We start from the raw sequence: 133,965 nt of genomic DNA, 5'->3' as shown, positions 1-133,965 counted from the left end.
TCTCATGATGCTGAGATCATGACCTGAGCCAAAATCAAGAGTCTGATGCTTAATGGACCAAGCCAGCCAGATGCCCCTAAAAACAGGGTGTTGGATGAAAAAAGCCAGGCAAAAAAAGTCACAGATTGTAAGGTTCCTTTTCTGTGAGATATCCAGAGTCGGCAAATCCACAGAAACAGGAAGCAGATCAGTGGTAGCCAGAAGCTAGGGACAGGGGGAGGGAAGAGTGACTGCCCAGTGTGAACAAAGTTTCCTTGCAAGGGGTTGGAAGTATTCTAGAAGGAGATCCTGGTGATGGTGGCATGTCCTAAATGCTGCTGAACTGTATCCTTTACAATTCTTAACATGATGAGTTTTTGGTTATAATGTATCTTATGTTTAGGGATTATTTTCCTTCTACACAGGAAAAGAATGAGCAGGGGGGCAGAGAGGTGCAGGTATCCTCTCCCAGAGGATTCTAGGCAGGGATGGAGCTCCCCCAGCTGCCTCCAGACCCCATTCCAAACTGTCTTCATCTCCCACAGGCCTGGCTGGACACCCAGGACCGACACTTGGGTCACTATGTAAATGGGAAGTGGTTGAAGCCAGAACACAGGAACTCAGTGCCTTGCCAGGATCCCATCACAGGTATGAGGTGTCCCCCAGCTGCTATGGGAGGGAGAGGCATCTACACCCCCAGCTGGACCGACAACAATGCCCCATTCCCTTTGCTCAGGGCTCTGAGGGCAGGGTATAGCCAGTGGGGGAAAGCCAAGATTTCTGGCTCTTTCTGGTCATGGTCATCCTAATTACTGCTCCAAGCCCGTGTGGATGCTTCTTGAAGTCACTCTCTACTAAGATCCCTTCCTTGATTACTGGAGACAGTCAGAGCAATGACCAACAGAGTCATCACAGAACTGGGGACTAGCTTTCCTGCCTTGGGGTGCGCCTGGGCTCTGGAAATCTCAGCCCCCTCCAGCTCTACACGGGCTCCCCCACTCTTCCCATCTGGGATCCCTCCATTCATCTCCCCAGGAGAGAGCTTGGCCAGTTGCCTCCAGGCACAGGCTGAAGATGTGGTGGCAGCCGTGGAGGCAGCAGGGACTGCGTTTGATACCTGGAGCGGACTCCCTGGAGCCTCTCGGGCCCAGCACCTAGTCAGGTGACGCAGCTGAGGCGTGGGTCTCGGGACGTGGGGAAGGACTCCATCCCCCAGCATCTACCTGAGACTGTGGGAACAGAGACTCTCTTTCCCGAGAGCTCTAGCTCGCTGAATTACTTGCATGCTAAGGTTCCTGTGGGCTCCGCGACGCCCTCAAGCCTCTAGCCGCTAAAACATCCCATACACCAGGGCTAATATGAGAAAGCTCTGTTCTCCAGAATAGCCCCAGGGCTCACTGAGCCTCCCATTTTCCCCACCCCAATGCCCATTTTCCATTTTCTCTTATTTGGGGCAACTAGAGACAAAGTTTCCACTTTCTAAGACTACATTGCTCAGACTACATTTCCCATAAATCTCGGGGGGGGGGGTGCTCTCCACCCCTGGCAAATGATAGGGATGCCCCCAGGAGATCGTAGGGATTATAGTCCAAGAACACAGGGGGTGTTCCAGGACTGTGTGACTGAGGGGCAGAGGGAAATGACTGTCCCCGGCTTTCTCTGCAGGCTGGCCAAGATGATCCAGAAACACCAGAGGCTGCTATGGACCCTGGAGTCCCTGGTTTCTGGGCGAGCCATTCGAGAGGTTCGAGACGGGGATGTCCCACTGGCCCAGCAGCTGCTCCAGTACCATGCCATCCAGGCATCCACCCAGGAGGAGGTGCTGGCAGGCTGGGAACCCATGGGTGAGAAGCAGGAGTCCTGGCCCCCAGCCCCTTTCTCCCCCATGACCTAGCAGTACCTGCCCCAGTCCCTTATTTTTTCTTACAGGAGTGATTGGTCTCATCTTGCCACCTACATTCTCCTTCCTTGAGATGATGTGGAGGATTTGCCCAGCCCTGGCTGTGGGTAATTGATGGGCTGGATCTGAAGGAGGAGGGGCTGGGGGCCTGGACCCCTGGGTCTGAGGGAGTAGGGGACTGAGGGCCTGGACTGCTGGGTCTGAGGGAGGAGGGCTGGTGGCCCAGACTCCTGAGTCTGAGCTGGGGGCCCAGACTCCAGGGTCTGAGGGAAGAGGAGCTGGAGCCCCAGACTCTAGGGTCTGAGGAAGGAGGCACTGGGGGCCCAGACTCCAGGGTTTTTGAGCTACCCACCTTTTCCAGGTTGTACTGTAGTGGTCCTCGTGCCACCAGCCTCCCCGACACCCCTCCTCCTGGCCCAGCTGGCAGGGGAGCTAGACTCATTCCCAGGAATCCTCAATGTGGTCAGTGGCCCTGCCTCCCTGGGCCCCGTCCTAGCCTCCCAGCCTAGAGTCCAGAAGGTGACCTTCTGTGGAACCGTCGAGGTATCTTCGGGGCTGGGAGGGGGACAGGACGTGGCTGGGAGGCCGGAAGGCCCCTCCCTCAGCTGAATTCGGTGGGGATCCTGCAGGAAGGACGTGCCCTTCGACGGAGCCTGGCAGGCAGGGGTGCTGAGCTGGGCCTGGCCCTGGGGGCCGAGTCGCTGCTGGTGCTGACGGAGGCGGCAGATGTGGACTCGGCTGTGGAGGGTGTTGTGGATGCGGCCTGGTCCGACCGCAACGCAGTAAGGCCCATGTGCTCAGGTTCCCCTGAGACCTGGGGGTCATGCCTGTCCATCTCCAGACCTCAGGGGCTCTTGTCTCTCCATCAGTTGTAATTTTCAGTGTTTTGGGTCGCACGTTCTCTCTGTCAGCACAAGAGGAACACAGGGCTCCTCTTCGCCTCAGATTCCTGGATCTCCCCGTCCCGGCCCTCCTGTTTCTGCAGGGGCTCATGTCTCTTGTTCTTAGAGGTTCTCTGCACTTTTCTGAGTGTGCATGTCCCTAGTTTTCCAACCTTTGTCTTCACTCTGAGTCACCCTCTTCTGTAACTTGCCCCCCTCCCTGACTGTGGCACCTTGGTGAGTGTCTAGGCTCCCCAGTCACTCCTCCCTGACACTCCTCTGTGGGGGGAGCAAGGCTCGACCCTCTGTGGGGGACTGTCCCCTAAAGGTGGGCCCTGCTTTGCCCTCCCTGACATCCCTTTCCCTCGCAGGGGGGACTCAGGCTCCTCATCCAGGAGTCTGTGTGGGACGAGACGATGAGGCGGCTCCAGGAGCGGATGGCCCGGCTTCGGGGTGGTCGAGGACTGGATGGGGCCGTGGACATGGGGGCTCGAGGGGTGGCCGCACATGACCTGGCCCAGCGCTATGTGCATGAGGCCCAAAGTCAGGGCGCACAGGTGAGCAAGGGGCTCCAGGATGCCAGGGGAGGAGGGACCTGGAGACCTGACCCCTGGGTCTGAGGAGAGGAGGGGCTGGGACGAGGACTCCCAGGTCTAAGGGAAGAGTGGCAAGGGGCAAGGACTCCTGGGTCTGAGGGAGGAGGAGCTAGAGGTCTGGACTCCCAGATCTGAGGGAGTAGGCGCCAGAAGTGAACTTGTTGATCTGCTTCTCTTCAGGTGTTCCAGGCTGGAGATGTGCCTTCAGACAGCCCGTTCTTCCCCCCGACTTTGGTCTCTGACCTACCCCCAGCTTCCCCGTGTACACAGGCAGAGGTGAGCCCTCCAAGGCCCCAGAGATCCTATTCCATCCATCCACCTGCGGCCAGACCTGAGCAGCAAGACTCCGCCTGCCGAGGCCCCCGTGGGGTGACCCCTGGGTCTGGGTCCGAGGGCTGCTTACGGTTGGAAGCTGCTCCCCTAATGGATGTTGGGGAGAGAAGCTGGCCGGGCCCCCTGAGCTCCATCCTCAACCCTTCCAGGTGCCCTGGCCTGTGGTCGTGGCCTCCCCATTCCGCACAGCTAAGGAGGCCCTGGCTGTGGCCAACGGGACGCCCCGAGGAGCCAGTGCCAGTGTGTGGAGCGAGAGACTAGGGCAGGCCCTGGAGCTGGGCTGGGGGTCAGTCGGCACCTGTGGGGGCCACAGGGGGCAGCCTGTTGGGGGGCGCCCAGCTTCTGCTCTTTTTTCTCAGTCTTGAGGTCTCTATCCTCTCTCTCTGGAGTTCTGCCCGCCCCTCCTCCCTGACTCCAGGCCCCCTGCCACCTTCCACTCTTGCTCCCATCCCCCTCTCTCCCCACAGGCTCCAGATGGGCACCGTCTGGATCAATGCCCACGGCCTGCGAAACACTCAGGTGCCCGCAGGCGGCTGCAAGGAGAGTGGGTCTTCCTGGCACGGGGGCCCCGACGTGAGTGCGCCCCTCCTCCGCCCCATCGTCACCCCCTTCAGCCACTGCACGCCCTCTCCTGCGTCCTTCTGACACTGCCTCTCCCCCAGGGTCTGTATGAGTATCTGCGGCCCTCAGGAACCCCCATCCGGCTGTCTTACTTTTCTGAGAATCTGAACTATGACACCTTTGGCCTCTCTGTCCCCTCCACCCTGCCAGCAGGGACTGAAACAGGACCCAGGTGAGCTGTCTCAGGGGCTGCAACTCCCAGAATCCCCCCGGGGTGGGGAAGGGGAGACAGGAGGTTGGGGCTGGCTCCTCGTGGGCTGGAGCGGGGGGTTCATTAGAGCTGTCTTGAGGGGTCCCCGTGTGTGGCTCCACTCCGACTCCCTCTTCTAAGGAGAGTCCCCATTCTGCTGAATGAAGGACTGTGCTCTCCCAGAGGCACAGCGGGGTGGAGCATGGGGTCTGAGGAGACGTGACCCCAGGACCCACACCCACGCCTCACCCTCCTCCAGCCCGGCAGCCCCCTATGGGCTCTTCATTGGCGGCCGTTTCCAAGCTCCGGGGTCCCGGAGCTCCAGACCCATCCAGGATTTGCAAGGCAATCTCCATAGCTACGTGGCTGAGGGCGGAGCCAAGGATGTCCGAGGGGCTGTGGAGGCTGCTCACCAGGCTGCCCCTGGGTAAGGAAGTCACGTGGGAGAACCCAGAGGTAATGGGGCGTTAGAAAGAGTGGTTTGAGACCCCCAAGGGCTGGGGGCGTATGGGGTCTGGAACTGGTGGGCTGTGAGGTCCAAGCTCCCAAGGCTGACAGGATACGGGTCATGGCCCTTACTCCCCTCCACAGGCAGATGAGGCTATGGGGCCTGGACCCCCATCATCAGGGCTGTGGACAGAGGAGGGATATCTGGAAGGATCCAGGACCAGAAAGCTGACCCTAATTTGCACTGTGTCCCCTTCCCCCCAGCTGGGTAGGCCAGTCGCCAGGGACCCGGGCGACCCTGCTGTGGGCCCTCGCAGCTGCCCTGGAGCGCCGGGAGTCTGCCCTCACCTCGAGGCTGGAGAGGCATGGCGTGACGCTCAAGGATGCCCAGGCGGAGGTGAAGCTGAGCGCCAGGCAGCTCCGGGCCTGGGGCGCCCGTGCCCAGGCCCAGGGCCATGTGTTGCAGGTGAGAGGGTCGTGTGAGCCGGCAGACAGCGAGGGCAGCTTGGGGTGGGAGTCAGAGCAAGGATCTGGGAGTGAGCTGGACTTGCGGGAAGACAGCGAGAGAGCACGAGCGGAAGGGCAGAGGGAGGGAGACCCTCAAGCAGGCTCTGCACTGAGCGAGAAGCCCAACAGGAGGCTCGATCTCACGACCCTGAGGTCATGATCTGAGCTGAAACCAAGAGTTGAAAGCCCAACAGAGCCACCCAGGTGCCCCTAACTCCTAGGTTTTAATCTGAGAACAGTGAAAACATGTATCCATACGGGATTTATGCCCCAATTTTATAATAACATTATTCCTAATAGCTGAGGACTGGAAACGGTCTCGTGCCCAGCCCATCCATACCGCACGTGACTCTTGATCTCAGGGGGAGTGAGTTTGAGCCACTCTTTGGGCATGGGGTTTATTTTTATTTATTTATTTTTATTTTTATTTCTTTTAAAGATTTTATTTATTTATTTGACAGACAGAGATCACAAATAGGCAGAGAGGCAGGCAGAGAGAGAGGAAGGGAAGCAGGCTCCCCGCCGAGCAGAGAGCCGGATGCGAGATTCTATCCCAGGACCCTGGTTTCGTGATCTGGGCTGAAGGCAGAGGCCTCAACCCACTGAGCCACCCAGGCACCTGGAGTTTATTTTTAAAACAAATAAATAAATATAATAAATAAAACAAAAAGTGGGAGTAATCCAAACGTCCCTTGGGAGGTTAACAAACAAAGCGTGCCTCACCCGTAACAGCGGGACCCTGCTCAGCGTCCTGTGGGTGAATCTCGAAGGGACCCTGAGGAGTGAAAGAAGCCAAATTAGAAACAGTGCAGCCTATATAATTCTGTATCTAGAAAATTCTAGAAAAGACAAACTGTAGTGAGCAGAAGCAGAGGGGTGGTTGAGGAGGGAGAGGGTTCAGGTGGAGTCAGGTGAAAAGGATCACTAAGAGGCACAGGGAGGTTTGGGGGAGTGAAGTCCATTATCTTGATTGTAGTGATGGTTTCAAGCGATTTGAGGGCATCTGGCAGGCTCAGTTGGTAGAGTATAAAACTTGATCTCAGGGTCATGAGCTCAAGCCCCATGTTGGGCATAAAGTTACTCAAAAAAAAAAAAAAAAAGAAAAAAGAACAAATTATGACCTTTAAAATGCATGCAGTTTAGTGAATGTCAATTATATTCAATAAAGTTTTAAAAAAATTATACACATGCACATAGAAACAAACCCACAGGCCAGGTTCTGAGCTCTCTGCACACAATTTATTTCATTTCAACAACAAACCTGGGGCGCCTGGATGGCTCAGTGGGTTGAGCTGCTGCCTTCGGCTCGGGTCATGATCTCAGGGTCCTGGGATCGAGTCCCGCATCAGGCTCTCTGCTCAGCGGGGAGCCTGCTTCCTCCTCTCTGTCTCTCTGCCTCTCTGCCTACTTGTGATCTCTCTCTGTCAAATAAATAAATAAAATATTTTTTTTTAAATTTATTTATTTGACAGAGAGAGCGATCACAAGTAGGCAGAGAGGCAGTCAGAGAGAGAGGAGGAAATAGGCTCCCTGCTGAGCAGAGAGCCCAATGTGGGCCTCGATCCCAGGACCCTGGGATCATGACCTGAGCTGAAGGCAGAGGCTTTAACCCACTGAGCCACCCAGGTGCCCAAATAAATAAAATCTTTAAAAAAAAAAAACAAAAAAAAAACCTCTGAGGGAAGCACCATTTGGCTCATTTGAAAGATGGGGCACTGAGGCCAGGAGAGGTTAAGTAACTCCCCCAAGATCACACAGCTGATGAGTGGCAGAGCCCACAGCCTGGCTCCAGTCGGCTCTGCACTTTTACCCAATGAATCATCATAGGCGTTGTTACAGAAAAGGAAAGGTGGGGAGAGGAGGAATGGGGCAGACGATGAGGCTCCTGTGCCCAGCCCTTGACCTCCTGCATGTCCCCGCAGCTGGCAGAGCTGAAAGGCCCGGTGCTCCGGCTGCGGGAGCCACTGGGCGTGCTGGCCATTGTTTGCCCTGACGAGTGGCCCCTGCTTGCCTTCGTGTCCCTGCTGGCTGCTGCCCTGGCCCATGGCAACACTGTGGTCCTGGTGCCCAGCGGGGCCTGTCCCATCCCCGCCCTGGAGGTCTGTCAGGTACAGTTTCCCGATTTCCTGCTGCAGTTCCCAGCAGCCCCTGGGGCAGCAGGTGAATGGGAAGTGCCCCGGGCTTGCACTCACCCCACCCCCTTGGTAACCATGGTAACCCCCACCCCACCCCCATCCAAGCCTACATCCAAGCCTGCATTGCTCATCCACCCCGGGACCGTTCTGTCCAGGCCTCAAGCGTTCACCACTCATGACCTGCGTCCCGTTCCTTCCAGGAGCCCCAAGGGCTCTCCCCGATGCTCACTCCTCACCCAGTCTATTGCCTCCCGGTCTCTGACTCCCTTCCCGCCCAATCCTCTCTACTGTCCCCTAGGATATGGCCGCCTTATTGCCAGCAGGCCTGGTAAATGTGGTGACTGGCGACCGGGACCACCTGACCCGCTGCCTGGCCTTGCACCAGGATGTCCAGGCCCTGTGGTACTTCGGATCTGCCAAGGTACCCTTTGCTTTGCTGTCTTTTTGCCATCTCGAACCTCACCGACAGCCTCTCCCTTTTCTGGAATCAGGGCATTGCCACCTTAGAGTTCCAGTTACTAGGGAGCACAGACTCCTCGGCAACCGGGTTAGGAGGTCCTGCCTGCCCTTTTAGAGTCCAGGTTGCTAAGTAAGAGGATCTCTTTAGCATAGCAACAAGGGCCCAAAAACTTCATCTCATTGGACGACCCGTTGCTAAGGACCACACCCTAGTAGCAGAACCACTGTCCACCCTCCTGATGATAACAGGGGAACTCCTTGTCACCAAGAACCCAGGCCCCATTCCTTTCAATGTGGGCTGTTAATGGGGAGGAAATCCCCTAGCCGCAAAGGTCAGCCTTGTTTCCCTCAGCATCTGGAAGGTCTGTGGACTACAGACCGAGCATTGTTGAAACAGAGCCTAGGTCAAGCCGTCAGGCCCCTCAGTAATAAGACACAGCTGCTTGGCATCCCAGCTGGCAGAAGTCCTGATCCCCCTCTTCTCGTGCCAGGGCTCCCAGTTTGTGGAGTGGGCCTCAGCTGGAAACCTGAAGCCGGTGTGGGTGAACCGGGGCTGCCCTCGCGCCTGGGATCAGGAGGCCCAGGGGGCAGGCCAAGAGCTGGGGCTGCGGGCAGCACGGACCAAGGCCCTGTGGCTGCCCATGGGAGACTGATGCCCGAGTGCCTCCCGCTCCACCTTGGACAGAGGAGAGATGGACTCTGACAGACACCAGAAGCCTGGAACTTTCTTTTATTAGGACTTCCATGTCCTCCAATAAACTCTAACCAACCTTGGCTGTGCTTCTGAGGGGAGGAAGTGGGGGAGTAGCAACTTCTGGTCTGTTCGAGGCCATCTGAGTTCAGAGACTCAGCAGCCGGGTGGGCTGGCTCTGGTACAACACAGTGTTTGTCAAACAGATAAAGGGAACTCTGAGAAGCCCTGGACAGGACCCCAGGGCCTCTTGTTTTCCCCCGGGTCTTCTCCATCCTAAGGCTCTCACTCTTTGACTTGCTCTGCCAACGCGTCGTTTCAGGATCCATGGGGTGCTGGTACAGAGTAAAAGCACAGTGGCTCTCAGGAGTAGGATAAAGGCCTGGTAAGTAACACTCGCAGGTTCCCGTTGGAACTGGAACATGCTCCCACCATGTCAGATTTCCCGTGCAGATGACTGAACAACAAACAGGCTGACAAAATTCCTGAATTTTTAACCATCCATTCCCATGAACCCACCTGAGTGGCTCCGGCACAATGCCCATTTCAGAATTCTTTGGGATGCCAGGACCCCATTAATGCTAGCTTAGGATAAGAGGGAATTTTCAGGAAGGCTGCAGAGACCTCCCACAGAAAATAGGGCAAGACATGCATCTGAGGGGCCCCAGATCCTGGAGAAACCAAAAGTACGCAGGAACCAGGACCGGTCCTTTCTTGGAGGCACATGATTTCTGGGGTCTTTTTTTCCTTCTTCCTTTTCTTTTTCCTTCTTTCTCTTTGATCTCTGGGGCTTTTCTTTCTTTCTTTTTCTTTTTTTTTTTTTTTTTTTTTTACAGATTTATTTATTTATTTATTTAACAGAGAGAAATCACAAGTAGGCAGAGAGGCAGGCAGAGAGAGAGAGAGAGGAGGAAGCAGGCTCCCTGCTGAGCAGAGAGCCCGATGCGGGCCTCGATCCCAGGACCCTGAGATCATGACCTGAGCCGAAGGCAGCGGCTTAACCACTGAGCCACCCAGGCGCCCTCTTTTTCTTTTTAATAGTACTTTTTTTTAAAAAAAGGTTTTATTCATTTATTTGAGAGAGAGCATGAGAGGGGGAGGCTCAGAGGGAGAAACAGATTCCCTGCTGAGCAGGGAGCCGGATGTGGGACTCGATCCTGGAACTCCAGGATCATGACCTGAACCAAAGGCAGTTGGTTAACCATGTGCCACCCAGGTACCCTGTCTGGGGTTTTTCTTTTCTTTAACTTTCTTTTCTTTTCTTTTCTTTTCTTTTCTTTTTTTTAAAGATTTTATTTATTTATTTATTTGACACAGAGAGAGATCACAAGCAGGCAGAGGGGCAGGCAGAGAGAGAGGACGAAGCAGGCTCCCTGCTGAGCAGAGAGTCTGATGCGCGGCTTGGTCCCAAGACCCTGAGATCATGACCTGAGCTGAAGGCAGAGGTTAACCCACTGAGTCACGCCTGTGCCCTAGCTTCATTTTCTTTTATAATCTCTATACCCAACATGGGGCTTGAACCCATGACCCTGACATTCAGAGTCCAATGCTCCACTGACTGAGCCAGCCAGGCGTCCCATCTCTGGAGTTTTCTGTCCCTACCTGTCTTCTGTCACCTCTTACAGCGATGTGACTTTAGGAAAGCTTCTTCACTGCTCTGCGCCTGTTTCCTCATCTGCAAAATGGGACTAATAGTTCCAACCAGACTGATTGACCTGGTGGGTACACGGGACATGCTTTGTGAATGCTTGCTGCTTGTTAGAGGTTAATTCTGTCATGAGGCAAATGGGAATAGGCAGCCAGCCTCCTGTCAGGTTCTGACTAAGGCTGGGCAGAATAATTACCTCTCCCAGGATCTGGACGTCTGGAAAAGAAAGGAATGAGAGAGCTGGAGGGAAGTCCCTGGAAGGCTCTTGTTCCCATCTGTGGTTTGACAGTTCCCCCCAGGATCCCATGGGCTGCCTCAGTGTCCTTCCTAGTAATCCTGTTGCTTTAACCAGCGGAAGGTGACCGCCAGCCAGGTCCACAACCCCCCAGCCCAGAGCCCAGGCAAGTGTCCGTGCTGTTTCCAGGGGGAGAAAATCTGATTGGCCAGTTTGGGTCAGGCCTCGGCTTCTGAGCCAATCATCTCTGTCCTGGGGGGTGGGCAGGAGGACCCAGTCTGTGCAGACTCTAATCAGGCAACAAATACCCAGTGAGCTGTGAGTGAGGCGCTGTTCTAGGTGCTGGCGAGACCACCGGGCGCAGGAGCCCATGTGCTAGCAGGGGACAGGTGTATTAGGCTCCTGTCACTGCTGTAACAAAGTTCGTGGCTTAAGTAAAACAACACAAATGTATTATCTTAGGGTCCTAAACGTCAGACGTCTGAAGTGGGTATCATTGAGAGAAAATCAAGGTGTCAGCAGGACTGCATTGCTAGCTAGAGCCCAAGGGGAGGGAGAATCACTTTCCCTGGTGCATGACCGCCTAACACTTTTTTTTTTTTTTTAAGGATTTATTTATTTATTTATTTATTTGAGAGCACGAGCGGGGTGGAGGGTAACAGGGACAGAGGGAGAAGCAGGGGCTCCCCACTGAGCAAGGACCCCACTGTGGGCCTTGATCCCAGCACTCTAGGATCATGACCTGAGGCAAAGGCAGATGCTTAACTGAGCTGCCCAGGCACCCCCTGCATCACTTCTCATTGCCAACAGTGGCCACTCGAGTCTTTCTCTCATGGCATCACTTTGACTGTGATCTTCTCGCCTCCCTCCTTCCCTTCCAAATCCGTCTGTGGTGACACTCGACCTACTCAACCTGTGATAATCTCCCCATCTCAAGATAATTAACAAAGTCATATCTGCAGAGGCCCTTTGGCCATGCAAGGGAACAATCAGAGGTTCCAGTGGACCTCTCCGGGGCCAGGTATCCTGCCCACCCCAAGAGGAGATAGACTGAAAGCACATGAATAATCGAGAAGCATCTGTTCAGTGCGACAAGGGAGCTAAGCCAGGCTGAACGTGAAGTGAAGAGGGCAGGGAGCAGAGATGGCAGGTGTAACAGGACAGGCGAGGCTTTGCTGCAGTAACAACCCCCAGACCTCTGTGGTCGTCAACCACAAGTTCACTGGTTGCTCACACTAGCTGTCCATTGTGGGTGGCAGGGGCCCTCTGTTCATCAGAGCCATGCAGGCTCTGCTAACGTGATTCACGTGAATTGGGCTGACGGAGGCCGGATTCAACGTGGTTTCTGCCATTAAAGATCCACTCCCTGCCCCGTTAATCTCATGCAGAAGTGACGCTTGGGGTGCCTGGGTGGCTCAGTGGGTTAAGCCGCTGCCTTCGGCTCAGGTCATGATCTCAGGGTCCTGGGATCGAGTCCCGCATCTGGCTCTCTGCTCAACAGGGAGCCTGCTTCCTCCTCCTCTCTCTCTCTCTCTCTGCCTGCCTCTCTGCCTGCTTATGATCTCTCTCTGTCAAATAAATAAATAAAATCTTTAAAAAAAAAAAAAAAAAGAAGTGACGCTTCTCACTGTCCTCACTCTCACTCTCATTGAGCAAAATGAGTCACGTGACCGTGCCTGAGGTTCTCCCCCGCCCCCAGCAGGGTGCAAGGAAGGACAAGGAAGGACAGCCAAGCAAGAGATTCCCAGACGCACAGATGTGGAGGGGACTTCATATTTTCTTTTACCACCTCAGCCCTCGATTTAGAGTTGAAGAAATTGAGGCTTAGCGAGGATAAGGGGCTGGCCAAGCTCCCACAGTGACCCAGCCAGGGTTGGAAGCGACTCTTGCCAGGCCTGACGTGATGAGACCTATCTCCTGGGTCTTCTTGTGTGCCTGGCCCTGGCAGGGCAAAGCTGGAAACCCAAAGAAAAGTCAGACCCAGCAATCCAGCAAGCTCCCAGCCTGTGCTGGGAACCCATAATCTGTACATCTGTGGAGGGGACTCAGGACACTGGGGGACCCAGAGGAGCCCTCGCGCCAGGCTGGATTTGGAGCTAAGGACTGAGGATCTTATCATACGGGACGGGGGTGAAGGGAAGAGATGAAGGGAAAGTGGGCCCTGTGGCAGAAGGGCTGGAAATTTGTCCTAAGGGTAATAGGGAGCCACAGAAGGTGTGTAAGCAGAGGAGAGGTAGGCTCAGCTCTGGTTGGAAGACAGAAGGTAAAGTGACATGTACTATAATAACAGAGGAAACTCAGGGCACGTGGAGTGCTCGGAGATGGCACCCAAACTGCCCAAGCTGCGTTTGTGTGTGTGTGTGTGTGTGTGTGTGTGTGTGTGTGTATGAGGGAGGGAAAGATGTGTGTTGGCTACCTTCCAGAGAAAGTTGCCATGAGTGTTGAAGCTTTTTTCCAGCTTTATTAAGGTATGATTGACAAGGAAAGATTATATATGTTTTAGATATACAACATGGTTTTTAAGTGTATGGAACATGGTAACTTAATATACCCATACATTGTAAAATGGTTATGGTGATCAAGTTAATGGACACACCCATCGCTTCACAAAGTTACCTTTTTGTGCCTGATGAAAACACTGTCTTAATCACACTGGAAACAAAATTCAGATATACCCAAAAGCAAAGCAAAAACCAACCTCTAGAAAATTTCAGATAGACAATACAGTATTGATTTTTTGGTTTTGTTTAGAGTTTATTATTTTTTGAGAGAGAGAGGGAGCAGGGGCAGAGGGAGAGAGAGAATCCCAAGCAGGCTCCACGCCCAGTGCAGAGCCTGATGCAGGGCTCGATCCCACAACCCTGAGATCGTAACCTGAGCCGAAATTAAGAGCTGGATGCTTAAGCAACCGAGCCAGCCAGGCGCCCCAATAGAGTATTGTTATTTATTGTCACCATGCTGTACATTGGATCCTCAGAACTTCGTGAATTTTGACCAACATCTCCCCATCTCCCCTGCACACACACACCCCAGCCCCAGGCTGGGACTACTTGCACTCTGAATTGCCTTTTTTTAGATTCCACATATAAGTGATACCCTACAAGATTCATCTTTCTCTAGCTTATTTCACTTAGCATCACAACCTCCAGATGTATCCACGTCGTTGCAAACAGCAGGATTTCCTTCTTGTTATGGCCGAAAGAGATTCCATTGTGTGTGTATACCACATTTTCTTTTTCCATTCACCCATCCATCAGTGGACCCTTAGGTCTTATCTTGCTATTGTGAATGAGGCTGCAGTGAACAAAGAGATACCTCTTGAGAGACTGATTTCATTTCCTTGGGACAAATACCCAGATGTGGGATTTTTGCATCATGGGGTAGTTCTATTATTTTCACAGTATTTTTTTGAGAAAGCGTCATACCAGTTTCCATAGTGGCTGCATCCACTTACATTGCCACCAGACCTTAATCGACTGAGCCACCCAGGCCTCCTAACACTTCCATCTTTTTGATGGTGATCATCCTAACTGGTGTGTGGTGATCTCATTGTGGGTGTGATTTGGTTCTCCCTGATGATGAGTGCGTGCACTGTATCCAGAAGGACCATGAGGATCTGATGTGGCTAGAGAGCAGTCCAGGCAGAGGAGAGCATGTGCAAAGGCCCAGAGGTGGGAAACAGCCTGGTGAGAACTTAGTGATTTGAATGGTCAACCAAAAGATATGTCCACATTCTTACCCCTGGAACCTATGGATGTGACTTTATTTGGAAAAACAGTTCTTGCAGATATAATAAAGTTGGGGATCTTGAGCAAAGATCATCCTGGGTTATCCAAGTGGGCCCTACATCTCATGACGAGTGTCCTTACAAGGGACACCCAGAGGAGAGACACTTCTAGAGAAGAAGGCCAGGTGAAGACAGAGTTGGGGATGGAGTTATGCAGATACAAGCCAAGGATCCCTGGAGCCCCCCAGAAGCTACCCTTAGCCCACACATCCAAGATGGTGGTGAGGCTATGTCACAAGGGGCAATCCCGGAGGCCAGGGCAGGACAGCAACAGCAGGGAGGTCTGTGGGCTCGGGGTGGGGATGCCCTGTTGGCCCCGCACGCACCCTTCACCTGCCATCCCCCCACCCCGCCTGGACCCCCTTCTGTCTCTCTCTTTCCAGGTTCCAATCCACTCCGTCCAGTGCCCGGCCCTCCTCCTCCTGGCGCCTCTGTCCATCTCCGACCAGTCTTCCCTATACAAGGCAAGAATGAAGGCCCCAGGCTGGCCGCCTCTTTGCCCTGCAGGCATTGCTTCCGGCTGGGGGCAGCTCCTCCTTTGTCATGTGTCCCAGCCAAGCTTCCACCCAGCTCAGGACTCTGGGGGCGCGAGTCGGCCGCCACCTGTCACCACCAGGTGGCGCCCCTCGCCTCAGCCAGATCCACCCCAGCTCCCTGTCGCCCCCCAAAACTTCCTTTCGCTTTCGATCTCTGGCTGTCACCCGGTCTGGCCCCTTCCACGCCCAGCCGGGGCAAGCCTGGTGCGTGAGGAGAAATGGAGTCTGGGTCCCCGAGGGGCGGGGCTGGGGTCCCTCTCCTGGATGAGGGAGGAGGGATGGGGGTCAGGTCGCTGGGTCCCTGGCCTGGGAAGGGTTCCGAGGACCGGACGTCGGGGTTCTTAGAAGGGGAGATGAGTTTTCACCATAACTGGGGCTCACGCAGGAAGCCCGAGGGAGTAGGAGGCGGAAACTTAGCCACATCAAGGAGCCAAGGGAGGGGTGGGGAGGTTAAGGGGCGGGTGAGGAAGGGGCTGGGGTGTGAGGGTCTGAGACTCCCTCTTCTGTCCCCTCCAAGATCCGGCCATAGGCATGAGGGGCCTCCGGCCGAGATGATAGTGCTGGCGCCAGCCGGGAGCCCAACAGTGCGTATACCTGGGGGACAAGGCGGGGGAAAGGCAGAGCAGTACCAAGGTGGGCGGAGTTGAGAGAGCAGATGCACAGAGGGGGACATGGACAGGGGTAAGGGAGAGAAGGAAGGGGTGGGGCACATGCACAGGGCAGGGGAACATGCACGGGGTGAGGACATGGTCAAGGGTGGGGGATATGGGCAGGGGTGTGACATGGGTGGGGCAGGGTACGTGCACAGGGGTGGGGAACACGGGCAGGGGAGAGGGACATGGACAGAGGAGGGGGGACATGGGCAGGGGTGGGAACATGGACGGGGTGAGACACGGACAGGGCAGGGTATGTGCACAGCACAGGAGTGGGGGACATGGGCAGGGGTGGGGGACATGGACAGAGGAGAGGGGCATGGACAGAGGGGGACATGGGCAGGGGTGGGGGAAAGAAATGGAGGGAGGTGGACACAAACGGGAAGGCAGGACACAGGCGGAGAGAGAAACGGGAGAGAGGAGCAGAGAGGGAAAGCCTGGGGCTGAGGCAAGGAGAGATGGGAGCCTCGGGCACAGCTGGCAGATGGGGAGAGGAGCCAGAAGGGCCAGCCTAGAGGCAGAGAGGAGACTCGGGAAGGCTGCTCTCAGAGGGACACGGAAGCCAGAAGGAGGAGGGCCGAGCCCTGGACGGGAAGGAATGAGACCTGGAAAAGGAGAAAGACGGCAGAGAGACAGATGGGGGCTGGGGGGGCGCAGGCGAGGGGTGCGTGTGGAGCCAACAGAGGGCGCCCCCGCCCCGTGTCGCGCCCCCAGACCTCCCTGTTGCTGCTGCTGCTGCTCAGCCCTGGCCTCCGCGGGACCCCTGACTGCTCCTTCAGCCACAGCCCCATCTCCTCCACCTTCTCAGCCACCATCCGCAAGCTGGTGAGGGGCATGTCCCGGCCTCCCCGGGCGCCTGCCTGAGGCCCCGGCTCCGTCACTGGGACCGACCTCCCCGTCTAGGTGTCCTTCTTTAGGGTTCCCTGTCCCCTTTCTCTGGTTCATTGTCCCCCTCTCTGGGTCCCTGTCTTCCCCCTCTCTCTGTGGGTCCCTGTCCCCCACTCTCTGTGTCCTTGTCCTTGTGTCCTGTGTCTGTGTCCCTCTGGCTTGCTGTCCTGCTTTCTCTGGGTCATTGTCCCATACTCTCTTCATTGGTTCCCTCTCTGTGGGTCTCTGTGCCCCTCAGCTCACTATCCCGCACTTTCTCTGGCTCGCTGTCCCCCTCTCTCTGGGTCCCTGTCCTCCGCCCTCTGGCCCACTGTCCCCCTCTCTGTGGGTCCCTGTACCTGGTTCTCTTCATTTGTCCCCTCTGTGTGTGGGTCTCTGTCCCCTTCGGCTCACTGTCCCCCTCTTTCTCTGCCTCTGCGTCCTCATAGTTCTATTTTCTCCCGTCCTCAGCCCGGCCTGACCCTGTTTTCTCCCGCAGTCTGATTACCTGCTTCAGGACTATCCAGTCACCGTAGCCTCCAACCTGCAGGACGTGAGTCACCGATGGGCGGGGCTAGGGCTGAGGTGGGAAGGAGAGACTTGAGAAGCACCGCCCCTCGGGGGAAGAGTAGGCCGACCGGCTGCCGTCCCCTCCTCCTCCTCCTCCTCCTCCTCCTCCTCCTCCTCCTCCTCCTCCTCCTCCTCCTCCTCTCCCTCCCCCACCACCCATCCCGGGGATGCAGGACTCCCAGCGCCAGCCCCTCACCTTTCCTGCCCCACCAGTCCAAGCCCCCAGCCACCTCTGCCGGGCGGACCCGAGCTGGGGCTGTCTCTCCCAGGACGAGCTCTGCGGGGCCTTCTGGCGCCTGGTCCTGGCCCAGCACTGGATAGGACGGCTCAAGGCTGTGGCCGGGACCCAAATGCAAATTCTACTGGAGAACGTCAACACGGAGATACACTTTGTCACTTTATGTGCTTTCCAGGTAAGCCCTAAACTTGGGGGACAAACTAGGGGAGCGAGTTGCCTTCCTGGGGATTGGAAGCCAAGCTATGCTAGATCTTGCTGAAGATTTCCTTTGACTAGCAACCCAGGGGAGGTGGGGCTTGAACCCCCGGCCCCCTGGGAACCCCCTTGCTGGAAAGAGCACTTTTCCAGAGACTAAATGAGGGCGGGAGTCCTGGGCCCAGTGCACCGATTCCGAGTTTATTTCTCAGGTTCTATTGCTGGGCGCTGCAGAGGGGTTCTCTCCCCCTAGCAACCCCGGGGGGCAGTGGTCCGAACTCCCTCTGTGACCCAGGCCTCCAAGGGAGGGCCCCTGGTAGGCATTGCCAGGCAGGGAAGGCCCTTGGCCTGAGCAGACTGTGGGGGCGAAGCCCTGGTGACGTCTCCCTCCCCTGCCCCCAGCCCCTCCCCAGCTGTCTTCGCTTCGTCCAGACCAACATCTCCCACCTCCTGCAGGACACCTCCCAGCAGCTGGCAGCCTTGAAACCCTGGATCACCCGCAGGAATTTCTCTGGGTGTCTGGAGCTGCAGTGTCAGCCGGGTAAAAGCCCCCCAGCATCCCACGGCCCCCCTCCCCTCCCCCATCCCACAGCCCCTCACACACCCTGTCCTGGCCAGCCCAGACCCCACTCTGCTCCCACTGGCTGTGTGACTTTGGGCGTGTTCCCCCAAGTTCGGTCCTTTAGCTGGGTCTCAGTTTCCTCACCTCTGACAAGGGAACCATAACCCCTGCCTATTTCTCCAAGGCAGCCCTGTCCTGTAGAAACATTGCAACCGCTTGTGTAAGTGCAGATTCTCTAGCAGCCAAGGTTTTTTGGTTTTTATAAAGATTATTTATTTATTTATTTGACACAGAGAGAATCACAAGTAGGGAGAGAGGCAGGCAGGGGTGGGAGTGGGGGGGAAGCAGGCTCCCCACGGAGCAGAAAGCCCGATGCTGAGCTCTATCCCAAGACCCTCAGACCATGACCTGAGCTGAAGGCAGAGGCTTAACCAACGAGCCATGGGTCCCTCTAACGACCAAGGTTTTTAAAGGTTTTGGGGGTTTTTTTGTTGTTGGTTTTTTTTTTTTTAAGTGAATTCACTCCCCCACCCCCGCCAATTGAATGTTCACGGTCGTTACTTTTGTAGAAAATGAATGGTGGTCTTGTTTTTAAAACGTTTTCTTTTGGAATCATTCCAGATTCAAAGGAGGGTACAAAGAAATTGTACAGGGCGTGGGGTGGGGGGCTGGTCCTGGACGCCCTTTACCCATGCTTCCCATTCCTGATAGCACGATAACCACACCAGAAATACGGCAGGGTACAGTCCCGCCCTATAGTCCAGAGTTGATGCCCAGTTTACGAGTCACGCATGCGCACTTGTGTACCCGCGCGTGTTGGTACCTTATAGGGCTGGCGGGACTAAGTAGCGCGAACTGGGTGATCGAAACAACAGACGTACATTATGTCAGATTCTGGAGGTCAGAGGTCTGAAATCAAAGCGTCGGTAGGATTGGCTCCTTCCCAAGGCTCAGAGGGAAGGTTCTGCTCCAGGCTTCTCTCCTTGGGCTTTGCTGATGGCCATTTTCACGTTCACTTGGCTTTCTCCCTCTGTGCACGCCTCCGTGTCCAGATTTCCCCTTTTTATAAGGACACCTATCATATGGGCTGAGGGGCCCGCCCTGATGACCTCATTATAACTTGATTATCGGTGTAAAGACTGTCTCCAAATGAGGTCGCGTTAGGATTCCAATGTATAAATTTTGAGGGACACAATTCACTCCCTAAAAGCATAGATGTCTTTGCAATTTTATCATACGTGTGTCTTCTTGTGATCCCCACTGCAATCCCACGACTTAACTTGACCCCCTTTGAATAATTCCCACCCTTAGCCTTGGACAGCAGCAAATCAGTCCTTTAGAACGATGCTATTGGCTTCATAATTTTAAAATTATTATTCTTTTTTAAAAAGATTTATTTATTTATTTATTTGACAGAGAGACACACAGCAAGAGGGGGAACACAAGCAGGGGGGAGTGGGAGAGAGAGAAGCAGGCTTCCCGTGGAGCCCAATGCAGGACTTGATCCCAGGACCATGGGATCATGACCTGGGCCAAAGGCAGATACTTAACCGATTGAGCCACCCAGATGCCCTTTTAAAATTATTCTTAATAATTCATCATTGAGGGGTGCCTGGGTGGCTCAGTGGATTAAAGCCTCTTCCTTCGGCTCAAGTCATGATCTCTGGGTTCTGGGATCGAGCCCCGCATCGGGCTCTCTGCTCAGCAGGGAGTCTGCTTCCTCCTCTCTGCCTGCCTGTCTGCCTACTTGTGATCTCTATCTGTCAAATAAATACATAAAATCTTTAAAAAATAATAAATAAATAAATAAATAATCATTGAGGGGCACCTGGGTGGCTCAGTGGGTTAAAGCCTCTGCCTTCAGCTCAGGTCATGATCCCAGGGTCCTGGAATCAAGCCCTGAATCTGGCTTTCTGCTCAGTAGGGAGCCTGCTCCCCGCCCCCCTCTGGCTGCCTCCCTGCCTACTTGTGATCTCTCTCCCTGTTAAATAAATAAATAAAACCTTTAAAAAAAATTCATCATTGAAATCACAAATCATATTTAACCAAATGTCTCCAAAGCAGTACTATTTGAACACATACCTGATACTGTGTTTTCGATTCTATTTTGTTTTGTTTTGTTTTAAAGATTTAAAGTATTTTTTTTTTAATTAGTAAGATATTTTACATCCTCTATCCCCTACTAAGTCTCTCTCACAGGTGTGTATTTAACAAGGATGGCACGTGGGAATTCAGAGTCAACAGAGACCACGGCTCTAAGGGATCAATGAGAAATGATGTCATCAGAGTGTGTGAGAGACTATGCGCTGTGGATACTTGACTTGGCCCAGCATATTGAGGTTTACTTTGGGGCTCCCGGGTAGTTCAGTTGGTTAAGCTTCTGCCTTTGGCTCAGGCCATGATCCCGGGGTCCTGGGATCGAGTCCTGCATTGGGTTCCCTGCTCAGCGGGGAGCCTGCTTTTCCCTCTCCTGGACCCCCATTCATGTGTTCGCGCGCGCGCTCTCTCTCTCTCTCTCTCCAATAAGTACCTAAAATCTTAGGAAAAAAAAAAAAGTTTACTTTTGTGGCCAAGTCCATAACAAGTTCTATAACTGACCCTGTCTTAGGAGGAAAAGAAAAAATGAGATTAATTTTCTTGGCAGGATCAGGGTTGAGTCTGTGTGAACGTATTCTCCCCACCTTACCCTGGTATTATTCGGAAGCTTTCTGTCCTTGTGTTTGGTACTGCATCTGTCGAGTTCTCATCTTTATTTTTATTTTTCGTAATCTCTACACCCAAGGTGGGGCTCAAACTCGCAACCGTGAGGTGAAGAGTCGCATGCTCTGCCGACTGAGCTTCCAGGCACCCCTGAGAAAGATATTTAAAAACCTTCCCCTCTAATTTTCTTACTTTCTCCCCATAATTCCGATCATCTTGCCCTCTATATTAAGCTTCATTGCTCATTTGTACTTACATTTATGACTGTTTGTTCATTCGACCACATTTTCTTAGGCACCTCCTGGGTACCCAGTGACACAGCTCAGAATGAGACCCAGGTGCTTGCACTTGTAGGGTTGACATGCTAATTGAGGCAACAGGCAACAAACATGCAACCAAGTAATTAACAGGAAAAGATCTGAGTGTACTGAGCCCCATGCAGGCAAATGACAGCAGGGTGATCGAATCATGGCGTGAGGTGGTTGGCTAGAACGTAGCTGAGGGTTGGGAAAATGAGAACAGCCAGTGCAAAGGCCCTGAGGCAGAAACCTGCCTTCATGTTTAGGGAACAGTGAAGAGGCACATGTGCCTGGAGTCTGGCAAGTGAGGGGAAGAGAGAGTAGCAGGGTGGGGGTATAGAGGGCACAAAGACCCCAGAGCCCACAGGGAGCTCACAGCCCACTGGAGGAAAAAGGAATAAACTAATCAATACATAAGCACTAGAAATACATATGTCAAATTGTAAAAGAAAATGCAAACTGACTGGTGCCACACTGTTCTAAGAACTTCCTGTGTGGCTACTCGTTTAATTTTTGTGACCACCTTACCCAGTGGGTATAATGAACATCCCCATTTTACAGGTGAGGAGACTGAGGCACAGAGAGGCAGGTGGCCCACCTCAGGTCACACAGCCAGCACCAAGCCTGCTTTTATTTCCTTCCCTTGTCTGGCCCAGACCTTCTCCTCAGTCACCCAGCCTCTTTTTCTTGCCTCAGACTCTTCCACGCTGCTGCCCCCAAGGAGTCCCGGGGCCTTGGAGGCCACAGCCCTGCCAGCCCCTCAGGCCCCCCTGCTGCTGCTCTTGCTGCTGCTGCCCGTGGCTCTCCTGCTGATGGCTGCTGCCTGGTGCCTGCACTGGCAGAGAAGGAGGCAGAGGACAGCCTACCCTGGGGAGCAGGTGAGTCTGCAGGTGGACAGAGGGCATGGGGAAGTCTGGGGGCTGGCAGCTACAGGTGACCTGTGCCTCCAGTCTCCAGGATATCCTGCCCCTGTGGCTCGTGGAGTGTGGACTCGTGTTGGTGAACCCTTCAGCAGGCTGAGAACCCTGGACTTCGTTGGGGGTGAGGGTTGCTGGGGCCAGGAGGGAGGACAGACTGGAGGCTGGCTGAGGGTCCAGGGTGAGAGGACAAGGCCCGAGTCAGGGCTAGGACTAGCATCATGTGGATGGAGAGGAGGGTCAGGCAGAGTCAGGGGTCAGGGATCAAGAAGGACAGAGCTGGAGGATCCACAGCTGGTTCAGTCAGTGGGGTATATGACTCTTATTTTTTTTTTAAGATTTTATTTTATTTATTTATTTGACAGAGAGATATCACAAGTAGGCAGAGAGGCAGGCAAGGGGGCAGGGAGCAGGCTCCCTGCTGAGCAGAGAGCCCAACACAGGGCTTGATCCCAGGCTTGATGGAACCCCGCATCTGGCTCTCCGCTCTGCAGGGAACCTGCTTCCCCACCCCCTCACCTGCCTCTCTGCGTACTTGTGATCTCTGTCAAATAAATAAAATCTTAAAAAAAAAAATAAAAATGAAAAATAAAATAAAATCTTAGGGCACCTGGGTGGCTCAGTGGGTTAAAGCCTCTGCCTTCAGCTGAGGTCATGGTCTTAAGATCCTGGGATTGAGCCCTGCATCAGGCTCTCTGCTCCGTGGGGAGCCTGGTTCCTCCCCACCGCTCCCCGCCTCTCTGCCTACTTGTGATCTCTGTCTATCAAATAAAGAAATAAAGCCTTTAAAAATAAATAAATAAAATAAAATCTTAAAAAAAAAAAAAGGACAGGGCTGGAGACTGATAGGCTTGGGCAGGTGGCACAGATGACCCTGGGTCTGGCCCAGTGGGAAATGGGGGGGAGCAGAGAGATTAGGGAAAGAGGGTGAGCTCAGTGGGGATGGGGAAGGTTGTGAGGGTCCCCAGGGGAGCTATTTGGCTACAGGAGTCTGCAGGCCCGAAGAGAGTGGCCTCCTGAAGCAGGCAGAGAGAACCACCTCTGCAAAGCCCTCCAGGTGTGATAAAGCTCTGCGTGTTCCAGTAACTTCAGCCCGGGGTGGGTGTGAGTGTGGGTGTGAAAAGTCTAGGCCTCAAACATCAAGCAGGGGAGCTGGGACTTCCTGCCCAGGGCAGCAGGGAGGTAGGGGAGGTGAGTGATAGAAGACAGGTGTGGAGGCAGGAGGCAGGTGGGCCAGGAAGGAGGAAGTTGGAGAGGCCCTAATGGGCTCTTGATGGGCCCAGAAGGTTCTAACAAACATTTTGCAATAATTGTTGGCACATACAATGCCTCAGTGATACAGCCCTTACGCTGGGGCTTTCTACAAATTAATTTAAATGAGAAGCTGGTGCCATGATTATCCTGTTTCACAGAGGCTGAAACCAAGGCACAGAGAGGTAAACAATTTGCCAAAAGTCACTGAGCACATGAGTGACAGAACCAGGATTTGACTCTGGGCATTCTGGAAATCTAAGCTTTTCATTCTTCTGCCTCAGTTTCCTTATCTATACAAAAGACTCTAATAATAGTCTTTCTATCATAGAGCCATCTGGAAGTTTAAGTGCATGCAAAGCCCTTAAAGAGAACACAACGGAAATAATCACAAGCCATATATGTTGTTGAAAACTTTAGAATAATTGGGGCACCTGGCTCTCTGTCAGTAAAGCATGTGACTCTGGATCTCAGGGTTGTGAGTTCAAGCCCCACGTTAGGCATAGAGATTACTTTAAAAAAAATTTTTTTTTCCCCAGGGGCACCTGGGTGGCTCCATCAGTTGGCGTCTTGACTCTTGGTCTCAGCTTGGGTCTTGACTTCAGGGTCATGGGTTTGGCCTGCCTTGGGCTCTACAGTGGATGTGGAGCCTACTTAAACAAACAAACAAAGAAAACAAATAACTTCCCTCTACTTAGAGTTCTTGAAATTTACATTTGCAAAAGTAGACTGCCCGGCTCAAGTTTTGAAACAAAAGTTTTCAAAAAAAAGGAGAAAGAAACAAGTTTTCCAAGTACCCAAGATCAGTTTCTTTTTTCCTTTGGGGGATTGGGGGGATAGATAGAGAGAGAGATCATCTTAAGCAGGCTCCACACCTGTGGGACTCAGTCCCCCAACACTGAGATCATGACCTGAGCCAAAAAATCAAGAGTCGGATGCATAACTGACTGAGACACCCAGCGACCCCCAGGATCAGTTTCTAAGTTGAAGTGATTTTTCATTTCAGCACTTGTTTCTGTACAGTAATTTTTATTACAATTTTTTTGGGAAAGGGTAGCCAGTTGGGAAGTTTTCCTCATATCCTTGCTCCTGTCCACTCTGCTTCCCTGCTCTTCTAATAAGCACACTACCAGTTTAAGTTTAAATTAGGTAAAATGTAAAATTCAGCTCCTTAGTTACCGTGGGCACATTTGGAGTGCTCAGTATTCCCACATGGCTGCTGGGTGGCTGTGTGGGAGAGTGCGGATCTCACAGGTTCCATTTTTGCAGAACTCTGCAAAGTTCTCTTGGACAGTGATGCCACGACACATAGTGGGCACTCACTGGAAATGGAATTGTTTGTAGTACTGAGTCTGTGCAGAGCGCTGAGCTTGGTGCTCTCCTCTGTCCACGGATCCCCAGAGGGCCCAATGAGACGGACACATCTATCATCCCATTTTACAGAGGAGGACACTGAGGCCCAGCGCGACGAGTCACCTGCCAGAGGACACAGAGCTGGAACTCCGAGGAAGTCAGCTAGCGACTGGTCCCTTCCTCGACAGCGCTGCCCCGCTCACTCTCTCCCCAGGATGGAGGCAACGCCAGTCCACAGCCCCAGCCCCAACTATCCCCATCTGTACAAAGTCCTTGTCCCCAGGAAACTGTATATAAATCATCCTTTTCTACCAGCTCTGGCCAGGTACTGTCTGTAGATGGGACAGGGGGTGTGAGTCCTGGTTTTTCTGTTAATGCAAAGTTTCATCCGGTACCGAGAGACCCCCGACAGGGGCCTGAGCCAGTGCTTTGCAGCGCTGACCCTGACCGCGTCAGAAGCTGGCCTGTCGGGGCTCCTGATCTATGCGGGAGAAGACTCGCAACCCAGGGAGCTGCGGTTGAGCAGGACACACGTTCTAATGTCAGCAGTCCAGGCACTCCGGGAGCCCGCGGTGGGTGACCTGACCCAGCCCGAGATCCCAGGACGCGCTTTGGAGGAAAGGACTCTTGAGCCAAAAAGTCCTGGGACTGTGAGAGGTCAGATCTGAGAAGGTAGGGCTGGAGGGGGGCCATCCGAGGCAAGGGGTACAGTCGAAGAGAAGATCCAGCAGTCATCTGGAAGTCACTCCCTCGCACACTCTTAGATCTCATAGGAAAACCTACTTCCACCTGTTTTACAGGTGGGGATACTGAGCCCCACACAGGGCCGGGGTTCGCCCAGGTCAGGAGGAGGCAGAGCAAGCACCAGAATCCAGACGTTTAAGCCCAGACTGAGCGCTGAAGGGAGAGCCCACTTGCCCCCTGCGGGCCACCACGAGCCCTGCAGCCTGCTGTCGCTTTAGCGAGTGACGGCGCATCCCTCCACCGCAGACACCCCGGCAACCCCCGAGAGATTAGCAGCCCCTCAAAAATATGGCGGCCAAGGCGGGCCAACCCCGCCTCAGTAGAGCCGCTTCCTACCCCCACGTGATCTCTCGCCCGGCACACCAATGGACACCTAAGAGCCGACGAGAAGGATTGAACCCGGATTGGACAATTAGAAGACGAACCGCCTTCTAGCGGGGCCCCTCTGCGCACGCGCGAGACACTTGGGCCAATGAGAAGACGGAAAGCTGCCCGTACAGCCCCTACGGCGTCACTTCCTCCGCCCCTGTTTCAAGGGATAAGAAACCCTGCGCCGAACCTTCCTCCTTTCCCAGGCGGCTGCCGAAGATGGCGGAGGGGCAGGTGCGGGCTCCGCGCGGGCCGGGGAGGCGTGGGGCGGGGTGGGTTCCAGGCCGGAGCAAGGTTGGGCCCTCTTTTCCCTCGTAGGTGCGTTCTGAAACCTAAACTCGATAATTGAGCGAAAAGTGAGGCTTTGGACCTAAAAGAAGTCTGTAGCAGTGGAATAGAAAAATACCGCGACGTTTTCTTTGACCCGGGGCTGACTAAAACGCGGCATCATTTCTTCCTCGGGCGACTGTGGGGGGGGTCCCAAGACGAGGAGAGTTACTTTAAAATTAGACCTCGTTTGCCTTTTTCTCAGCCAAGCCTTGGCTGAATCGGGCCCGTGTGTCCACAGCAGCGAGGAAGCGCGCGGGAAGCGCCTGGGCGGCCTAGAGGTGATAAAGTAGACCGAGGATCGGCCAAAATGGAGGCCGCTCCCGCCCTGCCCCAGGCCCGCGGAGTGTTGGTCCGTGCCCTGCAGCTCTGGTCGCTGTGGTGGGAGATCTTACCCGGTGGTTTCCGAGTTCCTGCCTACAGGACGACCAGGAACGCGTTGCTAGTCTTCCCTTGTTCGTTGGGGCTGACGGATGCTTTAAAGGCGAGAGAGCTGATAAAAGGCTGCACTGCCCGTAATTACTTGGGGGCCCTCGAGGTGGGTAATTACCCCAAGCTGCTTCTGCGAGCAGCAGAAGCTTGGCTCCGAGTTCCTGGACTCCTCGTCTGATTTCTTCCATGCGGGGGAAGGGATGGCTGGGGAAAAGGATGTCCGTGGGAATTGGGTGTAATGAGGCCCAGCGGTAGAGGAAGGAAGAGGCACGACAGTGGAGTCGGGAAGGTGGTAGAGTTCTCGGAACACGTGTTCTGTGCCCTCACTGAGTACCTGGTACAGTTGGCTTTGTTTGGTGTCATTGGGTTGACTTAGCAGAATGTTCCTGAGGCAGATACTGTTATCGTCATCTTCCAGGTGAGGAGGCTGGAGATTTTTAGCCAAAGTCACATTGTCAGGAATTCTGGCTTTAGATTCTGTACCCTTCTGCCTTCCAACAATCACAAGTGTTTAACAAGCGCTGGGTAAGAGTGGGGACATGACTGGTGAAGAAGCTGAGGATTTGGTTTTGAGCAGTTCGTCAGGGATCCAGAGCTGAATACAGCATAAGGTAGAGGAGATGCTCCGAGCTATTCTGCAGGGCCTCGCCTATGCTGAACCTGTTCCTTTATTGATCTTTCTGTGCTGGAAACTAATACTCTTGAGAGAATTAGCCTGTTGGGATTCCACAAATTGGATCAGGGATTACACATTCTAGCTGGATCGAAGGACAGAGTGTTGCCAACCTTTGTTCAAATTCCAGCGCATCCTCTCACCCTTGAATATAATTGGGGCTTAAGAATTCCGGCCCTTCAGGCAGCTGAGATGTGCGGAAAGGCCCTTGTTTTATTCCGTTCACTGAAATTGTGAGTCAGCCATTTACTTTCTTGGCCACATCTGTACAGTGGACCTTGAGTCCTAGTTTCCAGGGCTGTTCATGGGTGAGAGGTACATTGAGGGATATGGTGAAAGAAACCAGTAAAAAGCCATGCTTGGTTTGGGTTGGGGGGGAGTAAAACCTGAGGTTGCATCTAAGCAGTTTACTTTATTTCCACCAGGTCCTGGTGCTCGATGGCCGAGGCCATCTCCTGGGCCGCCTGGCGGCCATCGTGGCTAAACAGGTGCTTCTAGGTAAGTCTGCTCTGTCCTCAGCTCCCCTGGTCATGAGTCCCAACCAGCGGTCAGTGATGAGCAACAATCACCATCTTTCGTTTGAGTCTCACGACTGTGAGATCAATCCCATGCACCGCTCTGAGACCCGGCAGCTACCCCCTCTCCTGGGATCTAGGGCTCTGAGATGGAAAATTATTTTCCATCACGCTGTTAATTTAAGCAGAAATCGAGCTCTGCTGGGGTCTTGGGTTTCTTGTGCATGTGGTCAGCTCCACACGGGCAGAGCCCTGTTTCTGGTTCACAGCAGTAGTTGGGCAGATGGATGGTGGCCAGTTTGTAGGTAGAGCCCTTGGGTGGCTTCCGAGTCTTTGTCCTTATTTGCCTCACTTTCCTTTTCCTCTAGGCCGGAAGGTTGTAGTTGTGCGCTGTGAGGGCATCAACATTTCTGGCAATTTCTACAGAAACAAGTGTAAGTTAGGTCCTGGGAGAAGGGTTGGAGAGGGTGGACCTGGGAGATTCTTGGCCTTCATTGGCTCCAAAAGTGAGCCCACTAGTGGTGGGAAGTGCTCATTTGCGTTCCCTAACAGGCCCTTGGGAGTATGGATGTGTGTGTTGAAGAAGTTAGCATGTGGCTGGGGGCTGAGGCCTCGCACGCTCTCTCTCCCCAGTGAAGTACCTGGCCTTCCTCCGCAAGCGCATGAACACCAACCCATCCCGCGGCCCCTACCACTTCCGAGCACCCAGCCGCATCTTCTGGCGGACCGTGCGAGGTGAGCTGGGCCTGAGGACTGCAAGGGGCGGTGGGATGGGTGGCCAGTGATGAGGACTTCTCCCACCTGTGTTCGAGTTCCCAGACCATGAGATGACTCCACATGCACTACCATCTGAGGCCACCCCTCTACCTGTTTGGGGGGGTGAGGTGGGGTCCTTGTGAGCCCCGCAGAGCGAGCCTGCTGTGCCTCCCACCAACAGGCATGCTGCCGCACAAGACCAAGCGAGGCCAGGCTGCCCTGGACCGCCTCAAGGTGTTCGATGGGATCCCGCCACCCTACGACAAGGTGAGCTCGACGGCCGGCTGCGCAGCATTCGTGTGTCTGGCGTCCGTGATGTTGCAGTTGTACCTACATTGTTTGACCCTCATGAGAACAGCCCTGGCTGAGACGCTGCTCCAGCCAGCCTTCTGCCTTGCCTGTCCCTTACTCCAGGGCTCTTAAGCCCCTCTCCTTCTCCAACAGAAAAAGCGGATGGTGGTTCCTGCTGCCCTCAAGGTGGTACGCCTGAAGCCTACAAGGAAGGTGAGTTCCAGGTTTCACCACGTTGTCTTGCTAGGGGGCAGCCTTGAGGCCCGAGACTGGCAGATGATGGCTCTTTCTCACGATGGTCTGCGGATGCCACTGTGGGCGGTGCCGATAATGCCTATGGCTCAGCTGATGCCAGCAGGGGCACTGTTTCCACGGGTGGGTGTGTCTCTGCTGGGGAAAGTTGGGTCCTATAGGACAGCTTTTCTGCTCCCTCTCCCATAGCCGCCCTGGCCCCCCTTGCTCAGGACTTCTTTCTTCTCCCTCCCCTATAGTTTGCTTACCTGGGGCGCTTGGCTCATGAGGTTGGCTGGAAGTACCAGGCAGTAACAGCCACCCTGGAGGAGAAGAGAAAGGAGAAGGCCAAGATGCATTATCGCAAGAAGAAGCAGCTCATGGTAAGGATGGGCCAGAACCTGAGGGCACCACACTCCTGGGCGGGGCCTTGCGGGTGAACTCTCTGGACACAGTGTCTTTGGTCCAAGGGGCCTCCGCTTGAGCCCCAGCTTGGGGCAGAGAGCACAAGTGGGTTCCCGGGCAGCAGCAATTGACCACCATCTGTCCTTTTTACCCCACAGAGGCTACGGAAACAGGCCGAAAAGAATGTGGAGAAGAAAATTGACAAATACACAGAGGTTCTCAAGACCCATGGACTCCTGGTCTGAGCCCAATAAAATTGACTGTTTGTTCCTCATGCTTGGCCTGGCCTGCCCTTCCTCCATCGCCGCCCTAGGATATGGGGAACTCCCCAGGGCTGCTGTCCTCAAGCTACAGGCAGCCTGGGGCTTAGAATGCTGGGAACACAGAAAGGGTTTTAGTCATTTCTGTTAAGAAAAGCTTTCTTAAAAGGTGGAGGGAAAAAAACCTCTTTAAGAGCTTTGAGGCATAATTGCCTGTGACCTACTCCTTCCTGACAGTTCAATGAAATTGATAGTCGGAACAACTATTTCAGTGTTTGCTTAGAGAGATTGGAAAATGATTGGAGGGGAGCCCTGCATTGTGAATGTGGGTGTTTGAACATGCCGCAGGCTTGGGTGCTAATACTCTGCAGCTGTTAGGGTGTGAGGGCGCTGGGGCCAAGCCTAGGGTTGTACAGCGGTGGTTCCAGACACGTAGCCTGGGAAGTACAGCCAAGGGCTCACAGGCACTGCCCTTGTGCTTTCCCTGTATTTTGTGATCCAAAACTAATAAATTATTTTTAAAGAAATTTGGCGTCTTTGCTGTGTGTGTCTGCTATGGAGGCAGGCTTTTGGCAACAAGCAAAGGGAGCCCTGCTCGGGTCACTTTCTGCAGTGGTTGGATTATGACCTGTCTGTGGAGTTTTTATCTACCACATAAGGAATTTCCTTCAGGATCCTGTATAGGTTTGTTTCTCAAAACCGTCATGGCCTGAGGTTGCCCAGTGGACCTTAACTCTCACTAATTCAGCTGCAAAGTATGGAATTGTCATCTTAAAACCAGTCCCATCCTTGAAGGGTAGGTGGGCTGTTCTGGTCTTGTGCCACATCCAGTGGTCTGGGCATTGTGTGAAGAAACAGGGAGGTGAGTAGCATTAGGCAGTGGGGATGGGAATGTGAAATCTAATGCTTCAGAAGAGGAAAGCTAGACTTTTTAGAGACATGGTGGAGGGGGAGACAGAATCAAGCAGGCTCCATGCCCAGCACAGAACCCAAGGCAGGGCTCAGTCCACCCTGGGATGACCTAAGCCGAAACGGAGTCCAAAGCTTCCCTGCCTGAGGTGACCCTGAAACTAGACTTCGATCTGGAAGAGTAAAGGAAGCATTGAGTAGGTACCAAGCTCTCTGCCATCACCTGTTTCATACTGCCCTTGTAGATTAGTAGGCAATAATAAATCTCTTAGACTTTGACAGCAACAGAGAGAACAGAAGCAGGGGGGAGCTGGAGGGGAAGAAACAGTCTCCCCGCCAAGCAGGGAACCAGAGGTGGGACTCCATCCCAGGGCAGACACTTCTTCCCCACCCCCACCCTAGGCACTTCCCACTTGGAAGTTTATAATTTAGAATTTCAATATTCAAATGCCTAACAACACAGAGAAACTAGATGAATGTAATACTCATTTTACTATAACAGGGATTTTTTTTTTTAAGATTTTATTTATTTGACAGATCACAAGTAGGCAGAGAGGCAGGCAGAGAGAGAGGAGGAAGCATGCTCCCTGCTGAGCAGAGCCCAATGCGGGGCTCGGCGATCCCAGGACTCTGAGATCATGACCTGGGCCGAAGGCAGAGGCTTACCCCACTGAGCCACCCAGGCTCCCCAGGGCATTTTACTTTTAATTTAGGGGGCAGATGACAACTCACATATCTGTCACGATTAGTCTTCCCAAAATGCCCAAGATGCCACAGCGATTTGTTTCCTCAGAATCATTTAACAAATGGGTGCTGTGTTTACCCGTCCTGGGGCTCCCCCTCACCACAGGAGCTGCCTCCAGAAGTGGCCAAAATCAAGTATTAAGTTTAGCAAAACTGCTTGTTAAAGCAGCACTAATATAGTCCCCTGAAAACATGATCCCTTGAAAAGATAAATTTGGCTGTATAAACGTAAAAACTTTCCACTTCAAAAACAAGCCACGGACTGGGAGGAAATATTTGCCAACCCCACCCCTTTTGAAGAACTTGTTTCCTGGATATATTAAAAAACAAAACAGGGGTGCCTGGGTGGCTCAGTGGGTTAAAACCTCTGCCTTCAGCTCAGGTCATGATCCAAGTGTCCTGGGATCAAGCCCCTCATCGGGCTCTCTGCTCAGCAGGGAGCCTGCTTCCTCATTTCTCTCTACCTGCCTCTCTGCCTGCTTGTGATCTCTGTCAAATAAATAAATAAAATCTTAAAAAACAAAAACAAAAAATGGGCACCTAGGTGGCTCAGTGGGTTAAGCCTCTGCCTTCAGGTCATGGTCTCAGGGTCCTGGGATCAAGCCCCACATGGGGCTCTCTGCTCAGCAGGGAGCCTGCTTCCACCTCTCTCTGCCTGCCTCTCTGCGTACTTGTGATCTCTCTGTCGAATAAATAAAATCTTAAACACACACACACATACACAGAAAAACGGGCACCTGGGTGGTTCAGTAGCTAAACATCTGCCTTTGGCTCAGGTCATGATACTGGAATCCGAGGATGGAGCACCTCATCAGGCTCCATGCTCAGTGGGGAGTCTGCTTCTCCCTCTGCTCCTGCCCCCATTTGTGTTCTCCCTCTCTTTCAAATTCAAAACAAAACAAAACAAAAACCTCCAAACTCCATAATAAGGAAAACCAACTACAAATTGGGGAAGAATTTGAAGAAATATTTCATCAAAGATACACAAATGGCCCATAAGCACGTTAGAAGGTGCTCAACATTGTTCATCATCAGCCAGTCATCCCCCCTTCGGGGGCAGACACTGAGGCTCAGAACCTCCCGGTCAGTCGCAGGAACATTTTCGAAGCTCTGTCTCGCGCCCCGCCCACAGCACGTGGGCGGGCCTAGCCCATCTCCAACTCCTAGGAGCTCTAGCACACCTTCCCATCCTGGTCCATAGCAGGGCCCAAGGGAGGGTCTTAACCTTGCTAAGCATTGGGCGCACATGGCAACGTGAGCTTCCCCAGGTCAACCAGCATTTGCATTTCGGTCGTGAAACCCTGGTTCAGTGCGTCTGAAATCCCGCAGAGGCCAGAAACACTCCGTCAAGTGGTCATCCCTGGAACTGGCTGGAGTTCATTATTGGGCGTCAAGGCCATCTGACCCTGTGGGGCAGAAAGTCGATGTGGTAGGTTGTAACCAGCCTCAAAATGATAACAAACCTGAATAGAAACAGAAAGGAGAAAAATCAGTATATTGCAGGAAGGAAAGGAGAAAGTTAAGTTAGAAAGCAAGAGGAAGGAGGCAACTGGCTTGTTCAGCTGGGAAAGCATACAGCTCCTGATCTCAGGGTCATGAGTTCAAGCCCCATGTTGGGTGTAGAGATTACTTAAATAAGTAAACTTAATAAAAAGAAGAGAGAGAAACAGGTGTTTGGTCACGATGCAACCATATTTCCTACTGTGGGTTGTGGTCATTAAAAGCTGTGGGCCCAAATATCTCCAAACTGCCCCCATATCCCCCTTCACTGTGAAGCAATATATATTTTTTTGCCTTCCCTTATCATCAAAATCTCACCAGCTATTCTGAGCCATTTGCAAAATACCAAGCATTTTAAAAACCAGAGAGGAAGTCACACCTAATCTCACCACCTGGAGATGCAAACCACGGGGGCAAAGTCATGCATTTCCTTCCAGGCTTTTTTCTAAGTCACTTTTGTTAGCTTAGCACACGCTGCAAATAACAGCTATAGGCCCTGCCTTTTTTTTTTTTTTAAACTAAATATCATAAATCCTTATCAAGTCGTTCAAAAACTCCAGAAATTACTTATGTCTTCAAAAAATAAAGCTACTGGGTGCCTGAGTGGCTCAGTGGGTTAAGGCCCACTACCTTCTGTTCAGGTCATGAGCCCAGCGTCCTGCTCAGCAGGGAGCCTGCTTTCTTCTCTTTCTTTGTCTGCCTCTCTGCCTACTTGTGATCTCTACCTGTCAAATAAATAAATAAAATATTAATTTAAAAAAATAAATAAATAAAGCTACTACAAGGTCGGGGGTGGGGGAGACATAGAAGGTTTTTGGGGTTTTTTTGGTTTTTTTTTGTTTTTTTTTTAAGATTTTATTTATTTATTTGACAGAGAGAGATCACAAGTAGGCAGAGAGGCAGGCAGAGAGAGAGAGGGAAGCAGGCTCCCTGCTGAGCAGAGAGCCCCATGCGGGACTCGATCCCAGGACCCTGAGATCATGACCTGAGCCGAAGGCAGCGGCTTAACCCACTGAGCCACCCAGGCGCCCCATAGAAGGTTTTAAAACAGAAAAATGAAAGGTCGGGACACCCGGATGGCTCAGTGGGTTAAAGTGTCTGCCTTTGGCTCAGGTCATGATCCCAGGGTCCTGGGATGGAGCCCCACATTGGGCTCTCTGCTCCGCAGGGAGCCTGCTTCCTCTCTCTCTGCCTGCCTCTTTGCCTACCTGTGATCTCTGTCTGTCAAAAAAAAAAAAAAAAAACTAACTAAAAAAAAAGAAAAATGAAAAGTCCTTCCCTCTGAATGGTACCCCCAAAGGGACTGAAGCAATTACAGTTAAAAATGTTTCATTCAGGGTTAAGCTTCTGCCTTCGGCTTAGGTCATGATCTCAGGGTCCTGGAATCGAGCCTCCAGTCAGGCTCTCTCTGCTTAGCAGGAAGCCTGCTTCTCCCCCTCTTTCTGCCTGCCTCTCTGCCTACTTGTGATCTCTTTGTCAAATAAATACAAATAAATAAATAAAATCTTTTTTAAAAATGTTTCATTCGGGGGAGGCTGGCAGACTCAGTCACCAGAGCAAGAGAGACTCTTGATCTTGGGGTTGTGGGTTCGAGCCCCACAGTAGGTGTAGAGAATGCTGACACGATAATACAATGTTTCAGAATTCACAAGCTTAAAAAAAAAAGAATTCACAAAGCTATTAAGTGTGAAAGAAATTTAAGCAATTCAACTTTCAAATTAGTTTGTAAGTTAGTAGCATTTACATCTTCAAAGTTAGTACAACTTAAAAGACACCATATATAGGGGTGCCTGGGTGGCTCAGTGGGTTAAAGCTTCTGCCTTCGGCTCAGGTCCTGGTCCTAGGGTCCTGGGATCAAGCCCTGCATCGGGCTCTCTGCTCAGCAGGGAGCCTGCTTCCTCCTCTCTCTCTCTGCCTGCCTCTCTGCCTGCTTGTGATCTCTCTCTGTCAAATAAATAAATAAAATCTTTAAAAAATAAATAAATAAAAATAAAAGACACCATATACATATGAACAGTCTACTCTATAGTTACATTGTCCAAGAGAACTTTCTGTGTTGATAAAAATGTTCTGAGTCAGGGTGCCGGGTGACTCAATCAGTTAAATGTCTGCCTTCAGCTCAGGTCATGATCCTGGGGTTCTGGGACGGAGCCCTGTGTTGGGCTCCCTGCTCAGCAGTGAGCCTGCTTCTCCCTCTCCCTGTGCTCCTCCCCCTGCTCAGGTTTCTCTCTCTCTCTCTCTCTCTTTCTCTCTCAAATAAATAAAATCTTTAAAAAAAATACTCTGAATGTTTTCTAATATGGAAGCCACATCTGGCTTCTGGGCATTTGATCTTTGAATAAGGTGACTGAAGAACTGAGTTTTAAATTGTATTCAATTTAATTGAATTTTAATTTAATTTAATTTAATTCAATTTTAAATTGTATTCAATTTAAATTTAATTTAAAATCAATTTAAATTTAATGTATCTCTTAAAGAATGAAAAGCCAGTGGTTGGAGGTACCAGGGCTCAAAGCCAGGGTTTCATAGTGCAAAGCATGGGCTCGCTCACTGAGCTACACCCTGTCACTCAATTTAAATAACCACATATAGGGTCCCATGGGTGGCTCAGTGGGTGAAGCCTCTGCCTTAAGCTCAGGTCATGATCTCAGGGTCCTGGTATCGAGCCCCACATTGGGCTCTCTCCTCCGCAGGGAGCTTGCTTCCCACTCTCTCACTCTGCCTACTTGTGTTCTCTCTCTCTGTCAAATAAAATATTTTTAAAAATCACATATAACTACTGGCTAAGTTACTGAACAACGCAGTGTTTGAAATCTATAAAGTCCACATTTATATCACATAAGGAGATTTAAAAGAAAAGGCAGTCATCCCACAGACTATCAATAAATATTAAAAATAGATGGGTCATAGTATGCCTTCTGTTCTGCAATTTACTTTGTCCATGTACAAATTCAACCCAAGGTAAAACAGCCTGAAGACCCATTGGAAGCTAACAGGATGACAGTGGTTGTGTCTGGAGAGGGAAACTAGGCATCGGTGTCTGGGGAGAAGAGTGGGAGAAAGATTCATTCATTTTTGTACTTTTTGAATTTTGCACCGTGGGCATGAAATACCTATTCAGAACCAACTGCACATTTAAAACAATGAAATACGGCTTGGCAATCTTTTCATTTCCCCATCGATCGAGCTCCCTCCCCTTTATTAACTGCCTGCAGAGTATCCCGTGGTGGAGACATGCCTTGATTTATAGAGCTGCCTATAAGGGTGGGCGTTTCGGCATATCCCAATCCAAACGTCATTCATTTGATGATTTAGTCAACAAGTATGAATCGAGCACTGAACCACATGACAGCTGCCAGAAAGCCCTGGAGAGCAAAGCAGGTAAAAATTCCTGCCTTCCTTCTAGTGGAGAAAGGGAAACGGGATAAATGTAAAATCCAGCCTGAGAGCAGAGCTATGAACACCGCACACTCTTTTAAAAGATTTTATGTATTTATTTGGGGAGAGCATGGGGGGGGGGTGTCGGTGAACCAAGTGGAAGAGTGAAAGGCAGACGATCAACTGACTGAGCCACCAATCGCCCCAGAAATCTCACCCTGTTCATAGTGGGTCACCAGTGTGGAATCTGGGGGGAGGGGCGGGTTAGTTTCCTCTGGAACCTGCCTGAGAGGTGAGGTGCTGAACAAAGAGTTCAGTTGAAGGGGCGCCTGGGTGGTTCAGTCAGTTGAGCTGCTACCTTCAGCTCAGGTCATGATCCTGGGGTCCTGGGATGGAGTCCCGCATGGGCTCCCTGCTCAGTGGGGAGCCTGCATTTCCCTCTCCCTCTGCCTGCCACTCTGTCTATCTGTGCTTTGTCTCTATCCATCTGTCAAATAAATAAATAAATCTTAAAAAAACAAGATTTTATTTATTTATTTGACAGGCAGAGATCACAAGCAGGCAGAGAGGCAGGCAGAGAGAGGAAGAGAAGCAGGCCTCCTGTTGAGCAGAGAGCTCGATGCGGGGCTCGATGCGGGGCTCGATCCCAGGACCCTGGGACCATGACCCGAGCTGAAGGTAGCAGCCCAACTGACTGAGCCACCCAGGCGCCCCTAAATAAATAAAATCTTAAAAAATAAAAAAATAATAAAATAAATAAAAAGAATTCAGTTGAAGAAACAGCAAGTTGAAAAGTCCCAAGGCCCAGATGGATCTACAAGTTTTAGAAGCAGCAAGGAGGAGAGGAGGAGCATTCTGCAGTTAAGAAAAAAAATGGAAGCCCCTCATCACTAAATGTGGCCTGTGCACCCGTGCCTCATGCTACAGGATAAGTACACAAATTGAGACGAGCCTTCAGACCCTGGGAGATCAATTTTTTGTCAGCCGAATCGAAAAGAATAAAAAATATTAAAACCTGTGCTTCGTTAAGACTTTGCTTTCTAACAAGTGACAAAATAACAAATTTGTATCCAGTTATAGACCTGCACCGCCCAATGCTATAGATGTTAGTTAGCTCCATGTAGCTGTGTAAATTTAAGTTAAATAATATGAAACTAAGTTAAAAATTCAGGTCCTTGGGGCGCCTGGGTGGCTTAGTGGGTTAAAGCCTCTGCTTTCGGCTCAGGTCATGATCCCAGGGTCCTGGGACCGAGCCCCACATCAGGATCTCTGCTCCGCGAAGAGTCTGCTTCCTCCTCTCTCTCCATGCCTACCTCTCTTGCCTACTTATAATCTCTATCTGTCAAATAAATAAATAAATGAAATCTTTAAAAAAAAAAAATTCAGGTCCTCAGTCTCATACACATTTGAAATGAAAGCAGCCACCGTGTTGGATAGTCCGGATAATAGAACATTTTCATCACTGCGAAATGTTCAAATGGACAGTGCTGTTACAGACAGAAAATCAGCACGGGGGTGTTTGTTTTGTTTTTCACTAAACCAACACGGTCTGTGGATGAAACAGGGTATAAAAGCACAACTTCATTACTTGGGGGAAAAAAATTCATGGTCCACCCCCGCCCCTCACAAAAATGGCAGCGTCGTCGGCTCATGCTCTTAAGACCGCCGACCGCCCCGCAAAAAGATGGCCGCCACCGCATCCCGTTTGAATTCTGCAGGCGCACAGCCACGAGGTCTCCATACTCCACGTGATCTTAGCCCCGTCGAAACATGCCCGCCTCCCTATAACTCTCGCGATAACGTTAGGGGGCTAGAAGCTGGCCTCGCCTTGCCAACGTGAACTAGCAGGACCAGAGCATTCCTGGCGTGAATTTGGCGAGACCGCTTCCGCCGCTTTCCGACCCCCAGCCTTTCATCCTGTGGGGCGTCCGTGCTGGCTTTGGGACGCCCGTCAATCACAGTCGCGCCCGAAGCCCCGCCCCAAGCCGTGTTACCGCCCCCTTTCATCACTTCCTCCTTTGCCCCTGTGCAGTCGATAAGGAAACCCGGACGCCTTTCCGGCTTTCCTTTTTTGAGGCGGCCGGGAAGATGGCGGACATTCAGGTGCGGGCTCGGGGCTGGCATGGATGCTGCGGGGCCCACCCTCGGCCTCAGGGGCGCGTCCCGGAGAGAAAGACCCCGCGCCCCAGTTTGAGGATTGATACCAGGCGACCTCGATTTTCCAGGCTTTACCTCGGGGGCTCGTGTCTTTGAATTAATCTAGATAAGCGCCTCCTAAGTCCCGGGGGCTCCCCGCGTGGGGTTTAGTGGCGGCTCAGGCCTTTTTGGAGTTATCTTCTTAAAACTCAGGGTTTACTGGGTGGTTTTTCCGGAGGCCTTGGGCCGTCGGGTTAATCCTGTGAGAACTGAGCCCTAAGGGCTAATCCAGGAAGCCCGTGGTTTTGGTATTTATTTCTGAAATCGCATGTATTATATATACGGAGAGAATCCTGGGTGGGTGTCCTTGTGGCTTGGAGAGTAGTTGCTGAAAGATGTTCACGTTGTTAGAGAAATGATTTTGTGCGCCTGGGTTTTAAGGAATGAGTGCTGCAGGTGACGGGAGGTGTTTTAGAGCATAAATGCTGAAGTAAACGCTGGTTCAGAGTTGAATCTCAACTCAAGAGACTCGGGGTGAGTGTTTTCAGTGGTAGTGATCGAGGCTTGGGAGTCTGTCGTTTGGGGAGTAAATGCTAGGAAGGATGGGTTCTGGGGTTTCTGGGAGGGCTTCCAGGCCGAGTTGCAGTCTCCAGGCTCACCAGCTGCCTCCTCGTCCATCTAGACTGAGCGTGCCTACCAAAAGCAGCCAACCATCTTTCAAAATAAGAAGAGGGTCCTGCTTGGAGAAACTGGCAAGGAGAAGCTTCCCCGATACTACAAAAATATCGGTCTGGGCTTCAAGACGCCTAAGGAGGTATGGGGGCTATCCTCAGAAGGAAGGAGACCCCTGGGTTCCTGCACGTGTGTGTGCAAACCAGTTACCTTGGCCACAGCTGGGTGGCTGGTCCCTGGGCTGGTGGGAAATGTAGTTCCCGACCCGGGGCCACACCCCCTGGTTATTTCAGGAAGTCCTTGATTAAGGCTCGTTTCTTTCCCTTATTCAGGCCATTGAGGGCACCTACATTGACAAAAAGTGCCCCTTTACTGGTAATGTCTCCATCCGAGGGAGGATTCTGTCTGGTGAGTGAGGGCACCTAGGTGCTTGGGTTCAGATTTCTGGATCTGAGGGATGATGGGCCCGGGGTTGCTCAGATTCCTGGGTGAGGAGGGGATGGGCGGACTCCTGGTTCCACGGGGGCACTGGCAGATGTCTTTTCAAGATGGTCTTCAGACACCCACCATGGGCATGTTGAGAAGTCCATTTGGCACAGCCGATGTCAGCAATAGGGCTTGGGATCCTACCTAGGTAGCTCCCAGTTCCCAGCACACTCTGGGCTGCCCAAAGCCCCTGTTCCTCGTGGGGCTGACCTACAGTTTGTCCCCTCCCCCCAGGTGTGGTGACCAAGATGAAGATGCAGAGGACCATTGTCATCCGCCGAGACTACCTCCACTACATCCGGAAGTACAACCGCTTTGAGAAGCGCCACAAGAACATGTCCGTCCACCTTTCGCCCTGCTTCAGGTGAACACAGTGGGCCCTCAGGTTCCCAGGCAGAGAGGCGGGCGTGGTGTGCCCCCGAGGCTGAGTGACAGGACCTGGCCGCTGTGTGGGTACTAAATTGTTGGCGATGGTGTGAGAACACTGGTGCAGCCAAGCACATGTCCTCAGGAGCCTCCAGTCTGGGTATAGTGGAGGGGATCGATGGAGGTCTTCTGCCCCGAGACACCTCTGAAAGGTTTGGAGTGCCCTCTGTCCAGTTTGGGTTTGGTACCTTGGACACAGTTTGTGTTCAATAAATAATGACCGGGGACAGGTGGAACTGGAAACTGGAACTTGGGTAGGGTGGGGGGTGGGGAGCAAAGCAGAGAGGCCCGGCCTCCAGTGGCCTGCATGGGACAGGCCAGCCTCTGACACAGCCCCTGCCCACCTCCACAGAGATGTCCAGATCGGCGACATCGTCACAGTGGGCGAGTGCCGGCCCTTGAGCAAGACAGTGCGTTTCAACGTGCTCAAAGTCACAAAGGCCGCTGGCACCAAGAAGCAGTTCCAGAAATTCTGAGACTAGACACCTGTCACACCCTTGAAGAAAATAAAGTTATTTTCCCAGTCGGGAACCTGGCCTAGGGTATCTGCTCCTTTGCCAGAGGGGTTGTTCATGGGAGTGGAATGGGGTTGATGGCAAAAAATGGGGTTCTCTCATTCTCTGGACCCCAGTATAAAGGAGGGACCGGGAGCCACATCCTTCCTGTCCTCACATCTCTGGGTGAAGATAGGAACCTGTATTAAGACACTGCTCCCCTTTTTGCGTCTCCTTTTGGTCCATGCTACCTCTTGTTGTCAGAATAAGTAAGCCCTTCTACCTGGCGGTGGGGTGTGCCCCCCACCCCCCAGTCTCTTGGGAGGAAGTGAGTGAGGGTGGAGGGCCCTCTGGACCTGGCTAAGGTTGGGGAAGTGGGGGAGGGGGAGGCAGGGGGCTGGTGGATGGGCTTGCGGAGTCCTGTGCTACCTGGTTCTGAGCTGCAGGGGTCTTGACTTCAGCCTGGGCTTCTCTGTCTCCCCCCTGACAGTAGAGGAGTGGAGCATGGAGGCCAGGCAGCTCCCCCTTCCAGCCCCAGGCCTCGCTGCCCCTTCCTGAGTGAGCACCATGCCCCTTTGCAGATGAGCAAACTCATCTGTCGCAACAGGTTCTCCCCTGGGTGAGCAGCTCAGCTCCAGGTCTCACTCAGGTTCTAGAAACTTCCTTTGCCTGAAAGTCCAAGGAAACTGGCTTTGAAGGTCCCTCCCCTAGCGAAGCAAGCTGGAGCCAGCCTGGGACCCACCTTAGCAGCACCCGCTTGCAGGCTGCTAGACGTCGGTTAGGAAAGGCCCTGGAAGGGAGACTGACCAGGTCGGGGTGGCCTTGGGGGAGGAGAGAAATGGGGACAGGGTCAGGGAAATAGCCTTCTGACATGGCCAGATGGTGATGCGGAGTGTCAGGAAAATGTGGGAAAGGGAGAGAGTTTGATCCTAACAGTGAAAGGCAGTCTTGTAGGGAAAAAGGATCAGTTAGAGACCCAGAAAGGGACTCAGCTGGGTTCTGAGCAAGGTCGGAGACCACAGGTAGTGACAAACTCAGATTTCAGAACAAGACCAGACAGATCTTGAGCAGGAAATCAAGTTCAAGATGATAGACCTGGGGGGCAACAAGGTGGCAGGATTGAGGAGGGGGGAGTGGCTTTTAGAAGCTGTAGAAAGACCCTCACCGTCGTTGAAGCTGGCAGCCAGGAGAGAAGGAGGCACCTGATGGCTTCAGCCCTCGGGGCCTGGTGCTGCTGGGATCCCCAGGTCCCTGCCCCCCATACCTGTACCAGGGACTGAGGCACAGCACTGGTACAAGGGTTGGGAGACAGGGCCGAGAGGAGAGAGGAGCTGCTACCTCCAGGGACACTGCCTCTGGACGGGCTCTGCGGCTCCTTTTTTACCCAGACCCAGTGAGGGCGGGGGTTCCTGCCAGAGGAAGTGGGGCCGCATCAAAGGGGGCAGGAAGGGGCAGGGACAGGTCAGAAGGGGGCACCGCCCCGGAGTTTCAGCCTGTAAGCCTGCCCCACCCCACCCATGCTGGAGGGCAGAGACCCCGAGGGAGGGGCTTGGGACCCAGAAGGGCTCTGAGGTGGCCCTAGGAGCCCCCCCACCACAGGTGTTTCCGTTTGGGGTGGGGCTGCGCTGTTGACAGCGGCCCAGCTACCTTGTTCCCTCCCAGTGGTCTTGGGGTGTCTCCTTGGCACCCCACTGTGTTAGGGTACATAGTCGCAGGTGGGGTGCCTGCCTGGTGTGTGCTGGGTCTGGTGGGTCATGTGGCAAAGACCAAGGAGAGACGCCCTGGGGCCACGCCACTTGTGCCTGGAGGGAGGTGACCACCGTGTCTACCCTTGAGAGTCAGGAGACAGCCAGAGACCACTCCTAGGTCCAGACTGTCACAGCCTCAGCGCTTGCCCTCCGCCCTCCGCACTGCTTAGCAGGCAGCGCCCAGCAGACTTGCTCCCTCCCTCTGAGTTTTCGCACTGGCTGTGCCCACTGCCTGGCAGCTCTCCGTTCAGGTGTCCACCTGGCTCCCTCCTTCTTTGCCTCGGCTGTAGTGCTCCCCAGCTTCTTGCCATCCAGCCAAACCCCCAAGCTGCCCAACCGCCCTTCCCAGCTTGATTGCCCTGCAGAGACAGATGAAGCCCCATTTCTTGTGTATTTGTATGTTTATTGCACAAACCCCTGTGATGGAGCGTGTTTGTTTACCCGCTAACCGCTGGAAGGTGAGCTCCGCATCCCCAGCACGTGGACAAGTTGGAAGCACCCGTACGTGTTCAGGGGGAGTAAACAGTTAAATCCTGCATCCCACAAGGCAGGCCTGTCCTTGGAGCTCAGCGGAAGCGGGGACCATGAAGAGATACCTCCAAGTGACAGCATGGTGACCACAGGCTCTGTGCTGATTTCCAGCTCTGCTGCTCATTAGCAGGTGACGACAGCCCCCTCCCCTGGCAATCATTGTTGCAGCCTCTGTGGTATTCTACTGTAGCAGGACTTGTGGGAGAAGGCACCTGAAATCATTTGGTCTGGTCTGGTCCCAAGGTCTGTGAGTGGAGTCTGGGGAACTTGAAGTAGCTTTTGTATGTGTCTGAGCCATCCTGCTGCCCCATTTGGGGGCATTTTACCCAACATCCCAGAGTCTATCATGGCAAATCCCTGGGAGTCTAACATTCTGGTAGATCCCAGCTCTGTTATACATTATCACAGAGGGCTCCAGCAGAGATTCTGCTAGAATGTTCTAGCAGGACATCAAAGCTATTCTAGAAGAGGTTTAGGGGCTTATCAAACCAGCCCAAGGTCCTTTGTGGTTGCCATCATTCATTCTACCAATATTTACTGTGCTGGCCCCTGCAGATGCAAGAGGGAGCCAAGACATCTGGGACATGGTGTCTCAGATCCCTGGGACCCTAACAGCAGCTGGGAGTCGGGGGTAGGGAGGGGTGCACATTAAAGGAAACATGTTACTGTTATGCCCTACATTTGCCCCATGCCCAGTCCTTGACTCCCTGAAGCCTCTCTCCTGAGGTTGGCAGAATCGTTATCCCCACTTGATAGATAAAAAACAGGGCTCGGAAAAACCAACGTGGAAGAAGGATTTGGTTTTGAACTCAGGCGAGATTACCTCTCGGGATCAGTAGGGGGCACTACTGGTGCAGGTGCAGAGGGCGCAATCCTAGTGCACAGTCCCCAGGGCCAAGGCGGCTTCAGACCTCATTCAGAAGGGACCCACCCTGGGTTCAATGGTTCAGTGCTCTGCTAGAACCGTCTTGAAGTTGGAACGAGGGGCCCCACATTTTCGTTTGCCCCAAGCCCTGCAAATTACGTAACTGGTCCTGCCATGGGCTTCATCTTCTTTATAGTGGGCCCCTGGAGAACAGCAGGAGCCCAGGGGCTCTGGAGGGCACAGTTAGGATCGCTAGAGACGGACTCTGGGAAGATGAGAAGGGATACCCAGGAGTTGCTATAAACAAACAGGACCCCAGAACACCTAGAAGGGACTCCCAGTGTGTCCTAAGTGACCCTGAAGGCTTTCTCTGTTGTAGCAGGAAGGAGGGATGTTATGGGGAATGTTCTGGCTGACTGAGAGCCCTCACTGCCCAACCCTGGCAGAGGAGGTCAGGGACAAAGAAGGGCATCCTTCCTGACTGTAGTAGGCTGACATTCCCCCAAATATGAATGCCGTAATCCCCTGAAACCTGGGAATCTGTTACTTCATATGATAAGCCGGACTTTGCAGATGCAATTAAATTCAGGGTTTTGAGATGGGGAGGTGATCTGGGATTATCCAGGGGACCAATGTAATCCCTAGAATACCTGTAAGAGGAAGATGGGGGCCGAGTGGCTGGCTGGTTAGTTCAGCTGGGTAGAATATGACACAACACCACCGTTGTGGGCTTGCTCCCCACACAGGCTGAGAAACATAGTCGTTCTTAACGCTTAATAAAAATTAACTTAAAAAAATAAGAGGGAGGTGGGAAGATCAGAGTCAGAGAGAGATTTGAGGCTGGATGGCCGCACGCACACAGAGGTCAGAAGGGAGAGAAGCAGCTGTGTTGCTGGCTTTGAAGCTGGAGGAAGGGGCCATGACACTGCACGCAGCTTCCAGAAGCCAGAAAAGTCAGAAGAACGGATTCTCCACTCGAGCCTTAAGAAAGAACCAGAGCTGTGGGCCATTTTAGATGTCTGACTTCCAGAAGTGTAAGATCAAAAATCTGTGTGGTTTCGAGCTGCTGAGTTCATGGTTGAATTACAGCAGCAGTGGGAAATGAATGATCCAGGGCCGAGGGCGGCGGCCACCGAAGCAGGACCCTGGGACACGTGGGGAAAACCCTGCGGGAATTTTCCCAGAGTCCGGAGGACACAGACTAGCTGGACCTTGGAGTGTTTAAGCAGGACTTCATGGTAGAGCTAGGAGACACTCTTATTTTTTCTTTTTAAAGATTTTTATCTATTCATTAGAGAGAGAGACAGAAAGAGCACAGGCAGGGGGAGAGGGAGAGGGAGAAGCAGACTCCCCGCTGAGCTGGGAGCCCAGTGTGGGTCTTGATCTCAAGACCCTGAGATCATGACCTGAGCTAAAGGCAGATGCTTAACCAAATGAGCCACCCAGCAACCCCTGGCCCCCGCCACCATCAAAGACTTTTCGGTTGGACCCAGTGAATATTAGAGCAGTGTTCTGACAGGTGTGGCAGTGACAGTTGATGGGACATTGTACCAGGACTGAAGACACCCAGAGGAGACAGATACCCGGAGAGGGGTAAAGAAGGAGCTGAAGGAAAGGCAGGCAAAACGTGAGTGTTATGGAAGCCCCAGGGACAATGTCCTAGCGTCCCGGGAGCACTGTGGCAGGAACCCAGGGCATGTCCCTTATGGCATTATTTAGGGATATAGACTATAGAGAAGATCCCTTGTGTGGGGTGGGTGGAGGTTTCTTAACCAGTAGAGTAGGACTCAGGAACCTAAAGAGGACACACATAGCAAGACCTCAGAGCCCCTTTTCAGTGGGGTCCCCAGGCCCTTGAGGGTGGTTCCCTCTTGGGTGAGGGAGCAACAATCTAGCTGATGAGGAGGTATGGGAAAGGCCTGATGGCAAGTCCCTGAGAAATGTGGGAGGGTTGCTGCTGGTAGGAACGTTGTAGCAGGGGACAAGGGCCTGGGGCTGAGGCCCCTCTGGGGTCACACCAGGGAGAACGTTCAGGACTGGCTTAGCAGGATCCCAGGGGTGGGGTGGCCAATTCCAAGAATGAGATTAGCAGAAGCTGTTGCAGACATTATGTCTGGGCGTCAGGATTCTATCAGGGGACCCAAAGGGCATGGGGGTGGGGACCTGAGATATCAGAGTCCCGGGGCCAAGGAGAGGCCTCTGGCCAGGGTCCTACAGGACATGTGGGTGATGGTTTCCAGGCTCCAAGGGAAAGTAAAGCAGGGTCCTGGGGCGCACTGACACAAGACATTGGCCCTTTTATACCAGGGTTCAAGGAACATCACAAGAAGGACCTGAGCCTTTATTTTATTATTCACTTTGCTTGTTTTTGGTCTTGAGGTCTCTAAAATGAGAGCCCCAGGGCTGCTGGAACAGTCCCCTAGAGACATAGCCAGATCCCTAGGGACGCAGGGGGACAGCTGGGGCTGGCAGTTTCCTTGGAGGCTTTGAGGAGAAAACAGAGGGTGCTGTAACAGGATTTGTGGGGGCATGAACACAGGATCCTTCAGCACCATTAGAGGCCCCGAGGGTGGATCTTAGTGGACCTTCTAACAGGACCAAGGAGAGGAACGAAAAGAAATCCAGAGCTAAGCTGAATACAGATGGACCATGTGTCACGGTTAACTTCGTGTGTCAACTTGGCAGGGTCCGGGCCCCAGCTGTTGGGTCAAACATTACTCTGGAGGTTTCTATGAGGATGTTTTGGGATGAGACTTCCACTAAAGTCCGGGCATTTGGAGGAAAGCAGACTGCCCTTCCAGAACGTGGGTGGGCTGCAGCCCATCGACTGGAGGCCTGAAGAGGACAAAACGGAGCTCCCCCAGGCAGGCAGACTGCCTTCAGACTTTCCGGAGCAAGATCCACTCTCCCTGCTTCTCCAGCCTCCTGCTGTGGGACCCGCAACTCCTTCCCGAGTCCCCAGGCTGCCAGTCACCCCCTATCATATTTTAGACTTGCTAAGCCAGCATTGTCACAAGAGCTAATCCCTTAAAATAAGTCTCTTTCTATGTATGCACAACATTCCAGTGTAATGAAGGCAGAGCGGCCGCGGTGTGGGCAGGGGGCGGGGGACTGGAGGGGCCTCGACAGACAACAATGTATCTTGGGACTATTTTATTGACGCTGAATCCAGAAGATACTAAAGAAGTGTAAAGGCATTTTAAGGGGACACTTAGGGGACGGGTTCCAAGGAGGAAATTTAGAAGGGGTCTGGGGAACATTCACGGAAGCAAGAGCTGGTGAAGGGGTGGGAGGTGGGGGTGGTTGGACAAGGAGGTAAGAAGAGGACCCCCTGAAACTCCCAAGTCTGGACAGTGTCAGTCTCTCAACTGTGTCATGCATTTGCTGGGTGGCTCCCACCACAAAATAACAAACAGGGAGCAACCGAGAAAGACCAAAAGGAAAAGAAACAAAGAAAAAAAGTTTTCAAGAGTGAGGCAGAGACAATACTCAGAGGCTGGGCGCCTGGCCTGGGGTGTGCCCTGCAGCTGGGGGGCGGGGTTGGATATTCCCGAAGTCAGGGAGCAGTCTCCGGACAGGATGTGAGAGAGGAACTGGGGTCTCCAGTCACGGGAGCCAGCTCGGGCTGCAGGCTGGAAGGGAACTTCGCTTGCTGTGAGCAGAGCTGGGGCCCAGGCCGAGGAAGGACGGGCTGCGGTGGGGACTCATGGATCTGAGGAAGGAGTGGTTTGGGGGTCTGAGGGAGGAGGGTGCCAGGGGCTGGAGTGGGCGGTGGGAGGGGGGCCTGGACACCTCGGTCTGAGAGAGGAGAGGACTGGGGACTTGGACTTCCGGGTCTGGGGAAGCAGTGGCTGGGGGGCCTGGACTCCTGGGTCTGGGGAAGGAGGCGGCTGGGGGTCTGGACTCCCGGATCCGGATCCGAGGGAAGAGAGGCTGGGGGGCCTGGACTCCCAGGTCTGAGGGAGGAGGGGCTGGAGGCCCTGGACTCCTTGGCCTGAAGGAGGAGGGGGCTGGGGGTTTGGACTCCTGGGTCTGGGGAAGGAGGGGCCCTGGGACAGGGGCTCTCGGGTCTGAGGGAAGAGTGGCGCGGGAGTGGAGGCACCCTGGACCCCTGGGTCTGAAGGAGGAGGGGGCTGGGGACTCCTGGGTCTGGGGAAGGAGAGGCTGGAGGCCCGGACCCCTGGGTCTCAGAAAGGAGGGATCTGGGGGTGAGGACTCCTGGCTCTGAGGGAGGAGGCGGCTGGAGGCGCTGGACCCCTGGGTCTGAGTGAGGAGGGGCTGGGGGCCCGGACCCCTGGGTCTCAGAAAAGAAGGAGCTGGGGGGCCTGAACTCCCAGGTCTGTGGGAGGAGGGGCCGAGGGCCCGCGCTCTCGGGCTGAGGAGGAGGAGCTGGGGCTCGGATTCCAGGGTCTGAGGGAGGAGGAAGAGGCGGAGCCGAGCGCTGAGACAGAACTCTCAGCCTATCCAAGCTCTGTAATTAATTAACCCAAAAAGATCAAATGAAGGGGTGAAAGTTCGCCGGGGTGGAGGGCAGGGTGGCCAGCCGCGGTCGCGGAGCCCCGGGGCCCCCAGGCGCGGGTGCGCGTGCCGGCCGAGCCCCTCGGGAGCTGGGGGAGGAGGGGGCGGGGCGGGGGTCGGAGCAGTCACGCGCCCCCTCCCGCCCCAGGTCTCCCGCTCAGGATGTGGGTCCCCCGGCCTCGGTCCTGGGGGCTCGGTTTCCTGCTGTTCCTGCTGCCGACGGTGCGCGCAGGTGAGGGGAGGCGGCTGCGGGGTAGGAGGGAGGCGCCGGCGGCCGGGAAGGGACTAGGGAAGCGAAGCGAAATCTGAGGTTTCACTCGGACTGGCCCGACCTTCACCGAGAGTCACTTTATCGCTGTTCTTCCTCCGTGGCTGCGTCTGCGGGCCACCTGGTCGCTTCTCTCTGAGTCTGTCGACCCCCCTCTCTGGGTCTGTTCCTGTCCTTTTTGCGTCTTCCGCTTCCACTCTGTCCCCTCCGCCCCAAGTCTGGCCTCCTCGTGGATCTGTCCTTCTCCTCTGGGAGTCTGTCCCCCACCAAGCTTGTCCCCTCTCTCTGAATGTGGCCCCAGCCCCTCTCTCTGGGTCTGTCCCTCCCCAGTCTGCCCCTTTCCTCTCTGCGTCTGTCCCATGTCCCTGTCGCCCCCAGGCTGTCTCCCACTGTCTGGTCTGTCCTTCCTCTTTGGGGTTGAGTCTTTTCTCTTTTAGGGTATTGGTCCTGCTCCCAGTCTAGGTCCTCCCCGCATCTGCTCTCTTGGCCTCTGTCTCCCTCCTGCAGAGAGCCATCTCTCGCTCCTGTACCACCTCACCGCCGTGTCCTCTCCTGCCCCTGGGGCCCCTGCCTTCTGGGTGTCCGGCTGGCTGGGTCCCCAGCAGTACCTGAGCTACAATAACCTGCGTGCCGAGGCCGAGCCATGTGGGGCTTGGGTCTGGGAAAACCAGGTCTCCTGGTATTGGGAGAAAGAGACGACCGACCTGCGGAGCAAGCAGGAGCTATTTCTTGAAGGTCTCAAAGCCTTGGGGAAAGGAGGTAAGAACCGGACCCCCGGGGTCAGAGTGTGGAGGGGCCAGGCCCCCTGCTCTTGGGTCCTGCTTACCTGTATGTGGGCACCCCAGGACCCTACACCCTGCAGGGCCTGCTGGGCTGTGAGTTGGGCCCCGACAACGCCTCGGTGCCCGTGGCCAAGTTTGCTCTGAACGGCGAGGATTTCATGACTTTCGACCCTAAGCTGGGCACCTGGGATGGGGACTGGCCTGAGACTGAGACCATTCAGAAGACATGGATGCAGCACGCGGGGGCGGTCAGCAAGGAGAGGACCTTCCTGCTCAACTCCTGCCCCCAGCGGCTGCTGGGCCATCTGGAGAGGGGCCGTGGGAACCTGGAGTGGAAGGGTGAGCAACCTCCAGAGGGATCCCTGGTCCCCATGGAGCTCTCCGCCCCCACACCCCCATCCTTGGCCTCCTCCTCTTCCCCCAGCCTCTTTCCTGGCCTCCTGGCCTCCACTCTCCCCACTGCAGCCCTCTCTGACATGTCTCAGAGGGTCTTTCCACACCCAGAGCTGTCCCTGCTGCTCTCCCACACACAGCCCTCCCCTGGAGCTCAGAGATTTCTGGACAGAGCCGAATCCCTCAGCCTGGCCTGGAGTCCCCAAGGGGCAGTGGCCTCTGTCCCTCCCCTCAGCCTGCACCTGCTTGGCTCAGGCAGACACAATCACCCAGAGTTTTTTGAGCCTACATCAGCCCTCCCCTTTCTCCACCTCTGCCCTTGTCTATCTGCTCCTCTGGTGTCACAGCCGGGGAGGTTTCCCTGTGGCCCGAGAGGCTTTATGCTTGCCTCTTTTGGATCCTCATGATGCCTTGCCTGACCCTCGAGCACACACACACACCCCCAAACCCCCCCGCTTAAACACAGAAACGTCCCAGCTGTACTTCCGAGCATGGCCGGGGGATTCTCGGGGGCTCTTTTGTCCTCATTGTCCCCATCTTGCAATCCCAACTTCCATCCAGAGACCATGCTCTGCCTAGCAGCCAGAGGAATGCTCTCAAACATAAATGAGTTCTTAGCCCACCACTACCTAAAACTATTAGCTTTTCTCTATTCTCACGCTACAATGCTGCCTCTACTCTGTGGCCCACCCATCCCCGCCAGTGGCTGGGCCTGGCTGTTTTCCATGACTATAATTCCACAACACCCCAGCCATGCTGGCTTTCTCTTTTCCCTTTCTCCAACTGTCAGGTTCTTGCCCTCCTCAGGCCCTTTGCACCCGCTGTCCTGTCTGCTTACAGTTCTCTTCCTTGGAGTCCTGACATGACTGGGTCCTCTCTGATCACCCTGGTTAAAGTGTGTCCCCATACCACCCCCATTACTGTCTCCCATGCCACTGTTTTTTGTTTTTTTTGTTTTTTTTTGTTTTTTTAAAGATTTATTTATTTATTTATTTGACAGAGAGCGATCACAAGTAGACAGAGAGGCAGGCAGAGAGAGAGAGGAAGGGAAGCAGGCTCCCCGCCGAGCAGAGAGCCCGATGTGGGACTCGATCCCAGGACCCCGAGATCATGACCCGAGCCGAAGGCAGCGGCTCAACCCACTGAGCCACCCAGGCGCCCCTGTTTTTTGTTTTTTTAAAAAAGATTTATTTATTTATTTATCTATCTATCTATCTATTTATTTATTTATTTATTTGACAGACAGAGATCACAAGTAGGCAGAGAAGCAGGCAGAGAGAGGGGGGGGGAAGCAGATTCCCTGCTGAGCAGAGAGCCCGATGTGGGGCTCGATACCAGGACCCTGGGATCATGACCTGAGCTGAAGGCAGAGGCTTTAACTCACTGAGCCATCCAGGCACCCTGTCCCATGCCACTGTTTTGTCCATTTATTCACTACAGTGTCTGTTTTTTCTTTTTCATTGAGGTATAACTCACCTACCTAAAGTTCATTGATTATGTTTAATGGATGCCTGTGTACCAAGATCTAGAACATTTTTGGCACCTTATAAGACTTCCTTGTGTCCCCTCCCATTCCATACCTCCCAAGGGCAACAGCTGACCCAATTTTTATCACCATGGTGTTGACTGATTTTGAACTTCAGATGACCTTAAGCATGAGCCCATTTGCGTATAGGCCCCAGATTAGCTATAGCAGGTAGAGCTAAACACTTTGCTCAAAGGGGTTAAGCCCATTTCAGAGTCCCACCAGCTGTGTTTGAGAACTCCAGTTGCTCCACAGGCTTGCCAAACTTTGATATCGTCTGTCTTGAGTTTGAAGCATTCCTGTTGGTATATGATGGTGTCTTACTGTGAAGCATTTTACATTTCTCTGATGATAAATGAGCATCATATACATGATTTGGCAAAATCGGACAAAATCAGAACAGTGAGGGGCGCCTGGGTGGCTCAGTTGGTGAAGCCTCTGGCTCTCGGTTTCAGCTTGGGTTGTGATCTCGGGGTCGTGGGATCGAGCCCTGCACTGGGCTCTGTGCTCAGCAGGGAGTCTGCTTGGGATTCTCTCTCTCCCTCCCTCTCTCCCTTCCCTCTTCAAATAAATAAATCTTTTAAAAAATTCAAGTCAGCAAGTTGATGACTAGTGACGGGGAACTTCTTCATGTTATTGACAGTGGAGTGTCCACTCTTTTGGAGTGGCTGTGTGAGAGTTTTTGCCCATTGTTTAATTGGAATTTTTTTTTAATTGGAATTTTTATCTCTTTTTCTTATTAGAGTTCCTGATATATTCTGGATATGAATCTTTTGGCTAGGTCAGATGGTTCTATTGGAAATAACTTCTCCTGCTGTGCAGCTTGTCTTTTCACCCTCTTGATGAAACATTTTTTTTTTTAAGATTTTATTTATTTATTTGACAGAGAGAAATCACAAGTAGATGGAGAGGCAGGCAGAGAGAGAGAGAGAGAGGGAAGCAGGCTCCTTGCCGAGCAGAGAGCCCGATGCGGGACTCAATCCCAGGACCCTGAGATCATGACCTGAGCCGAAGGCAGCGGCTTAACCCACTGAGCCACCCAGGCGCCCCTGATGAAACATTTTTTAAAAAAGATTTTATTTATTGATTTGACAGACAGAGATCACAAGTAGGCAGAAAGGCAGGCAGAGAGAGAGAGAGAGTTGGGAGGGAGCAGACTCTCCGCGGAGCAGAGAGCCCAGTGTGGGGCTTGATCCCAGGATCCTAGGATCATGACCTGAGCTGAAGGCAGAGGCTTTAACCCACTGAGCCACCCAGGTGCCCTTGATGAAACAATTTTAATGAAGAGCAACCCATCCATCTTTTCTCTATAGCTTTTGTGTGTGTTCTCTTCAGGAAATCTTTCCTCTCCCAAAGCTATGAAGGTTCTAGGTCTTTTAGAAGCTTGGTTGATAAGTAACTTTTACATGTAACTGTGATCCATCTTGAGGTAATTGCATGTGAGGGTGTGAGGTAAGGGTTCTAGGTTCATTTGTCCGTCGAGGATCTCCAGTTGACCCAGCATCATTTGTTGCAAGACCACCTTCCTGTCTCCTCCATGGAATTACAGGGATGCCTTTTTCCTAAATTAGGTGTAGATATGCTACTTGTTTTTGTTTGTTTATTTGTTTGTTTGTTTTAAGAATTCACCAATGAGGGGCGCCTGGGTGGGTCAGTGGGTTAAAGCCTCTGCCTTTGGCTCCGGTGATGATCCTAGGGTCCTGGGATCAAGCCCTGCATCAGGCTCTCTGCTTGGCAGGGAGCCTGCTTCCTCCTCTCTCTCTGCCTGCCTGTCTGCCTACTTGTGATCACTGTCTTTCAAATAAATAAATAAAATCTTAAAAAAAAAAAAAAGAATTCACCAATGATGTCACCTGGGCCTGGACTTTTATTGTTGGAAAGTTTTTAAGTTATGGGTTAAAATTATTCAATCATTATAGGACTACTCAAGTTTTTTTATTTCTTCTATGTCAGTTTTGGAAGGTTGCATTTCCTAGGAATTTGTCCAGTTCATTTCAATTTCAAATGCACTGGTATGACGGTAATGTCTACTTACTATCCTTTAACGACCGTAGGATCTGTCTTATTTTCTCTCATCACAACACTTTCACGGTCTGTTTCCTTTTCATTTATTTGGACACAAATATTTATCTCTCCTCCCTCATTAGAACATGAGCTCCACGAAGACAGGGACTTTTGCTTAAAAAGATTTTATTTAGGGGCGCCTGGGTGGCTCAGTGGTTTGGGCTGCTGCCTTTGGCTCGGGTCATGATCTCAGGGTCCTGGGATCGAGCCCCGCATCGGGCTCCCTGCTCCGCAGGAAGCCTGCTTCCCTCTCTCTCTCTCTCTGCCTGCCTCTCTGCCTACTTGTGATCTCCGTCTTTCAAATAAATAAATAAAATTAAAAAAAAAAAAAGATTTTATTTATTTTTTTGAGACAGACACAGAAGGAGAAAGAGAGAGAGCACTAATGGGGGAGAGAGGGAGAAGCAGATTGCCTGCCAAACAGGGAGCTGGACACAGGACTCAGTCCCAGGACCCTGGGATCATGACCTGAGCTGAAGGCAGATGCTAAACTGACTGAGCCACTCAGGCACCCCAAGACAGGAACCTTTGTCTGTCTTTACTGCTGTGTCCTGGGTGCCTAGAAGAGTGTCTGGCACTGAACATGGTTGATGTTCAGTGTGTGTCTGTTGTAGGAAGGAATGGATGAGCGGTGGATATCCTCACTGTGGATAGGTGGGGGTCCCATCCCCTCAGGAATGTCCCTTCACCTTTGCCACTCTGTCCTCCAGGCTCAGCACAGTGTGGGGGACAGGGCGGGGCCTGCTGGCTATGGTGGAAGGAATGGAGGCTTCTGTACGTCCTCCCCCGGCCCTCACCAGGTCTGGCGCTAGGGGTTCATGGGCTCAGGGCTTAGGTCTATCTGCCTGTTTGTCCGCAGAGCCACCCTCCATGCGCCTGAAGGCCCGACCTGGGAGCCCTGGCTTTTCTGTGCTCACCTGCAGTGCCTTCTCCTTCTATCCCCCGGAGCTACAACTGCGGTTCCTCCGGAACGGGCTGGCTGTGGGCTCCGGAGAAGGTGACTTTGGCCCCAATGGTGACGGCTCCTTCCATGCCTGGTCTTCATTAACGGTCAAAAGTGGTGACGAGCACCACTACCGCTGCGTGGTGCAGCACGCTGGGCTGCCGCAGCCCCTCACCGTGGAGCTGGGTAAGGTCCCAGGGAGGCCTGATACTCTCTGTCTCTGGCTGCCTTGCAACCGCCTTCTGCCCCACTGTTGCCAGTCTGCCTTCCCTGCTGCTGCTGCTAGTCTGACCACTCATTGTCTGCTGCTGCCAGTTGTCCCTCAGCCATAGCCGGTCCTCTGTGAATCTGATGGGCTACTGCTCTGTGACCGCCCTTCCTCTCTCCTAGTCAGAATACCATGCACCCTGCTGCTCTGGGTCCCTTGGCCAGTGGGGCTGGGACCCATCTTGACTCTTCTATGCAAAGCAGGGGCGTTCTGCACAGATCTAGAACATCGGCTGACCAGCGTTCCCTCTGTCCACACCCTCTCCCCAAAAACCTGATGCTGTGATCTGTGTGGTTGGGAGGGACTGAGAATCCCCAGGCTCTGGCCCTGGCTCAGATGGGCCAGAGGGTTCCCTCTGCATCTCACATCATTCTCTGGCTGCAGAATCACCAGCCAGATCCTCCGTGCCCGTGATCGGAATCGTTGTTGGCTTCTTACTGCTCATGGCAGTGGCCGCAGGAGGAGCTCTGCTGTGGAGGAGGATGAGAAAGGGGCTTCCAGGTGTGGAGCAGGAAGAGGGAAAGAACTCAGAGAGGGACAGATCTGGAGTGGGGGCGGGGGGGCCCACGGATCTAGACAGAAAGGAACAGGGACACGGGAGGTAGTGGGATGGGAGGGAGGAAACAGAGGCTCTGAGGGGGGACAGAAACCTGTGGAGTAGGACAGAGACTGGGAAAGACAGACAGACACACGTGGGGGAGGGGCAGTCAGGAACCCCAGGGGATTTCAGAGATTCTCATGACCTCCCCCACCCACTTCCTCTTCCCTCAGCCCCTTGGATGTCTCTCCGTGGGGACGATGATGTTGGGGCCCTCCTGCCCGCCCCCGGCGTGCCCAAGGATGCCGATTCGTAGCACGTAAATGCATTCTCAGCCGCTGATATCACCCTCCATCCTGGCTACCACCAGCTAATGTAGTCAGGCCCCCATCATGCTGTGAGACCTCCTGGAATCCTGGTATTTCTGAGCCTCCAGAAAGAGTTCTGGGCCCAATGATCTTCTGGATTTCGCCTCTTGTGTGATCTGCCTCAGTTTCCCCTCCTGATGATCATGGCTCTTTTCCACCTCCACATATAAACACGAGTTTGGGCCCGAATTATTGTGTTCTTATCATTTCAACTTTTGGGGTGGGGGTGAGGTTTCTTGGGGCACCTGGGTGGCTCAGTGGGTTAAGCCGCTGCCTTCGGCTCAGGTCATGGGGTGGGGGTGAGGTTAGGAGAACACGTGTGTGTGTCGTAGGGGGGTAGGGATAAAGAACATAAGCCCTGGGCTTCATATCTCTCCGGAGGCAGTTGCCAGTTGTGGAATATGCCAATTTTATATACCAAGTCACATCTTTTCACTCATAAGTTTCACCAATATTTACCAAATGCCGACACTGTGCCACACATTTTGAGGAATTCTTGGCTGGAGTCGGACCTGTCACCTTGGGTGGAGCGGAAGAGAAGCATTGTTCCCTCTTTGAGGGAAGGGGATGCCTCCTCCGGCCCCTTGGTTCCCTTCTTTCTTAAACCGTGCTCACAAAGGAAAAGATAAAAATACACCTCCGGGGCGCCTGGCTTCAGTCGGAAGAGGATGCGACTCTTGATCTTGGGGGGGGGGGGTGAGCTCCAGCTTCGCCTCTGAGTGTAGAGAGTACTTAAATAAATAAATAAATAAACAAAACAACCCCAACCTCCAAAAAACCCCAAACCACCTCCCAAGAGGCTTGGGGAAATAGTACCGCTGGACGTGGTCGGTGGTCTGGCTGGGCGCTGCGACGCCTGCCGGGAGTTGTAGTTCTGGGCATCCGCGTCTCTCCCGGGCCGCCCACCCGCCTGCGGTGGGAAGCCTGGCGGAACCTCTGGGGCCGCGCTCTTCTCTGTGGACGTGGCGTCGGGGCCCGCGGCCTTCGCGGAGCTCATCGGCCCCGCCCCTTGGGGTCCTTCTGAGCGCTCATTGGTAGGAGGGCGGGGTCTCTGCGCTGCTGGAGGTGGGGCCTTGCTAGAGAGCCGCTAATTTGGGCATCTTTTCAGAGAAAGCAGAGCCCACTGTGTAGAGCGAAGTGAAGCTGGCTAAACTGGTAAAGGGAGGTGAGGGCGGGTGGCTTGCCCAGGGAGGCCGGTCCGGGTTCTTTCGAGCCGGGAAAGTGGGTCCGGGCTGCAAATAAGGCCTGGGGGCCTGCATGATTGCTCTCTGGACACGACCCCGCCCCGCAGTGTGCGTGGGAAGTGCGCCACGTCTCGCGCTTGGAAACCCCCCACCAGCAGCTCCGGGACCCGTCTGGGACTCCCTCAGAAGATTCAGTCACTACCTCTGCTTTTACCTCTGAGAACCTTGCCCCCCTTTTTCCCACCCCCGGCCCTTCTTGAGTCCTAAATTTTGTGGCCATTTACCATCTCTCTGTCTTGTCTTCGGTCTCTCCGCCCCAACCCCCATTCTCCTGTCCTGTCTCTATTGTTTTTCCTGTGACCCCTGACTTTTAGCCTCCACTGCTCCCTAGGGACTGATGATGTGGCAACCATCACTTCTGCTGTTGCTGCTCCTGCTGAGGCGCGGTGCCCAGGGCAAGCCATCCCCTGATGCAGGCCCTCATGGCCAGGGGAGGGTACACCAGGCGGCCCCCCTAAGCGAGGCTCCTCATGATGACGCCCACGGGAATTTCCAGTACGACCACGAGGCTTTCCTGGGACGAGAAGTGGCCAAGGAATTCGACCAGCTCAGCCCAGAGGAAAGCCAAGCGCGTCTGGGGTAGGAGAGAGACGGAGGGGAGGATTCAGGGTTGTAATTTTTAACAGGGAAGTGAAGGGAGGCTTCAGTGAGAAGGTAATATTTGAGCCGTGTGGATATACGGGGGAATAGCACTCCAAGCAAAGGGAACTGTAAGTGCAAAGGCCCTGAGGCAGGAACAGGCCTGATATTTGCAGAACAGTGATGCCCACGTGGCTGGAACCCAGTGATCGAAGAGGAGAATGTGGAAGGTGATGGCAGAGAAGGGAAAAAGAGGTCAGGGCCTTCAGGCCACAGTGAAGATTTCAGCGTTTCTCTGAGGGAGATGAGAGCCATGGGAGGACTCTAAGCAGAGGGAGGGTGTGAGCTGACTTAGGTTTCAACAGAATCCTTCTGGTTGCATTTTGGGGAACAGACTAGGTGAGGAAGCATCTGCAGCGGTGCAGTTGGAAGACAGGAGGGGATGATGACTAGATCAGGATGGAGAGAGTGGTGCTGACTGCTGGCTGGGAGATTGTGCGTGGATGGGACTGGGTGAAGGAGGGAGGAAGAAAGGCAGCGTAACAGGCTTCACTATTGGCGTAGCATTGCTGCAATGCATGTGCTGTTCTAAGTGCTTTACAAGGGTTAATTTCTTTAATCCCCACAACCAGACTTAAGGGTAGGTTCTATCATTTATCTGCCTTTTACAGAGGGGTAGACTGAGGCACAGAGAGGTTTCCAGTGGCTTGCCCACGGTCACACAGCCAGCAAGATGAGGCGATAGGATTTGAACCTAAAATATCTTGCCGTGGAGCCCACGGTCTTAACAACAGCTTGAACCTCAGGACAGCATGGGAATCCCGGGACTCCAGCTCCAGACTGATCAGAGCAGACACAGCCTGTCGCGCGGGGGTTGCAGGGGCTGGCGATCTGGGCACAGCCGTGTGGGAGTCGACCCTGGGAACTGGGTTGCGGGGTTTAAGGACGGTGACCAAGAGGAGCGCTCCTTGTGGGCTCTGTGAGCGGTTGGGTAAGGACCCAAACCGGTGGCGGGAGTGGCCAGGGGACGGGGGAGGAGGCCTGGGAGCAGATCCGAGCGGCCCGAGAGAAGGTGCGCGAGGAACGGCCTTCAGGGGCTTCATAGACCGCATGGTGCCCATGATCCGGCCGAAGCAGGAGGAAGGAACTGATGGTGGTGTTGTGGGTGATGGTCCTCGGGCGAAGCCTGAGACTGTCTGGAGGAAGTGGGGGAAGGGGCGGGACACAGCACGGGGTCGGGCCGGAGGTAGAGGGGCCTGAAATAGGCCGGTGCAGCCAGGCGGGCAGGGCAGCGGTGGGGGGGGTGGGGGGTGGAAGGGATGACCTGAAGACCCAACGCGCCTGAAGGGGCGAGGGGTCGGGTATGCGCGTGGCCGTGGCCATCAAGAGTTCAGAGAGAGGGGCGCCTGGGTGGCTCAGTGGGTTAAAGCCTCTGCCTTCGACTCAGGTCATGATCCCAGGGTCCCGGGATCGAGCCCCACATCGGGCTCTCTGCTCTGCGGAGAGCCTGCTTCCTCCTCGCTCTCTGCCTGCCTACCTGCCTATCTGCCTACTTGTGATCTCTCTCTCTGTCAAATAAATAAATAAAATCTTAAAAAAAAAAAAAAAAAAGAGTTCAGAGAGAGTCTTGGCCTAGGGGACCGGCGGGCGAGGGGTGCGATGTGGCACCTCCTCCTTGCCCCCACCCCAACTCGGACAAATGAGAGAGGGGAGCAAGGCGCAGAGTCGGGGTGACGGGTGTGGCTCTGGATTGCTTTAGGTCCTTCCCCCAACCAGGGCGTGTGGAGGACCAGGACCGCAGCGCCTGGATTGAGGGGGGGGAAGCTCTGTCCTGGGTGTGGCCCGGGATTGACCGGTGTCTCCCCTCGGTGCGCGGGCAGCTCTGGGACCGTTTTATCAACCCTATATTGGGGGGGGGAGGGGTGTTGGTGGTCCGATGGGGGCGTGGCTCCGTGTGAGGGGCGGAGCCTGGCGAAGGCGTGTCTCCTGGTGGGCGGAGTCTGCGACTGACGTGTGCCCCGCCCCGACTCGCAGGCGCATCGTGGACCGCATGGATCGTGCAGGGGACGGGGACGGCTGGGTGTCGCTGGCCGAGCTCCGTGCTTGGATCGCTCACACGCAGCAGCGGCACATACGGGACTCGGTGACCGCGGCCTGGAACACGTACGACACGGACCGCGACGGGCGCGTGGGTTGGGAGGAGCTGCGCAACGCCACCTACGGCCACTACGCGCCGGGTATGCGGCGAGATCCCGACTCTTGCTCTCCCGAAAACACACACACTGTGACTTTGACCTTTTTGACAGCCTCATTCTGAGAACCTTTAGCCTACGAAACAGAATCCCTTACCTTTGCTTCTAACCCTTGATCAAGTTCTACCCACTTCCAGTACTCCATCACCGGAAACTCCCAATCCCTGATCTCTGGCTTCTCACTCGTGATGGCATCCACGACCTCTGTTACCGTGACTGGGGGATCCTTGCCAGGGACATCTACCTCCCATGCCCTGTCATCCTGACCGCTGATCTCTTGACAGAACCCCAAATCCTGGGGCTCCTGGGTGGCTCAGTAGGTTAAGTATCTGCCTTCAGCTCAGGTTATGATCCTGGGGTCCTGGGATCGAGTCCTGCATCACGCTCATTGCTCAGCAGGGAGGCTGTTTCTCCTTTTTCATCTGCTGCTCCTCCTGCTTATGCTTTATTGCTCTCTATCAAATGAATACTATCTAAAAAAACAAAACAAAACAAAACAAAAACCTCAAATCCATTTACCCCATGCCCCGGACTGCGTTCCCTCTTGTCTGTCCCTATGCCCCAGCCTGGCTACCCCCACTGCTCTTGTTTTCTTCCTTGTGGACCCTCCCTCCCCACTCCTCTTCCAGTCTGTCCCTCATATATCACAGAGGGGTCTTCCCACCCATGGAGTTGATCCTAATTCTCCCCTGCTCGCTGCTCTTCATGGCTCCCCCCGGGGTCTCCAGAAGAGACACCCAGCTCCTCAGCCCAGCCTGGCCCACCCCTCTGGCTGTGTTTTTCTGCATTTTCTGGCCAGCAAAGTGGACCTTCTGTAGTTTCCCTGAACTCAGGAGCTCTTCAGACCTCCACATTATGCTCATACCCTTTCCTTTCTTGAAAACCCCCTTCTCCTATTCTCAGTCCTATAACCCGAGTCTGTATACCTTAAAGCACCAGAGGGTGACCTTGGGGCCCAAAGGGCCAGTGTCAGCTCAGAGCTCCTTTCCTGGCTGCATGACTTCGGGCTGGTTATTTCTTCTCTGTGGGAATCCATTTTCTCCTTCATAAAGTGAGAATAGATGAAAAGACTCTTGACTTACTTTTTGTGAGAATTAAATGCAATTTTGTAGGGAAAGAGCTTTGCATATAATAAGCTTTCATGACAACGTTGCTAATATAAGTAAACAATGAATATATATTAATTATTACAAGTTCTGTGGGGGCCTTCCTGCCCTGATTCTACTGAGCTGAATCCTTTGTCTTTTCCCTCAACCTGACTGGCATTCTTTCCAGTAAAACACAGCTGAAAGAGATTGTCCCCTTCCCCAGGTGAGGAATTTCATGACGTGGAGGACGCGGAGACCTACAAGAAAATGCTGGCTCGGGACGAGCGGCGTTTCCGGGTGGCGGACCAGGATGGGGACTCGATGGCCACGAGGGAGGAGCTGACAGCCTTCTTGCATCCCGAGGAGTTCCCTCACATGCGGGACATCGTGATTGCTGTGAGTTGGGGCCCAAGGAGATGGCTCTCCACTTCCCACCCACCTTCTGGGACCCGGGCTTCTGAGGTCAGGCCCAGCCCACCAGTGTTTTCCTGGTTTTCAAGCACCTTCCCCAGGGAACCTAGCCTGCAAACAGATCCGTGGAGGGCAACCTCTCCCCTGCCCATCGCCTGACCTCCTCATGTCTGATCTCTCCTGGGTCTGCCTTCCTCTTCCTTTCCTCACGTTTGGAGTCCAGGCCCCCGGCCTGAAAACACATTCCCCAGAAGTGCCTCGGGGAGCCCCAATCCTGGCTGAACCCCTGAAAAACCCCAACCCCGCACATGGAGTGTCTGCTCTGGGGCCATTTCTGCTGACCCCTTTTATCTTCTTATTCCTTTATAATTTTTGTGCCAACCCCAATTCCTTCTCTGTTTTATAGTGGCAGGTTATGTTTTTGTTTTTTTTTTTTAGAGAGAAAGGGGGGAGGTGCAGAGAGAGAGGGAGAGAGAATCTTAAGCAGGCTCCATGCCCAATGTGGATCCTGACTTGGGGCTCGATCTCATGACCTGGAGATCATAACCTGAGCCAAAATCAAGAGCTGGACACATAGCTAACTGAGCCACCCAACTTCCCCAGTAGTGGAAGGATTTTTTTCTCCTTCATTTTTTCCCCCAACAGACTTTAAATTTTTAATTTTAATTTAAAAGGTTTTATTTTATTTTATATTTATTTAAGGATTTAATTTACTTATTTGAGAGAGAGAGAGTGAGAGAGTACACACAGAGGGAGAGAGAAAAGCAGGCACCCTGCTGAGCCGGGGGGGCCTGACTCGGGACTTGATCCCAGGACCTTGGGACCATGACCTGAGCTGAAGGCAGACTCTTTTTTTTTTTTTTTTTAAGGGGGTCCCATGCTCCACCAACTGAGCTGGACAGGTGTACTTATTTATTTATTTATTTTAAGATTTTATTTATTTATTTATTTGACAGACAGAGATCACAAGTAGGCAAAGAAGCAGGCAGAGAGAGAGGAGGAGGGGCGCCTGAGTGGCTCAGGGAGTTAAGCCTCTGTCTTCAGTTCAGGTCATGATCTCAGGGTCTTGGAATCAAGCCCCACATCAGACTCTCTGCTCAGCAGAGAGACTGCTGCCTCCTCTCTCTCTGCCTGCCTCTCTGCCTACTTGTGATCTGTCTGTCAAATAAATAATAAATAAAATCTTTAAAAAAAAATAATGGGACGCCTGGGTGGCTCAGTGGGTTAAGCCGCTGCCTTTGGCTCAAGTCATGATCTCAGGGTCCTGGGATCGAGTCCCACATCGGGCTCTCTGCTCAGCAGGGAGCCTGCTTCCTCATTTCTCTCTACCTGCCTCTCTGTCTCCTTGTGATCTCTATCAAATAAATAAATACAATCTTAAAAAAAAAAAAGAGAGAGAGAGAGAGGAGGAAGCAGGCTCCCTGCTGAGCAGAGAGCCCCATGTGGTGCTTGATCCCAGGACTCTGGGATCATGACCTGAGTCGAAGGCAGAGGCTTTAAACCACTGAGCCACCCAGGCGCCCCAGATTTTATTTTTAAATAATCTCCAGATCTGATCTGGAGCTCAAATCCATAACCCCAAGATCAAGAGTCACATTTTCCACCAACTGAGCAGGCCACATGCCCCAGGCCTTAATTTTTAGAGCAGGTTTAGGTCCAGGAGACCATATTAGCAAGGGGTCCACAGATTTCCCACACTGCCCCTGCCCCCACATGCACACCCTCCCCCCATCAACATCGTGCACCAGAGTGGGACTCTCGATACAGTGGACAGACCAAAACCCACACGTCACCACCCAAAGTCCATAGTTCACATGAAGGTTCACTCTTTGTGGAAGGATTTACACCCATTTCTACCATGCCTAAATTTTCACTGACTGTTATTATTATTGTTATTTTAAATTTTATTTATTTACTTGACAGAGAGCGAGAGAGCACTTAAGCAGGGGGAATGGGGAGCAGAGGGAGAGGGAGAAGCAGGCTTCCCACTGAGCAGGGAGCCTGAGGCATGTCTCAATCCATGACCTGAGCTGAAGACAGACATTTAACCAACTGAGCCACCCAGGCGTCCCCAAAAATTATTATTTTAAAAATTATTTTTAAAATGTAATTTTGGGGCATGCCTGGGTGGCTCAATTGGTTAAGCATCTGCATTTGGCTCTGATCATGACCCCGGGGGTCCTGGGATCAAGCCCCCGTCAGGCTCCCTGCTCAGCAGAGAGTCTGCTTCTCCCTCTGCTCTCTCTCTCTCTCTCTCAAATAAATAAATAAAATCTTTAAAAAAATAAAAAATGAGGGTGCCTGGGTGGCCTAGTGGGTTAAAACCTCTGCCTTTGGCTCAGGTCATGATCTCAGGGTCTTGGGATCAAGCCCCACATCAGGCTCTCTGCTCAGCAGGGAGCCTGCTTCCCCCTCTCTCTCTGCCTGCCTCTCTGCCTACTTGTGATCTGTCTGTCAAATAAATAATAAATAAAATCTTAAAAAAAAAAATGGGGCGCCTGGGTGGCTCAGTGGGTTAAGCCGCTGCCTTTGGCTCAAGTCATGATCTCAGGGTCCTGGGATCGAGTCCCACATCGGGCTCTCTGCTCAGCAGGGAGCCTGCTTCCTCCTCTCTCTCTGCCTGCCTCTCTGCCTACTGATCTCTCTCTGTCAAATAAATAAATAAAATCTTTAAAAAAATAATGTAATTGAATGTCTAAAATAGCTAACATACTGGATGTGAGGGCAATCTGGCTATGACATCTGTCACCCCACTGATCGCCAGGGTTGATTCGGCTGATCTGGCTGGCTAGGCGGGTGTCCCCTTCTTCCCTCACCGCTCCATGTGCATCTCTCCCGAAGCTGCGTGCTCGGTCGAAGAGGATGACCTTCCCCGATAGAGGAGAGGACCGTTCTTCGGTCAAGGGTATACGAGTAGCTGCGCTCCCCTGCTAGAACCTCCAAACAAGCTCTCAAGGTTCATAAAATAGCTAACATACTAATGTATTTAAATGCCCAAAGGACCCCAGAAAACTGGATAACCCTCTACCTTTCCCATCTCCTCGGCCTTATCCCCGAACCCCTCTCTTATGGCTCCATTTCCACAGCTGGTGTGAGGGTCTGTGGCAAGCCTGTTAGGATCAAGGGCTCTGGGGCTAGGAGGCCTGGGTTCAAGTCCCAGCCCTGCAGCTTCCTGGCTGTGTGACCTTGGTCAAGTTACTTAACTTCTCTGGGCCTGTTCTTCATCTGTAAAATTGTGGTACTGATAACTATTCCTACATCAGGGCTGGTTGTAGGGACTAGATGAGTTAATACACATAAACCTACAAAACTGGTGATAAATGCTCCTTACTTCACATTGCATACATGTGTCAGTATAGCTATGGGAGAAAACTTCCAGCAGTAGAATCCCTGCTCCCACTGGGATGTGTGTTTGCAGTTGCTTCCGATATTTCTCAGGCATTTTACTGACCCAATGTGTGCACCATTGAGGTGGGCCTTCTGGCCCATTCCAGAGGTGACTACAATCCAGAGAGGAAAGAGGTCATTAACCCAGCCTTCTCGAACCCACTAGACTTCCCACCCTCCAAGACCCAAAGTCCTTTTTTTTATAGCAGATAATGTTGAAATACCTTTTATGCCCTGAGTCAAGGTTTTTTTCTTTTAAGATTTTATTTTTTAAGTAATCTTTACCTCCAACGTGGAACTTGAACTTACAACCCCAAGACCAACAGCCACGTGCTCTACTGACTGAGTCAGCCAGGGGCCCCCTGAGTTGAGATTATTTAACAGACCCTGACAGCATGTGCTGTGTACCAGGAGCACCGTGGTAACACCTTGACCTAAGTATTAGCCTGAGTGAATCCTCATGGCAACCATATGGGGGTGGGCTAACATCTTCATTTTATTTATTATTTTTTTAAGATCTCATTTATTAGAGAGAGAGAGAGAGAGAGCCCACTACACGCGCACACATGAGTTGGGGAGGAGCAGAGGGAGAGGAAGAAGCAGAATCCTGGCTGAGCAGGGAGCCCGATGTGGGGGCTCCCAGGACCCCAGGGTCATGACCTGAGCCAAAGGCAGACGTCTAACCAACTGAGCCGCCCAGGCACCCTCCCATCTTCATTTTATAGATGAGGACACCTAGGCACAGAGAGATGGGGAGACTTGCCTGAGATCACCCAGACCAGAAGTGCCCCAGCTCGGATTTGAACCCCGGCAATTGAATCCATGATCCACACCAATGGTCAACAAACTATCTAACCCATAGCAGAATCCAGCCCACAACTTGTTTTTGCAAATAAAGTTTTATTGGAACATGGCCATGATCCTAGGCTTCCATGTGTCACAACCAGAGAGCTGATGTGTCATTTCAACAGAGACCATACAGCACACAAACTCAGAACTATTTCCTCTCCGGCCCTTTTTGGGAAAAGTTTGCTGAGCCCTTGTCTAAACTCTGCTGTCCTCTTTTACATTCGTTTATATCGAGGGTCACTTAGAGGGCCCTCTGGCTGGCTCAGTCAGACCATGTGACTCCTGATCTCAGAGGCAGGAGTTCAAGAGGCACACTGGGCATGGAGCCTACTTAAAAAAAGTAATAATAAACAACAAAAGTCACTTATAAGAAATAACAAGAATTTCAATATATAAGTGCTACAGAGTTACCAGCTTTACCAAATAACAAAGGGCATTCAATTATACTTGAATTTGTAACAAATAATGTAAACAATTTTTTAGTATAAGTATGTCCCACACAACATTTGGGATATACTTATGTTTTTAAAAAATACCTGAAATTCAAATTAACTGTACCCAGTAGTATAAGTATGTTCTGGATATTGTGTGGAGCGTCCTTATTCTAAAGAATTATTGGGGTGCCTGGGTGGCTCAGTGGGTTGAGCCTCTGCCTTCAGCTCGGGTCATGATCCCGGGGTCCTGGGATCAAGCCCCACATCAGGCTCTTCACTCGGGGGGAGCCTGCTTCCCCCCCTCTCTGCCTGCCTCTCTGCCTACTTGTGATCTCAGTCTGTCAAATAAATAAATAAAAGCTTTAAAAAAAGATAAAGAATTTTTAGTTGTTCCTCTGAAAGTTGGACATGAGTGAGCATCCTGCATTTTTTTCTGACAACCCTAAAATGTTGGAGCTTTCTTTGTGAGGAAGGCATAGTGGCATGTTAGACCCTACCCATCCTACAGTGAGTTTGAATATAAAAGTGGGGGAACAGGGGCGCCTGGGTGGCTCAGTCAGTTAAGCATTTGACTCTTGATTGTGGCTCAGGTCAAGGTCTCAGGGTCATGAGATTGGCCCCTCCCTCAGGCCCAGCTCAGTGGGTAGTCTGCTTCCCCTCTCCCTCTGTCCTTTACTCCCTCTCCCAAATAATAAACAAACACATCTTAAAAAGTGGGGAACAGAAGCTGTTTGCTCAAGAAGTGGAGAGAAAACTCAGAGCAGAGAGGTACTGAGCCTGGGTCACAGTGGGCCACCAAGTGTGTCTCGCTCTGACGTAAAATGGAGCTGGGGTCTGGGCTCTGCTAAACAGGAAGGGGCTCCTGCCCTTGGAGAGCGTTTGCTGTTGGGTGTGAGAAAAGCGTGAGGGAGGCAGGACAGGTCTTCTTGGGTGGAAGCAAGGATATCTGGGTTCTCTGACCCTCACCCACTAAGGGCAGGTAGAACCCATGTCATTATATGCCCTAGAAAGCCACCCAACCTCTACCCCTACCCGGGACAGGTAGACCCCACTGAGATTGCTCTGACGCCTGCCCATACAGCCAAGCCCGAGCCAGATTCCCTGAGAGAACTTCACATCCCAGCCCCAGGGGCCCAGCCCTGCTCAGGAGCCAGCCCCAATGCCTTTCTTTCCTCCAGGAAACCCTGGAGGATCTGGACAAGAACAAGGATGGCTACGTCCAAGTGGATGAGTATATCGGTGAGTGGAAGCCGATCCCTCCCTGAGGACGCGTGTCCTCCCCCAGGCAGCCCAGAGTATACCACCCATAGGAGAGCAGCAGCCCTCTGAAGTGGGAGCAGGGACGCTGCTTTAGTTCTGGTAGCCACCAAACATTAATTGAGCACCTCCTGTGTGCTGGGCCCTAAAAGTATTTATCGATCACCCACTGTGTGGGGGGCCCTGCTAATTTAACATTGGTTGAGTATGTATATTTTTCAGGCCCAGCAAATCTTTACCAAGCACCTACTCTGTGCCAGGCCCAGGAAACATTTATCCAGGACCTTCTGTGGGCCAGACCAAAAAAATACTATTAAGCGCCCACTGTGTGCCAGGTCCAGGAAACATGTATTGAGCAAATACTGCATGTTTGTGGTTGAGGACACAGTAGAGAAAGTCACAGACCGGCTTCCTTTCTGGGAGAGTCTGGATTATCTGCAGCATTAGGCCTCAGAGGCTACATTGGCTGGGGATGAGGAGATTGTCTTGAGTCTGGCATTTGCACAGCAAAGAATGTGTCTCCTGTTAGGACTGGGAGGCCCCTCACAACACCCCCGGATTTCCCCTGGGCCCTGCCTCTACCCCTGCCCTCTGGGGGCAAAGAATTTGGTTGAGGGGAAAGCTGTTAAACATGGATATTTGTACGAGCTGGAAAACACTTTTCTATGGCCTGTTTTTATGGAACAAACCCTCAGGCAGAACATTTTTTTTTTTTAAAGATTTTATTTATTTATTTGACAGAGAGAGATCACAAGTAGGCAGAGAGGCAGGCAGAGAGAGAGGAAGGGAAGCAGGCTCCCTGCTGAGCAGAGAGCCCGATGCGGGACTCGATCCCAGGACCCTGAGAACATGACCTGAGCCGAAGGCAGTGGTTCAACACACTGAGCCACCCAGGCGCCCCAGGCAGAACATTTTTATTTAAGCATAATTTATCTTCCTTACATCTGTGAGAAAGATAGAAGTCTTTTTTTTTTTTTTTTTTGTCAGAAAAAATTCAGGGATCATCACTGAGTCACACACCTTGTTGCCACAGGCGAGGCTCTGTCCTAAGTGGCGAGCAGCTTGAAAATTGGTTTCATCCCCGTGGCAACCGACAAGAGGGGTGTTATCACCCCTTTTCACAGATGAGGAAGCTGAGGCCCGAGGGGTAGATACTTGGCTGAGGTGGAGCAGGATGGCAGTCCCAGCAGGCAGAGACGGAGGTCCCACCCTTGCCCCCTGGGCCTCTCCTTTCTCTGTGGGGTTCTGGGGAGACAGACATAGGCCGCACCCCAGAACTCCCCAGAGTAATGTAATTTCGCAACTGTTGGATGATAGAGGGAAGGATATGAGCCAGGAGGATGGAGGGGGCGTCCTGGGCTCTGACCCCAGCTGGGAGAGCAGGTGGGTGGCGTGTCCGGGAAGGTGGGAGAGGTGGGGGTGCACCGTGCTCAAGGGTGTAGGTTCTAGAACAAGTGTGCTGTGTCTCCCACCTGCCACCTCCCAGCCATGGGTCCGGAAATGAGTTCCTCAACCTGTACTTACCTGTAGAGGCCGCCGTAGAGGGGGCACCCGGGCGGCTCAGTAGGTTAAGCATGTGCCTTTGACTCAGGTCATGATCCCACTGTCCTGGGAGAGCCCCGCATCAGGCTCCCTGCTTGGTGGGGAGTCTGCTGTTCCCCCTGTTTGTGCTCTTTCTCTCTCTCTGACAAATAAATAAATAAAAATTTTTAAAATGGTGGGAGTAGAATACCCAGCTCCTATAATGACTTCTGGTCAACCCAGATGCCCCTGGGGGATGAATGCTAAGTGGAAGGCAGGAGAGCTGTACAATGGGATGTTATTCAGCCATAAAAGGGGAGGAAGTACTCATCGGCTACAGTGTGGGTAAGTCTAGTCAACTAGGTCTCACACCCCAAACCTATGACACCCCAAACTAATGTAACACTGTGGTCAGCTACACTTGAATACAAAATAAAAACACTGTGCCAAGTGAAAGAAGCCAGACACAGAGGGCCACACTCTTATTGTATGGAGACAGGAATTAGATTATTCATGGACTGGGGCTGGGGTGAGGGTGGCGGTGTAGGGGGGGGTCCCTTCTCAGTGGGAAAGGGGTCTCCTTTGGGAGGATGAAAATGTTCTGGATGGATGTGCTCTCTCTTTCTCTCCTTTTCTCTGTCAAATAAGTCTTTTTAAATAAAGATTTTATTTATTTGAGAGAGAGCACAAGCAGGGGGAAGAGCAGAGGGAGAGGGACAGGGAGAGAGATAAGCAGGCTCCTGTAGAACAGGGAGCCAGATGTGGGCCTTGATCCCAGGACTCTGGGATCATGACCTGAGCAGAAGGCAGCCGCCTTTTTTTTTTTTTTTTTTTAAAGATTTTATTTATTTATTTGACAGGGAGAGAGAGCAAGGTAGGCAGAGGGGCAGGCAGAGGGAGAGGGAGAAGCAGGTTCTCCGCAGAGCAGGGAGCCCAATGCAGGACTCCATCACAGGACCCTGAGATCATGACCCCACATGACCCCAGCCCAAGGCAGCCGCTTAACTGACTGAGCCACCCAGGTGTCCCAAGGGAGCTTCTTAAAGTGGAGTGAGCGGTTGGAAAGGTGGCTTTTTAGTATCTCCTCACCAGGCCCAGGCCCCTGTCCCAGGCAAACAGATTGACAGCCGGTCAAGGAAATGATCAACCCGTCCAGTCCCTTTCGCCCTACCCCTGCTGGTCTGGCAGAGGAGGAGCCTGAGGCCGGAGAGCAGGGGCACTGGGCTGCGGGGGGTACCTGCGGTCGGGAGGCGGCAGGGCAGGGACCGAGCCCGGGGGTGCCCGCTGGCCCCGAACCCAGCCTGACATTGCCCCTGTCGCCCCGCGCAGCGGATCTGTACTCGGCCGAGCCCGGGGAGGAGGAGCCCGCCTGGGTGCAGACGGAGCGGGAGCAGTTCCGGGACTTCCGCGATCTGAACAAGGACGGGAGGCTGGATGGCAGTGAGGTGGGCCACTGGGTGTTGCCCCCCGCCCAGGACCAGCCGCTGGTGGAGGCCAACCACCTGCTGCATGAGAGTGACACGGACAAGGTGCGCATAGGGAGCTGCTGTGCGGGCATGGCCGGACTGGCCTGGAGCTGCCCTGAGGTCCTGCTGGACCAGGGACGAATGAGGAAAGGGGTGGTGGGGGGGAAGGGGTGGTGGACAGAGACCCCCCCACCCCCCGCGGATGGGGGGCAGACTAAGGCTCAGAGATGAGTCTTCCAGGCAGGGCCCCTGCTCACCCCTGCTGCCCTCTGACCCTCCCTCCAGGATGGGCGTTTGAGCAAGGCCGAGATCCTCAGTAACTGGAACATGTTTGTGGGCAGCCAGGCCACCAACTACGGAGAGGACCTGACACGCCACCACGATGAGCTGTGAGCCCACCCCCCCCATGTGTGTGCTACAGCCTTGTAGCCCCAGGGGATGACTTGAGGAGGGGCCCCCTGTGACCAGGCCCCCCCTCCCTGTCTGGACCTGCGGGGTGTGGACGCCCGCACCCGTGTCCCTCTGCCATTGAGCTCTCAGGGACCCACCAGGTCAACGTCTCCAAGACACTGCAGCCCCTCCCAGCCCTTCCCACCCTGCCCCCAGGGGTCTCGTAGACCCCAAGGGTGAGTGAACAATCCGTTTCTCTCTGGTAAAATCACCCAGCCCAGACCAGGGAGGGGCTCCCAAACCAAGCTCAGCCTCCAGGAGCCTCCACCCACCACCTCAGTGCCCCATCCCAGCCTCATACCACACAGCAGAGAAATCCACCCCAACCCCCCCACCCCTGCCCTTGACTCACCTGAGGGCACTGGCCCCAGAATGCCTCCTCTCTGCCATGGAGGCAATAAACTCCAGTGCTGGGGTCTTGTCTGTGTGTGTCTTAGGGGGGACAGGGGCCTCTGGGAGGAATCGGGGGCTGTGGCTGGGCATTGTGGGGACTGTGGTGCTGAAGGAGAGATTGGGCATTTGGAAAGGGGACTCGGGGTGTTAGCAGGCTTTGAGGGCACTCCTGGAGACGGAAAGTAAAACTAGCAGGCTGGACCCAGCCATGAGCAAGCCAGACACAAGGTTCTAGATGGCGCAGGAAGGCAATGCTCTGTTGAGTGCCCTGGAGGGGCTGTGCTGGTGAGCAGAGGTGGAAGCCCCTGGGAGATCTGGAGGGAGAGCCAGCGGGGCAGAGGGAACAGAAGGGGCCCTGAAGCCAGAGTGTGTCGTGTGTGTGTGTGTGTGTGTGTGTGTGTGTGTGTGTGTGAGAGCCAGCAGGCCAGTGTGGCTGGAATGGAGTCAGCAAGTGGGACTGGTGGGGAGGTGACTGGGAGTGGGTCATACAAGGTCTTGGGGATAGGTCTTCAGGTCCCTTTGTGGTGGGACAAGATCGCTAGAGGCAGACACCCAGAGAGACATGGACAGAGTTTACTCTCAGGGAGCTGGGACTTCCTGGAGGGTCCTGGGGAGAGGAGTAGATGTGAGCCATGAGGCGTCTTGGATTATAACAGAGTCTCCTTGCTGCTGAGTTGAGGTGGGGGCAGAAGGACGGATATTATTCCTCCTGCAGTCCCATGAGACCCACTTGTCAAATTGTCCTCTAGAGGGGCGTCCGATGGCTCAGTTGGTTTTATGTCTGACTCTTGATTTTACTCAGGTCATGATCTCAGGGTTGTGAGATCGAGACCAGCGTCAGGCTCCACGCTCAGTGGAGAATCAGCTTGAGATTCTCTCCCTCCCCCCGCCCCTCCCCCACTTGCATGTGCTTGTGTGTTCTCTCTTGCTCTCTCTTTTTCTCAAATAAATAAGGGGCATCTGGATAGCTCAGTGGGTTAAGAGTATGACTCTTGATTTTGGCTCAGGTCATGATTTGGGGGTCATGAGCTGGAACCCCAGGTCCGGCTGTGTGCTGGGCATGGAGCCTGCTTGAGATTCTTTCCCTCTCTCTCTTCCTCTCCCCTGCCCCACCTCTCTCCCTCTCTCTAGAGGGGGGGAAGTATCAATGTTGGCTTACCAGTTATAGCAAAGTACCACACTAAAGCACTATGCTAATAAGAGGAGAAACTGGGGTGGGGTGTAGGGGCTACACCTGGGAACTCTCTGTTCTTTTCTCTCATTTTCTGTAAACCCCAAGCTGCTCTTAAAAATAAAGCCTATTTGGGTCCCTGAGTGGCTCAGTCGGTTAAGCATCTGCCTTCTGCTCAGGTCATGGTCCCGAGGTCTTGGGATCGAGTCCTACATCGGGCTCCCTGCTCTGTGGGAAGCCTGCTTCTCCCTCTTCCTGCTACTCCCCCTGCTTGTGCTCTCTCCCTGTCAAATAAATAAATAAAATCTTTTTTTTTTTTTTTTTTTAAAGCCTATTTGGGATGCCTGAGTGGCTCAGTCAGATAAGGATCTGCCTTTGGCTCAGGTCATGATCCCAGTCCTGGGATTGAGTCCCATATTGGCTCTCTGCTCAGTGAGGAGTCTGCTTCTCCCCCTGCCTGCCACTCCCTCTGCTTGTGCTCTCTCTCTGACAAATAAATTAAAATAAAAAAAAAAGACTATTGGTTTAAAAAATCATAAGTAACTAAAATAGAAAATATAAGTCAAATAATAAATCTCCCTTATTTGATGTTTTTTGTTTTTCTTCTTGGGGAAAGAGATGGAAACAAGCCAGAATGAGACTGTAAACATATAGACCAATGTGGGGAGAATTGGCATCTTAACAGTATTATGTTTTCCAATCCATGAACATAGTATATTTTTCTGGAGATACAAATGTTGGCATTCTCTCAGCAGTGTTTTGTAGTTGTCAGAGTAAAGGTGTTAAATCTTTTATTAAATTTATTCCTAAGTACTTTCTGGGTTTTAGGGTATGGCAAATGAAGTTATTTTTAAATTTCATGTTCCGATTTCTTGCCTCTACAGTATACAATACCATTATTTTTGTATAAAAACTTTGTACCCTGTGAACTTGCCAAAATCATTCATTCATAACTTGCCATTATTCATTCTAGAATTTCTATTCTATTTTTAAAAATATTTTATTTATTTATTTGACAGAGAGAGAGAGAGAGAGAGCACAAGCAGGGGGAGCAGCAAAGGGAGAGGGAGAAGCAAGTTCCCTGCTTGGGGCTCGATTCTAGGACCCTGGGATCATGACCTGAGCTGAAGGCAGACGTTTAACCGACTGAGCCAGCCAGGTGCCCTTATTCTGTTCTTTTTCATTTTTTTATTTCTATACCAAGATTTCTTCTTATTCAGTAGAAACATACTTTCTTTTAGGTTCTTTTTTTTTTTTCTTAAGATTTTATTTATTTACTTGACAGACAGATCACAAGTAGGTAGAGAGGCAGGTAGAGAGAAAGGAGGAAGCAGGCTCCCCACTGAGCAGAGATCCAGATGTGGGACTCGATCCCAGGATCCTGAGATCATGACCTGAGCCGAAGGCAGCAGCTTAACCCACTGAGCCACCCAGGCACCCTTTCTTTTAGGTTCTTGAGCATAGATATAACAACTATTTTTTACATCTATTTTTTTTTCTTGTTCCAATATATGGGTCATTTTGGTGTTGGTCTCAGTTAACTGATTTCCTTTTCTCCTGAGAATGGGTCATATTTTCCTTTTTTTTTTTTTTAGTAATGTTAGAGTGTATCCTGGATACACTGTAAAAAACTGGAGTCTGTTATGTTCCTCTGAAGAGCATCAATTATTTTTTTCTTGAGTAACACATTAAGTTGGTAAATTCCAACTGTAGTCTCTATAAAACTCCCTCCTTTAAAATTTGTGCCTCAAATTTTAGTTGACATTTTTTAAGCTTAGCTGGGCTGTTAGGAGGGTACCCCATGTGGGTGTGGCTCTGGAGGTCCGCCGGATACTTAAGCAGAGTTTATATAAAAATACCTGGAGTGAGGGGCGCCTGGGTTGCTCAGTGGGTTAAGCCGCTGCCTTCGGCTCAGGTCATGATCTCAGGGTCCTGGGATCGAGTCTCTGCTCAGCAGGGAGCCTGCTTCCCTCTCTCTCTCTCTGCCTGCCTCTCTGTCTACTTGTGATTTCTGTCAAATAAATAAATAAAATCTTAAAAAAAAAAAAAACCTTGGAGTGCCCCCATGCTGGATCTCTTTTCTAGATTTATACCTTTCCTGTCGCTCTGCTATTTCACGCCAGGAAGACTGGATCTTCTTCTGGTGTTTTAGTTTTAGCTGCCCTTCTCAGCAGGGGTAGAACCTGCCCCCTCTCTTCTTAAGCAGGCTCCACTCCCAGTCGGGAGCCCTATGCCCCGCTAGATCTCAAGAACCTGAAATCATGGCCTGAGCTGAAATCAAGAGTAAGCTGCTCAATGGACTGAGCCGCACAAACGACCCATTTCTATTTTATCGAGTGTCAGTTTCTCTCCAGTTTCTCGTTGCTTCCCCAGCCCCCCTCAACTTTCCAGTGCCTTTAGGTAATTGTTTTCTGTTTTATCCAGAGTTTATAATTGCTATCTCCGATAGGGTTGGAATGAATCCCTGTGTCTGAATCCAAGCTTCTAACTATGGTAATGTACTGCCCCCTAGTGGCTGGAGGTGGAGACCTGGTTTATGAAAGCCTAGGATAAATTTGTAGATCTTTGGGGGCCGTATGTTTGAAAACATTTTAGATTTTAATTTTTTTCTCTTTTTAAATTTTCATTTAAATTATAGTTAAAAACATTTTTCTGAATTCAAAATAATCAACAAATGACTTGTGCGGAACAGCTTATGACAGAAAGCTGAACAGCACCCTGTCACCATTAGTGCCTCTCCCCAGTTTTTTTTTTTTTTTCTTTTACACATTTTACTTATTTTTAAGTTTTGGCAATATACCTATAGGATACAAAATTCTAAATGTACAAGATGTTATATGCTAAACATGAGTCTTTCTTCCACCAAGTTCGCCTCCTCACAGGCAGCCTGTACTTCTTTCCAGGGAGAAATTTACATAGATTTAGGCAAATATGTACAAACTGCTTTTCTTTTTAATAGAAAGGATAGCAGATGACTAACAATATTTTTTTAACCTTTCTTGTTTCACATAACAATTTTTTTTAAGTTTTTTTTTTTTTTTTTGACAGACAGAGATCACAAGTAGGCAGAGAGGCAGGCAGAGAGAGAGGGAAGCAGGCTCCCTGCTGAGTAGAGAGCCCAATGCGGGGCTCGATCCCAGGACTCTGGGACCATGACCTGAGCCGAAAGCAAAGGCTTTAACCCACTGAGCCACCCAGGTGCCCCTCACATAACAATTCTTTAAAAAATCAGAATCCTCTGATTTTTAACTTTCATAATTTATTTTTTATTGAGATAATAAAGACTATATATTTATATGTATTTATTTAAGTAATCTCTACACCCAACGTGGGACTCAAAGTTATTAGCCATGAGGTCAAGAGTCACATGTTTTCCTAACTGAACCAGTCCGCAGGGTGGAGGGTGCCCTGGGTATATATTTTGAAGACTATTTCAATTCAACCCATAAAAATCTAACTAGTTCTCCAATGACCACCACAGAGGCTGTTTCCAGTCTTCTAAATTTTGTTTAAAGATTTTACTTATTTATTTGACAGAGAGGGACAGAGCCTCTTTGCCTACTTGTGATCTCTGTCTGTCAAATAAATAAATCTTAAAAAAAAAAAAAAAACAGCAGAATATCATCTCTCAGTCCCTAGCAGGGCCCAGACCTTGATTTCAAACAGCACAGTTTTGCTTACTTACTTTAGAGGAGTGGAATCACGCTGTCTGGACTCGTACTAGGGAGATGATTCCTTCCTTTTCACTCCACTATATGTGGCCCACAATTCATCTAGTCTGTTCATAAGCTTTTTAGTTATTCCCAGACACAGGGATTGCAAACAGAGCTGCTGTGAACTTTCTTTTTTCCTTCCTTCCTTTCCTCCTTTTTCTTTTCTTTCTTTCTCTTTCCTTCTTTCCCTCCCTCCCTCTCTTTTTCTCTCTTTCCTTCCTTTCCACCTACCTTTCTTTCTCTTTCTTCCTTTTCTTCCTTCTTTTCTTAGGAAAGTGAAGCTACCAAACCCAGGGGGGTTTTTAATTATTTTTTTATTTTTTAAAGATTTTATTTATTGGGCGCCTGGGTGGCTCAGTGGGTTAAAGCCTCTGTCTTCAGTTCAGGTCATGATCCCAGGATCTTGGGATCAAGCCCCTGCACCAGGCTCTCTGCTCAGTGGGGAGCCTGCTTCCCCTCTCTCTCTGCCTGCTGCTCCCCCTGCTTGTATGCACACTCTGTGTCAAATAAATAAAATTAAAAAAAAAAAAAGATTTTACCTTTAAGTAATCTCTAAAACCCAACATGGGGCTCAAATTCAAGAGGTCAAGAGTCACACACTCCTCTGACTTGAGCCAGCTGGGCGCCTCATACAGTGAACATTCTAGTTCATGTTTTCTTGGGCATGTGTGTGCGTCTGTTGAGTGAGTATGTCAGTGGAGTGAGATTGTGGGGCATGGGATCCACATATGTTAAGCTTTGACTGGGTTTGGCCAAATTGCTGCTCCAGTTTCCATGCCTGCCAGTGGGGTAAAAAAAAAAAAAAGAAACCTGTTTTCTCCAGAAGGAACTTCTGAACTGAACTGTTCCTGTTTTCAGTTCTTTCTTCTGTGCCCCCCCCCCCACATGTCTAGATGAGGGTGGTTTGAATCCCCGTGATTTTGAAAGCAGCCGGGGAGAAGCAACTAGTGTTGGGCCTCTAATGATGTCAGATCATCATCTTTTTTTTTTTTTAAGATTTTATTTATTTGACAGAGAAAGATCACAAGTAGGCAGAGCAGAAGGCAGAGAGAGGGGAAGCAGGCTCCCCACTGAGCAGAGAGCCTGATGCAGGGCTCCATCCCAGGACCCTGAAATCATGACCTGAGCCAAAGGCAGAGGCTTAACCCACTGAGCCACCCAGGCGCCCCCCCCCCTTTTTTTAAGATTTTATGTATTTATTTGACAGAGAGAGAGATCACAAGTAGGCAGAGCGGCATGCGGCAGAGGGAGAGGGAGAAGCAGGCTCCCCACTAAGTAAGGCAGTGAGACAGGGGCTCGATCCCAAGACCCAGGATCATGACCTGATGTGAAGGCAGATGCTTAACCAACAGAGCTTCCCAGGCACCCCAGATCTTCTGATATTTAAAAAAAAATAAATAAATAAAAATTGTAGCGGCGCTTCAGTGGTTCCTTGTTTAAGCGTCTGATTCTTGATTTCGGCTCAGGTCATGATCTCAGGATTGTGAGATCGAGCCCCAAATGGTGCCCTGAGTTGGAACTTAAAATTCTTCTTTCTCTCCCTTCCCCTCTGCTCTTACCCCCGTCACCCATCTCTTCCTCTCAAAAAAAAAAAAAAAAAAAAAAAAAAGAAGAAGAAGAAGAAAAGAAAAAAGGAGAAGAATTTCTGCTTTCTGTGCCCTCCATGAGCCAGTTGAGGCTGGAGCCCCTGTAGGAAGGCGCTGCCAGGGGTAAGCTCTGCCTCCCCTTTCTTGTTCTCAGCTTTAGACCAGTGTCTCTGGAACGTCTGCTGAGAAGAGGCATCCTTTTTTTTTCCACTTCTCTCCCTCCTGCTGATGTAGCTGAAGCTGTGGTCAGACTCTTGCTTCCTCTCCTTATCATCTTCAAAACCTCAAAGGAAACTACTTTCTTGGAGTGAGGACTTGGCCACATACCCCATCGCCTCCTCCCCACAGAGGGTGTCTCAAAGGGCCTATGAATCAGTGGGATTTGGGTTCCTTGTGGAAACAAAGGTGCAAGACTGGAAATCCTTTAAGTTTTTACTTTTTTAATTTTTTTTAAAGATTTTATTTATTTTACACAGAGAGAGAGAGAGACCACAAGTAGGCAGAGAGGCAGGCAGAGAGAGAAGGGGAAACAGGCTTCCTGCTGAGCAGGGAGCCCAATTCAGGGCTCGATCCCAGGACCCTGGGATCATGAACTGAGCCGAAAGCAGAGGCTTAACCCACTGAGCCACCCAGGTGCCCCAATCACTCCTTGAAGCTTTTATTTGGGGTATGGTCTGAATACACATGAGCAAGACTGGAGTCCCTGAGGGGGCTGAGAGAGAACTGGAAGGACCCAGGGGTGGTTGTGGCTCTTGAGAAAGAGGTTGAGGACTGGGGGCATTTAGGGACCAAGGGGGTGACTTTAAATACTCTGGGTAGAAACTGTTAGGTGGGAGTTTGTTAAGGGGCAGAGGTTTCTGGGGTACCAGTGTGGGATTACCTAGGGGAGGAAGGGCTGAGGTGGGGAGGTCTCCGCAGGTGGCTGACTTCTAAGTGAACTTGGCTTCTGTTACAGCTTTGGGCAGACTGCTGACTCTGTGGGCTCTTCTGTGAAATGGATACAAACGTCCTTCTTCCAGGACTGTGGCCAGGACTCAAGAGAACCGTAGATTGACAGGCCCTTGAATGGGCTCCTTGAATGGCAGCTGCAACATTTCCAGGGACTGGGGTCCCAAGAGTAGGGTGTGAGGCCTTAGGGACAAAGGAAGGTTCTAGAAGTGTTTAAGAGAGCAAATTCTGGGTGTGTGGGGCTCCCCAGGGTGCAAGGACGACACTGCCCACCATCCTGCTACAGCCTTCCTCTACAGCCAGAGGGGCTTCAGCAAAGGGTAGTGAAGGATACTTCCTGGTCCCCTGAATTGGGTCTGGGCATTAGATGAGACCTTTTACTTTTACAGAAGTGAAAAGGTCGAGCTTGTTCACTGAACAGAATGGTATGTGCACTGAGAGGTCACGTTGGTTGAAAACACTGAGGTGTGTACCTACGTGGAGAAAGATCTGGAAGGATCTGTTCAGGAAGACAGGAATGTGAAGGCTTGATCTTTCTGATCTCTGCCCGACTCTATGCTCTGGCTCACACACTGCCCGGGGTTGCTTTTGGGAGCCAATGGTCACCCCTGTGCTCCCCCACAAGCCAACTGCAGGCCGGCCAGGCCCCACACTCTGCAGCTTCCTCACCCTTGCAGGCTGTGTTCCTCACCCCTGCCAGGTCCGTGCCCCCCACAGCCTATGCAAGGCTCGGCAGGAGGGCCTTCTTCCTGCTCTTGGCCTCTGCAGTGGTGTCAGAGTGCAGGGCTCCCAACTGCCTTCTCTAGGCTGGGTCCCAGGGGTTTGCTCTCAGCACACGGCTTTCAGAGAGGCTATCGGGGAGATCTCACCCGCTTCCAGTGTGGCTAAGGCAGAACGATGCAGGGGGATTTCTACTTAGCCTGTTCACGTGACGCCTTCGGGTGCTCACGCTTTGCACTGGGACTTCGGGCCACTCTTACTCAATATTGATGCTGTGCGTGTGCATTCACTCCAGGTTTTACTCCTAACGTCAGACCACCTTTAACATAATTAGCCCGCGCCTTCAGATTCTGGTCTTGCAGCAGGCACAGGGTGGAGGGCTGCCCAGGGGGGCCCTAGGGCTCCAGCGCGGCCAAGGAAGGCACCACGAGGCCAGTGAGTCCCAGCCCGTTTATTTGGTCTCCCGTGCACTCAGGCCTGCATCACGGGCCTCGACTTCTCAGCCTGCAGCTTCACTCCAGAGCCCGCGAAGCCTGTACCGCCCTGGGGAGGTGGGGACAAGGCCAAGTTGGGGGCAGGTCGGGCTGCAGCGGGGTGGGAGGGAGAGTCCTAAACCGTATAAGGTAAGGCAGGACCCGGGTGGAAGATCGCGGGCGGGGCTGTGGAGGACGCTGGCCTCCCGGGAGGGGCGTCGCCCCGGGGAGGTGAGGGAGGAGGGGGCGGAGCCTCGGCGAGCGAGGCCGCAGCTCACCCGTTGCAGCACAATGATGTCGCGGTCTGTCAGCTTCTCCCCATTCACGGGGTCTACCATGTCTTTCCGAATCAGCTTCTCCACGCACTCCAGGGTGACCACAGCCCCACTACGGTGAGCGTGAGGGTCGGGGGCACTGATCAGAAGGAGCGCCACACCCCCGAGCCCCGCCCCGCACCCAGTCCCGGGATCCTCCCCCGGGTGACTCGCGGGACTCACGAGGGCCGCAGCACAGCGCAAGGCGTGGCGTTGCTCAGGCTGTCGCGGGTCACGGCGCACACGTAGCGCTCACTGCGTGTGATGAGCCCCACGCGGTCCACGGAGCTGTCGAGCGGCGTGAAGCGCACGGGGGTCAGGTCCGACATGCGCAGTGGCTTCCCGGACATAGGGCAGGTCACGATGCGCGACTGCGCAGGACAGAAGGGAGGCAGGGTCAGCGGGCAGGGCTGGGGCCAGGTGTAGTTAAGGACTGCGGGGGAGGGGGGGTGTGCCAGCAGGGAAGGGACCCTGGGGTCTTCTGGCCCTCTGGGCCCAAGTGGGCACAGGGCGCTGGGAATGCTCACAGGCTTCTCCAGCTTGGTGGCTTTGGCCTCGGGGGTCAGCGACGGGATCCAGAAGCTGGGCAGCGCTTTGTCCTTGTCCTTGCTTGTGGGGCCTGCACTGGACCCAGGTCGGGCATCATCTGCCGGGGGGAAACGGGTTGAGCTGCCATACCTGGGGAGGCACCCGGCCCCGAAGGACCCCCACTCACTTGCAAGTCTGCTCCCCCTCACCTGGGCTGTTCCCAGAGGCTGCCTTGGGCGTGAAGGGGTTGAGGGGCCGGCTTACGATGGCTGCCTCCTTCTCCAGGAAGCCCCGCACCTGGTCCTGGGCCGCAGCCCGCTGCAGCTCTTTCTGCTCCTCCCGCCGGGCCCCCCGCTGCTTCTCGTAGGCCTGTGGACAGCCAGAAAAAAGTGGACTGTGCATCTCCCTGTGGGTTGTGAGTCTGACGGTGGCTCTTCCCATTTCACAGGTGGATAAACTGAGGCCAACAAAGGGGACAATCCTGGTACTGTTCTGAGGCTGGTGACTGCCAGAGTGTGAACCTTTATTATGCTGTGATTAGAGCCAGGGTGTGGCTCTGCTGCCCTTACTTGTCCTTTCCCCTCCTGCAGGGCACAGAGGTCATCTCCCATTTAGCTGGTTTGGGACTCAGTGGCTTCTCTATTCCTGGGCAGCAGAGCAGTCAGCCGGAGACAGATGCCCAGACTTAAACCTTGCCTCTGTCACGGATGAGCTCTGTGGCTTCCAGTTAGCGCTGTGACTTCTGGTCTGTTTCGTCTGTAAAACGGGCTAACAACCACGACCTACCTCGCAGGCTCACCGGGTTATGCAGGATGATTTTTGGAAACGCTTAAAACCTTGCCTGGCACATAGCAAGCGCTCCATAAATGTACCTGTGGGCCATGTTCTATTTTAGAGTGTAGGTACTACAGAACCCGTTCTTCCCTGGAGGTGAGTTCCAGGAGAGTGAGGAGCACTTAACATTCGCGCAGCCTAGGCTGCGCAGGTGGTGTGGATGTGCGCGTGCGCAGACGCAGGACGCGGGGCTGAGATCTGAGATTGGCCACCCCGGGTGCAGGTGACTGCTGTTGTGGGGTAGGGGTATCTGGTGTGGTCACCGTGATGAGGGAGAACCCAGGCAGCGACTAGACCATGCCGGGGCTCACGGGTGCCGTGGAAGCCACTTGGTCAAGACAGATGGCTCAACAAGAATCAGCCCTTGGTGTTTCTGGAGGCATGGGAAACCTGGCCGGGAAAGGAGGGCGGCAGGGCAGCTGTGCCTCAAACACAGTGATAAACGGGGTCCTTCCTGTCCATGAAAATAGTTCACCCATGGGAAGTGGTCGTGGCTCCAAGTAAAGGCCCTTTAAATTCTGATCTGTGCATATCTCCCGCTTGCCCTGCGCTGCCTGATTTGGCCCCATCAGCCCATTTTGGAGCCATTGAAATGAAGGCCCAGAGATGAGGTGACATCAATTCTCTCAACAAGCATTGGCGGAGAACCTAGGGCCAGGGGGCGGGCAAGAGATCTGTGGGGGAAGTGGGCACGTGTTGGCCTCAGACAGAATCACAACCCAACATGTGTCAAGAGAAGCTGTGGCAAGGGCAGACCCCGGGGGGCTCTGCACTAGCAGGTCAGAGGAGTCAACTCCTGGGCTGATACCTGCGGCAGAAGGATTTAAGCATAAGTGGGAGGGGGTCATGCACCGGGCAGCGGGAAGATCGAGGGAAGGCTCAGAGGGAAAAGGAACTCAGAAAGGAAGCCCAGGGTGGTTCTGCTTGTGAGCTCAGCATCAGATCCGCCTGCCCCTCCCCTGTCCCACCCCCATCCCTCCCCATCACCTTCATCTGCCTGGCGATCTCCTTCTTCTGGTGCAAAATGTACTCCAGGATTGCCTCCCGCTCATATAGGTAGCCATCCGGGCTGTGAGGACAGACAGGACAGGGTGATAAGTGTCGGCTCCCTACCTTGGGCACCCATTAACACTTCTTAGAGGGTGCAGGTCACTGGGTGCTCGTCGCGGCTCCCTAACCCTAAGATATTCATTTCCACATCCCGTGGAACACATTAGGATCACGCCCGTGTCTTGGATGAGCACACTGAGGCTCTGAGAGGTGAAGGGGCTTGCCCAGGGTGCCCCGGCTATGTGGGTGGCCAGACCCCCGCATGCGGCCCCCTCCATGCAGGTCCCCAGCTCACGTGACAACAGGGTCATGACAGGGCTGCAGAGAGAGGCAGCAGCAGTCAAAGTCCTTGACAGCATCCCGGCTCAGTCGAATGTTCTGGGTCCCGTAGCCTGAGGCCGCTGGGGACAGAGACAGAGGGATGGGGTGCCAGGAGATGTGGCCTTTGCCAAACCCCAAGAGAAAGGCACAGAGAAATCTTGGAGGCAGCAGCGGGTAGGGGGGAAGGGGGAGGAGGAGGGTGGGGTGGAACCTCTAAGAAACAGGCAGTCTGTGTGTCTCTGTGCTGGGGACAGGGGCACAACCCACAGGAAGGTGTTCATCCGGAGGGTAAGTGACAGACAGTCAGGCCCTGTCACTGAGGTAGCCAGGTAGAGAGGCTCACGGATGACTCCCCTCACCCCTCTGCCCCTCTGCTCCAACTCAAGGGCCTCTATCTCTCTGGGCCTCATTTCTGCCGCTGGAACACAGCCATGACAATGGCGATTCGATTCCTTCCTCAGTGGGTGGTCAGGAATCTTAGGTGAGGTCACGTACAGAAGTGCCCATTACAGGGGTGGGGGGAAGGGAGTAGAGGATCACACAGGCTGTTCCTCATAAGTCAAGACCATCTGTGGAGAGCAGGGGCAGACATGCCCTGAAGGTACAACCAGAGAGGTAGAGCAGGGATGGTGACTTCAAGAGACATTTGTCCCCCTTCCAGACCCCGTACCTGTGTCCTTCTTCTTCTCGTGGTAGGTGTAGACGGCTCCTGCTGTGCAGTTCTTGCCATGCCGTGTCATCCTGAGGGACGGAGGGGACAGTTGCGAGGCTGTGGTGGAAGGAGGAGGGGGCCCTCGTAGCTGATCTGCCCCTGCCCCCGCCAGATGGGAAAACTGGGCGTGGGTCAGGGGAGGACATTATTTATTTATTTATTTTAAACAAACTGCTGGAGGGGCCGCAGAACAAGATTTAATGGACTGTTTCTTCTCTGATCTGCATTTTATTTCATTATTTTTAAAGATTTTGTTTAATTATTTGATGGAGAGCGAGCGCACGAGTGGGGGTAGGAGCAGAGGGAGAAGCGGGCTTCCTGCCTGCTGCAGGGTTCAATCCCAGCACCCTGAAATCATGTCCTGAGCTGAAAGCAGACATGTGACTGACTGAGCCAGTCAGGCGCCCCCAGGGGAGGACAGTGCTTATGAGGTATCTAAACACCTCAGAAAGGAAGTCTGGCATTTGACTTTGAAAAAGACCCACATTCCGCTTGAGGAAGCAGGCATTGGAGGGGGTGCGCGTGTGAGTTACTCCGAGGCAGTAGAAGATCTGAAATCCAAAAAAAGTTCTAGCTGCAGATGAGGCTGAGTGTGTCTCCTGACACACATGGGGGAAGCGAGGGGCCCCGGAGAAGCTCCGTTTCGGGGGTGAGGAGCGTGTGCGTGCTTTGTGGGTTCCCACAGGCTCACACAACTGAGTGCTGTCCTCTTTCTCCGGGGTGGGTGAGAGCATCTGTAAGCAGAGGTGAAATCCGCATTCTGCTTGAACTGTTGCCTAATGTTACCAACTGCACCGGAAAAAATCCACATCATTGAAATGACCCTCCTAGCGGGGCTGACTGCACACTGTGGCGGGGACCATGGACAGGGTCTGCCGCCCAGAACACAGGCTGGTTTCGGAACGTTAGCAAAGAAAGCATAGGAGACTCTGCACTTGGGTGACATGCCTCAAAGACATCATCAGAGACATCTGTGTGGGAGCATGCCCACAGACGTCCACAGCAGTGTCATTTGCACCAGAGGGGACTCAAAGGCAAATGGACCTCCCTCCCTGGGAGAATGGGTGCTGATGGGCCCCGCCTGGAGACCACCCAGCTAGTGGGATGCAACCCGCTGGACGTGTGCGAGGCATCGTGAGTGGATGTTAGGGCAATACTGGGTATGAAAAGTAAGGGGGGAAAGGTAAGAAATGAAATAGGATCGCTGCTAGTCTACACGTGCCCAAGGTGGTACTTTTTTTTAAAGATTTTATTTATTCATTTGACACACACAGAGAGAATGAGAGAGAGCACAAGCGGGGGAAACTGCAGAAGGAGAGGGAGAAGCAGACTCCCTGAGCAGGGAGCCCAACGAGGGGCTGGATCCCAGGACCCTGGGATCATGACCTGAGCTGAAGGCAGATGTTAACTGACTGGACCATCCAGGCGCCCCAAGGACAGTACATTTTAAAGAAGACTAGGGTCTTCTTTAAAATGTCCTCCAGGACCCCAAGGAGGGTACACACTGTGCAGACGGGGTAGGGACCGACCAGGGGCTTCAGGTTATAGGGATCAAGAATTGGGCAAGACGACCTTGAGTCCAGGGTTGGCCATTTCCTTTCCCTGAGCCTTGGCTTAATTTGGCAAAAAGTGGGGATAACCGCGGGATCTAGATGACAGGACCAGACTGCCGTGAGAACTGCGAGAGTTGCTCAGAACCCGGCACACAGCGGGTGTTGGGGAAATATTCTCTCTAGCTCTCTGGCTGTAAGAAAGATCCAGAAGGCTGGTGTGGGGGTGGGGGTGGGGGCGTAACCGAGGGCTCCCAGAATGCAAAAAGCAGCTCTGTCTTTATGCCCCTCTTCTGGTTGCCTTCGGAAACTTGGCTTTCACATTCAGAACTTGAACCGCAAACCTTTCTTTGAGCCGTGGATCTCGCTCTCCCCCTACCGGCTGGCGTCAGCCCTCAGGACTAATTTCTGGTCTTCGGTATAGGGACAGAATAGACGCATTGACCTTAGGGATGCAGTCTGATGTATTCTGACAAATGTATCTGCCCTTGTGGCCACCACCCCAGCGGCAGTTACAGTGCTGCCTGCAGGAGTTAACCTTGGTGAAATACGCCAAATGTGACCCACAGACCCTCCTCCTCTGACCTTCCCTCTTCCCCCAAGCTTTTGAGCAAGTGTCCAGCACCTGCTGTCTCCCCGGGCTCACAAGCCACCTGCTCCTCCCCGGGGGCCCTCTGGCTTCCGCCCCAGCCCCCCACTCCCCCACTGCCACTCCCGAAGGTCGCGCTGACCTTCTCCTGGACAAATTCTCCGCTCTATTCTTAGTCATCAACTGCCTTGACCCTCTGCGGTATTTGGCACTGGGATGCTTGTCTTGTGGCCAAACAACTGGGGTTTCTACGCTCTTCGGCTTCATGGCCGGGGACACTTTCCCTCCAAGAGTGAGAGAAGCAGCTACGGAGGGAGCATCTCTATTTTTTTTTAATTGGCCAGGCAATGATAGCAACAGTATCTGACTGTTGGTCCGGGGACCCTTGTGGGGGGTTCCCTAAGATGCTTTCAGGGCATCCACAAACTATATCCATAATAATACTAAAATGTGTTTGCCTTTGTGACTCTTATTCTCTCACAAGGGTACTATGGAGTTTTCTGGAGACTGTGTGACATGAGGATGTCACTGCTCTGACCACTAACTGAATATGTGCTTTCGTGTTCTTGGGTTTAAAAATTTTTTTTAAAGATTTTATTTATTTATTTGACAGAGAGACAGAGAGAGGGAACACAAGCAGGGGGAGTGGGAGAAGGAGAAGCAGGCTTCTCATGGAGCAGGGAGCCTGACGCAGGGCTGGATCCCAGGACCCTGGGATCATGACCTGAGCTGAAGGCAGGGGCTTAACCGACTGAGCCACCCAGGCGCCCCCTAAAAGATTTTTATTTTTTATTTTTAAAAATATTTTATTTATTTATTTGACAGACAGAGATCACAACTAGGCAGAGAGGCAGACAGAGAGAGAGGAAGGGAAGCAGGCTCCCCGCTGAGCGGAGAGCCCGATGCGGGGCTTGATCCCAGGACCCCAGGACCAGGACCTGAGCCGAAGGCAGAGGCTTCAACCCACTGAACCACCCAGGCGCCCCTAAAAGATTTTTATTTTTAAGGACTCTCAATGTGGGGCTTAGACCCACAACCCTGAGATCAAGAGTTGCACGCTCTAAAAAAAAAAAGAGTCACACGCTCTACTGTCTGAACAAGCCAGGCACCCCATGAATATACTACTTTCAATGGATGAAATTTGTGTTATGGGAATTATAACTCAAAAACAAAAAATTTTTTAGCATCAGTTTTAATTTCTGATACAGCAAATATTGATAGGTAGAGCTCACAAAAACGGAAGTTCTCGGGAGTCCTCAATGACTTTTAAGACATTGAGACCAAAGAGTTTAAGAACCGCTGGCCAAGGGTTGAAGGGCTGCCAGGTGACAGGGCCAGGATTTCTCTGGAAGTTGAGCTCTCCACCCACTGCTCTGTACTGTCTCCTCATTAGGGCCAATTCCAAAATAGAAAATGGAACTACTGCCATCTGCTGTCACTGGTGTTTCAGAGAGGAACTATCCAAAACGACAGCCACTCATCAGCGTGCCCACTTTCCTGGGCAGAAGACAGGCTCCCGAGATCCCTCAGCTAGGAACCCATGGAGCTAGGATTCGAACGCAGGCAAGCAGGCTGTGGGGCCACCTTCTTGACCACGTGGCAGCTGTCAGTCCTCCCAGGAAGGGAGTATGGGCCAACCCGTTCCCCTTCTGTATGGAGGCTTCACACTCCAGAGTGCATTTTCATCTTTCAGGCCGTTTCAATGCAGACACGAAATTTTCACCAGAAACCCGTGACCTCCATTTAGGTTTTGGGATTTCCCGCTGCAAAGGTACATTCGTATATCCCCTTTGTTCCAAGCACACTTAAAAGCTTTCCAATAACTGAATCAAATGTTGGTGCTACAATTTAAATGAATGAAAATGAGGAGCCCCTGGGTGGCTCAGTCGGTTGGGCGGCTGCCTTTGGCTCTGTTCATGATCCTATGGATCCTGGGATGGATGCCCTGTCAGGCTTCCTGCCCGGCAGGGAGTCTGCTTCTCCCTCTTCCTGCCCCACCCCAGCCCTCAGATGAATAAATAAAATCTTAAAAAACCTAAACTGAAATTAAAGAACTAGAAAATCCAGTCCCTCAGTCAAACTAGCTACTGATCCAAGTGCTTTCCAGGCTCCTGCTCGAATAGCACCATGCTGAGATGGGATTTTAAAAAACCGTGGCCATAGTACCACTGACTCACTGATGATTCCGTAACATCTACTACCTACCTGGTGTTCAAATCACTGCTTCTCTCCCAGCTATCTTTTTCTGCAGTTGGTCTGCTTGAATCCTGAGCCAGGGGTCCTTAACCTTTTTGGTGGGGCCGGTGATCCCTTCGAGAACATAGAGAATGCTCCACACCCGCTCCCGAAAATGGCATGTGTCTGGCCATTCCAGAGGTGTGGAGGCTTCTGTGTTAAAGGAAAACCAAGGGCACCTGGGTGGCTCAGTGGGTTAAGCCTCTGCCTTCTTCAGCTTGGATCATGATCTCAGGGTCCTGGGATCGAGTCCCACATCAGGTTCTCTGCTCAGCAGGGAGCCTGATTCTCCCTCTCTCTCTGCCTGCCTCTCTGCCTATTTGTGATCTCTGTCAGTGTCAAATAAAGAAAATCTTAAGAATAAATAAATAAATAAATAAAGGAAAACCAAGAGGCTAATTACTCTCAAGGAAATTGAAGACAGAAATAGGACACGATGTAAGCAGTACAGAGAGAGTTCCCTAAGTGCAAAAGTTAGCATGTGAGACTCTCTATTAATAATGGCTAATGTTTAGGGGCACCTGGGGGGGGCTCAGTCCGTTAAGCATCTGCCTTGGGCTTGGGTCTTGATCCCAGGGTCCTGGAATCAAGCCCCACATTGGACCCCCCTGCTCAGCAAGGAGCCTGCTTCTCCCTCTTCCCCCCTGCTTGTGCTCTGTCTCTCTCTCTAACAAATAAAATCTTTTTAAAAAATAATGGCTGATGTTTAAAAAAACAAACAAGGCTGATGTTTATTTAAGAGGTTCAGTGAACCTGGCCCTGTTCTAAGCATTTTACGCGTATTAACTTCACCGAATCCCACAGCCACACAAATGGCTGCTGAAAACAAGGACAAGGCTCAGAGAAGGTGCTCAACTGCACCTGATGTTTGACCCAGGCATCTGAGTCTGTGGCCTTGACCATCAGCCTGAGGCACTGGGCCTGACTCTCAGTGTGGAGCGGGACAGCTAGCTTATGCCTCGTTGCTCCCCTGGAAATTCTGTCCCCTTTTTCCTCCTAGACTCCATTGAGCAGCCCAGTCCTGTGGGAAGCTTGTCTCTCCAGGCTGAACTAGGTGATCCCTGTGCTCTGATAATACCCGGAGTTACCTCCAATAGAGCGGCTATCTCTTGGTATTTCTCCCTCCAGACTAGGAGCCCCTGGAAAGGATGGGCCTGGAAAGGACTCTCATCTGGGACCCAGCACTGCCTGGCACCTGGGAGGGCTCTCACAGATTGTGATAGGATCCGTTAGCTGCTGCCAACTCTTGATCTCAGGGTGTGGGTTTGGACCCTGTGTTGGGCTCTGTGCTGGGCATGAAGCCTACTTAAAAAAAAAAAAAAAAAAAAAGAGGGGCGAATGGGTGGCTCAGTTGGTTAAGTGTCTGCCTTTGGCTCAGGTCATGATCCCAGGATCCCTTGCTCAGTAGGGAGCCTGCTTCTCCCTCCTCCTCTGCCGTTCCCCCTGCTTGTGCTCGCTTTCTCTCCCTGTCTGTCTGTCAAATAAATAAATAAAATCTTTTAAAAATTATTTATTTATTTGAGAGAGAGAGAGCAGAAGGAGGAGGAGGAGTGGAGGGAGAGGGAGAAGCAGACTCCCTGCACAGCAGGGAGCCCGATGCAGGCGGGGCTCTATCCCAGGAATCTGGGATCATGGCCCGAGCCAAAGGCAGACACTCAGCTGACTGACTGAGCCACCCAGGCGTCCCTAGAAAGAAAATCTTTAAAAATAAATGAATAAGGGACATCTGGGTGGCTTAGTCAGTAAGCGGCTGCCTTCGGCTCAGGACATGATCCCAGCATCCTGGAATGGAGCCCCGCATCGGGGTCCTTGCTGGGGGGGGTGCTGGTAGGGAGCCTGCTTCTCCCTCTGCCTGCCTCTCTGCCTGCTTGTGCTCTTGCTATCTCACTCTCTCTCTGAAAAATAAATAAAGAAAATATTAAAATAAAATAAGTAAGTAAATAAAATAAAATTGGGTAAAGGATCAGAATAAACATTTTCTCCAAGGAAGACAGACAAATGGCCAATAAGCACATGAAAAAAACATTCCACCTCATTGCTTATTAAGGGAACACAACAGAAAAACCATGAGATACCAGTTCATGCCCAGTAGCACAATTTCAAACAAAATGTCAGAGAACCACAAGTATAGAGAAACTAGAACCCTCATGCACCAGCAGTGGGAATGGAAGCTGGGGCAGCCACTTTGGAAAAGTCTGGAGGTTCCTCAAAAGCTTAAACATAGAGTTACCGTTTCATGCAGAATTTCCATTTCCAAGGGAAATGAAAACATGTCCACCCCAAAACTTGAACACAGACGTTTATAGTATTCAGAAGAGCCAAAAAGTGGAAACAATGCAGGTGTCCATCAACCGATGAATGAATGAACTACGGTATACCTTAGACTAAGGAATAGTATTCAGCCATAAAAAGAAAGTATAGATACATGCTACAGAATTAACCTTGAATTTAACCTTGAGCCTGCATTAACCTTGAAAACATGATGCTGAATGAAGTAAAAAAAGAAAGAAAGAAAGAAGTAAAAAAAAGAAAAAATCCATTTATGTAACCTGTCCAGATTGGGTATATCCACAGCAAGAGGAAATAGAGTAGGAGATATTAGTGCTGGGTGGAGGGGAGAGTGGGGGGTATGACAGATCATGGGTATCGGGTTTCTTTTTGGAGTGATGAAAATGTTCTACAACTGACTACGGTGATGGCTGCACAGCTCTCTGTATATACTAAAGACCACTGAGGGTCACCTGGCTGGCTTAGTCAGTAGAGCATGGCAACTCTTGATGCCTGCATCATGAGTTCAAACCCTACCTCAGATGTGGAATTTACTTAAAAAGCAAATGACCAACCAAACAAAAACCACCAAAAAAAAACCCAAAACAAAACACCACCCCACTGAATTGTATACTTTTTTTTTAAACTTTTTTTTTAAGATTTTATTTTAAAGTAATCTCTACACCCAAGGTGGGGCTAGAACTTACAGCCTCGAGATCAGGAGTTGCAATCTCCTCCAACTGAGCCAGCCAGGCACCCCTGAATTGTAGACTTTAAATGGGTGAACTATATAAATAAATCTGATTTTTGTTTAAAAAAAAAAAAAAAAAGGTAAGTCAGCAGAATTTGGGTTTGCCCTGTTGACCCCTGGCATGGAGATCATAAGTAAAATGAGATTACAAGGAAAAACACAAATTCATATCCAGAAGGTGTGATCAAGAGAGTAAGGGATCCAGTTTCTTTTATAAATCAATTATGCCAATAAGAAAAAAGGGTGGGATGGAGGGGGCTGTTCTAAATTAAGAGGAATTTGAGAAACATAACAGCAATAACTTGACTAGATTCTGATTCAAACAAATGAAACTTTTTAAAAAGGCATTTTTGGCCCACAAGATTTGATTACCAACCAAGTAATAGGTAATATTCTAGAATTTTTGCTTTTGGAAATGTGATGATGGTATCGCGGTCATGTCAATGTCCCCTGTTTTTACACATGCATCCTTAAAGTTTAAGGGATGATATGTCACGATGGGTAGGATTTGATTTACATATTTAATTAAAACAGTACGTTAAGCCAATATGGCAAAAAGATTACTAATCGGTAAATCCGGGTGGTACGGATACTTATATCATTCCTTCACTTTTATGTAAGTTTGAAGAGTTTCTTTTTTTAAATTTTATTTAACAGAAAGGGGGGGGCGCACAAGCAGGTGCAGTGGCAGGCAGAGGGAGAGGGAGACGCAGACTCCTCGCTAAGTGGGGAGCACTACCCCGAGCTCCATCCCAGGACCCTGAGATCACGACCTGAGCCGAAGACAGAGGCTTAAACGACTGATCCACTCAGGCGCCCCAAGTGTGAACATTTTTATAACAGAACGTTAAAGTAAAACGCTTTGAGGTCCAAGTTCACACCGACTCAACAGCACCGTCGGGATGAGAGCCCAGGTCGGCCGGACCCCAGAACTCCAGGGACGAAAAGGTTAAACCCTACACCAAGTAAGAGAAGGCAGGGGCTGTCCAAAAGGTGCAAAGGCGGCGGCCCGCGGGGGCACAATCTTCTCGCTCTCCCTGTCACAGTCTGGGAAATTGAGGCAAGTACGGGATCCGTCTTCCTCAACTCCCATCTCCTTAGGAACCCCCCTCCCATACAACCAAGAGTCCCAGTCTCCCCTTCCCCTGAGACCCCCGGCCCACCGCCGTCTACCGTGGAATACCAACTCTCAGCGGAACTGGCGGATGGAGGCTCGGCTACCTCCAGAGGTTCCTGGGAGATGTAGTTCAGCTTCAAACTTGGGAGGCCTGGAGGGCTCTATCCATGATTGACAGGGAGTCGGGAATTCGAAATCCTATCGCTGTCTCCCTCAGGACCCCAGAAGTCCAGCCCGCGGGAAGGCGATCGCAGCAACACTATCCCACCACCGCCTGGAACTCACCTTACAAACGACTCCTCGTTCCTTCGTTGCTTCTTCAACTGTGCCCCTACACCGGAAAGGAGGGCTGTTTTCCCCGCTCCGCTTCGCCCACTTCCTCCCGGAAAAAAAAAAAAGACCGGAAGTACAGATGCCCCGAGTTACCTCGTCTGACTTGGTAAATCCTCCGTTCTTCTTTCCCTCCCTCCGGAAACGGGAGTAGCAACCTGAAGGTTCCGGTTAGTGCAACTGGAGTGAATATGGGGCGCGTTTAGTATACAGTAGGCATTTCCCCGGGCAGGCGGTTATCCTGCTTAGACCCAGGCTTTGCGTCTCTCCAAGTCCGAATTTAAGGATTAACCACTTCGTCCAGAGATTGGGAAATTCATTCCCCCAAGTGCATCAAACACTTGTGACATGTTGAGAGACAATTGAGAAGGGACAATTCTTCTGTTCCCAGTTTATAAGGAGAGCAGTTGAGAAATCAGAAGTCAAACCCTTCAGATCACCTAAGGAAATAGGAACTGACTACAGCATCGCCCACCTACCCCCAGGAACCAAGGCATACTTACATTTCCCGCCAGTTTTTAGCTATCTAGCTATCTGGAGACCTCGATATTTATTTCCTAGCTCACCCACGGAAACTTCCATCTCAGAGAGACCAAAAAGGGAAGAGGTACATATCCAATCCCTTAAGTGCCTCCCTTAAGTGCCTTCATGGTGTCAGAGACCCTGGCTTCCCTTAGGACTCTCTGGACCTTGGGCCCTTCCTCCTAAGGTCCCTTTAAATACTTTGTCCCTTACCTGAGTCCCGCCCAGGGCAGGTAATCACAAACCCCGCCCCTCTGCCAGAAACCGGGATCGTGTGGATTCCCCGGAGAGGGGCACCCCTCCTACCTCTCCCCTCCCCTCTCCCCTTTCCCTCATTCACAGCTGGCCGCAGCTGGCGGGAGGAAGCCCCGATTAAAAAGGAAGGGAAAGCGCTCACAAGTCTGGGCAGGTAAGTGAATGTCCCCTGGAGGCAGAGCCTGGCTTGGGGACTCTGGCCTCTTGGCTCCCTGCCCAGCTGGGACTCAGAAGTTCCCGTCCCCCAGCCCCAGGAGTCCAGGACCTCCACTCCCTTCTCCCCCTGGACCCAAGAATATAGGCTCTTTGCCTCTCCTGCTCTTGTCTCTCCTGTAATCTTTCATCTTTTGGGGGTGGATGTGGCAATGGGCACAGGGAGAGGCAAGTGTAGGTGGAAATTACTAGGAAGAAAGGAATCCTGATCACCGATGGACGTGTTTATGGGCACCTACTATGTGCCAAGATTCGTGCTGGGTGCTGCAGACTTGGTAGAGGAAAAATACGGGCTCCCTGCCCCAGTCTCAGGAGGCACGCTTCTTTCACTCAAATCCTGCTTCTGAACCTGGCAAAATCATATGACCTTGGGCAATTCTTTTACCTCTCTGTGCCTCATGTTCCTCATCTGTAAAATGGGGATAATAATAGCATGGCTGTGAAAATTAAATCAAGTTGCTACAGGGAAACTACCTTGAACAGTAGCTCAGTGACCTGGCCCAGAAATCAAGCTACATGAGTGTCTGCTATGACTATTATCACGGACCATAGCATCCAGTCAGGGGGACCTTGCCTCATTCCCCAGGGGCTGAGGCACTTGATACTGCTCCTGGTTTCAGGTGTTCATAAAATATGAGGGGCTACCCCTCTCTGCTACTGCTGTACCTGGGACTGACCACCTGCTCAGACACTACACCTGGTGGGGAGCAAGACCAAGGTGAGTGTTTGTGGGATGAGCTGGTGTCCAGGCACAGACACCCCCCCCTCCCCGCCCATCCACCTTCCCTGGACTCAGGAACCCTTGCCTCTAGTCCTCTTCTCTCCCAGGACTCCACAGTTCTCAGTCCCCTTAGGCCCGGGTTCCTCCATGTCCCCAGTCTTAGGAACTCTCCATTTTTCTGTCCTTCGTGTCCTTTAGGTCCAGGAGTCTTCCTGGACTCCCCAGAGGCCCAGAGCTTTCTAGGAAGTCATAGACGGATTCCACGAGCCAATCACTGGGACCTGGAGCTGCTCACGCCAGGGAACCTAGAACGAGAGTGTTATGAGGAGCGATGTTCCTGGGAGGAGGCGAGGGAGTGTTTTGAGGACAATACTCTGACGGTGAGAGCCTCTCTAGGCCCTGGGATATTCTGGCTCACAATTCCCTCTACCCGGGATCTCAGAAATCAGGGTGGGCTGGTGTGGGGGGTACGGAAGCTCCCATTGACATGCTGTCTTTCCATCTGCTCAACTTCCATCCTTTCAAGGAGCGCTTTTGGGAGAGCTACATCTACAATGGCAAAGGAGGTGAGTGAAAGGGAGGGAGGTGGGGGGGGTGGCTCTCGTTCTGGACAGCTAAGGCAGCCCTTTCTCCTGGAGGTTGATCCAACATCCCCTACCCCAAATTTGCCTCCTCCAAATCCCATGCTCCCTGAGTATGCTGGAGGTGGTTATTAGAAGAGTCCCCTCCTTTGAGACTAGAGTCCCTGCCCAAAGAGCCCACCACACCTCATTTGGAGGGAGTTTCCTGTCTCTAGGAAGAAGGAAGTACAGGTGGAGAGGGGTTACAGCCCTGGGGCCTGTGAGGCCTCAGGCTCAGAGGCGCCGACCCACCTGAGCCCCACTTTGGAATCCAGAGCCCCAGCCCCTTCTGCAGCTTGGTTGCTGGGGGACTGCTCCCTAGCAACGGGGCCTGGCCAGGCCAGGCCAGGTGGTAGAAGCCTGTGCTTCCTCACCTGCCCAGGCTGTCCACCCCCACCCCTTCCTGTGAGTTCTAAGGACCCACCATGGCCGCAGTCTTGTTGCTAAGGGGGGACTGCTCCTTAGCAACCAGGCCTGGTCAGGCCGGACCAAAGAAGCCTGCAGCACTCACTACCTGGCTGGCTTCCCCTCCCCCACAGCCCCATCCCAGCCTTGGCCTGGTTACCAAAGAGGCCTCCCTAGCAACCACCCCTAGCCAGGCTCAGGACCCAAGACCCACTGCCCAGGGAGGAACCCCCTGCCTGTACCAGACGCACCCGCCCCACCCATTCTGGTGGCCTGGTTGCTAGGGGTGGATGCCCCTTAGCAACAAGCCCTAGGTCTGGGCAGGAGTCCTCACACTGGAGCCTGGTTGCTAGGGGAGGTGACTACCTCACTGCAGGCCTAGTGAGGCCTGGTGGCTCCTTGAATCCACCTGGAAGCTGTCAGAATCCGGAAGGCCTGCCTTCTCAGTGTAGCTCTTTGCTAAGGGGCCTAAAGTCCTGGGGTTTACCATTTGACCAAAGCTCCCTACCCAGTGCTAGAGGAAGTGTCCCCAGCTGCAAGACCCCAGAGGGCCTCACCAAGCTGGAGTTATCCCTGTGTCTCCTTCCCTTCAGACATGTGGCCTGGGATGGCTAAAGGCCTAGGGTCCTAGCAAAAGGTTCCCCCAAATCTATTATTGGGGTGGGGGAAGGTCCCGAAATTCCTGCACTAATAAATGAATTTTTCATAGCTTCTGGTCAGTTCAGAAACCTTCCTGTGATTCCGCCCTTTCTTTGGTGTTGAGGTCTTGGCCCCCTGTGGCCTGGGTGTGGTAAAGGGACTATGTTCCTGAGGGGAGAGGGGTGCCAGATAAAACACAGGACCCCCCCATCGGTTAAATTTGAATTTCAAATACACACGAATAAATTTTTTAGTATAAATATATTCTAAATACTCCAAGGGACATACACTAAAAAAAATTCATTTTGTATCTAAAATGAATGTTTAATTGGGTATCGTGTATTATTATTTGCTAAATCTGGTGATGCTCAGAGTGGGCATTTGCTAAATCTCGTAATCTCCAGTTGCCTGCCTGAGCTCCCCACCCCCACCTTCAGTGTGTCCATTGCCCTCTTAGCAGATGGATTTTGTTTGGGGGGATTTCAGCCATGCTGTGTCAGGGAGGGGCCTCTGTCACCATGGGGATCCCACTGCCATAATTTTTTAGCCCTAGATGGAGTTATCCTAGATCCTTTATGTGTTTGAGCTCAATGAATTTCCACAATGCATGGGGGAGGAGTTATTGTTCCCATTTTACAGAGCAGCAAACCGAGGCTTAGAGAACCAAATGTGTTGAGTTGCTTGGAGTCACACACCTAGGAAGAGGCCCTGGTTCTGTGTTGCTTCTTGATCTGTACTCCTGACACAGGGGAAAGTATTGGGTTATTGTGGTAAGTGATAGCCCTTGACACAGTGTCCCCCCCCTCCACTGCAGGGCGTGGACGAGTAGACGTAGCAGGCCTGGTGGTTGGGCTGACGTCTGGGATCCTGCTCATTGTCCTGGCCAGCTTGGGAGCCTTTTGGTATCTGCATTGCCGACCGGGCAGAGGCCAGCAGCCCTGTCCCCAAGAGTAAGGGGCATTCAGAGAGAAGGGGCCCAAGGGCTGGAAAGCAGGGTGAACAGGAAGGAGGAAGGGTGGACCTCAGGAGACGAGTCAGGGATTGGGACAGGTGGGTGCTGAGGAAGGATCTGAGGAGACCATCAGGTGGAGAGTCAGACTGTGAGGCTGTGCATGGACGGGTATTGTCATTTGTCTGACTATATCCTCAGTACCTAGTACACAGTAGGAGCTCGATCAGTATTTGCTGCCTGTTTCCATGATACTGGGTTTTGCGTGATTATTACTGTGTGTATTGTATCTGGTGAGGCTGCATCGTGGGGTCTCTGGGTGTCCGTGACCTGTCAGTTTCTGTAGTGACAGGCTGTAGCACATGTGTGTGTGTAGGTGTGTGTGTGTGTGTGTGTGCACCTTATGATTGTCTAGGTATGTGGTTCTCAGTGGCAGGGTCCAAGAAAGTGCTCGAGTGTCAGTCTGGAAAGTATGGCTGGCCTGGGGGTTTTTCAGAAGAGTTTATTGTTAAGAGCGGCACTGGGAAATTTGTGAGTGGGTGTCTCTCTGTGTTGTGTTGGCTTGTGTGTGTGTCTGCCTGTCTTTCTGAGGGGCTGTCTTTTTCTCCATTGCTCTCGCTGTAGCTGTAACGCATGTGTGTCTGTGAATAAGAGTGTGTCTCAACAGTTGATTTCTGTCTCTGCCTGTCTCTGTTCGTCTGCTTGTCATTCTGGGTGGAGGGTCAGGCTGAAGGTGACCCTCTTTCTCCCTGCTATTGCTCCTTTCCTCTTGTGTCCCCCTGCCACCCTCAGAGTCTCTATGTCCCTAGGTCTTCCCCACCTGCCCTCTCCCAAGTCCATCCTGTAGGTTTCCCCTGCTAACGGTATACTTTCTGTCCACAGAGCTGAGCTCATTAATCCCTTGAGTCCCCTGGGCGACCTAGGCCCGCCGACGCCCCTGCCTCCACCCCCACCCCCAGGCCTCCCCACCTACGAGCAGGCACTGGCTGCCTCTGGGGTGCATGATGCACCTCCGCCCCCCTACACCAGGTACTGGGCTGGGCTTCTACCCGGGGGTGGGGCGCGGATGGGAAGATGCTGAGGGAGGAGGGGCGTGGTCTCAGGGGCGGGACTTGGAATTTCTAGCTTATTATCCCGGGCGAGGCTTGGAGCGTGGGGGCGGGGTCCTAGGCAATTGTCTGGGGGCGTGGTCCAGTGTTTTCTGTGTGGAGCTTTACCGGGAGGGTGGGTCTTGTGCCCAGAGGGTCTGCGATTGGCTGAGACGCCCGCGGGCGGGTCGGAGTGGTCTTGATTCAGGGGGGAAAAACAGCCGGGTCTTTGACTCCCTGTTGTGCCCCTCCTCTTGCAGCCTCAGGAGGCCTCGGTGAGGAGCTGCTTCGGAGCCGAAGTTCCCCAGATTCACAGCGGATTTCAGAGCCCCCATGCCTCTTAAACTACGTAGCTGAGATCCGGGAGTGGTGGGAGTAGGGGTCGTCCGGCCCGAGGCCTACCCTGGCACACGTGTTTCCGCCGAGTACGGATACGCGCACATCCCTGGCCAACGTGTTCCCTCGCCCTGGCTACTCGCGGGTCCCCAGGCTTTTCTGACTGGGGGGGGGGGGTACCGCCAGTCCTACCCCCCCGGGTAGGCGTCCGTGGAAACTCGGACCCCGGTGCGTAGGCCGGGTATTACCCACTCGCGTGAGTGAGCAGGTGTGACAAGACCATCGCCTTACAGTGCTATGGGCCACGCACACGCAGGGCCCTGCTTATGCACATGCATGTTTTCGTGTGCTCCCCTTGCACGCTCGCGGGCGCTCTGCAACTCAGGGTAAGGGTGGGGGCATATATGCAAGAGTGCTTTTGGGGAAAGGGCTCGCATTGCACCGGGAGACTGGAGTTGAGCTCCACTCTTAAATGAAGAACCTTTGTAAAAGATACAAAAAGTGAAACAAGGCAAAAAAAAAAAAAAATAAACTAAATAAACTGAAATGCATTCAGGGGCGCGTGTGCGCGCGGCGGAGTTGGCTTTCTGTACAAACGCTGCGCCCTACACCCCCAAGCCCTGCTAGCGCTTAGTATCTAGCGCTCTCTCTCTCTCTCTTTTTTTTTTTTTTTTTTTTGCATTTGCACGGGATTGTGGGAGGAAGCGGAGCGCAGCCAGACACCCCGCCGCCCCCCCTTCCCCTCCCCCCTCCCCCAGCCGCCTTGTGCAAAGATGGCTGCACCGTGAGCGCAGAGGAGGAGGAGGCGGCGGCGGCGGCGGCGAGAGAGCGAGCACCCAGCGCCCGCACCCACCCCGGGGCCGCCCGGGACGCCCCCTCCTGAGCGCGCGCCCTCCCTTCTCTCTTGCAAGCGCCGGGGCAAAGGCGGAGACAGCGGGGTCCCTCCTACCCCCCTTTCCCTCCAGGGGGAACCCCCCTTCCCCCTCCTTGGCTCGGCGGCTGCACCCCCCTCCCTTGCCCGCCCCTCCGCCCCTGCCCCCTCCCTCCCCAGCCCGGGGCCTTCCCGGGCCTTCGGCGGCTGCAAAGAAAAAGAGAGAGAGAGAGAGAGAGAGGAAAAAAAAGCAGCAGCGGAGGGAGCGGCGGCGGAGGAGAGCGCGCGCGCGCCCCCTCCCTCCCTCCCTCCCTCCCCCTCCCCCCAATTTCCACCGCGGCCAATTCATGGACAGGAACTACCCCAGCGCCGGCTTCGGGGACCCGCTCGGCGCCGGGGCGGGATGGAGTTACGAGAGGTCAGCGAAAGCTAGGTAAGGAGCCGAGGGTGGCCTGGAGGAAGGGGCCAAGGGGTGGGGGCCCAGCCGGGCCGGGCCTGGCCCGCCTGGCGACGCGTGCATCGCAAACTCCCCTCCGGCTTGCAAGGGAGCGGCCTTCCTCGGTTTGCAACAACGCCGCCGCCCCAGTTTGCAAATTGCAAACTCCGCCAAGCCAGCTCCGGCATGCAAAGGGAGAGATGCAGCGGGAAAATGGGGGTGCAAAACAATTTCGGACGGAAAGGCCCCGGGAAGGTGGGAGGGACTCGCGAAGCAAGGCCTGGATTTCCCCCCATCCTTGGATTCCCGGCTTGCTGATTCCTACCCCCTGCGCCCCAGGCTCTGCTCTTGCTAAGGTGGGATGGAAAGGAGAATTAGAACGCAGACCTGGGGGGCGCCCCCCCTCCCGTCCTATTGTTTCGGGACTGCGCGAGGCCGCGCCACTCGGCCTCCCCCCACCGAAATTCCGCGCGCAGAGTGGGCACAGGGCCCCGCCCCCTTTCCAAGCTGGGGTTCTGTGTGTGTAAGGGGGGGGTCCTGGAATCTGAGACACGCCCCCTTTAGCTCCCCCACCCCCAAAGGCAGAGAATCCTAGTAGATGGCGAGGAGTGGAGTATTTGACCTCTCGAGTCTGAGCCATGAATCGGGGCCGTAGCATGGGAAGATTCAGATGTTTCCGTGGTGTGTGGTTGTGTGTGTGAGCGTGGGCCCTGTTCGTGCTTAGTTGGTAGCCTGCTCACCTGCGAATCAGCCCCTTGCCTGATGTGTATGTTCTGCCCTCACTCTTCACTTGTCCCCAGCCCCCCGCCCCCTGGGTTACCCAGCGTGGTTGGGCAAGATCCCGCATGTGTTAGGATTTTCCATTTGGGACTTAGCGCTCTGTATGTTTCCTTCCCCACGAGTGAGCTGGATCGTCGTTTGCACACATACCTGGGCTTGCAAGGGGCCATACATTTGAACCTCAACCCCTGGGGATGGACGTTGTTCTTGTTCGCACTTGTACCTGGTACTTTCCCCTAGTCCTATCCCTTCCCCACCCCGCATCCCAGCCGTTTGGAGAACAATCTACCTTCTCCCAACTCTGTTCGCATCACCCCATGAAGTTCAGGGCCATGTGTTCCCACGTGTGTGCACTAGAGTGGGCGACCTCATGCACCTCTCAGGTTGGCCCCAGGGCCTCGTGTCATCCAGGGGGTGGTGGGCTCGGTAGGAAGTCCATGCCTTTCACATTCTTAACTTGAGGTGCTTCCTCTGACTCTTCACCCTTTTCTGTTTGTCTCGTCTCTGTGCATGGCTGTGTTTGTAAACGTGAGACTATCTGGACTTTATTTATTGGGGAATGTTTCATGGCTCTTTTCGTTGGGTACCCCGATTCCCTTGTCTTTTTTCCTTTAGGGCCCAAGGTTCCTTAGGATAACCCCCAGTCAGCTGGAAGATTTCCCCACTCACCCCGGGGGATTTGCTGAGTTCCCTTCTAGGGCAGCTTTGGAGGACACCCTAACATCTCTCCCTTCCTCCCAGCTTGGTCTATGGCAGCTCCAGGACCTCGCACCCCGAGACCGACATCTTACACCGCCAGGCCTACGCGGCCCCCCACCCACTGCAAAGCTATGCCACCAACCACCACCCGGCAGGTACGGCCCCCGTCCTGCCCCGCCTGGGCTGGCCCTCCCTCCGAGGCAGCTGGTTGGCTGCTGAAAGTTCCACCCCTCCTAATTGGCCGTGCCCTGTGTCCCGGCCCGCCCCTTGCTACCTTTCCTCTGATTGGTTGCCTCTGAGGCTGCTGGTCCCTGCTCAATATCACGCTGGATTCGTCCACCCTCGTCTCTGGCCCCGCCTCTTTCGCTCCAATTGGCCCCGTCCCCTCAGCCCCCAAATCCCACCTTCTCTTCCAGGCTTTTCCTCCTCTCTATCCCACCCTCAGTCCTTTCCCTCTGGGTTTGCCCGTGTTTTGACTCCTTGATCCTGTGAATTCGTTCTTCCTGATTCCTTCTCTTCCTGAATGGCTCTAAGTCTTTGGACCTTCCCTTTTTTTCCTGGGTTTGCCCACCACCTTATTCTTCCCTGTGTAGACCTACCTCTAGGGCTTCTGATTGGTTCCCTCCTTCCTAGCTGAACCAACAAGGAGATTATATTGTCCGATTTGATCCTTAACTTTCCTGGTTGGTTCCTTCCCTTTATTCTTGCCCCTTTTTTTCTGGGATCCTTCCACTTTTAATCAACTCCTTTTGGCCTGTCCTCCCAGTGCTTCTAAGTGGCCTTGGTTACCCCCATACCTTCCCCTTCCTTGCTAGAATTGCCCAAATCCTTTGTGTCTCCCCTGCCCCCGTCCTTTGCCTACCTTTCCTCTCCTGGGCTCCCTGCCCTAATGACTGGGGTATACTTCATCCTGCTGATTGGCTCCCTTTTCCTCTTTGTTGTCCTCAGCCCTGTCTCCTTAGTTTGGCTGTGTTCACTTGATTCTCTTTGAATCTCCCTCTTTGCTTTCTCCAGTCCTTTTCCCTAACCCAACTTGCTTTTGGCCTTTTCCTTTTCCCTTTCAACTCTGCCACTTAGCTGACTCTGCCCCCTTGTCCTTGGCCAGGCCTCTCTGGACTCTTCGACACTGGCCTCCACCACGCGGGCTCAGCAGGGCCCGACGCCTCCGTCATGAACCTCATCTCGGCCCTGGAGTCCCGGGGCCCCCAGCCTGGCCCCTCTGCCTCCTCTCTCCTCTCCCAGTTCCGCAGTCCTTCCTGGCAAACAGGTAAGCCTAGCGCCGGCCCAGGAGTGCCAGGGTGGGGCTGGCATGTGGTCTGCCCTGACCTGTGGTCTTCTCCATCGTCCCCAGCCATGCACACGCCGGGCCCCACGGAGCTCTTCATTTCAGGCGCCCTGCCGGGTTCCAGCACCTTTCCATCCTCCTCTGCCCTGTCGGCCTACCAGCACCCGGCTTCCTTCGGCAGCCGCCCCTTCCCAGTGCCCTCATCCCTCAGCCTCCAAGACCCCCCATTCAGCCCCCCAGCTAATGGGCTCCTGTCCCCTCATGACGTGTTGCACCTGAAGCCCTCGCAGGCACCCACAGTGCCATCCTCGCTGGGCTTCGAGCGCCTGGCGGGGGGCGGTGTCCTGGGGCCCGCTGGTCTTGGCCCGGCCCAGACCCCTCCGTACCGTCCCGGCCCCCCAGACCCCCCGCCACCTCCCCGCCACCTCCCGACTCAGTTCAACCTGCTGGCTTCCTCTTCTGCTGCCGCCGCCGCCGCCGCCGAACAGTCCTCCCCACAGCTGTACAACTTCTCGGGTGCTGCCCCAGGCCCCCCGCCACCCGAGCGGGCCCTGCCCCGCCAGGACACCGTCATCAAGCACTACCAGCGGCCGGCCAGTGCCCAGCCCCCGCCACCCCCGCCCCCAGCCCATGCCCTCCAGCACTATCTGAGCTGTGGAGGCAGCTATCCCTCCATGGGCCACAGGGCTAACCTGGCCTGCAGCCCCCTGGGCGGTGGGGAGCCCTCTCCTGGTGCTGGGGAGCCTAGCAAGGCCGGGCCCAGTGGAGCGGCGGCTGGAGCATCAGGCCGGGCTGCGGGCCCAGAGGCAGCTGGAGGAGGTGGGGCAGGGGGTGGCGGTGGAGGTTACCGCCCCATCATTCAGTCGCCCGGTTACAAGACGGGCAAAGGTGGCTATGGAGCGGCTGCGGGCGGTGCCAACAGACCCCCACCACCCCGTTCGACGGCCACACCCAAATGCCAGAGTCTGGGTGGGCCAGCAGCCGCCTATGCCACCGGGAAGGCCTCTGGGGCTGGTGGGGCAGGTGGCCAAGCCTATTCTCCTGGTCAGCCCCAAGGGCTGTTAGGACCCCAGGCCTATGGGCAAGGGTTTGGAGGGGGTCAAGCCCAGGACTTGAGCAAAGGCCCGAGCTACTCAGGGGGGCCCCCGCAGCCTCCCAGTGGCCCCCAACCTCCTGGCCTAGCCACGTGCCAGAGCTACTCCCCAGATCAGCTGCAGGGGCAGCTCTATGGTGTTCAGGGTGAGCCATACCCAGGGCCAGCTGCCCACTCCCAGGGGCTGCCCACGGCCAGCCCCTCGCTCAGCTACAGCACTGGCCATTCCCCTGCGCTCTCAGGTCACGGAGGTGGCTGGGGGCCCAGCTCTCTGGGGGGTGGTGGGGAGGCCAGCCCTTCTCACATCATCCGCCCGCTGCAGTCGCCGCCGGCCCCTGGCCGCCCGCCCGGAGTCGGCTCTCCGGGGGCCCCCGGCAAATACCTGAGTTCCGTCCTGGCGTCAGCCCCGTTCCTGGCACCCCCAGGAGCCGGCAGCTATGCAGCCGGAGCAGGGGGCTACAAAGGCAAGGGGGATGGCTCAGAGCTGCTGGCAGGGCCCGGCGGCCCTCCTGCCGAGCGCACGGAAGATGAGGAATTCCTCATCCAGCATCTCCTGCAGGCTCCTAGCCCCCCGCGGACCTCAGGGGCAGACGGCTTGGTGGGGGAAGATGGGGCGGCAGATGCCTCCAAGGGACTTGGGGGTAGTGGTGGGGCCGGGGGCCCACCGGGCACACCCTACGAGCTGGCTAAGGAAGACCCCCAGAGGTATCATCTACAGAGCGTTATCCGCAGCAGTGGCAGCCTTGATGAGGGTACCACGGCAGCCCTGGAGCTGGGCCTGGGGAGGCTGAAGGAGAAGAAGAAAGGGCCGGAACGGGGCGGCGAGACCCCAGAGGGGCTGGCCACCTCAGTTGTCCATTATGGGGCAGGTGCCAAGGAGCTGGGGGCCTTCCTCCAAAAGAGCCCACCACCCCCACCTCCCACAGCTCAGCCTGCCCAGCCCACACCCCATGGCCTCCTCCTGGAGGCTGGGGGCCCTGACCTCCCACTGGTGCTGCCCCCACCTCCGCCCCCACAGCTGCTCCCCTCAGTCCTCAGCCATGCCCCCAGCCCCTCTCCCAGCGCCCCCAAAGTTGGTGTTCATCTCCTGGAGTCAGCCACCCGCGATGGAGCACCCCAGCCGCCCCCACCGCCGCCCCCGCCTCCACCACCCATGCCCCTCCAGCTCGAGGCCCATCTCCGCAGCCACGGCCTGGAGCCTGGTGCCCCCAGCCCCCGCCTGCGACCCGAGGAGAGTCTGGAGCCGCCGGGCACCATGCAGGAATTGCTTGGGGCCCTGGAGCCACTGCCCCCGGGGCCTGGTGACACTGGTGTGGGCCCACCTAATACCGAGGGCAAGGATCCCTCTGGTGCCTACCGCAGCCCCAGCCCGCAGGGCACCAAGGCCCCCCGCTTTGTGCCACTCACGTCCATCTGTTTTCCTGACTCCTTGCTCCAAGATGAGGAGCGCAGCTTCTTCCCCACCATGGAAGAGATGTTCGGCGGAGGGGCAGCGGACGACTATGGCAAGGCTGGGCCACCCGAGGACGAGGGCGATCCCAAGGCGGGAACTGGGCAGCCTCCAGGCCCCCCAGCCTATGATCCTTATGGGCCCTACTGCCCTGGTCGGGCGTCTGGAGCTGGGCCCGAGACGCCAGGCCTGGGCCTGGACCCCAGCAAGCCACCTGAACTGCCCTCCACGGTCAACGCCGAGCCTCTGGGCCTGATCCAGAGCGGGCCCCACCAGGCGGCCCCGCCGCCACCACCGCCACCGCCACCGCCGCCGCCTGCCTCGGAGCCCAAGGGAGGCCTCACCTCGCCCATCTTCTGCTCTACCAAGCCAAAGAAGCTGCTCAAGACATCCTCCTTCCACCTGCTGCGGCGCCGTGACCCGCCCTTCCAGACACCCAAGAAGCTGTACGCCCAGGAGTACGAGTTTGAGGCGGATGAGGACAAGGCCGATGTGCCTGCTGACATCCGCCTGAACCCTCGACGCCTGCCCGACCTGGTGTCCAGCTGCCGCTCCCGCCCAGCCCTCTCACCCCTGGGCGACATCGACTTCTGTCCACCCAACCCAGGCCCGGATGGCCCCAGGCGCCGTGGCCGCAAGCCCACAAAGGCTAAGCGTGATGGCCCACCCCGGCCCCGGGGGAGGCCCCGGATCCGCCCGCTGGAGGTCCCCGCCACTGCTGGGCCAGCCTCGGTCTCCACGCCCACTGATGGGGCCAAGAAACCTCGGGGCCGGGGCCGTGGTCGGGGCAGGAAGGCTGAGGAGGCGGGGGGCACGCGGCTGGAGCCCCTAAAGCCACTTAAGGTGAGAAGGACTGGGGTTCAGATGGCTAAGGTTGGAGAAGGCAAAGGCTTGGGACTCCAGTTGGGTGTGGTGGGGGCTGGGGTTTATATTCCTGAGCCTCAGAGGCAATGAACCTGAGGGTTTGGATTCTAGGCTTCCACCATCAGAGAAATCTGAGAATTGAGACTTCAGGGTCTAAAGGGAAACATAGGGGATTGAAGCTTGGGTTCTTAGGTTCTGGGTCTTGAAGGAGCCATGATTGGGGGTTTCTGGATTCCTGGGTCTCGTGGGAAGAGGGTCTCGAGACTGGATTCCTGGAGTGGAGGCTAAGAGGAGTCAGTGAATGCTGAGGGAGGAATGCCAGTCCTGTCATTCTGGAACCTGAGAGAAGGGGTCTGGGGGCTTTGATTATAGGGTTTTACAGGCTGAAAGTGGGAAAGTGATCTAGGCCTTAAGGAAGTGTTGGGGGCCTGCACCTCAGCCTCTGAGCAGGGAGGGGACTTGGGGCCCCAGACTTGTGGACCCTGACTCCCCACTGCCCTGATACCTAGATCAAGCTGTCTGTGCCCAAGGCCGGCGAGGGTCTGGGAGCCTCCTCAGGCGACGCTATATCCGGCGCTGACCACAACAGCCTGGATTCCAGCCTGACCCGGGAGAAGATTGAGGCCAAGATCAAGGAGGTGGAGGAGAAGCAGCCAGAGATGAAGTCCGGATTCATGGCCTCCTTCCTGGACTTCCTCAAGTCCGGCAAGCGTCATCCACCACTCTACCAGGCCGGCCTGACACCCCCGCTCAGCCCCCCCAAGAGCGTGCCGCCCTCCGTGCCCGCCCGTGGCCTGCAGCCTCAGCCTCCTACCGCCCCCACTGTGCCACACCCCCCACCCTCCGGCGCCTTTGGGCTGGGGGGTGCACTGGAGGCGGCTGAGAGCGAGGGGCTGGGGCTGGGCTGCCCTTCACCCTGTAAGCGGCTAGACGAGGAGCTGAAGCGGAACCTGGAGACGCTGCCCTCCTTCTCCTCCGATGAAGAAGACTCGGTGGCCAAGAACCGGGACCTGCAGGAGAGCATCTCCTCGGCCATCTCTGCGCTCGATGACCCACCCCTCGCTGGGCCTAAGGACACTTCCACCCCAGATGTGCCCTCCTTGGCAGCTGAGGCTGCGGTGCCAGGGCCTCCCCCACTCCCGGGGCTTCCTAGTGCCAGCAGCAATGGCACACCCGGTGAGCTCTGGGAAGATGGTTTGGGGGTGGGTTGTGCAGGTCGCGCACTGTGTAAGAGGCATCAGTTATGCTGTAGATGAAGTAGATTTGCGAGTTCACAAATTGAGGGCATACAGTTGGTGCAAGAAAGGACTAATTTTTTGACCTGTCCACGATGCTAAGTGGGCTTTAGGTGCCCCAAGGTGGGCATTGGAGAATGCTGGGAGACAGCAGGTTTTAAGTGATGGGGACAGGGAGGTGTAAGGATACTGAGAGGTTCTGAAGACAGCCAGGGGATATGGGGCCTGAGAAGGAGCTAGGATTTAGAGACGCATGGTAAAAGACAGAAGAATGTCTGTGGGAGTGGTAGGGGGAGACTGGAACGTTGATTAATTGGGTCTTGGGGGGCGGTGAGAGGAAAAGGCTGGGGGTGTGTGCAAGGTCTGGATGGTGGTCTATCCTGGGAGAGGCTTTGGACAAATTTTAAGGTGCTTTGGATGGGGGGAAATGGAGGCATTGATTCGGAGAAGGATGTTTAGGACAGTGAGGAGGCTTGAGGGCTCAGAGGCATGAGGGGACTTCTCCGGGGTTGTAGGAAGGTGGGAAACGGGGAGCAAGGGAACAAGATGATGGGAGGCCGAAGTGTAGATAACTACCGGGGCCTTCTGAGCAGTGTCAGAATTTGCTGAAATGGAAGCGAGCCCTGGGGGGTGAGAACCTTGGAAGGGTCAGGAAGGCTTTTGGCTAAGGACACAGTGACGGAGAAGAAGCAGTTTTAGGGATTTTAAGGCATCAGAGGGTGACATTAGAAAAACCCATGGGGAGTCAGGGCTATAATGGGCAGTAATGATCCCTAGTAGAGAGCAGTTCAAGGAAAGGGCAAGGAAAATTTTGGATGGAGGAAAGACAAGACTCCTGAGCAGATACGAGGAGGTAGAGGCACAGAAGGAATGATTGGAGAATTGGGAGGGAAGGTAAAAAAATGGGAGGTGAGAGCCAGCAAGGGCTTTGAGGCAACTAAGAGGTGTTTCAGGACTAAAAGAGGCAACAGGGTGAAAATTCAGGGACTCCGAATTAGCGTGGGAGCTGGGAAGGGGTCCTCAGGGAGGGACTTCGGCAGAGTGGAAAAGCTTTGGGGGAGTTGAGGAGCTGTTGGCATAGGGAGGGACATTCAGGGACAAGAGGAGAGGTGCTACAGATGGTGAATGGCATTCAGGAACTAGGAGCTGTGTCAGGGCAGGGCAAGGAGTTTGTAGGGACTAGGGGAGACAAAGGGTAGATAGACTGGGGTAGGAGACAGTTGAGGGATGAGGAAGGGTTGGTGGTCCGACAAAGGATGACTGATTTTGATGGAGGGACATGGGGTAATGGTATTAACTACCCAAAGGGACAGAAGTGGGGAGTATGTGGAAGCCAGGAAAAGATGGGGAGGGACAGATGTTCCTTTCCAGGTGGGAAGGCTTAGTAGGAAGTTGGAGAAAGAAGGGAACCTGGGCTTTCTCTGGCTATCTGGGGGCAGAAGTGGGTATGAAAAGTCGGGGAGGGGAGGGCCTTGGTGCCCTGCTGGCTCAGTCAGTGAAGCATGCTGTTCTTGATCTTGGGGTCCTTCGTTCGAGTCCATGTTGGGTGTACAGATTTAAAAGCAAAGTCTTCAAAGAAAGGGAGAGACAGATACAGGCTTTGACTGGACAAAGGGCAACAGTAGAAGAGTAAGAAGTGGAGATGAGTGGGATTTGGAGCAGCGATGGGTGTTCGGGTGTTAGCTGAAGAACTCGGGTTGATCAGAAGGGGTATGGGAGCACACAGCAGGAAGAGGGTTGCTGGGACCCTGGGGAAGAGAGGAGCCTGAAAGGGCTGACAGCAGGCACTGATTGACGTTGACTGACACTGACTGCAGACCTGAGGGACCACGCATGCACTGGAGGTGGAGGGGGCCTCCCCGAGCCCAGGGGTTTGCCCTGATGCCCCTTTCGCCCACAGAGCCCCCGCTGCTGGAGGAGAAGCCCCCGCCCTCGCCGCCTCCTGCCCCGACGCCGCAACCGCCTCCGCCGCCCCCACCACCCCCGCCGCCAGCCCTGCCCTCACCGCCCCCTCTGGTGGCCCCAGTACCCAGCTCGCCGCCCCCGCCGCCCCTGCCATCGCCGCCCGCCCCACCGCCGCCCCCGCCGGCCGTCGCGCCGGAGGAGCCCGCTGCCCCGTCCCCCGAGGAGCCCGAGCCTCCCGATGCACGGCCCCTGCACTTAGCCAAGAAGCAGGAGACGGCGGCAGTGTGTGGGGAGACTGACGAGGAGGCCGGCGAGAGCGGCGGGGAGGGCATCTTCCGGGAGCGCGACGAGTTCGTCATCCGTGCCGAGGACATCCCCTCTCTCAAGGTGAGTGCGTCTGAAAGCTAGGCCCGAGGGATTTGGCCCCAGAGCGGTGACTGAGCGCCTGCTAGATGACAGGCTCAGCGGGGGCCGTCCTGAATTCCCAGGCTGATGGGGTCTGGAGCATGCAGCCGCTGCGTGGGGCTCTGAGATTGAGGAGGAGAGGTCTTGGAAATGGGAAAAAGTAATTGTTAATGTTTATTGCAGACATTCTGGGCGCTGGGGTACCAATAAGGAAGAATGCAGACAGGTGCTGGTCTCAGTGAAGGTTCTAATTTAATTGTACAAGCCAAGAGAGCCAGGCTGCTTTGCAACATGTAGCATAATGGTGGAAACGTGAGGCAGTAACAAAATGTTCCTGTGAATACACACACACATAGCCAATGATTTGGGACTGTGAGGCCACATCTTAAGACACTCTTTGCAGATCGGCCCATTTCCTGCTTCCATTGACTCTACTTCAGGGTTTGGCCAACTGTGGACTCCAGGAGCCAAATCCAGGCCCCTGCCTGTTGTTATGAATAAAGTTTTATTGGCATACAACCCATGCCCATGCATTTAAAATCCCCTAGGGCTGCTTTCCCCATACAATGGCAAATTGAGATAGCTGAGGCAGAGCTTAGTTGACCCACCACACCAAAAATCTTTCTTATCTGCTCCGTTATGGAAAAAGTTTGCTGACCACTGCTGTACTCGGTTCATTGGACAGGGAGATTTTGGATCAAAGGATTCATAGCATAGGTGCTTGACAAGGGTGGGTGACATGAGATGCTCATGTAAGGCTTCTCTTGGGACATGAGGCTGAACAAGTCCTTGGTGGGTCAGCAAGCCATCATTACCTTGATGGTAACCCGAGAGACGACGGGCTTTCTTCCCGTTAGTTTCACAGACTGAGTATTGACAACGGGGGCCAGGAATATGTTTGGCCCTTAAGGTACATTATCAAGTTTAATTTACTCTCTGGTGTAGCTTCTTAAGATGGAGGTATTGTGGGACGAATTCATTATCAGGTTAACAGTTGTTGTGCTTTGCTGCTTCCTATGTTCTATGAGGTGAACTTAATATGTCTTCTGCTGTATGATTTTTACACCATCTTATTGTAGAAGAAGTAGAGCCACTAGAGTAACGGGACTGTATGTACCCATCCCTCAGCTTCCAGCATCGTCCCCTCCTGGCTAGTCCTTCTCTCTTTCTGTTCTGGCACATTCTGTCCCCTGCCTTATCCCACCAATTCCAGATGTCATGTTCTGTCTTCCGTACCTTGTCTTTTTTTTTTTTTTTTTTTTTTTTTAGCATGGTGGTTGCTTCACCCAAAAGAACATTGATGAAAGGTATATTAGGGAATTACAAAGCCAAATGCCAGAGTGATTGGTCACGTTCCTCAAACCAGCCAGCAATTCCAGAATTCCCTCCCTGCTCCTTCCTTTTTGTATCTCTCCCAGTCCTTCTCAATGCCCTTATGTCTTGTGTACATTATTTCATTTTGGGGGGAAACAATGTATTTATTAGTTTTTTTTTTAAGATTTGTATTTATTTATTTGACAGAGATCACAAGTAGGCAGAGAGGCAGGCAGAGAGAGAGGGGGAAGCAGGTCTCCCCACTGAGCAGAGAGCCTGATGTGGGTCTTGATCCTAGGACCCTGAGATCATGACCCAAGCTGAAGGCAGAGGTTTAACCCACTGAGCCACCCAGGCACCCCTATTTATTTGTTTTAGAGACAGAAGGAGAGAGAGGGCACAGAGGGAGAGGTAGACAGAAAAAGAGAATCTCAAGCAGACTCTGTTCTGAGCGTAGAACCCTATGCTGTCCTCATGCTTTCCACCCTGAGATTGTCTTGACCTGAGACAAAACCAAGAGTCAGACGCTCCACCAGCTGAGCCACCCAGGCGCCCCACATTGCTTCACGTTAACTTCATGACTTCTGAAGCTGATTTGATCTTCGGCTGGGATAAGCAAGGAAGATACTGAATGAACAGCAGTGAGAGGGACAGCTGCCAACTCCTTAGGACAGGGTTTGAGACAGATCACAGTCAGAACTAGGAATTTTGTTCTTAATTTTTCTTTTAAGACATTTTATGTACTTATTTGACAGAGTGCACAAGCAGAGGGAGAGGGAGAGGCAGGCTCCCCACTGAGCAGGGTGCCTGAGGCTGGGCTTGATCCTAGGACTCCAGGACTGTGACCTGAGCTGAAGGCAGAGGCTTAACCCACTGAGCCACCCAGGTGCCTCTTGTTCTTCATATTTTTAACTTAGTTAAAAAAAATTTTTTTTAAGATTTTATTTATTCATTCGAGACAGAGAGAGATCACAAGTAGGCAGAGAGGCAGGCAGAAAGAGAGGAGGAAGCAGGCTCCCTGCTGTGCAGAGAGCCCAATGTGGGGCTCGATCCCAGGACCCTGAGATCATGACCCGAGCCGAAGGCAGAGGGTTAACCTACTGAGCCACCCAGGCGCCTCAACTTAGTTAAAATTTTTTTAAAAACCGAGCTTAATGCCCAAAGTGGGGCTAGAACTCATGACCCTTAGTCAAGAGTCACGTGCCCTGAGCCTGGGTGGCTCAGTGGGTTAATGCCTCTGCCTTTGGCTCAGGTCATGATCCCAGGGTTCTGGGATCAAGCCCCTCGTCAGGTTCTCCGCTCGGTGGGGAGCCTGCTTCCCTCTCTCTCTGCCTGCCTCTCTGCCTACTTATGGTGTGTCTGTCAAGTAAATAAGTAAAATCTTTAAAAAAAAAAAGAGTCATGTGCCATAAGGACTGAGCCAGCCAGGTACCCCTCCTTTTTTTTACTGTAATTGTGGTAACCTTTACATATCATGAAATTTATCATTCTAACCATGTTTAAGTGGTACCATTCAGTGCCATAAAGTGTATTCACATTGTTGTGCGATGTTCACTGCTGTCTCTGGGTTTTCTCTTTATTTACTTATTATTATTTTTTAAGATTTTATTTATTTATTTGGGAGAGAGGGCGCAAGCATGAGCAGGGGGAGGGGCAGAGGGAGAGGGAGAAGCAGACTTCCCACTGAGGAGGGAGCCTGATGTGGGGCTCGATCCCAAGACTCTGGGATCATCACCTGGGCAGAAGGCAGATGCCTAACCCCAAGGCACCCTCAAGTTTTATCTTTATAATCACCTCCCATGATAGGGATTACTCTTCCCATTTTATAGGGAAGGAAACTGAGGCGCAGAGTGCCACAGTAGCCTTCCTAGACATTCATGGCCCGGGATCCACACTGGTTCTGTTGGCCCCAGGAGCCTGGGCTCTCAGCACCAGACTCAACCTTTCTCTGTGTACATTCTGGCCAACATTGACAATGGCAGTGGCACATGTGACAGGGAGTCCAGCACTGGGCCGAAAGAGCAGGGCTTTTACAGATGAGGAAGTTCACATTTGGAGAGGGACTCAGTCGGCTGGCGGGTGCCGAGCTGGGATTGGAGCCACAGCCATCTGACACCACCTCCCAGCTGGCATGAGGCCGGGCAAGGACTCAGATGCTTAAAATACAACATGAGTGTGCTTTACAATGGGGGACACACAGCCCCAGGACTGAATCACTTCTGCAGACATTGGAGACCTGTTGGTGTGCTTGGAGTCAGGGCAGGCTGGTGGCATTGTTGCTGAGAGCCCAGCTTTGGCCTTAACCTGACTGGTTCATTCTCTGCCACTTTTGGGCTAGGCTGGTGTCGACCCTCCCTGACTGGATTTGGTGATAGAGGTGATCTCGTTAGTACCTCCTTCAGGTAACTGGAGAATCCAGGCCTTAAAGCTCCATGGAACCCTGGGTGGCACCCAGTAGGTGTCCCTTTGCTTAGTTCCCTCTGCAAAGCTGGGCACATTTTTTCTATAAAGGGCCAGCTAGTAAATATTTTAGGTTTTGCAGGGTGCAGGGTCTCTGCTATGTCTTCTTCTTCTTTTTTTTTTTTTTTAAAGATTTTATTTATTTATTTGGAAGGTAGAGATCACAAGTAGGCAGAGAGGCAGGCAGAGAGAGAGAGAGGAGGAAGCAGGCTCCCTGCCAAGCAGAGAGCCCGATGCGGGGCTCGATCCCAGGACCCTGGGATCATGACCTGAGCCGAAGGCAGAGGCTTTAACCCACTGAGCCACCCAGGCGCCCTCTGCTATGTCTTCTTGTTCTGTTTTTATGATCCTTTATTTTTTTTTAAAGATTATTTATTTATTTATTTATTTGAGAGAGAGAGAGAGAGAGAATGAGAGGAGAGAGGTCAGCTGGAGAAGCAGATTCCCTGCTGAGCTGGGAGCCTGATGTGGGGCTTGATCCCAGGACTCCAGGATCATGACCTGAGCTGAAGGCAGTTCCTTAACCAACTCAGCCACCCAGGCGCCCCGATCTTTTAAAAATTAGGAAGCATTCTTATTTTAAAGATCTCTGAAAATGAGCAAGGGGCCGTAGTTATTTCCAGAACAGTGGTAGTCTACTAGAAATGTCATGGGCTGTATACATCATTTTATTTTTATTTTTTACGTCTTTTATTTTTTTAATAAGATTTTATTTATTTGACACAGAAAGAGAGATCACAAGTAGGTAGAGAGGCAGATGGAGAGAGAGGGGGAAGCAGGCTCCCAGCTGAGCAGAGAGCCCAATTCGGGGCTCGATCCCAGGACCTGGGATCATGACCTGAGCCAAAGGCAGGGGCCTAACCCACTGAGCCACCCAGGCGCCCCTTATTTTTATTTCTTTTTTAAAAGATTTTCTTTATTTATTTGAAATAAATAAAGTAAGGAGCAGAGGGAGAAGGAGGTGCCCCACTGAGCAGGGACCCCAACTCAGGGCTCGATCCTGGGACTGACTCTAAGATCATGACCTGAGCTGAAGGCAGATGCCCAACTGACCGAGTCGCCCAAGCGCCCGTGAATACGTCATTTTAAATTTTCTTGTATCCTGCTTTAAAAAAAGGGAGGGATGCATGGCTGGCTCAGTCAGTAGAGCATGTGACTCTTGATCTCAGGGTCCTGTGTTCAAGCCCCACTTTGGGCGTGGAGCCTTCCTAAAAGAAAAAGAATTAAAAAAAAGTTTAAAAATCGGCGAGATTAGCCACAGGAGTGTATTTTCTCTAACACAGCTTATTTAGAACAATCATTTTAGCATGTAATCAACGCAGAAAAAGCTAACGAGATGTTTTACATTTTTTTCATATCAATCCTTTGAAATCTTGGGTATATTTTTTACTCATGGAACATATTTGGGGCAGCCAAATTAGCACAAGGCTAGCCCTCATCTCTGCTTCAGCTTCCCCAGCTATAAAGTGGGACTGATAACATTAACTTCCAGTTCTTGTTCAAGATTTAAGAGGATGTAAATGCTGAGCTTGTAAGAGTTTGTTGGATGGAGAAAAGTAGGGGGCAGGTGGTCCTGATGGAGGGAGCAGGGTGCAAAGGTTGTGTCATGAGCAAAAACACGGCGTTCAAGGGGTTGAGTGGCTGCGTTGTGAGTGCTGAACGCTGAACCTGGGAAGGTGAGCAGCTGCCAGGTCATGCTGGAGTGAGATCAATGGGCACCTGCTGGGAAGTCCACTTTTGGGTTTTCCAGCAGCTGCTAGGGCCCCTGGCTAGCAGGGTGGTGGCTGGGGAGGTGTATAGGCCTGATGGTAGTCTGTCTGCCACCTCAGTCCTGTGACACCGATTCCCTTGTTCATGGAGCATGAAGCTTTTCTTTCTTCCTTCCTTCCTTTCTCTCTCTCTCTTTTCTTTTAAGTAGGCTCCACACCTGGCATGGAGCCCACTGTGAGGCTTGAACTCACAACCCTGAGATCATAAGCTGAGATGAAGAGTCAGATGCTTAATGACTGAGCCACCAAGGCGCCCCAAAGCTTTCTTACTATCATCCTTCTAGGTACTTCTGGCTCATTCCGGTCCTGCTGCTTACTGTCCTTGTCTTTGCTTCTTAAGAGTTCACATTCCCAGAAGAGAATGTGATTGGTCCAGCCCAGCATTTGGGGCCAAGATTGGATTAGTGATTTGCCTGTTGATTGGCTGCCTGGTCAGGTCTCTTCCAATCAGCTGTGGCTTCTGTGGGGGCGGGGGCAGGAGAAGTGGGTGTGGTCGGTGATAGGATTGACACCAGGAGAGGTGGGAAGGAGGGCCTCTGACTGGCTCTGGTTGGAGATCAGGCAAGGCTGATGCCAGGGGTTGAGTGTGATGACCACAGAGAGGAATAGTGGTTCTGAGAAAGCCACCAAGCTCAGTTGGGGTCTGGTGAGCCAAGGGGCCCGAGTCCAGGTAGAGAATCAGTGCCTTTGAGGAGGCCAATTGGGGAGGGGGAAGAGACGGGGTGGTCTTCCCTGGCTGGGAGGGATGCTCTGATGGCTTTCTCGCCGGCTTCTGAGAACTAGAATGGGGACGATGATGTTAACACTGAGAGGCAAAAGGCACCCGTTTGTGGGGGTCGGAGAGCACTGCATATGCAAAAACCTGGAGAATCCAACAATCTGGGGTTCATCTGCTGAATTTGGAGGGATCTGGATGGCCTGTGGGGCAGGGGCAAGAGAAGAGAAAGAGAACTGAGGCAAAGCCTCATTGTGCCAGACTGTGGAGCCTGCACTAGGGGTCCTAGAAGGTTTTGGAGCACAGCAGCATGTGGCCCAACCCTTGGGCCTCTGACCTGACTCTCCAAGGTGACCAGGAGGGAGGACTGGGAACCATAGGGTAGCTGGAGAAAAGGACTTGGGACCAGGGCATCTGCATTCCTGTCTCATCCTGCCTCTTGTGACTTAAGCCAAGAACCCTTCTATCTATCTACCTGTTTATTTATTTGAGAAGTTTTGGTGTATTTTTTTCTTTAAGATTTTATTTGACACAGAGAGACACAGAGAGAGAGGGAACACAAACAGGGGGAGTGAGAGAGGGAGAAGCAGGCTTCCTGCCGAGCAGGGAGCCTGATGTGGGGCTCGATCTCAGGAGCCTGGAATCATGACCTAAGCTGAAGGCAGATGCTTAACGACTGAGCCACCCAGGCGCCCCCAAGAGCCCTTTTAGACCTCATTCTCATCAGGTTATTGTCATCTCTTCTTGGCACTACCCAAGTTGATCTGAGGGACACACAAAATCATGGACACACACACAAAAATGGATGTGAAAACCACTGACCGGAACTAGGAGTGGGCAGTGGATAGCTGACAAACAGACCCCAGTGTTACAGCTCCTGCCCGGGGCAGACATCATCAATTCATTGCAGCACTTATGCTGGAGCTGGTTCTGAGCCATGACCAATCAATTGATATTATCATCTGAATCCTGTTATCACTTGAGTGTGATTTCTTTGAATACAGGGACTAACTTCCGTTCATCTGTGGGTTATGCGTGTTTCCCACTGCATCTTTTTTTTTTTTTTTAAGGTTGTATTTATTTATGAGAGAGAGAGAGAGAAAGTGAGCAGGGGGAGGAGCAGAGGGAAAAGGAGAAGCAGACCTGCACTAAGTGTGGATTCCCCATGCAGGGCTGGATCCCACAACCCTGAGATCATGACCTGAGCTGAAACCAAGAGTCAGTCACTCAGCAAACTGAGCTATGAGGCGTCCCGTCCCACACTTTTCCACACTGTCCCGTGTCATTGCTCAGCCTGCTCACAGAAGACATTGTCCTTCCAGGACTCACTTAGGTGTCACCTTTTCCAGGAAGCATTATTGGATTCAGATTGCATTTGAGGTCCTTCCTTTAGGCTTCCACAGTGTCTGGAGGGGCAGGGGCGTCTGCCATTCATGTGCTTATTGTGCTGTCATTTTTTGGTGCCATGTCTGGCTCTCCTGCTATGCCACTTACTCTCTCCAGATTATACATGCTGGGTATAATAGCCTTCAGTTTCCAGCACCCAGCTGGGGTGTCACAAAAGTTTCGGGGTGGGGAATTCATCTGAGTGTAGGTGGAGTGGAGATGGGGGAGCCTCATATCACTGTGTCTTGCCCTGTCGTGGAGAGGGAGATGAATTAAGTGGCCGCAGGTCACCTGTCACTTGTCACCTGTCTGTTCTTGGCACAAGCCGCAACCTTACCCTGTTTTATTTGCTTGTCTGTCTTGTTGTCTCTGTGAAGAAGATCTCGGTCAAAGACGCAGTCAGTCTCATTCCCCACTGTACCCCAGGGCCAGCATGGCGTCTGGAAGATGGTGGCTGGGTGCACAGGCATTGACATTACTTTAAGTCCCTTTATAAAGGCCATCTTTCTGTAACGTTGTAACAGTTAAAACTTTGTAGCACAAGAAGGAACACCTTGTTTGAGGGTAAGCAGCGGTGTGGGGTGTGGGGGAGGACGTGGTCAGCCTCGAGCTGCCTCCCCAGGGCTGAGACCATCCTAGGGCCAAGACAGGTGCTGGACAGTGTGTGGCGATACCTGTTGACAATGGTGCCTTTTCTCGAAGGGGTTATCGAGGGAGAATGTAGGGCCCAGGAATTGGGGGCAGGGAGGGCTGACCTAGCTGGCCTCTTGGCACCCCTCCTCAGCTGGCGTTGCAGACGGGGCGGGAGCCCCCCCCCATCTGGCGAGTGCAGAAGGCCCTGCTGCAGAAATTCACTCCAGAGATCAAGGACGGGCAGCGGCAGTTTTGTGCCACCAGTAATGTAAGCCTGGAGGGGGCAGTGAGGACTTGGAGAGGCCCGGGAGGTGGGGGGGGGCAGCCCCACCGTCATGCATGTCTGGGATTCACCACTTCTCTAGGGGGTGGCCCAAAGGGAGGCCCCATCTCCAGGAGGCTGAAGGGCTCTTATGGTGGGGCGGAAGGGGTGGAAGTCTCAGGGATCGGATTGCCAGGCTGCCTGGCTGCTATGGATGAAGGATTTCCTCACGTGCCTCTTTCCCTCCATAGTATTTGGGATATTTTGGGGACGCAAAAAACCGGTATCAGCGCCTTTATGTCAAGTTCCTGGAAAATGTCAACAAGAAGGATTATGTGAGGGTCTGTGCCCGAAAACCCTGGCACCGGCCCCCAGTGCCCGTCAGGTACCCTGGTGGGCGGTGGCGATGGGCATGGGGATGGAACGTTCAAGAAGAGGTAGAGACAGGGAGAGTGGACACAGGCCCAGAGAGAGAAAGGGACCCAGGTCTGGGGTTGGGGGGCAGACAGAGGCAGGAGGAGAAGCTGGTTCTGTGCTCACTGTGATGGGGATCTCAAGAGAAGCATTGGGGTCTCTTAGGGTCTGCGGACTACAACCATTCCCTCCCGTGTTCCCTTCCAGACGCTCAGGGCAGGCCAAGGGCCCCGCGTCTGCTGGGGGCAGCTCGGCACCGCCTCCCAAGGCCCCGGCACCACCTCCTAAGCCTGAGACCGCTGATAAGACGGTATGTGAGAAGCCCCCAGAGCAGACGCCTGAGACACCCATGCCTGAGCCCCCTGCTCCTGAGAAGCCCTCCCCGCCGCGGCCCCTCGAGAAGGAAAAGGAGAAGGAGCGGGTGACACGCGGGGAGCGGCTGGCCCGGGGAGAGCGGAGCGCAGGCGGACGGCAGACTCGGCCTGAGCGGAGCCTCACTGCGGGACAACCCGCCACCTCCCGGCTGCCCAAGGCCCGGCCCACCAAGGTGAAGGCCGAGCCGCCCCCCAAGAAGAGGAAGAAGTGGCTGAAGGAGGCGGCGGGCAATGCCTCTGCGGGCGGGGGTCCGCCAGGCAGCTCCTCGGACTCGGAGTCATCCCCGGGAGCACCCAGCGAGGACGGTGAGGTCCTCGGGAGCCACGAGGCGGGTGGGGAGGCCTGAGGAAGTGAATCCACAGCCTCTGGAGGAGGTGTGGACGAGTTCGGGCCACAGGGTTCCAGCAGCGAGAATTTGTAAATTAAAATAATAGCGGTATTTGTCAGTTACATGACGCCTAACTGGAATGGGTGTCTTTTCTAAATTCTGTACACGGATTAATTTGTGCGATGATCATAGCAGGGCTACAAAGTAGATACTGTAATTTTTAAACCTTTTAATTTTTATTTTTTTTAGATTTTGTTTGTTTACTTGAGGGGGGAGAGAGCGCGAGCAGGGGAAGGGGCAGAGGGAGAGAGAGAAGCAGGCTCCCCGCTGAGCTGGGGCTTTGATCTCATGCCCTGAGATCACCACCCCAGCCAAACCTTGCCCAACCGACTAAGCCACCCAGGTGCTCCAAGAGTAGCTGTTGTAACAGACTAAAGCCTGCGGGCAGTCAAATGAGTGAGGTCTCTTTCCGTCAAAGCCCGACTTAGGTGTTGGTTTCTTGGAAAATAAGAGGCTCTTAAGTTGTCCAGGGTCTGTCTTTCTTTTCCTCTTGTTGCTCTGCCTCCCGCCTGCCTCCTGTCCTCAAGCACATGATCAAAGGCACTCCGGCAGCCCCAAAGCTGCAGGCCTATCAGTGGGAAGTGAGTCAGGGGTCAGGGAACGGGGTGGGGGGGTGGGGGTGGGGGGTGGGGGACCTTTCTTTTAAGTTGCCAGATCTGGGCATGGCACATATGCTGTCTCTCATGTCCCATTGGGCAGATCCGGGTCATATGGCCATACCTAGCTGCAAGGGAGTCTGGGAAATGTAGTCTTTTAATTGGGCATGCCGGATCATGCCAGGTGGAAGCAGTTAAAGGGGATGTCGTGAGGGTGCCGCAAGGGGGAGCATTTAGCAAAGGCCCAGATTTGCAGATCTTTCTCTGACCTTCAATTTCCCTTTCCTATTTCTTCAGCGATTTACAAATTTAAGTTGAATTGACACATCATATAGTTTGCCTACTTAAAAACATAAAATGCGGTGGTTTTTTTTTTTTAAGATTTTATTTGTTTATTTGACACAGAGAGAGATCACAAGTAGGCAGAGAAGCAGGCGGGGGCGGGGGGAGCAGGTTCCCTGCTGAGCAGAGAGCCTGATGAGATGATGTGGGGCTTGATCCTAGGACCCTGAGGTCACGACCCGAGCTGAAGGCAGAGGCTCAACCCACCCAGGGGCCCCAATGCGGTGGGTTTTAGCACAGTCCTAGGCATCCATCTTGGCAGTCAATTTTAGAACACTTTCAGTACCCCACAAAGAACCCCTGTATCGATGGGTTATCACTCCCTTCCTGGACATTATGCATAAGGAAATCCTATAACGTGTAGGTTTTTTGATTGGCATCTTTCAATTGGTGTTAATATTTGGGGTTCATCCGCATGGTAGGTGTGTCAGGACCTTATTCCTTTTGTGACTGAGTACGATCCCACTGTGTGGATGGATAGACCACCCTGTATCGCCAGGCACTAGTTGATGGACTTCTGGGTTGTTTCTACTCCTTAGCGGTTGTGAGTAATCCCAGTATGGAGATGCATGGACAGCTCTGAGTTTCCTGAGCGCTGGAAAGGGGAGGAGCTGAACTCCACCCTCTTATGGGAGCAGCTCCCCTGCCAAGGGTCACTATGGGTCTGGGTCTGGGTCTGTCTCGCCTCAGCCCATTGGACCAGGAGCAAGTGAGTGTGACTCATGCTTCACTCAGCCCAGAAGCCCGCAGAACTAACCTCCTTGCTTGTCTGAGAGCAGGGATCCTCCGTGTGTCCCAGACTGACACTCTTTCCTTCCTTAAACTCATCATAGATGTTCTAGAAGGACGTTGCAGTAACTGTCTTCTCTCACCTCCTCTAGTCCGCTCCCATTTGGCTTCCCAAGCCCTGTTCTACACATCTTTATCGAGTACCTACTTCATGCCATGGAGGAGGTTCCGGCAGTGAACAGAATAAGCAAAAACATGTATCCTCATGGGAGTTTGCAGTCTTAGCTGGGGGAGTCCATCAGATAAACACGTTATGTAACAGAGCACAAAACAATGAGAAAAATGGTCAGGGTAAGACTGGCCAGGCTTAAAGGCAGTTCAGAAAAGCATTTCTGGTCCAGAAGATCCAGGTGGTATAGCAGGGGCTGTTTTCAGGGGGATGAGGGAGTTGGGGAAGGCTTCTGGAAATGACACTGGAGCAGAGATCCGAGTGCAGCAGGGCTGGGGTTGGGTGACTGGGAGAGCGAACATTCCAGGCTGGGCGTGTCTGGGGATCAGGAAGGAGGCCAGTGGCTGGAGCGAGTGAGTAAGAGGAGAGGGTGAGAAGTGAGGGCAGAGAAGGAACAGGACCAGATCTTGGAGGGACAGTAGTCATGGAGCCTGGTGCTCCCATTGGAAGGACTTTACCCGGAGTGACACAAGAGCCATAGGAGGGTTTGGGCTAAGGCCTGGTGGAGTTTGATAGCCACTGCCAGGGTTTCACTCTGGCTCCTGAAATGACTGTCACCAAGGACCCTCCGCGTGGATGAGTCAAATGGACATTTCTCACGCCTCTCTAAGGGACATTTTAGGGCCATTCAGGACCATCTGCTTCTCTTTTTTCCCCAATGTTCCTTCTTGGGTTTCATGTAAGTGTCCCTCACTCCTGACCTTGGCCTTGTTGCTTCACCTCTCACTTGGCAGGCTCAGCTTCCCAGTGAGCCTTGCTAGTTTCTTCCCACTGGCCCCCCTCCAGGCCTCCCCCAAACCTCCTCCCTCCGGATCCCACTGAGTTCTTGTCCCAATTTCTCTATCTCAACCCCACTGGCTACTCAGTCAGCAGGCCAGATCTCCTGGCACACAAGCCTTTGCTCCCTCACCTCCACAGCTGGGAAGTCCTCAGCTCTGGCCCTCCAGTCCTCCTGTTCTCCATTTCTGGATTTTGTCCTTATGACCCTGCTACATATTCATCCTTTTTTATGTCCATTATCCTGGCCTCTGGTCTCTGGTCTCATCCCTTTGATCCATCCCCTACATGGCCTCGAGGGGTCTTTCTATACTTAACCCTTGCGCCTCCCCTGCTCACAGCTTTCCCATGGCTCCCTAGCACCCACCACGAAAAGCCCCTATTCTCTTCACTTCCAACCTCCTCCCACAGTCTTGCCCTTTGTGATCTGATCTCTGAGTGGCTTCGCTGGTTTGGAAACCAATTATGCTGCTTCTTTAGACTTTATTGAAGCCACACGGAACTAGTCAAACATGAAGTTCACTGGCCTGGAATGCTTTTTTCCCCATCAGTCAAGATTTGACTCCTGTCTGACCTTGAACTGACCTTCCCTGGCTGGCCAGGCCAAACTGGTTACTATCCATGCCTGTGATGCCCACCCTTAGAGCGTGTTGCACTGGGACTCAGGGCTCCCTGAAAACAGGGGTTTCTCTCTGGCCCTGGTACGTAGAACATTGCTACCCAGGTGGCCTCCGATGAAGGCCGAATCGTGAGCTCGGATCTCATTCTCACCCCCCTCTCCCCCAGAGCGGGCAGTCCCTGGGCGTCTGCTGAAGACACGGGCAATGCGGGAGATGTACCGCAGCTATGTGGAGATGTTGGTGAGCACAGCCCTCGACCCAGACATGATCCAGGCCCTGGAGGACACGCACGGTGAGTGGAGGCCTGGGGAAGAAGGTTCTGGCACTCCCGCTCTGCCCCACCCCCTCCCTGTGCGCCATGGGGCTTCAGATCCCCTGAAGCCACCTCCTGATCTTGCAGACGAGCTGTACTTGCCGCCCATGCGGAAGATCGATGGTCTCCTCAATGAGCACAAGAAGAAAGTCCTGAAGCGGCTGTCACTGAGCCCAGCCCTGCAGGTACCTGTGGGGCCTGGGTGGGAGGGGTCTGGAGCCCAGCGGTGGGAATCGTGAGAGATGGGTATGAGTGAGCCACGGGGTCTGCAGAGCGTCAGGCCCTGGAGGGAGCAGCCGCTAGAAGGTTCGGGCTTGGCCAGGGGCAAAGCTGAGGGTGGGGCTCCAGCTGGAGGTGGTCTCTGTCCACCAAGATGGAGGGGCCTTGATGGGGGCTTGGTTGGGGCTTGGTTGTTGGGGAGAGATCCAGAGACTTGCAAAGGTTGGGGGTGCGCAGCTGGGAAAGCCCAGCAGAGTTTATGGAGGGAAGGTTTGGGGACAGCAGGTGGCCAAGGCCTTGCTGGGAGACAGTAGTAAGCGGATTCTGATGGCTTCTCTTCTCATGTGGAATTCTTAGCGTCTCAGGCCTCACTGTTAAGTCACCTGTATGATTTCCTTTCTGGAACGGCCTCAGATTCAGGGGTACAATATTCGGGCCACTCTGAAAATTCTGATGGGGAGCGTTGTGTGGGATTGAGAACTTGGGTATACAGTGTTAGCACAACAGAATTCTGGGATGGAGTGTTAGTCTGGCCTTAAAATGTCCGGATGGGTCCCGGTCTGGATCTGGGAATTCTGGGGTGGATTCTCCGTTGGTTCAGAAAATTCTTGGTGGCATGTTAGTCTCCCCGATGATACGGGATAAAAATAATGAATCTGATTCTGGCAGTCCGGGTGGGATGTCAGGGTAACCAAGAGTTCTGGGATGTAGAGTTAGTCCAGCTCTGACAGGTCTGGGTAGGGTGTTATCCCAGGGTTAACATTTCTGTGGTGGAATATTAGGATAAGTCTGGGAATGATGGGATGGAGTCTTCCTCTGGTTTTAACATTCTGGGATGGAATGTCCGCTTGGCACTGGGGATTCTGGATTTTGGGCCGTGTCTCGAAATTCTGAGTAGGATGTGAGGCTGGGGCTGAGAATCCTGAGTAGAATTTTTCTTTTTTTTTAAGATTTTATTTATTTACTTGACAGAGACCACAAGTAGGCAGAGAGGCAGGCAGAGAGAGGAGAGGAAGCAGGCTCCCCGCCGAGCAGAGAGGCCAACGAGGGGCTCCATCCCAGGACCCTGGGATCATGACCTGAGCTGAAGGCAGAGGCTTTAACCCACTGAGCCACCCAGGCACCCCCCTGAGTGGACTATTAGAGGTCTCCGAGAAGCTGGGCTCGGCCCCAAAGCACAGTACATGGTCACCAGATAGGCCTAAGCTCCTCTGTCCTTTGAGATGAGACACCCAGGATTCCTGAGGGTCTTCTGATCTGCAGCCTGAGAGAAATGGAGGCAGCTGAGAACTGAGTGGAATTGAGCGGGGCATTTGGAGAGTGTGGGTCCGGGGGATGTCCCACTAACCACTTGACTTCCCACAGGACGCCCTGCACACGTTCCCCCAACTGCAAGTGGAGCAGAGTGGGGAGGGCTCCCCGGAGGAGGGGGCCGTGCGGCTGCGGCCGGCGGGGGAGCCGTACAACCGCAAGACGCTCAGCAAACTCAAGAGGAGCGTGGTCCGAGCCCAGGTGTGGCTGGGGGTGGGTGGGCGGCGCGGGCGCCTGGCGACAGGAGCTGCCCCGCCCTGGGCAGTGGCGTGAAGCTTCTCCGCTCCGTCTGTCCAGGAGTTCAAGGTGGAGCTGGACAAGTCGGGATACTACACGCTCTACCACTCCCTCCACCACTATAAGTACCATACTTTCCTGCGCTGCCGGGACCAGGTAAGCCCACCCGCTGTACACGACGCCCTGGGGTTCTGCCCCACAGGCTCTGCTCTGGACCCAGGGGTCTGGACCCCAGCCCCCTCCTCCCTCAGACCCAGGAATCCAGACCTCCAGCGCCTCCTCCCTCAGACCCAGGAGTCCAGGCCCCCAGCCCCCTCCTCCTCCCTCAGACCCAGGAGTCCAGGCCCCCAGCCCCTTCCTCCACCCTCAGACCCAGGAGTCCAGGTTCCCAGCCCATCCTCCCTGAGACCCAACCGTCCTGGCCCCCACCCCTCCTCCTTCAGAACCAGCCAGGGGTCTTGCTCCCAGCCCCCGTTTCCCTGGAACAGCTAGACCTCCAGGCCCCAATGGCTGCCCGCCGCAGCTCCCTGTCTAATGCCCTGCAGACCCTGGCCATCGAGGGCGGTGCTGAGGACCTGGGCCAGGAGGAGGTGGTCCAGCAGTGCATGCGGAACCAGCCGTGGCTGGAACAGCTCTTCGACTCCTTCAGCGACCTGCTGGCCCAAGCACAGGCCCACAGCCGCTGTGGGTGACCCCCGCCCAGCCTGGGGGAGCCACCTCTTCCACGAACGGAGAATTGGGACAGAACTGTGTCCTCAGGAGCTAACCCCCTGGGCCCTGTCGCCAGGGAAGGGGGGGGTCATCGGTCAGGGTGTGTCCATGCTGCCCCCACAGGGCAGGGTTCAAAGTTTGACTCCTCCCCTCTCCCACACCCCCTCCACTCCCCCCCCAACCCTCCCACTGTCCGGTGTACAGAGAAATTATTTATATATATGTATAAATGTCTATTTAGTAACGGTTTCCCTCCCCACCTTGCCCCAATCCTCTCTCCATGGCCACAGCCCTGCCCTCTCCACCTTGTACATAATGTATAGGAAAAGTCTATGTATGGTTGAGGGGGGCGGGGTGGCTTTAGAGAGCTGGGGGACCCCCCTCCCCCCCAATCCTCCCCTCATAGGCCAAGATCTTTGCTAAAGGCCATAGCCTCCCCAGGGCATTCGGCATTGGGTGGGAGGGGGAAATCGCATCTTGTTAATTATTTTTAATCTTATTTATTGTACATACCTGGGGCGGAGGGCTGGGGAGGTGGAGGGGGGAGAAGGGTCCCCTCCCTTTGGCCCTCCTGCTCCTTTTCTACTGCGATTGTCTGTGTCTGCCCCTCCCCCACCATCCCATCCCCTTGTTGTCTGGATGTGGTTCTATTTTTTATCCGTCTCCTCTCCCCTCCCCTCCCCCCAACCCCTCTGCTCCTACCTCCCGACCACCCTTTGTCTCTTGCTCTTTCTTGGGCTTCTGTACAACTCAACTTGTATACACTGTGTACACACAACCAGCCAAACGAAAACCCAACAGCAAACACTTTATCAGCCGGCTGGAGTGCCTCTGTCCTGCGGCGTCTGGGTGGGCCCAGGGGTGGCGGAAAGAGAAAGGATCTGGAGTTGCAATGTGGCTTCTCTGGAAGCCCCCGGAAGTGGCCAGGCTGGGGTTGTTGTATGCCTTAGATCTCGCTGTGTAAAATCAGCCACCACAGCCCCACCCCGAAATTTAGTGACCTAAAACAAGAAATGTGCATGCAGGTCCACTGGGTGGTCCCCTCCCAGGGTCTGCTGTAAGGGTCCAGTCAAGTCAGCCAGAACAGCGGTCCTCCGGGGAGTGACTGGGGTCATAGGATCCGCTTTCAAGGTGGCTCACTTTGAGGTTTTTTTATTTTTTAAAAGATTTTATTTATTTATTTGACAGAGATCCCAAGTAGGCAGAGAGGCAGGCAGAGAGAGAGGAAGGGAAGCAGGCTCCCCGCTGAGCAGAGAGCCTGATGTGGGGCTCGATCCCAGGACTCTGGGATCATGACCTGAGCCAAAGGCAGAGGCTTTAACCCAGTGAGCCACCCAGGCGCCCCTCACTTTGAGTTTTTTAAATATTCATTTGAGAGAGAGCGAGCACAAGAGGGGAGCGGGGCAGAGGGAGAAGCAGACTCCAGAGCAGGGAACCGGATGCGGGACTCGATTCCAGGAGTCCAGGATCGTGACCCTAGATGAAGGCAGAGGCTCAACTGCTCAACCGACTGAGCCACCCAGGTGCCTCAAGGTGGCTCCCTTTTAAGGTGTGTGGATCGGCTGCCAGCTGGAGACTGCATTTCTGTGCTGTGGGGACCTCGCCACAGGCACCTTGAGTGTCCCCACAACATGGCAACTGGCTTCCCCCAGAGCAGGGGATCCCAGAAAGAGAGCAGGAGAGAAGCAAGCAGAGTTTTTTGTCCTAACACAGCATTGGCTCCTGCATACTGCTCGTGGACAAGGGGTCCTTGAACCCAGTACCCACTTGAAGGGAGTTTCAGCTTTGCTTCGAGCAGGGAAAAGCGTAGGTACTTTTCGATACGTTTTCAGACCAGTGTAGGCTGTGGCAGGTGTCAGGAGTTGGCCAGCTTTTTTCTTGGCTGCCTAGTGTGGACTCAAGGGTGGATCTCTTGTATTCTTGAACCCTGGAACTGCAGGGTCACCAGCAGACTGGCAGTTGAGATGTGGATGGATTCCTGTGTTCTGGAGACTTGCTGCTCGAAGTGTGATTTGCCGCCCTTGGGAGTTCTGTCCATCCATCCCCATCCCCAGTAGTCCCCCACCCCCTGCAAGAACTTGTAGAAATGTAGACTCTGGGGCTGATTCTCAGATCGGCTGAGTCAGGACCCACTTTTCAGTAATATCCTGGGAGGATTCTAATGCTTAAGTTTGAGGAGCAGTGTTCTAGAGAAAGAGTTAACAATTTGGAAGTCAGCTGGAACCCAGCAGGGAGCAGTGAGTAAGTCCTTGGCATTTGAGAGCTGGGACCGTTTAAAGAAGGGACTCTTGGTATTCTAGAACTCTGGCTTCAGCACCAATGATGTCTGGTCAATGAGTTCTGACCTGGTGTAAGATTTAAGGGTAGACCATCTGCATTCTAGATAGATTCCCTTCTTGGTGAAATTGAGAAGGAGCCCCGAGTGTTCTGTGACCTTGGATATTGTCTAGACTATCACCAAGGTGAATGACTCCAGAGCCCTGGTTTTACAGTAATATTTAAGGGTCTTAATGGGAGAGTCAGTGATGTACTGTGGGCTTTTTAGAATTAATGAAGTTGGGAGAGGTGAGGATGGACCTTGGTGTCCTTGAACCATGGCCTGTAGCACGAGGCTCTGGGCTGGTACCTCCGATTGGAGCCAAATATTTCCACGATCAGCATTGCCTTGGATCAGAGCTCTCTATCAAAAGTGGGTGGGTTTTTCAGAAGGCAGGTGGCAGGGCCCTATCATCTCCTTGGTGGCAGGATAACCTTGTGGTTGGATTTTGGAATCCAGCTGCCCAGACTTGAATCACAGCTCCAGCACTAACCAGGTGAATTGGATACTGGCCTGTATCCCCAGCTTCATTGTTTGTAAAATGGGCATTTGTCAAGGTGAAGGAAACCCAAATGTTTGAAGCACTTGATGCCCATTAAACTGTAACAAGAGGCCCCAAGAGGTTTGTTGGAGGTCCAAGAGATGGCAGAAGGAGAGGGTGGCAAAGATGTTTAAAGAGGGACGTCAGAACCCTGAGAGGCTTTGAATCATGGGCAGGGCCTGCCGGAGCACTGGGGAGGGCAGGATCGGGAGAGGCATGCGCACACTTAAGGAGATGCCAACTAGGGCCACACCAGCCCCTTCACTGTTCCCTGAGGAGCTCGGGATAGCTGATGCTCGCGAGCTACCCAGAAATGGCCTGCCAGCTGTTGTGTGGGTTTGTATGTGTGCCTTTTTCTGGGGGTGAGCAGTAGCTTCTGTCACCTCTGCAAATCTCATTGTCGTCCTTAAAGAAGCAGGGTGTCCCAGGCAAGAACTTGGCACCGATGGACAGTGCAAAAAAAGACTAAGGCCCTCTGCCAAGGTGGCGGTGATGGGGGGCTGACCAGGGAGGGAGACCTTGGCATAGGACTCCCCTGATTCCCTAGAGTGCTTCACCTCTCTGGCTGGGGTTAGGGGGAGAGGTCAGAGCTCATCTGGAAAGTGATAGAACCTGTCCCCCCAGCCCCATCCTTGTCCCGCAGGGGTTGGGGCTAGAGGGAGTGAACGTGCAACACAATACGTGGGAGCCACGCTTATTCCCAGGGCGGAAGGTTGAACACAGGCCAAGGATTCTGTGATAATGAAACCCGGAAGGGGATACTGAGCTAATCATTGTTCTGATCTGGAGTACAGAGGGACATTCATGGTTCTGGGGCAGGAGGAGAAGTGGGGCCTCCATCGCTGATACAGAGCACTTAGTATACTCCAAATGCTGTTCATCTTCTGGGTCCAGATAGGTTCCTAAAGGCCTCCTGGAAGTAGTTCTGTGATCTTCCCCGTTTGACAGCTGAGAAGTCAGAGGGGCTGCCGGGGCCTTCCTCTACCCTTGAACCAGGAAGTGGGTTCTGGGGTGGGTGTGAGGGTTGCTGTTTGGAACCAAGGGTCAAGGGATCGAGTCCAAGCATGGCAGACGTTGGGGTAGGAGGAGTAGATTGTGGATTGGTGACAGTTACAAGTGGTGATCAAAGTTCCAAGGCATGGGATCGGAGGGTGAGGTTTCTGGCCTGCAGTGTTGACTCGGTGTTGGAGTTTAGGGACACCTGTCACGCTTGGTAGATAGGCAAGGGATGGTCTCCCTGTGGTACCAGCCTTCCAGGTTAGCAAATAGACTGAAGAATTAGGGGTCCTGGGTGGAATTTGGAGGAATCCAAGGGTTCCCAGACAAGCTGGTTAGCAACTTTGGGGGAGGCCTGAAGATGACCCACACTTCAGCCCTTTCCAGGAGAGAGGCTCAGATGGAAAGTGTGTCTACACCGGCCACAAGTTGGATTAAGGGTTTGGACTCAGATGTCAGTCCAATTGGGGACTTTCTGGAAACGAGAACTTGCCAGCCAGCTGCTTGGACACCGTTCTGCCCACCTGTCCCTGCTCCCTCCTGTAGCCAAAAGGTCTTTTTCAATATATATTGGCAGTGGGAGGGGACAGGCAGGGGTTGTAGCAGAGGCCAGTTTCCAAGATCCTGGAGCCTTCTGGAACACCACTACCCGGTAAATTTATATAGCCACATGTAGTTTCTGGCTAGCTTACTGAACAGTGCAGTTCTAGAACTTTTCAGGAAAGAAAAAAATTTTTTGAGCTGTTTATTCCCATCCCAGCAAAATGCCCACCCAAACACGAAAGGGCAGAATGGCCTTCACTGAAGGCGATGCAGAGGTCCAGCCACTTGGCTTGCCTTGGCTCGTTCTCTGCCCACCCCTCCCACCCCCGCCCAGCCAAGCAAAGGGTTCTAGATCTGATGGTGGTAGGTGGAGTGAGACTTTTACCTTTGTGCGCCATGAATTCACCCACCACCCCTTTTCCCTTCCCAAAAAGCACTTTCTGACATTGGCAGTGAAGTTTATTTCCCTGGGGGTGGAGAGGGGAGTTATATACAGCAGTGACCCGGATGCCCGGGAGCCCCTCACCCCAACAAGGGGCTTGGGTGGGGAATGGAGGCATTGGCAGAAGGCACACAGTGGCGATGTCCCGGAGGAGGCCAGGAATTCCGGGTGAGGGTGTAGTGTATCCTGGGAAACCCAGATGGGGAAACAGGCTCGGTGAAGGCAGCTGGTCCCGAGTGCTGGTCGCTCCTCTCACACCCCTGGGGCTACAGAAGGACGCAGGGACAGCCTCCATCTTTCTTCCTGGGGGCGCTGGGTGGGCTGGGCGGGAGCTCTTGTTCCTGGTACTTCCTGTGGGAAGAAGCTGGTGAGTCCGGGTCGCTGGGACTGGGGACAGGGACAACAGGAAAGGTGCTCTGCTCACCGGACAGCCCGCACCAGCTGCTCGAAGGCTTCGTCCACATTGAGGCGCAGCTTGGCCGAGGCCTCAAAGTAGGCCACGTGGTGGGAGGCGCCAAAGGCAGAGGCTTCAGATCGGGGGACCTGGGAGGGGGACAGCAGGAGGAGTCAGGTGTCTGCACTCAGAGTGGGGCCCAACTGTGGGAGGGAGGCAGAAAGACACACTACACGCTCTAATGGGGGTGCCATAGTGTGGGGGTCAGGGGAAGAGAAGTTGTTTCAAGGAGATCATGGGGAACGTGCTGAGAGGGCTCAGCTCCATTAACTAAGCAGTCTGGGAAGGCTCTGTAGACATTTGCCCTTCTGAACATCAGGTGACAGAGTTCCTCCTGCGGACAAGTCAGGATGTCCCCTGCAGAGGCCGAGCTTTGCTTGGAAGCCTGGAAACCCCCAAAGGCTTAATTGGAAAGTTGAATTCGGTGTGGAAATCACAGTCTCTGTGTGTAGGAAGTGGTGAGAGCAGAGAAAGGGACAAGACCTGGTGGGAATCAAGTGCCAAGTCCAAGAGTTGGAGTTCTCTCTGGGGGAGGAGGGAGTGCCAAGGGAGGGCTATGAGCAGGGAAGGGGCAGGGGCAGTGGGGGGCCTGGAGGGAGGCTCACTGAGGTGGGGATGGAGCAGAGTTGGGGCAGGTCGACCTGGGGGTCGGTGTGGGTACCCTTGGTCCCATCCAACAGTTTTCTGGGAAGTCTGACGTGCAACGCTGGGAACACAGAAGATCCAATTTGGGGGCAACCCATGTAGTGATGAATGTGACAACAGAGGGAGCGGGACCAGGGGAGCCAGAGGAGGATGCCCAAAGGAGCCTCCCAGGTTGAGATGGGGGACAGGGGTTGGAGGCGGTGGGGAGTGTCCCAGACCTGGCGCTGTGTCTCCAGATCTGCCTTGTTCCCAACCAACACGATGGGGAAATCGTCTCGGTCCTTGACACGGAGGATCTGTGTGAAAAGCTTGCCCACCTCGTTGAAACTGCAGATGAAGCCAGAGGCATGAGCTCTGGCCAGCTGCTGGGCCCCAGCCCGCCTTGCTCCACCACCCTCGACTCCCCTCACCTCTGCCGGTCGTTAATAGCAAACACCAGCAGGAAGCCGTGTCCAGCACGCATGTACTGCTCCCGCATGGCACCGAACTCCTCCTGGCCTGCTGTGTCCAGGACTGCAGACAGAGGGAGAGGGGCCGCCGTGGGGATGAGGCTCCCAGGAGACCTCAGCCCCACCACCATCCCCCCACCCACTCCCCGCCGCCCTCACTGTCCAGCCGGGCTGGAACACCATCCACAGCGCAGATCTTCGTATAGGAGTCTTCGATGGTTGGGTCATAGTCAGACACAAAGTAGGACTGGGGGGACAGGGAGAAGACATCATTACTGCGGTTCCTGCAGTGCCCCAGGAGAGAGGACTTAACCCTATCACTGGGTTCTGCCTCCCCCGCCCCTTCTTGTTGGATCCCTGTTCCCCTCTCTGTGGGTCTCTGTCCCTTCCTCCCACCCTACCTAGTCTCCTTTTTCCGAGTCTCTCCCAGTCCTCTCTCTCTGTACATCTCCCACATGGTGACTACGTCCTAGCTGTGCAGTATTGATCAAATCACTTCCCCTCTCCGAACCTCAATTTCCTCATTTGGAAAATAAGAATAAAAGTAAGACTACACTTAATCCAGCATTTGTGAGATTTGGGGGAAATCCCTGCTAAGCATTTCACGTATGGCTTGGATCTAGTAGGTGCTCAGTTATTGGGAGCTATTATTGCCCAGAATGTCTGCCTATTTCTCTCTCTCCCTCCTCCTCCTCTTCCCTCTTTTTTTTTCTCCTTCTTCCTCCTCCATCCTCTCCCCCTCCTTCTCAGGCAGCTTCTAGTGTCTCCTCCCAGGGGAAGGTCCCCATTCCAATCCAGCTGCCCAGAAGCTGCCCCGCCCGGAGGCTGGGCCCCTCCCTTCCTGCCTGGGTCAGGCCAGCCTCCAGCCAGGCCTTTGGCCAGCTTTGGGTCCGCCCCTGGGTGCAAGGGGCTGGAGCCTTCTATATAGGCAGGGGCTCCCATGCAGGGCCTGGCTGGGGTCTCTTAAGGAGTCTGAGGCCCAGGACCCTCTGCGGTAGCACCTCAGAAAGGAGACACCTTTCTAAGGTTTCTCTAAGGTGGAAGGGTTTCCCTTGGGAATGGGCTGGAGGTTTCCTGGGCAGTGGTAGATTTTCAGGAGAGAATGGGTGATCTGGTAGCAGGGGGTCTGAGAGCTGCCTCCTGTCTGTTAGGGGAGGGGTGCTTGTTGAGGGCTTGGCCTGCAGGGCGGGTGCAGGGACCACGCCATGGGGGGATTATGAGTGTGTCTACAGAACACATCTGGAGAAGTCGGGTGAGAGCTGGAGAGAGCCCCAAGGTGCAAATACATTTGGGAGGTTTGTACACGTCTAGAGAATCTGAGACATCCCAAAATGCATTTACAGAGTCAGAGAAACTCCTAAGAAGTGGGTCTCTCTGGGGGGGTGTCAAGAATCTGGGGGTTTCTTCAAGGAGGTGATCTGGGGGCTAGCCAAGGTTTCTGAGAGATGCTCAAGGAGTTAGAGTGGAAGAAAACTCAACATGGAGGAGTGGTGGTTTTCCCTGGGGGAGGGTGGAGGTCTGGGTCTGGTGGGGTGAGGGATCCCCAGAATAGGACGTGCAGTCATAAGAATTCTCTGGAATGGCCCAGGGGCAGGATCTTTTTGAAATCTCTTGGGTCTGACGGTGCCTCTTCTCAGGACCAGATGGTACTGGATGGGCCCCAGGCAAAGTCTGGGCACAATTTCTAGATTCTGGGGGAGCTTAGTATCTAGAGGAGGGTAATCTCCCAGTTAGGCTTTGGATGGCTCAGACAGGAAGCTGGAACCTGGGATCTGGGGGAGATGGGGCTCATGGTAGGGGGAAGTGACACCTAGGGGTGGGGGCCTATGGGAGTGCTTAGGGTCTATATGGGGTGACTTTTGCATTTAGGATGCTCCCAGGAGGTGCTCAAGGTCAGGTCAGCAGGGAAGCGGGGTCTTGGGTACTGGGAGGAGGGATGGGGGGAGTCTCAGGATGCGAGTATAAGTCCCTTGTGTAGAGGGGAGAAGGCCCGGAGCTGGGGGGCTCAGGGTCACTATCTGAGGGGATTTTTTAAGATTAGAAGGTCTCATAGGAGGGTCTCAGTGATGGATCGAGGGGAAATCGGGGTCTCAGGGATCTCCCAAAGGGCTCAGTTCTAGGTCCCGGGGGCACCCCCCCGGGTGAGGGCCCACTACCTGGATGAACTGGATGGTCAGCGCGCTCTTGCCCACGCCGCCGCCGCCTACGACCACCAGCTTGTGTGTCTCGCTGGGTGGGGGGTCCCCGGGCCCCGGCCCCCCGCCCCGGGGCCGCCCCCGCCCCGTCCCGGACGCCGCCCCGCTGCTCATGTCGCCACCGCTGCTGCCGCCGCCGCTACCGCCTTGGGGGGAGCCGGGCGGGGCCTAGGGGCGGGCCCCGCTAATAAGGCTACTGCATAATCATGAGCTCCGGAGAGAAGGACTGGAGTCTCGGGACGCTTAGGAGGTAAGGCCCGGGAAAAGGAGGAGCTATGCTAATAAGGGAGGGGGAAAGGCTTTCCTTGTGAAGGGGAATTCCGAATGGGGCGGGGATATGCTAACGCGAGGGCTAAGCTCACTCGGAGCAGCGCCACGCGCTCTCTGCGGGCGGGCCGTCTGTGGGCGGGGATATGCTAATACGATCCCTCACGCTTTCGGCGGACGGGTCGGGAAAATCGTTCGGGGAGGTGCTATGCAAATGAGGATCCCGGAGGCATCGCTTTTCAGGGAACCATCCCCTAGGCCCCGTTTTTAGTAGGCGGGGTTCGTCGACTCGCGCGCGGCCGTATATAGGCGCGCTCGAAGGAAGGAGCGGGTCTTGAAGGGAAGCTCCACCTCCGTCCTGGGATCCTAGCCAAACTTCCGACCCGGGCGTCTAGGCTGGACGCCGGAGTCTCCGCCCGCTAAGGGACCCAGGCTTCCGGTTCCCGGAGTCCCAGCCAAGCGGAAGACAGACTGGGAGGGGAGGTGGGGCCCTGGAGGGGGACAGCGGGGTAACGGGACAGGGAGGGGCCGTGAGATCACTGCATTCCTAATCCCTGAGCCAGCTCGCCCAAACTGGGGTGGCTGGATCATTGAAGGGCCTCGGGCCAGGCTTTCTGAGTCCTGAAGGAGTAAGATGAGGGCCCAGACTCCGGGGTCTCTCGGGGAGAATGAGACTGGAGTTCTGAATTCCTGGGTCCCGGGGAGTAGGGGATCAGGGAGTCTTTACTACTAGGTTCCGCAAAAGAGAGAGCTGGGGGCGTGGACTCTTGGGTCCAGGGGTTGGTGAGGCCGGGTATTCAGATATCTGGATCTGAGGGAATCCGGATTGGGAACCCGAATACCTGTGTCTGTGTGAAGTGAAGTACGAGTTTGAGACCAGGAGTGGAAGGATGGA

The 133,965-nt window shown here is 53.4% G+C and overlaps 10 protein-coding genes and 1 long non-coding RNA gene across 35 annotated transcripts in view; 8 read left to right on the top strand and 3 right to left on the bottom strand.

Annotated features, from left to right (window-relative positions):
• The window catches only part of ALDH16A1 (aldehyde dehydrogenase 16 family member A1), a 13,205-nt gene extending 4,383 nt beyond the window's left edge, over positions 1-8,822 (top strand). The window contains exons 2-17 of the mRNA XM_082710318.1: positions 525-627; positions 1,015-1,141; positions 1,645-1,823; positions 1,909-1,986; positions 2,241-2,422; positions 2,509-2,661; positions 3,132-3,317; positions 3,537-3,632; positions 3,839-3,975; positions 4,157-4,262; positions 4,352-4,482; positions 4,760-4,927; positions 5,212-5,413; positions 7,377-7,562; positions 7,888-8,010; positions 8,540-8,822. Coding sequence (XP_082566444.1) covers positions 525-627; positions 1,015-1,141; positions 1,645-1,823; positions 1,909-1,986; positions 2,241-2,422; positions 2,509-2,661; positions 3,132-3,317; positions 3,537-3,632; positions 3,839-3,975; positions 4,157-4,262; positions 4,352-4,482; positions 4,760-4,927; positions 5,212-5,413; positions 7,377-7,562; positions 7,888-8,010; positions 8,540-8,701 — 2,319 coding nt within the window. The 3' untranslated portion in view covers positions 8,702-8,822. The remainder of the gene's footprint in view (positions 1-524; positions 628-1,014; positions 1,142-1,644; positions 1,824-1,908; positions 1,987-2,240; positions 2,423-2,508; positions 2,662-3,131; positions 3,318-3,536; positions 3,633-3,838; positions 3,976-4,156; positions 4,263-4,351; positions 4,483-4,759; positions 4,928-5,211; positions 5,414-7,376; positions 7,563-7,887; positions 8,011-8,539) is intronic.
• On the bottom strand, positions 6,672-7,392 carry LOC309852935. Its single transcript, XR_014305450.1, has 2 exons — positions 7,128-7,392; positions 6,672-6,715 (listed from the first exon to the last, which is right to left on the bottom strand). It is a non-coding gene; the product is annotated as an uncharacterized lncRNA (long non-coding RNA).
• A 141-nt stretch (positions 8,823-8,963) lies between the features above and the next one.
• On the top strand, positions 8,964-24,888 carry FLT3LG (fms related receptor tyrosine kinase 3 ligand; the record flags this gene model as incomplete). Of its 13 annotated transcripts, none has more annotated exons than XM_082710404.1 (9): positions 8,964-9,124; positions 14,793-14,873; positions 15,463-15,529; positions 16,313-16,423; positions 16,965-17,018; positions 17,305-17,448; positions 17,925-18,009; positions 21,726-21,907; positions 24,641-24,864. In XM_082710404.1, the coding sequence occupies 7 exons, from the start codon at positions 15,497-15,499 to the stop codon at positions 24,845-24,847; spliced, it is 816 nt and encodes a 271-aa protein (XP_082566530.1). The 13 variants fall into 13 exon arrangements, 11 of the variants coding, with proteins under 11 accessions (XP_082566530.1, XP_082566536.1, XP_082566529.1 ...); XM_082710410.1 differs by having other exon boundaries at positions 17,871-18,009; XM_082710403.1 differs by lacking the exons at positions 8,964-9,124; positions 14,793-14,873 and adding an exon at positions 14,954-15,149.
• Positions 24,889-25,776: 888 nt separating this feature from the next.
• Positions 25,777-29,567, top strand: RPL13A (ribosomal protein L13a). Of its 2 annotated transcripts, none has more exons than XM_082710459.1 (8): positions 25,777-25,897; positions 27,521-27,593; positions 27,979-28,044; positions 28,163-28,345; positions 28,548-28,633; positions 28,811-28,870; positions 29,149-29,271; positions 29,452-29,567. In XM_082710459.1, exons 4-8 carry the CDS (start codon positions 28,273-28,275, stop codon positions 29,536-29,538), a joined length of 429 nt encoding a protein of 142 aa, XP_082566585.1. In that variant the 5' UTR covers positions 25,777-25,897; positions 27,521-27,593; positions 27,979-28,044; positions 28,163-28,272; the 3' UTR covers positions 29,539-29,567. The 2 variants fall into 2 exon arrangements, with proteins under 2 accessions (XP_082566585.1, XP_082566584.1); XM_082710458.1 differs by having other exon boundaries at positions 25,783-25,897; positions 28,244-28,345.
• Positions 29,568-36,207: 6,640 nt separating this feature from the next.
• On the top strand, positions 36,208-40,335 carry RPS11 (ribosomal protein S11). Of its 2 annotated transcripts, XM_082710465.1 has the most exons (6): positions 36,208-36,212; positions 37,939-38,187; positions 38,903-39,034; positions 39,225-39,300; positions 39,613-39,742; positions 40,157-40,335. In XM_082710465.1, the coding sequence occupies exons 2-6, from the start codon at positions 38,173-38,175 to the stop codon at positions 40,278-40,280; spliced, it is 477 nt and encodes a 158-aa protein (XP_082566591.1). In that variant the 5' UTR covers positions 36,208-36,212; positions 37,939-38,172; the 3' UTR covers positions 40,281-40,335. The 2 variants fall into 2 exon arrangements, with proteins under 2 accessions (XP_082566591.1, XP_082566590.1); XM_082710464.1 differs by lacking the exon at positions 36,208-36,212 and having other exon boundaries at positions 37,896-38,187.
• Positions 40,336-46,909: 6,574 nt separating this feature from the next.
• Positions 46,910-55,298, top strand: FCGRT (Fc gamma receptor and transporter). Of its 8 annotated transcripts, none has more exons than XM_082710417.1 (7): positions 46,910-47,096; positions 48,109-48,192; positions 48,736-48,987; positions 49,074-49,349; positions 53,852-54,121; positions 54,588-54,704; positions 54,975-55,298. In XM_082710417.1, the coding sequence occupies exons 2-7, from the start codon at positions 48,123-48,125 to the stop codon at positions 55,055-55,057; spliced, it is 1,068 nt and encodes a 355-aa protein (XP_082566543.1). In that variant the 5' UTR covers positions 46,910-47,096; positions 48,109-48,122; the 3' UTR covers positions 55,058-55,298. The 8 variants fall into 8 exon arrangements, with proteins under 8 accessions (XP_082566543.1, XP_082566548.1, XP_082566544.1 ...); XM_082710418.1 differs by having other exon boundaries at positions 47,001-47,138; XM_082710421.1 differs by lacking the exon at positions 46,910-47,096 and adding an exon at positions 47,259-47,396.
• Positions 55,299-56,153: 855 nt separating this feature from the next.
• Positions 56,154-70,463, top strand: RCN3 (reticulocalbin 3). Of its 2 annotated transcripts, none has more exons than XM_082710428.1 (7): positions 56,154-56,264; positions 56,685-56,932; positions 58,967-59,169; positions 60,496-60,668; positions 66,532-66,592; positions 69,461-69,660; positions 69,883-70,463. In XM_082710428.1, the coding sequence occupies exons 2-7, from the start codon at positions 56,691-56,693 to the stop codon at positions 69,988-69,990; spliced, it is 987 nt and encodes a 328-aa protein (XP_082566554.1). In that variant the 5' UTR covers positions 56,154-56,264; positions 56,685-56,690; the 3' UTR covers positions 69,991-70,463. The 2 variants fall into 2 exon arrangements, with proteins under 2 accessions (XP_082566554.1, XP_082566555.1); XM_082710429.1 differs by having other exon boundaries at positions 56,169-56,274.
• A 6,870-nt stretch (positions 70,464-77,333) lies between these two features.
• On the bottom strand, positions 77,334-91,669 carry NOSIP (nitric oxide synthase interacting protein). 2 transcript variants are annotated; one of them, XM_082710444.1, is made up of 9 exons: positions 91,606-91,669; positions 82,769-82,867; positions 82,073-82,178; positions 81,715-81,796; positions 80,103-80,262; positions 79,893-80,011; positions 79,549-79,736; positions 79,330-79,438; positions 77,334-79,121 (listed from the first exon to the last, which is right to left on the bottom strand). In XM_082710444.1, exons 2-9 carry the CDS (start codon positions 82,836-82,838, stop codon positions 79,050-79,052), a joined length of 906 nt encoding a protein of 301 aa, XP_082566570.1. In that variant the 5' UTR covers positions 82,839-82,867; positions 91,606-91,669; the 3' UTR covers positions 77,334-79,049. The 2 variants fall into 2 exon arrangements, with proteins under 2 accessions (XP_082566570.1, XP_082566569.1); XM_082710443.1 differs by having other exon boundaries at positions 82,769-82,839; positions 91,606-91,651.
• Positions 91,670-92,399: 730 nt separating this feature from the next.
• PRRG2 (proline rich and Gla domain 2) lies at positions 92,400-97,949 on the top strand. The gene is made up of 7 exons (XM_082710460.1): positions 92,400-92,581; positions 93,261-93,358; positions 93,560-93,741; positions 93,888-93,927; positions 95,840-95,975; positions 96,857-97,003; positions 97,323-97,949. The coding sequence occupies exons 2-7, from the start codon at positions 93,274-93,276 to the stop codon at positions 97,339-97,341; spliced, it is 609 nt and encodes a 202-aa protein (XP_082566586.1). The 5' UTR covers positions 92,400-92,581; positions 93,261-93,273; the 3' UTR covers positions 97,342-97,949.
• A 184-nt stretch (positions 97,950-98,133) lies between these two features.
• Positions 98,134-125,033, top strand: PRR12 (proline rich 12). Of its 2 annotated transcripts, none has more exons than XM_082710301.1 (14): positions 98,134-98,702; positions 100,227-100,339; positions 101,290-101,451; positions 101,536-104,855; positions 105,386-106,052; positions 108,012-108,403; positions 116,850-116,966; positions 117,212-117,345; positions 117,582-118,054; positions 121,597-121,722; positions 121,831-121,928; positions 123,328-123,474; positions 123,571-123,666; positions 124,056-125,033. In XM_082710301.1, exons 1-14 carry the CDS (start codon positions 98,617-98,619, stop codon positions 124,200-124,202), a joined length of 6,078 nt encoding a protein of 2,025 aa, XP_082566427.1. In that variant the 5' UTR covers positions 98,134-98,616; the 3' UTR covers positions 124,203-125,033. The 2 variants fall into 2 exon arrangements, with proteins under 2 accessions (XP_082566427.1, XP_082566426.1); XM_082710300.1 differs by having other exon boundaries at positions 123,999-125,033.
• A 4,022-nt stretch (positions 125,034-129,055) lies between these two features.
• RRAS (RAS related) lies at positions 129,056-132,968 on the bottom strand. The gene is made up of 6 exons (XM_082710453.1): positions 132,765-132,968; positions 130,768-130,855; positions 130,570-130,672; positions 130,378-130,486; positions 129,485-129,603; positions 129,056-129,411 (listed from the first exon to the last, which is right to left on the bottom strand). Exons 1-6 carry the CDS (start codon positions 132,915-132,917, stop codon positions 129,327-129,329), a joined length of 657 nt encoding a protein of 218 aa, XP_082566579.1. The 5' UTR covers positions 132,918-132,968; the 3' UTR covers positions 129,056-129,326.
• Positions 132,969-133,965: the final 997 nt, after the last annotated feature.

Source organism: Mustela nivalis (assembly GCF_964662115.1).
Source record: "Mustela nivalis genome assembly, chromosome: 18".
Taxonomy (NCBI): Eukaryota; Metazoa; Chordata; class Mammalia; order Carnivora; family Mustelidae; genus Mustela; species Mustela nivalis.
The sequence above is the reverse complement of the archived record's forward strand: the minus strand, read 5'-3'. Positions and strand labels throughout refer to the sequence as shown.

Excerpts from the sequence above, each read along its gene's own strand:
- RPL13A (XM_082710458.1), top strand. Across the intron at positions 27,594-27,978 it reads GGCTAAACAGGTGCTTCTAG|GCCGGAAGGTTGTAGTTGTG; the intron begins GTAAGTCTGCTC and ends CTTTTCCTCTAG. Across the intron at positions 28,871-29,148 it reads GCCTGAAGCCTACAAGGAAG|TTTGCTTACCTGGGGCGCTT; the intron begins GTGAGTTCCAGG and ends CCTCCCCTATAG.
- RPS11 (XM_082710465.1), top strand. Across the intron at positions 39,035-39,224 it reads GCTTCAAGACGCCTAAGGAG|GCCATTGAGGGCACCTACAT; the intron begins GTATGGGGGCTA and ends TCCCTTATTCAG. Across the intron at positions 39,301-39,612 it reads CCGAGGGAGGATTCTGTCTG|GTGTGGTGACCAAGATGAAG; the intron begins GTGAGTGAGGGC and ends CCCTCCCCCCAG.
- FCGRT (XM_082710417.1), top strand. The coding sequence starts at position 48,123 with ATGTGGGTCCCCCGGCCTCGGTCCTGGGGGCTCGGTTTCCTGCTGTTC. Across the intron at positions 48,193-48,735 it reads GCTGCCGACGGTGCGCGCAG|AGAGCCATCTCTCGCTCCTG; the intron begins GTGAGGGGAGGC and ends TCCCTCCTGCAG. Across the intron at positions 49,350-53,851 it reads TGGGAACCTGGAGTGGAAGG|AGCCACCCTCCATGCGCCTG; the intron begins GTGAGCAACCTC and ends GTTTGTCCGCAG.
- RCN3 (XM_082710428.1), top strand. The coding sequence starts at position 56,691 with ATGATGTGGCAACCATCACTTCTGCTGTTGCTGCTCCTGCTGAGGCGC. Across the intron at positions 56,933-58,966 it reads GAAAGCCAAGCGCGTCTGGG|GCGCATCGTGGACCGCATGG; the intron begins GTAGGAGAGAGA and ends CCCGACTCGCAG. Across the intron at positions 69,661-69,882 it reads ATGAGAGTGACACGGACAAG|GATGGGCGTTTGAGCAAGGC; the intron begins GTGCGCATAGGG and ends CCCTCCCTCCAG.
- NOSIP (XM_082710444.1), bottom strand. The coding sequence starts at position 82,838 with ATGACACGGCATGGCAAGAACTGCACAGCAGGAGCCGTCTACACCTAC. Across the intron at positions 82,179-82,768 it reads CGAGAAGAAGAAGGACACAG|CGGCCTCAGGCTACGGGACC; the intron begins GTACGGGGTCTG and ends CTCTGTCCCCAG. Across the intron at positions 81,797-82,072 it reads TGTCATGACCCTGTTGTCAC|CCCGGATGGCTACCTATATG; the intron begins GTGAGCTGGGGA and ends CTGTCCTCACAG.
- PRRG2 (XM_082710460.1), top strand. The coding sequence starts at position 93,274 with ATGAGGGGCTACCCCTCTCTGCTACTGCTGTACCTGGGACTGACCACC. Across the intron at positions 93,742-93,887 it reads TTGAGGACAATACTCTGACG|GAGCGCTTTTGGGAGAGCTA; the intron begins GTGAGAGCCTCT and ends CATCCTTTCAAG. Across the intron at positions 93,928-95,839 it reads CATCTACAATGGCAAAGGAG|GGCGTGGACGAGTAGACGTA; the intron begins GTGAGTGAAAGG and ends CCTCCACTGCAG.
- PRR12 (XM_082710300.1), top strand. The coding sequence starts at position 98,617 with ATGGACAGGAACTACCCCAGCGCCGGCTTCGGGGACCCGCTCGGCGCC. Across the intron at positions 108,404-116,849 it reads AGGACATCCCCTCTCTCAAG|CTGGCGTTGCAGACGGGGCG; the intron begins GTGAGTGCGTCT and ends ACCCCTCCTCAG. Across the intron at positions 121,929-123,327 it reads CACTGAGCCCAGCCCTGCAG|GACGCCCTGCACACGTTCCC; the intron begins GTACCTGTGGGG and ends GACTTCCCACAG.
- RRAS (XM_082710453.1), bottom strand. The coding sequence starts at position 132,917 with ATGAGCAGCGGGGCGGCGTCCGGGACGGGGCGGGGGCGGCCCCGGGGC. Across the intron at positions 130,856-132,764 it reads TGACCATCCAGTTCATCCAG|TCCTACTTTGTGTCTGACTA; the intron begins GTAGTGGGCCCT and ends CTGTCCCCCCAG. Across the intron at positions 130,673-130,767 it reads TGTTCCAGCCCGGCTGGACA|TCCTGGACACAGCAGGCCAG; the intron begins GTGAGGGCGGCG and ends CTCTGTCTGCAG.